General features: G+C 50.4%; 1 protein-coding gene across 2 annotated transcripts; it reads right to left on the bottom strand.

Annotated features, from left to right (window-relative positions):
- Positions 1-52,681: 52,681 nt before the first annotated feature.
- ELFN2 (extracellular leucine rich repeat and fibronectin type III domain containing 2) lies at positions 52,682-126,466 on the bottom strand. 2 transcript variants are annotated; one of them, XM_075937482.2, is made up of 3 exons: positions 126,006-126,466; positions 102,420-102,603; positions 52,682-62,267 (listed from the first exon to the last, which is right to left on the bottom strand). In XM_075937482.2, the coding sequence occupies exon 3, from the start codon at positions 61,746-61,748 to the stop codon at positions 59,343-59,345; it is 2,406 nt and encodes an 801-aa protein (XP_075793597.1). In that variant the 5' UTR covers positions 61,749-62,267; positions 102,420-102,603; positions 126,006-126,466; the 3' UTR covers positions 52,682-59,342. The 2 variants fall into 2 exon arrangements, with proteins under 2 accessions (XP_075793597.1, XP_075793604.1); XM_075937489.2 differs by lacking the exon at positions 126,006-126,466 and adding an exon at positions 125,605-125,734.
- Positions 126,467-144,179: the final 17,713 nt, after the last annotated feature.

The raw sequence follows: 144,179 nt of genomic DNA, 5'->3' as shown, positions 1-144,179 counted from the left end.
AGTTGAAAGGGAAGTGAGATCAAGTCATGGAGGTTGGGGCCATGGAGTAGTCTTAGCCAGGGGGTAGGAGTGGTGTCCCTGCCCAAAGTTTGTGGAAGGCTGGAGAGGGATGGCACGAGACAAATGGCTTGGTCACTGTCTTCGGTCCATCCCCTCCAGGGTCCCTAGGGTTGGCCGCTGTCGGCAGACAGGCTACTGGGCTAGATGGACCTTTGGTCTGACCCAGGACGGCCATTGTAAGCTCAGGGCTCAGGGTCGGGGGTCTCAGTGGACCCCCTTGATTTTCATGCACACCTGCTCCTGGGTGGTCAGGCTGGCAGCTCTCCTGCCCTAGACGGCCACTTTCCTGTGCCTAGTGCGGAGATCGTGGACGAGGTCCACGATGTCCGCACTAGGCCAGGAAGGTGCCTGCCTCTTGCGGTCCAGGGCAAGCTCCCGGGAGCCGCCAGCCTGGTCCCGGGAAGAGCAGGAGGGCTGGGGGACATCGGGTGGGTGGCTCTGTGCCGTGCCAGGTGCAGGGTCTGCTGGCTGGGTGCTGGCAGGCTTGCACCTGGCACGGGCACCGTAGCCAGCCCGTGCCCCTTTAAGGGGTCCGGGGCCGGGAGGGGGGCATAGAGTTTCCCTGGTGTTGGCCAGAGTGGCCACCAGGGAAACCTGGGGAGGGCTAGCCTCCCACTAGTTCGAATTAAGGGACTACACACCCCTTAATTCGAACTAGCTAGTTCGAACTAGGCTTAATCCTCGTAAAATGAGGTTTACCTAGTTCGAACTAAGTGCTCCGCTAGTTCGATTCAAATTCGAACTAGCGGAGCGCTAGTGTAGCGCCTATTAAAGTTAGTTCGAACTAACGTCCGTTAGTTCGAACTAACTTTGTAGTGTAGACATACCCTGAGGGCTTCAGCTTTTGGCTTTTCTTCTCCACCTTGCCTGGGGCTCTGGGACTCAGGTTTCGGTCCCCCTCCTGGGTTGTGTGGTGATTTTTGTTGTTGGAAGGACATTGTAGTGCAGTGAAGTATGAGATCCCCTGCTCTAGTGTAGCTGTAGCCTCAGAGAAAGGGGTCTAGACAGAGGCCTGGTCTATATTTAACATTTAATTCAACATAATTATTCACTCAAGGTATGTCTACACTAGCCCCCTAGTTCAAACTAGGGATGCTAATGTAGGCATTCAAAGTTGCAAATGAAGCCCAAGATTTAAATATCCCGGGCTTTATTTGCATCTTCCTGTCCGGGCGCCATTTTTAAATTCCCTTAGTCCGGACTAACTGCCCCCAGCTACACATGCCAGGGAGCCAGTAGTTCTAATTAAAGCCCTAATTCGAACTACCTGTTATTCCCCCTGCAAGGAGGTTTAACGGTAGTTCGAATTAGGGGCTTTAATTCGAACTACCGGCTCCCTGGTGCATGTAGCTGTGGACAGTTAGTCCAGACTAGTGAAATTTCAAAATGGCAACCAGACGGGAAGATGCAAATAAAGCCCGGGATATTTAAATCCCGAGCTTCATTTGCAACTTCGAATGCCTACATTAGCATCCCTAGTTCGAACTAGGGGGCTAGTGTAGACATACCCTCAGAGTGTTAAAAACTCACATCCTATGAGTGCCAGAGATATGCCAATCTCAGCTCTGGTGCCGACTTGGCTAGGTCAATGGAAGGCTTCTTCCCCTTGGAGAGGTGACTTTCCTATATCAATGGCAAAACCCCTTCCATTGCCATAGGGAATTTCTACACCGAGGCACTACAGCCACACAGCTACAGCACCAGAGCTGTGCCACTGTCATGCCCATAGTATAGATAAGCCCAGAAAAAGGAAACCACGGTGGTTCCTACAGGGCAGCTCATTGGAGAACTGTGTCTTAATCTTGGCACGTCTATGCTAACCTCTTCTGATTTCCTGGTGGTGTGTTCCAGCTGACTAACAACCCCTACTCTGGTTGGAAAAGGCCGCCTGGAATCACCACATGTCAGTGGGACTCACTGGGCAGCGCTCAGAGTGTGAAACAGGAGCCTTGCAGCTGAAGCTGCATGACCTACCCTTACGGAACAGTGTGACCTCCTTGGAGATCTGCACACTGAAGAGGTCCTCCCAGGGGACTGCTTAAAGGCCAAGGCATAACACAGAGCCTGTAAATCACACGCATCTGTGTCCATGCACTAAGAGATGTGTACACAGCTGTGTCCATGCATGGGGCAGGGGTGCACACATCTGTGTGTCCATGCATTGGGTGTGTGCATGCACCCACATGTTGGAAGATATATACATCTGTGTTTGCATGTGTTGGTATGTGCATGCACCCATGTGTTGTGCAAGTACACATCTGTGTGTACATGTACTGGGCGTATGTACACCCATGTGTTGGGTGGGCATACACATCTGTGTGTACATGTATTGGGAGTATGTGAGCATCCATGTGTTGGGAGGGTACATGCCTGTGTGTGCATGTTTTAGAGAGTTATGTATGTTCTAGGCTACTGGTGTGGTGAGCATGTGCCTATTTGAAAGGGGAAGTGCACATCTGTGAGAGCGCATAGTGGGGTCATGTGGGTGGGAGTATATGTTAATTGGGGCTGGTGCATGTGTATGTTTATATGTTGGCAGGTGTGTGTGTGTGTGTGTGTGTGTGTGTGTGCGGCCCCTCTCCTGTACCAGCTGAGCACCCGTGGAGCTGCAGGGCGGATGATGTCTGGATAGCAGTGCTGCGCTCACGGATGCTGTGAATGATACAGGCCAGCTTTGGCAGTTCTCAGCCGCTCAGGATGAGACGCTTAACTCACATGGACAGCTGGCGCTAGGGGCAGCTGTCAGGGGCTGGAAGCTGATTGGTTGTGACAGGGTTCTACGAGGGGTGGTTGGGAGCTTCTGCTTGTCTAGTTTCCACCACAGACTGGTTACCTAGTAGCAGGCTAATGGGGAGGATTCTGACTCAGGCAGAACTAGGATCCAAGGGGACAAGTGCATAGCGAATTAAGAGGAGACCATCAGGAAAGCCAAAGCATTAGAAAACCAAATGCTCCCACTCATTGCACTATGGATCCCGACTCCCCACCTCTCCCTCAGTCACTGCTCACCTTGCACACTGCAGCTCCTTCCCTTAGTTCTCTGTCCCTCACGTCTCCCCCCTCTCACTCCTTAGCCCTTCCTTGTCAGCCTTACCCTATATTCTCTTTCCCCCCAGAACCCTTCTAACCACCCAGCCCTCATGCTGCCAACATCTGAGCTGGTGAGGTCACTGGGATTCGTCCCTTCACTGCTCATCAACAGTCTCTGTGTCTCCAGTAGGTTTTCTCATCACTGCCCCTACAGTCTCGACTGTTGCCATCTCCAATTCATCTCCCCCTAGCCATAGTGGGAGCCCTATTATCAGACTGCCAGGTACTTCGGCCATTCTCAGCATCCTGGCCTGCATGCTGCTGTTATTAAAGGCAGGCAGAAATGCCCCGGGGAGGAAAAGTCCCAGCATCTATGGGCTGCTGAGGGTTGAGCCTCAATGGATATACAGAGGGTGTCAAGGAGAGGAAAGTCACAGGCCCAGGTCCTATAGCACTTGAGTTGACTGCTGGGCATCCCTGCGGGATGGCTGCAGCTGGCATAATTTCAAACCATCCCATAACAGCGTTTTACCCCAAGGGCCATTTTGGCTCCCAGTGGTCAAGGAAGTAGAAAGTTGGCAAAAGCTCGACCCCACTGAGGATTACACAATATCTGCAGGAGGGTGTTTGCAAAGGTTTGTATCCTGTCTACACCAGCAGCCAAACAGCTGTCAACCCCATCTGAGAGGATGCCATGGGGCTCATTGCTAACCACTATTGTCAGTAATGGAAGAGTGAAATGGGGGAGGGATGGAAGGAAGGGCAGGGAGGGTACGTCTACACTACAGCGCTAGTTCGAACTAACTTAGTTCGATTAGTTAATTCGAACTAAGCTAGTTCGAACTAACGCATCTAGAACTAAAAACTAGTTCGAACTAGCGTTTTGCTAGTTCGAACTAGTAAGTCCACATTGAGTGGACTCTGAACAGGGCTTAAGGATGGCCGGAAGCAGTGCCGGCAGGGCATAAAAGGAGGACTTAGAGCATGGAGATGCTGTCTCAGGCTAGCCGAGGGCTGCGCTTAAAGGGTCCCGACCCCCACCCCGGACACACAGTTCTAAGGGGTGCCCCGCTTGCAAAGAAGTTCTGGCTTGGAGTGCCCTGAGTGCCCACACTGGGCACATCACACCACTCGGCCATCAGCCCGGCTGCACTTGCCGCAGGCTGCCATCTGGGGAGAGGGGGCAATTGGGGGGCTGCAGGAGAGCTTCCACCCCCAGAAGCCTGCAGAGCCAGCCCAGTCCTCCCCATCGGGGGCTCGTACCCCATTCCTCCCTCACCTCCTTCCACTTACCCTTCCCTAGCCCCCCTTCTTATTGATGTACAAAATAAAGATAACGTTTCTTCCAACATTGACTCTGTCTTTATTGAACAAAACTGGGGGAGACTGGGAAAAGGAGGTGGGAGAGGGGAAGAGAAAGGCTAGGAGAGGGGAGGGCAACTAACATGATCAGGGGTTGGGAACAGGTCCCAGATGAAGAGAGGCTACAGAGACTGGGACTGTTCAGCTTAGAAAAGAGGAGACGGAGGGGGGACAGGATAGAGGTCTCTAAAAGCAGGGGTTGGGTGGAGAGGGTGCATTCAGAAAAGTTCTTCCTGAGTTCCCATAAAGAAGGACTAGAGGACACCAAAGGAAAGGAATGGGTAGCAGGCTTGAAACTAGTAAGAGAAAGTTGTTGTTGACAAAGCAAATAGTTAACCTGTGGAACTCCTTGCTGCAGGAGGCTGTGAAGGCTACAACTAGAACAGAGTTGAAAGGGAAGTGAGATCAAGTGATGGAGGTTGGGTCCATGGAGTCCTATTAGCCAGAGGGTAGGAGTGGTGTCCCTGCCCAAAGTTTGTGGAAGGCTGGAGAGGGATGGCACGAGACAAATGGCTTGGTCACTGTCTTCGGTCCATCCCCTCCAGGGTCCCTAGGGTTGGCCGCTGTTGGCAGACAGGCTACTGGGCTAGATGGACCTTTGGTCTGACCCAGGACGGCCATTGTAAGCTCAGGGCTCAGTGTCGGGGGTCTCAGTGGACCCCCTTGATTTTCATGCACACCTGGTCCTGGGTGGCCAGGCTGGCAGCTCTCCTGCCCTAGACGGCCACTTTCCTGTGCCTAGTGCGGAGATCGTGGACGAGGTCCACGATGTCCGCACTAGCCCAGGAAGGTGCCCGCCTCTTGCAGTCCAGGGCAAGCTCCCGGGAGCCGCCAGCCTGGTCCCGGGAAGAGGGGGTGGGCTGGGGGGCATCGGGTGGGTGGCTCTGTGCCGTGCCAGGTGCAGGGTCTGCTAGCTGGGTGCTGGCAGGCTTGCACCTGGCACGGGCACCGTAGCCAGCCCGTGCCCCTTTAAGGGGTCCGGGGCCAGGAGGGGGGCATAGAGTTTCCCTGGTGTTGGCCAGAGTGGCCACCAGGGAAACCTGGGGAGGGCTAGCCTCCCACTAGTTCGAACTAAAGGGCTACACAGCCCTTAGTTCGAACTAGCTAGTTCGAACTAGGCGTTAGTCCTCGTAAAATGAGGTTTTCCTAGTTCGAACTAAGCGCTCCGCTAGTTCGATTCAAATTCGAACTAGCGGAGCGCTAGTGTAGCACCTATTAAAGTTAGTTCGAACTAACGTCCGTTAGTTCGAACTAACTTTGTAGTGTAGACATACCCAGAGTGAAGATGTAAGGGAAGGGAATGGGAGAGGCAAGGAAGGGATGGAGGGGAAGAAGACAAGGACGAGGGGAGAGGAAGGGGAAGGAAGAGTAGTAGGTCAGATGTTTTTAGTGCAGATATTTTCCATTCTCACCCAACCCCTCTTTCTTCAACAATATCCTCCCTCCTCAGGCCTCCCTCCTCCACACACATTCCTTCTCTGCAGTCTCCTTCATGCTGACTCTCTTCCTCTTGCTCTCTCCTTCCCTCCTGTCAAATCCAAGAATGGACCTCATGGCTGCTGGCCCTTTCTCATCCCAGCTTGGCCTGCCAGACACCCGACTACTACTCCCCAACGTCCCACAGCCCGAGAAAGAAAGGAAAGGCAGCGGGAAGCATGACTTGGCTGGGAGAGCAGCTTTGCCAGGCATCACCTCGTAAATCTCACACCTCTTGGAGCATTTAGTGCTGGAGTCACTTAAAATCTCTGCATATTATCAGGTTAAATTGATTAATGGTGGAAGGAGAGGTGGTATCTGGAAAGAGCTGATGGGGAATACAGGGACCTTGCAGATAACAGAGTCCCTGCCTTGGCTGTATTCTGCTTCCTCTCTTTGCTACCTCTGCCTTGCTTCTAATTAAGGAGTACATGCTCTCCAGGTTAGTGCCTGTAATAGGAGGCCAGGCAAGAGTTACACTCATCTTCAGAACGGTTCAAGAAAGAGGGGGCAAAGGGAGAAACAGGGCATAGGGCTCACTGGGAAGGGGCTTCTATGCCACCTCCCTCAGTGCCCTGTCACTGGCTCAGGGAAGCTTGCACTGAGACAGGCTTCAATGTGCGTGTGGCAGTTCTCAGCATGGAGGGAACATGGGGTCTGTCCAGGGCAGAGCACAGCCTCTTTGGGTATGTCTACACTAGCCACCCTAGTTTGAACTAGGGTGGCTAATGTAGTCATTCAAACTTGCAAATGAAGCCCGGGATTAAAATAGCCCAGGCTTTATTTGCATGTTCCCGGGTGCTGCCATTTTTAAATGCCCAGTAGTTTGAACTCCCTGCCCGCGGCTACACGTGGCATGGGCTAGGTAGTTTGAACTACTTAGCCCGTGCCGCATGTAGCCGCGGGCAGGGACTTCGAACTAATGGGCATTTTAAAATGGCGATGCCCAGGAACATGCAAATAAAGCCTGGGATATTTTAATCCCAGGCTTCATTTGCAACTTCAAATGACTACATTAGCCACCCTAGTTTAAACTAGGGTGTCTAGTGTAGACATACCCTTTGTGAGGACACTGTAAAGTACAGCTTGGGGGAGGGGGTGGAATGGCATTCCCAGTGCACAAACATCTTCAAGGTCTTGACATTTCTTCCTGTTTTGACTAGGCTTAAATGTTGGACTCTCAAACAGTTTTGCAAACCAAAAATCAGGGGAAATTCAGTTCAGGTCAACCACAGCATGTGAAGCATTTCAAAACATGCCACTTGGACTGTTGCTACTATTTATACACATTCTTTTTTTCTTATACTCCACTTTCATTTTGATCTAAACATTGCTTCGTGCTAGAAAACAGCAATTTTACATCTGGAATATGTCAACACCAAACACAAAATGTCATTGAGTGAGGAATTCGCTCTCTCTCTCTCACACACACACACACACACATACACACACACTCTTCCTCACAAGATTCAGATGCAACAAATCAGCCTTTTTGTTGTGCCGCCCAGAAGGAACAGCCAGCATTTTGGCGTTACAGACTCTCAGACACTGGGCTACTATATATATGACTAGCCAATTTTGTTGCCAAAAAGCCCAAATATTTTGTCCAAAGGTTTCCCACCAGCTGTAATGTGAAGGACATCGGGGCCCCTTCCCCATAGCAGTGGCCAACACAGGCCAGAGCTGGGTGACCCGTGGAAACCATGTACATGAAGGGAGTTGGGGCCCATCCAGGAAGTAGTTGACCCCACTGCAGGCAGTGTGACCCGAATGAGTAACCCTCAGTTAGAGCATGTCACTGGCTCTCTGGATACTTCCTCTGAGGTACATTTCATTCAGGGATTTGTGCCTGATTAGATTTGTGCGCTGCTCAGCCAGGTCACCATGTGGGAGCAAGTGGTGCACGCAACCGTTTGGGCTCCACGCCCTCCCCCCCCATGCAGCATGGGGAGTGTGGAGCCCCAACGACCATTTGGGCTCTGCGGTCCCCCGAGTGAGAGGCAGGAGGGGGAGGAGAAGTGAAAGAGAGAGACAGAGACAGAGAGAGAGGCAGGAGACGGAGGAGAGCTGAGAGGGGGAGGAAGGAGGAGGAGGAGAGAGAGAGAGAGAGAGAAAGAGACCGGAGGCTCAGGAGAGAAGACCGATGTGGAGGAGAGACCTGAAAATCCCGTTTTATGATGGGCTAATTGGCTAGTCATATATATAGTAGCCCAGTGTCTGAGAGTCTGTAACGCCGAAATGCTTGTTGTTCCCTCTGGGCGGCGCTGTTGCTGAAATGCTGGCTGTTCCCTCTGGGCGGCGCTGTTGCTGAAATGCTGGCTGTTCCCTCTGGGTGGCGCTGTTGCTGAAATGGTGGCTGTTCCCTCTGGGTGGCGCTGTTGCTGAAATGCTGGCTGTTCCCTCTGGGCGGCGCTGTTGCTGAAATGCTGGCTGTTCCCTCTGGGCGGCCGGTGCTGCATGGGGAGTGCGGGGCCCAAACGGCTGCTTGCGCCGCTTGCTCCCCCACGGTGGCTCGGCTGAGCGGCGCAGATGTCAGCCGAGTGCCACAGTGGGAGGCAAAGGGGGGCGGGGCGGTGACATGCGGTGTGACAGTGGCTTCAAGCCCCACTCCCTGGCCATGAACGTCACTGCCCCGCCCCCCCTTTGCCTCCCGCCATAGCGCTCTGCCGACTTCTGCGCCGCTCAGCCTGGACATTGCGTGGAAGCAAGCGGTGCAAGCGACCGGTTGGAATCCACGCCCCCCATGCAGCACGGGGAGTGCGGAGCCCAAACAGCCATTAGGGCTACGCAGTCCCCCGAGTGAGAGGCAGGAGGGGGAGGAGAAGAGAAAGAGAGAGACAGAGGGAGAGGCAGGAGGCGGAAGAGAGCTGAGGGGGGGGGGAGGCAGTAGGAGGAGGAGGAGAGAGAGAGACGGAGACAGAGAGAGAGACTGGAGGCTCAGGAGAGAAGACCTACGTGGAGGAGAGACCTGAAAATCCCGTCTTATGACGGTCTAATTGGCTAGTTGCTCTCTGATAATGGAGGATGCCATTTTCCTTGTAGTTTCCATGTCCTTCTGATCTGGAACCAAACACTGCAGTTTTCAGGCTCTACCTGTTCCCCGGGTCTGGCTAAGTGGCCAAGAAGAAGCCACAATGTCACCTGGTATTTCAGTCCTACTCGCCTCCCTCCCCACTGCTCCCCCCCCCCATCCCTGCCCATTCACCTCTCTTCCTACAAGGCAGCACCACCTTCTAGCCCTGCACCCCACTTCCTGTTCTTCCAGTGCCCCTCAATTCCCTCCTCCCAAAGTCCTAACTTACCCTTACCCTCATTTTCAAGCTTCTTCTGTGTAGTATGTTTTTCAATATAAGCCTCTGCTCCCATATCCCTGTTAATGGCCCCTTCGCAAAATCCCCCACGGCCCTTCCACCATTGTTCTCACAGGTGCAGAGCTGGTTTGCAATCAAGATCACTAATCACATTTTCCTCCTTGTCTCCGCTGGGCACACAGGAGTCACAGACCGGAGCTTCATCTGGCAGCTGCCACCCGCAGTCTCCAGCAGACAGAGGCCCCGCTTCCCAAGCACGGGTTGGAGCACGAGACAGGATGAGCTGGGCTCCCAGCACCTGACTTTCTGGGCCAACTGAAATGCCCCACAACCAGAGGCTAATGGGATGGGGTGGGGAGGTGGCTTTAAATTAGGGGCTGACCTAGCCCCCACGGCTGCTCCAATTCACTCCCAGGGATATTCTGGCAGCAGGGCTCCAGGTTTGCCCCTTTGACTGATCACACCCACTTCTCTGGGGGACTCCACTGATGGGTTTAAGATTTCTTTGTGCCAGCAGAGTAGCCTTAACACACCGGAGAATCCAGGCCAGAGTGCTTAGTGCAGTGGCCGGGAAGTCTCAGCTGGTAGCTGTTTTGGCTTAAGAAAGGTTCACAAAGGCTGGTTGTGACCTTAAGAGCCCCACAGTGGCAAAGGGGTCACTGTTCTATAACAGCAACTTCTGTTAGTTCCAACAAACTCCCTCACCTGGCACCCCTATTTCATCGTATTTCTCCAAAAAGAATGTTAAGTTGGATCCCAGACAGAAGGCAGGATCCCAATGGTCATTAATATTCTGGAATGAATATCCTGGCATGCTGTAAGAAATCATGTGTACGTACATAGGGAAATAACCTTGTAAAGTCTGAAAGGGCTAATTAACAAACTTCTGCCAAATGTATTCACCTGTCCGCTTTGGTTCACATGTAAATAATGCATTAGAAGCCAGCACTGTAGATACCCTACCTGCATATGAAGTCAATATGAGGCTGTGATATCCATATGGAGTCTGCTCATTGAAGAATGAATTCCAGAAGTCATCCTGACACTGGTTAAACAGCAAATTTTGGAGAAGAGAAGGGGAAGGCAAAAGCCCCCTCTCCCCTCCTTTACCCTGGACTGAGGAAGTGAAAAAGGCAGCGTTTTTGCACTCAGGGAAGAGGGCTCCCAGCTACATTGGTTGGAGATGCTAGGAGATTGCTTTAGGTGAGATTAACTACTTTAGACAATGGATGAGCCTCTTAACTTGAGACTCTAGGAAGCATATTATGGTTTTGTGTTATGGAATAGAGCTATTCCATTTCCATTATTCTGACTCACTGCTCCCCTGGATCTTTGAGTCTTGACTCTGTTGCGAGAGGAAGAATAAGTTTAGTAACAAACATGTTTCAGTGCAGGGGATTAAACAAAACATTACTGCTGGATTGCAATCCACCCATATAGTGGGTGTGTTCTCCCTTGGGGGACTGTAGGCCTGGGAAGTCTCTGAGGCTGTGTCTATACTGCACCCCTTTTCTGGAAAAGGGATGCAGATTAGACAAGTCGGAATTGCAAATGCAGCGGTGGATTTAAATATCCCCCGCTGCATTTGCATTAACATGGCTGCCAGTTTTTTCCGGCTCGGGGCTTTGCCGGAGAAGCGCCAGTCTAGACAGGGATCTTTCGGAAAATAAAGCCTTTTCCGAAAGGTCCCTTATTCCTGATTTTAAAACCCCGAGCCGGAAAAAAGCGGCAGCCATGTTCTTGCAAATGCAGCGGGGGATATTCAAATCCCCCGCTGCATTTGCAATTCTGACTTGTCTAATCTTCATCCCTTTTCCGGAAAAGGGGTGCAGTGTAGACACAGCCTGAGTGTCTGGTGAAGAAGGGGTCTGGACACTGCAGGGACTCCTCCAAGGATACGGGGCCTGGAGCATGCCTGTCCTCTGACTGAGTGATGTGTGCGGGATTAGGAAGGCAGTGCTAGTCTTGCCAGAGGCTGGTGGTTTCAAGGAGCCGAGCTTCTTCAGGCGCAGACAGGACTGCTGCACGCTTGTGATGAGGTACCTCACAACTCTGGGAGTGTCACACCGTTGCATGCAGATGGGCCTTCATCCCCACTGCCCTCCAGCTTTCCACCTGTCAAGACCCACGGTGTATGCCAAAGGCCCAGCCTGAGGGACACACCACTGTCGCCCATGCAGGAAATGTGCCATACGGTGGGGTCCATTCATTTCATGCCAGTGACATGTTGTTCCAGGACTGTCTATTTGTGGTGTAAGTCCTTTCGTACATCAATATAGAGGGGGAAACCAAAAGTGTGTGGGACATGGGACACTTTGTGTCGAAAATGAGCCACCGCCTTCAAATTGGAGAGATGTGTGAACCCAACACCTTCAACAGTGTCTGAGAGACACTCTGGCTGAGCTATCCAAAGGGGCCCACAGGATTCGGGCACTCAGCTCTCACTCAGGCTACGTCTAGACTACAGGTTTCTTGCTCAAGAAGCGTTTTTTGGAAGAGATCTTCCAAAAAAACTTCTTGAGCAAGAGAGCATCTATATTGCAAAAGCGCATCGAAAAAGCGATGCGCTTTTTAAAAGAGAGCATCCAGATTGCCTGGATGCTCTCTCACATGGAAGTTGTGATTGCTATGGATAGAATGGCCACCAGGGCACCTGTGCTTTTTCCTCTTCCTTCTTCTCCCTCTTCCCCGTCCACACATGCCTTTTTGCGAAAGAGCTCGTTTGCAAAAAGACGTTCTTCCTTACCAATACTGCAAAACCCTCTCTATTCATTCAATTTACTTGCAGAAGAATGCAATTGCAGTGTGGACGTTCCTCAAGTTTTGTCAGAAAAAAGGCTGGTTTTCCGACAAAACTCTGTAGTGTAGACAAACCCTGAAAGTCAATACCACTACCAAGCCTGTCTCCTTTAAGCCCTATTAAACCTTGCCCAACTGGCCAGAACCACTCAGGGCCAGGCTCTGATTCATTGGTGACATGCTGCCTCCCCCTGGGTGGGGGTGGGGGGCAGGAGTGAGAGAAGGGCATGCGGCTGGATTCTCCTGGTCCCCGTGCACTTTGTGCCTCAGAAGAAGGGGAGAAATCTGGGGGCTCAGGAATACAGAGTGGGAGAGGATCAGTGAACATAGGAACCAACAGACGTCCTCCATAGGGTCTGTAGATTCTCACTGAGGTTTTGATGGAACTGGCGGTGGAGGGAGAGGTCAGAGCCATGTAGGACTCCTAGAGCCACATCTCTTAAGCTAGCTGGGATAGACACAATCCACGCATTGGATGTGCAGGCCAAACAGAGCAGATTATAGGACACAGCCGCTAGCTAGGAAGGATGAGGAAGTCAGACCATCCTTGGGAGGGATGGCTTGAAAGACATTTTTTCTGCCTCCGCATTGGCAGCCCCTTCCCTCTCTCCTGCAATGGACCCTAATGAGAGACTTATATGGTCAGTGCGGTGCTGTGGTATTCGTGAACCCTGGCCGGGCTGAGGAGTGGGGCCACCAGACTGGGTTTGCTGCCTGGGGAGAAAATGTTAGGAAGGAGGGAAGGGGAAGAGCAGAGATGGGGACAGCCAGGGGAGTGGTGACTTCGAACAGCTGCTGCCTCTTGTTCACTCTGCCAGAGGGATGGCTCCAGGTGCAGAACAGCTCAGTGCATCTGTATGCAAAGCCAAAACCAAGCCACTCCAGTTACGTCTACGCAGGACCTGGGATGTACAGACCTATGGGGTACGTGCTTGGGTGGCTAGCCCTTCCAACACGCGTGCTGCTGCAGCCATGTTCCCATTTTTAGCAGGCTAGCTCTATCAGAGCTAGTGTGGGAATGACAAGCCCCATGTCAGTGTGGCCAGACCCCTGTATGAGAATACTCCCTGCCAGCGAGACAGGACAGCAACAAAGCTCCCTTTCTAGCCCGTACATCGTCTCTGCAAGCCTCATGTCAAACAGCCATGACAGTTGCTCTCACTGGGCTGGGGTCAAACAGGCTCTGACAAGAGCCTCTAGTCCTACCACTGGCTGCTTTGAGAGAGTCCAGGAGTCCTGGCTTTCTGGAGGTTTCTAGGAATCCAAAATCCCAGCCCTGCACACACTTGAACCATCACCTCTGCTTTGTTTTCAGGATGCTCAACCTCATGTTTATGTAGGCATTTCAAATATTTTTACCCTGCCTTTAAAATATTCGAGGTGGCTTACAAAAATGTTAAAGCTTCAGAGGGGTAGCCAAGTTAGTTTGAACCAGGAAAAAATTAAAAAACAACAAATAGTCTAGTAGCACTTTACAGCCTAACAAAATACTTCTTCAGATGACCGGACTTTTAAAATTTTAGAACACAACAGAAATACATATCAAAAAGTAAACTACAAGACCCCAAGGGAGGCATCAAACCTGCTAAGACACCTCGAGAGCAGGGACACACACACATCACTAAAAGCACAGGTAAGAAGGGTGGCTTTAGCCTGGCCCCAAATCAATGCCAGCATTGGCACCAGGTGAATTTCCCTGGGGAGAGAATTCCATAGCCTGGGAGCAAAGGCTGAGAAGGCCCTGCTCAGCATAGATGTCAGCCTTATCTCCACAAGTGGAGGAACACAGAGCAGAGCCTCCCTAGCCAACCTCAATCCCTAGGCAGGTTCATACAAATACCTTGGAGATGGTCCTTCAAATACCCCGGTCCCAACCCATTTAGGGCCTTATAGGTCATAACCAGGACCGTGATTGGGCCTGGCAACATAGTGGAAGCCGGTGCAGCTCCCAGAGCACCGGCATAATGTGCTCCGTATGGCGAGTGTTAGTTAAAACTCGAGCAGCCACATTCTGGACCCGTGGAAGTTTCTGAAGACTCTTCAAAGGCAGCCCCATATAGAACGCACTGCAGTAGTCCAGTCAGGATGTGACAAGAGCGTGAATCACTGTAGCCAGGTCATACTTATTCAGGAAGGGTCGTAACTGGCAGATTGGCTGAAGCGGCCCAAAAGCTCTCCTGGCCACCGAGGAAATCTGATTCTCAAATGTTAGAAAAGGGTCGAGGAGGACTCCCAAGCCGTGTACCTGTTCTTTCAGGGGAAATACAACCCCCTCCAGAACAGGAAACACACCACATTCCCAGGCAGATGGCTTCCTGGTCCACAGAACCTTTGGCTCGCCCCGTTTGGCATCATCTGCTGGCAGCGACCGCCTGGCTACGTCTATATTGGCAAGATTTTGCGCAAATACTTTTAACGCAAGTGTTTTTGCGTTAAAGTATTTGTGCAAGAGAGAGTCTACACTGGCATGTGCCTTTGCACAAGAGATGTGCTTTTGCGCAAAAGCATCCACGCCAGTGTAGACGCTCTCTTGCGCAAGAAAGCTCCGATGGCCATTTTAGCCATCAGGCTTTCTTGCGCAAGAAATTAACGTTGCCTGTCTACACTGGCCTCTTGTGCAAGAAGAGTTGCGCAAGAGGGCTTATCCCTGAGCGGGAGCGTCAGAGTATTTGCACAAGAAGCACTGATTTTATAATTAGAAGGTCAGTGTTCTTACGCAAATACTCGTGGCCAGTGTAGACAGGTGGCAAGATTTTGCACAAAACCGACCGCTTTTGCACCAAAATCTTGCCAATGTAGACACAGCCCCTGGGTTTAAGCCTGCCCCTGGTGATGGCTGCAGGCAACACCTGCAGCTGAATGTTCTTAGTCCTAAAGGGCAGGCCTCTTACCCAGAAGGTGGTGCAGCAGCAACAGGAGGGCAAAGGCCTTTCTTCAAGGGGGAGCTGGGAGTGATGTTGATCCTTTCTCCCAGCCCTCACCCCTTCCTCCTCCTTCTGAGGTTTACTCCAGTGTGAGCCAGGGTTCAGTGTCGCAAGCCCAGACTTCCTCTGGGCTGAATGGTCACACCACCTTAACCAAACTCAGCAGAACACTGGCTGCAAGCTGGGGATTGCTAGAGGGAATGGGGCAGGAACACTGGCGGGACTTGGGGGGTTGCTGGAGAGAAGAGGTGGGAGCACTGGCTGGGGAAGCCGCTGGAAGTTATGGTGTGGGAAGGCTAGTGGGGGAGGGAACAGGGCAGGAGTGCTAGCTGGGGGGGTCATTGGAGGGAGCGCTGGCTATGCGGGGGTTGCTGGAGAGAACAAGGCAGGAGCACTGGCTTGGGGGTTGCTGGAGGGAAAGAGGCAGGAGTGTTGACTGGGGTGGGAGTCATTCTAGTTCACAGTATGCAAGCTCCATGAGGGGACCCCATTCCCATACCTTGTGATCCCCACAGCTGTCAGAGGCCCTGCCACAATCAGGCCTCATGCACTGCAGCATGTGGAATCTCTCTAGCTTTCCGAGTGGGTGTCTCCCCGTTCCCTTTGGCCATGTGCAATCGGTGCTGCGCACAGACGGTGTAGGCTGGCTCTCTCCTCTTTATGTCAGGGCTCAGGCTGCCTGCTCCATCCCCTGGCATAATTCTGATGAAGAGAGAATCAGAGGCACCTCCCCTCCACCCCTCCCACAAAGCCCAGCGCGTTCCCCAGTCAATGGTGAGAACATTTGGCTTCTGTCTCTTCCTCTCTTCATCTCTGCCCCCCCCCCCCCGCTATATTTTCTCTTCTCCTAACGAGGGCAACACCTGCTTCCCAACCACATGGCAATAGCCCAGCTACCTTCCCCGTGTGTGTGAAACATTGCAATCTGCGCAGGAATCAGGGGAGAGATGGGGAGCTGAGGGTGGTTGGATCCAGATGAGGGCCAACAGCGCCAAAACATGCCGGAAGGAATAACAACAAGCTGGCAAAATCTGCGGGGGTTTCTCCGACTAGGAATGGGAGGTGCCTCGGGGAGGCCGTGATGAGTCCTGTATGGGCTCCATGAAGGGGTCTCTCATGGCTCACAATGGAACCTAGGTTCAGTTGCTATGGGACTGGCTAGGAAGGACCCAGCGACCTGGATTTGAAGTCCCCAGCCTCCTGTGTCCCGTATAATCCTGTGCACACCTGGCGCTCCATCTATCCCTCCCAGGGCTCTGGCCAAAAGGCGACACCTCCTGACAACACAAAAGGCCAGGCCCAGGAGACCCCATCCAGGTTAGGGGAGACAGATTGAGGGTGAGCACCGTATCTGCACATCTTGGGCCATCACTCAGGGAGATTCTGCTTCTTCTCCACCTAGCCCATCCCTCTGTCCCCGCTGAGAGAGTGTCACTGTGCCCATCCTCCCAGGCAGCCCATGGTTTAATGAGGCCACACTGTGGGCCAGAACACCTCAAGAGAGGCCAGGAGACATGTTTCAGTCTATGGATCGTGCACCAGGAGATGGGGAGAAGGGGGTGAACTTGCTAGAAATGTCCCCAAAGAAATGGCGGTGGGGTGGGGTGGGGGGGTGATGAGCTAGGTTCTGCTGGCCAGCGGGGAAGCCTGAGGCGTGGTGCTCACAGGAGTAGCATCAAGGTGCATCAGTCCAGCAGTGAGCACCTGTCTAAAGAGAAACCTGGATCTTTCACTCATGCTGCACTCAAGGCAGCAGCTGCACAGATGAACCTGATGAGTGCGCACCTAGGGGAGCTGTGCTAATTGGGAGCGCAGGGAGGGAGAGGCAGAGACTGAGTGATTGTGCAGGGGGAGACAGAAGGAAACAGACAGAAGGATGGAGAGACGGGTGGAAGGACGTGCCAAAGGATGCAGGGACTGAGAGAGGCAGCAGAGGGAGACGAAGGAGACGGAGTAAGTGAGCTAAGCGGAGAGTTGGGGAGAAACGGAGATAGAGACGGCTGGAGGGAGACACGCAGCGAGCAGAGGCAGCGAGCGAGGCCTGGTGTCATTGGCGAGGACTCTGCTAGGTTGCAATATAAATGGAAATTCTCTCGGAGCCGGATCAATGCAGCACTGGCAAATGAAATAAGGAGGCCGCAGAAACAAACAAAAACAAGACAGCCAGGGCAGCCTAGCTAATCCCTTCCCAAGACCCCTCAGATAGCTTTGCCCCCATTCAATTAGTGCAGCCTGCCTGGCTGAGTCTGTGCTGTCTGGGGTTGGCACGCTGCCTGCAGATCATCTCAAGGGGGGGCAGGGTATTGTCTCCATTGCTCTCTTATGGTTAGATCAGCACATCCATCTACTGGACCCTCTCTCCCTTACTCCTTTCCTTCTCCCCCTCTTTCTCTGGTCATGGGCTGGCCAGCTCTGGTAACTATGACAATCCAACTAGGCCTCACCCTTCCCCACCTTAGCTGCTGCCTCCCCTATCTTCCACCAGTCTGTTATGCAGTGTTGGCATTTCTAAATAGCCCCCCGGGGGCCATCAAACACATTAATGGCCCCTGGAGCTGTGGCCACGAATGCACATATTTATCCCTCAGTAATATAATTAGTCCTTCCCCACAGGTCCCAGTGGTGATAGAGAGGCCAGGCCCAGTCATTGCTCATGGCACACAGAGTCTGTTGCTGATTAAAGATTAGGCGGTGCCTGGAGAGGGCCTGTAACCAGTCGGACTGGCTGTGTATATTTGGCGGGATAGATGAGGAGAAGCTCCTTTACAGTCCGGATGAGCTGATGTAGCCATGGAAGAGCTCTGTGTACTACCAGGGGTGTGTGTACCCTTGGTTCAGAACCACTGGTCTAGAGGACCCCCAAAAAATTTGGTTCCTCAAGCAATACAGCACATTCACCATCTGACCTTATGTCATGGCTCCTTCTCCACTCTGGCACGATAAATGAAGAAATGGGGGCCAGCAAAAGTACCCCAAACCCTCATCTACCAGGCTTTGGTATAAAACTTCCCCCCAAAATCTTAACAACCTAGATTTTGGGAATGAAATCTCTGCTGTCGCCACCCAAATATGCTAAAGAAATCAGAGAGAGACTATTTGGGAAATCTCCTAAGTACAAACCAGGACACAAAAATTAACCACTACCAGGTTAATAAAAAGAAAAGAGAAAGAACTTTTATTATCACCACAATATTCCTGTTGCAAGCATAATGACTAGATGGAACAGTAACAAAATAATATACTCATGGAGAAACTCTTCCATGGGCCTAGAACTTAGTTACAAACCTAATGGATTTATTTAACTTTATCCTACTTACAGACTGTGAAGAGTATTTTCTTAGAGGGAGAAATCCTGTCCCCTTCAATAGCTGGAGAGAAAAAAAAACTACTCAGAGACCAAGGAGGGAAACCACAAAATTCCTTTGTCCTAATTTGCAAGTCCTGCCTACATTCCTATTGCCTAACTCTACCTGAGTTAGGTAAGGTTAACCCCTTAGGGTATGTCTACACTACAAAGTTAGTTCGAACTAACGGATGACAGCCTGCGGTAAGTGCAGCCGGGCTGATGTCCGAGTGCTGTGATGTGCCCAGTGTGGGTAGTCCGGGCACTCCAAGCCAGGACTGATTTGCAAGTGGGGGCACACCTGAGAACTGTCTGTCCGGGGTGGGGGTCGGGACCCTTTAAGCACAGCCCTCAGCTAGCCTGAGACAGCATCTCCACGCTCTAAGTCCTCCTCTGATGCCCTGCCGGCACTGCTTCCGGCCATCCTTAAGCCGGTTCAGGGTCCACTTAATGTGGACATGCTAGTTGGAATTAGCAAAACGCTAATTCGATCTAGTTTTTTAGTCTGGATCCGTTAGTTCGAATTAGCTTAGTTCGAATTAACTAATTAACTAAGTGAGTTCGAATTAGCGCTGTAGTGTAGACATACCCTCAGTCCCCAGGCTGCTGGCTAACCCTCATGATCATGACACCTTGAAACTGGCTCTAATGTTCTCTGTGCTAAAGCTCTCTTGCACACTCCATCCACTCTGGCCCAGTCCCTGGCACTCCACTCTCTTCTAACTCCACAACCTATGGTGCCCTCTCTGGGCTCTTCACCACCACTGGTCCCATTCCCAGAATTACCTTTAAGCTCCTGTCTCCTCTCAGCTTCTCCTCATCTCATTTCGCCCCACTCTCCCAAGCCCTCATTTTCTCTAGCTCCTTCTTCTCCCATCTCCTGCCTGCAGCTAATGGTGCTGGAGCAGGAGTTTACTGCATGGAACAGGGTGTGACGGTCATATGCCTTTGTCTTTCATACTTTCTCACGTCATTAGCTGCTCATTCCTTTAGGTCCCATCCAAGGGGGAAAGGCACAGCTGTAGGAAAGCCCCCACTGTGGCATTAGGGAAATGGGTCTCATCCTTCATGTAGGAACAAATGATACGGCTAGATTCTCGCTGGAACGAATTAAGGGAGACTATGCTAGGCTGGGGAGGATGCTCAAGGAAATTGAGGCTCAGGTGATCTATAGTGGGATTCTGCCTGTTCCTAAAGAAGGGCAACTAAGATGTGACAGGATTATGATGATCAATAGATGGCTTAGGCAGTGGTGCTATAAGGAGGGCTTTGGGATGTATAGTCACTGGGAGGCATTTATGGACAGAGGACTGTTCTCTCGGGATGGACTTCACCTAAGTAGGGAGGGAAATAGACTTCTAGGATGGAGGCTGGCTCAACTGATTAAGAGAGCTTTAAACTAGGAATTTGGGGGAGACGGTTGGGAGATGTCCAGGTAATCTCTAGGCCGGATTTTAACACTGAGAGGGAGGAAAACGAAGTAAGAAAGGATATAGCTGGGGGTAGGAGAATGTACATGAGGAAGGGTAGGGTGGATACTAGTCTAATAGGTCATATTGGAGGTACAATGTCCCGGCCAAATTGGGTAAAGAATGTGAATGAGGCCAAACAGCAAAAATGAAGATGTTTGTACACCAATGCGAGGAGCCTAAATAACAAAAAGGAGGAACTAGAGCTATTGGTTCAGGAAGTGAAACCAGATATTATAGGAATAACAGAAACATGGTGGAATACTAGGCATGACTGGAGTACAGGTATTGAAGGGTATATGCTGTTTAGGAAAGACAGAAATAAGGGTAAAGGTGGTGGAGTCGCATTGTATATCAAAGTTGAGGTAGATTGTAAAGAAATAAAAAGTGATGGAATGGAGAAGACAGAGTCTGTTTGGGCAAAAATCACATTGGGAAAGAAAACTATCAGATCCTCCCCTGGGATAGTGCTTGGGGTGTGTTATAGACCACCAGGATCCAATTTGGATATGGATAGAGACCTCTTTAATGTTTTTAATGAAGTAAATACCCATGGAAACTGCATAATCATGGGAGATTTCAACTTTCCAGATATAGACTGGAGAACAAGTGCTAGTAATAATAATAGGGCTCAGATTTTCCTAGATGTGATGGCTGATGAATTCCTTCATCAAGTAGTTGCTGAACCAACAAGGGGGGATGCTATTTTAGATTTGGTTTTGGTGAGTAGCAAGGACCTCATAGATGAAATGGTTGTAGGGGACAACCTTGGCTCGAGTGATCATGAGCTAATTCAGTTCAAATTAAATGGAAGGATAAACAAAAATAAATCTGAGACTAGGGTTTTTGATTTCAAAAGGGCTAACTTTAATAAATTAAGGAAATTAGTTAGGGAAGTTGATTGGACTAAAGAAATTAGGGTATATCTACACTACAGCACTAATTCGAACTAACTTAGTTCGAATTAGTTAATTCGAACTAAGCTAATTCAAACTAACGGATCTAGACTAAAAAACTAGTCCGAATTAGCATTTTGCTAATTCTAACTAGCATGTCCACATTAAGTGGACCCTGAACCAGGGTTAAGGATGGCCGGAAGCAGTGCCGGCAGGGCATCAGATGAGGACTTAGAGCGTGGAGCTGCTGCCTCAGGGTAGCCGAGGGCTGTGCTTAAAGGGACCCGACCCCCACCCCGGACAAACAGTTCTCAGGGGTGCCCCGCTTGCAAAGCAGTCCTGGCTTGGATTGCCCGGACTACCCACACTGGGCACATCACAGCACTCGGCCATCAGACCAGCTGCACTTGCCGCAGGCTGCCATCTGGGGAGAGGGGACAATTGGAGGGCTGCAGGAGAGCTTCCACCCCCAGAAGCCCGCAGAGCCAGCCCAGTCTTCCCCATCGGGGGCTCGTACCCCATTCCTCCCTCACCTCCTTCCACTTACCCTTCCCTAGCCCCCCTTCCTGATGTACAAAATAAAGAAAACGTGTGGTCAAAAATAGAATCTCTCTTTATTGAACAAAACTCAGGGAGACTGGGAAAAGGAGGTGGGAGAGGGGAAGAGAAAGCGTGGGAGAGGGGAGGGCAACTAAAATGATCAGAGGTTTGGAACAGGTCCCATATGAAGAGAGGCTAAAGAGACTGGGATTTTTCAGTTTAGAAAAGAGGAGACTGAGGGGGGATAGGATAGAGGTCTATAAAAGCATGAGTGGGGTGGAGAGGGTGCATCAAGAAAAGTTCTTCATTAGTTCCCATAATAGAAGGACTAGAGGACACCAAAGGAAAGGAATGGGTAGCAGGCTTCAAACTAGTAACAGAAAGTTGTTCTTCACAAAGCAAAGAGTCAGTCTGTGGAACTCCTTGCTGCAGGAGGCTGTGAAGGCTAGAACTAGAACAGAGTTTAAAGAGAAGTGAGATAAAGTGATGGAGGTTGGGTCCATGGAGTGGTATTAGCCAGGGGGTAGGAGTGGTGTCCCTGCCCAAAGTTTGTGGAAGGCTGGAGATGGATGGCACAAGACAAATGGCTTGGTCACTGTCTTCGGTCCATTCCCTCCAGGGTCCCTAGGGTTGGCCGCTGTCGGCAGACAGGCTACTGGGCTAGATGGACCTTTGGTCTGACCCAGGACGGCCATTGTAAGCTCAGGGCTCAGGGTCGGGGGTCTCAGTGGACCCCCTTGATTTTCATGCACACCTGCTCCTGGGTGGCCAGGCTGGCAGCTCTCCTGCCCTAGACGGCCACTTTCCTGTGCCTAGTGTGGAGGTCGTGGACGAGGTCCATGATGTCCGCACTAGACCAGGCGGGTGCCCGCCTCTTGTGGTCACGGGCAAGCTCCTGGGAGCCGCCAGCCTGGTCCCGGGAAGAGGGAGAGGGCTGGGGGGCATCGGGTGGCTGGTTCGATCCGTGCCAGGTGCAGGGTCTGCTAGCTGGGTGCTGGCAGGCTTGCACCTGGCACGGGAATTATAGCCAGCCCGTGCCCCTTTAAGGGGCCCGGGGCCGGGAGGGGGGCAATAGAGTTTCCCTGGTGTTGGCCAGAGTGGCCACCAGGGAAAGCTGGGGAGGGCTAGCCTCCCACTAGTTCGAATTAAGGGGCTACACACCCCTTAATTCGAACTAGTAAGTTCGAACTAGGCTTAGTCCTCGTAGAATGAGGTTTCCCTAGTTCGAACTAAGCGCTCTGCTAGTTCGAATTAAGTTCGAACTAGCGGAGCGCTAGTGTAGCGCCTATCAAAGTTAATTCGAACTAACGTCCGTTAGTTCGAATTAACTTTGTAGTGTAGACATACCCTTATGGATCTTGAGGTGGAGGAGGTCTGGAATTATTTTAAGTTAGAATTGCAGAAGCTGTCAGAAGCCTGTATCCCAAGAAAAGGGAAAAAATTTATAGGCGGGTGTGTTAGACCAAGCTGGATGAGCAAGCATCTCAGAGAGGTGATTAAGAAAAAGCAGAAAGCATATAAGGAGTGGAAAATGGGAGGGATCAGTAAAGAAAGCTACCTTATTGAGGTTAGAGTATGTAGGGACAAAGTGAGAAAGGCCAAAAGTCAGGTAGAGTTGGACCTTGCAAAGGGAATTAAAAGAAATAGTAAAAGGTTTTATAGTCATATAAATAGGAAAAAAACAAAAAAAGAAGAAGTAGGAACACTAATTACTAAGGATGGAGTGAAGGTTAAGGATAATCTAGGAATGGCCCAATATCTAAACAAATACTTTGCTTCAGTCTTTAATGAGGCTAATGAAGAGCTTAGGGATAATGGTAACATAACAAATGGGACTAAGGATGTGGAGGTAGATATTACCATATCCGAGGTAAAAGCCAAACTTGAACAGCTTAATGGGAGTAAATCGGGGGGCCCAAATAATCTTCATCCAAGAATATTAAAGGAACTGGCACATGAACTTTCAAGTCCATTAGCAAAATTTTTTAATAAATTTCTAAACTCAGGGGTTGTACCATTTGACTGGAGAATTGCTAATATAGTTCCTATTTTTAAGAAAGGGAAAAAAAGCGACCCGGGTAACTATAGTCCTGTTAGTTTGACATCTGTAGTATGCAAGATCTTGGAAAAAACTTTGAAGGAGAAAGTAGTTAGAGACATTGAGGCTAATGGCAATTGGGACAAATTACAACATGGTTTTACAAAAGGTAGATCATGCCAAACCAACCTGATCTCTTTTTTTGAGAAAGTAACAGATTTTTTAGATAAAGGAAATGCAGTGGATCTAATCTACCTCGACTTTAGTAAGGCATTGATACAGTACCACATGAGGAATTATTGGTTAAATTGGAAAAGATAGGGATTAATATGAAAGTTGAGAGGTGGATAAGCAACTGGTTAAAGGGGAGACTACAGCCGGTTATACTGAAAGGTGAACTATCAGGTTGGAGGAAGGTTACTAGCAGAGTTCCTCAGGGATCAGTTTTGGGGCCAATTTTATTTAATCTTTTTATCGCTGACCTTGGCACCAAAAGTGGAAGTGTCCTGATAAAATTTGCGGATGACACAAAGTTGGGAGCTATTGCCAATTCAGAAAAGGATCGGGATATCATACAGGAAGATCTGGATGATCTTGTAAATTGGAGTGATAGCAATAGGATGAAATTTAATAGTGAGAAGTGTAAGGTTATGCATTTAGGGATTAATAACAAGAATTTTAGTTATAAGCTGGGGACACATCAGTTGGAAGTAACGGAGGAGGAGAAGGACCTCGGAGTCCTGGTTGATTATAGGATGACTATGAGCCGCCATTGTGACATGGCCGTGAAAAAGGCTAATACGGTCTTGGGATGTATTAGGCGAGGTATTTCCAGTAGAGATAAGGAGGTGTTAGTGCCATTATACAAGGCATTGGTGAGACCCCATTTGGAATACTGTGTGCAGTTCTGGTCTCCCATGTTTAAGAAGGGTGAATTCAAACTGGAACAGGTACAAAGAAGGGCCACTAGGATGATCCGAGGAATGGAAAATCTGTCTTATGAAAGGAGACTTAAAGAGCTTGGCTTGTTTACCTTAACCAAAAGAAGGCTGAGGGGGGACATGATTGCACTCTTTAAATATATTAGAGGGATCAATACCAGGGAGGGAGAGGAATTATTTAAGCTTAATACCAATGTGGACACAAGAACAAATGGATATAAGCTGGCTAGTAGGAAGTTTAGACTTGAGATTAGACGAAGGTTTCTAACCATTAGAGGAGTGAGGTTCTGGAACGGCCTTCCAAGGGAGGTAGTGGGGGCAAAAGATCTATCTGGTTTCAAGAGTAAACTAGATGGGTTTATGAAGGGGATGGTTTGATGAGATAACATGATCTTGGTAACTAATTGACCATTCATTATCAGTGGGAAATAGGTCAATGGAGGGATGATAGGAGTTTAGAGAACTATAGAGAACTTTCTGAGTGTCTGGCTGGTGAGTCTTGCCCACATGCTCAGGGTTTAGCTGATCGCCATATTTGGGGTCGAGAAGGAATTTTCCTCCAGGGTAGATTGGCAGAGACCCTGGAGGTTTTTCGCCTTCCTCTGTAGCATGCGATACAGATCACAGCTGGAGGATTCTCTGCATCTTGTGATCTTCAAAGTATTTGAAGGCTTCAATATCTGAGATATAGGTGAGTGGATTATTCTAGGAGGGGTGGGTGAGATTCTGTGGCCTGTACTGTGCAGGGGGTCAGACTAGATGATCATAATGGTCCCTTCTGACCTTAAAGTCTATGAGTCTATAAAGTCTTTACCACCTTTTCCCATGGCTACAGCAAATTTGCACCTGGGCCTTTGGCAGTGTAAGTCCTGGAGCTGGAGAGAGGCCTCTCTGCTTCCCCCTATAAGAGAAAGGAGGGAGTCTAGCTATTGAGTTTTTTTACATAAACGAGAAAGTTGCTATCGAGGCTGTTTCCCCACCCTGGCACTCCGAGTGCAGAAGGTGGGGACTCACAAGAGACCTTAAAAATACCTTGCCTCTATAGGCTCTGCTTACAAAAACTCCCCATTTTTGTAAGCAGAGCCTATAGAGGTAGGCATTGGGAGATAGGCTGCCACCATCATAAGACCATAAAAACATAAGAACGGCCATACTGGGTCAGACCAAAGGTCCATCTAGCCCAGTAGCCTGTCTGCCAACAGTGGCCAGCACCAGGTGCCCCAGAGAGGGTGGACCGAAGACAATGATCAAGCGATTTGTCTCCTGCCATCCCTCTCCAGCCTCTGACAAACAGAGGCCAAGGACACCATTTCTATCCCCTGGCTAATAGCCTTTTATGGACCTAACCTCCATGAAATTATCTAGCTTCTCTTTAAACTCTGTTATAGTCCTAGCCTTCACAGCCTCCTCATCAAGTGAATTAAACCCTGAAAACCAGGAAGAAACACCTGAATTTCTTTCCACGGGGTACCCCTAAGCTCTTTTAGCATAAGAGATATTGAAAAAGGAAAAAGAAATACAGGAAACAAACTACAATTTGGATAGCTGGCCCTTCAGTCTAGGAAGGCAGCCACACAGACCTCCAGTTACCTTCCAGGACATAAGAATTAAATCATCCCCTTAAAAGGGTGATTTTATTAACAAAACAAAAAGCTATACTTGATAAAGCATACTTGGTTGCTAGGTGTTACAGAACAACTGAGAAAAGAGCAGATTAAAACAGTGAAAAAATGGTATCTCTGGCACGGCTTAGCTAGTGAATTGGGGGAGGGAGGCACAGAGATTTCACACAGAGAAGTTTAACCAAACAGCAAAAATAAAAATAAAAATAACCTGATCATGACTAAATATACATTTTCCCTCTACTCACACTCTGTACTGGTCCGTACTTCAAGGCCCAATCCATTCCTATGCCAATATTTCTTGTAGGCATGTTAATTCTGTTTGATTATTTCCATCTTTTTTCCTCCAGCTGCTAACTTAGAACTCACACAAAGGAACAGAAGACAGGTCTCTGGTGAATTTAAATTTCAACAGTCTGTCCCATTGGCTTTCCTGGATGTCTGCCAACCCCCTAGCTACCTGAGTTTAACCCTGTTAGTCATCGGGTGCTGGCCAGCATTTCCCCTATCCATCACAGCTGCTTACCCATCATTCCACAGAGCATGGGAAGAGTCTCACATTTAGCAGGGGAGGGGCATATGTTTAGGGCAAAAGGAGCCCCTCTGTATAAGATTGCCCCTGGCTCTGACTGCTGCATTCCCCCCTGGCAGAAGGACACATCGGTGAGAGACAGGTAGCCTCACTTGTCACTGCTCCTGTGATAAGCACTGTGGAGTAAGACATGGAGGGCACCTTCCCTCTGCCATAGTAGCCCAATAGTCCCAAGTCCACAGCCACAAGGCCTTCATTTGCAGAAAGTCACAGGGGATAGATACCATGTCATGCATGGCGGCTTTCCTGGAGCATCTCTAGACAGAGCAGACTTCCCCTGGCCAGTGGATGAAGTGCCTTGCTGAGGGAATAAAGGCTGATCAAAGGGAGAGTGGATTGGCGGAAGGAGTGGATTCATGTCAGGTGGTTGTGTACAGTCCAGACTGCCCCAGCTAATCAAGCCTCAGCCTCCCAGTGCAGCAGGATCTAGAGGCAACTGCCTGTAAATTGAACTCCATTCTTCCTATGGCAACAGGGTCTCCCTCTTGGGCTGTCTCCCCAAGTATCAGCATCTATACTGCAGTCCCTAGGAATCAAACCCCCATCTCTTCCCTGCTATAAATCTGTGCTCGCAGGCGGGTGGTCACATCAGAGCTCAGTCAGGCACCAAATCCCAGCCTGCCTGCTTGGGCAGAAGCTTTGCCCCCATGACAAAAACTGCAGGTTGTTCAGTGTGTCAAAATCCATGGTCCCACCATGTCCTGCTTCCTCTCCCCAGGAACACCCGCCCCTCCAGCCCTGTTGGCTGCCTCTCCTCAAGCAGCTCAGAACCAATTTCGGTGACTTTGGAGCTGTTTGTTTCTCCCTTGATTTTTCACAAGTGATTATGAGAGTCAGGATTTGTCACCCACACAATGAAAGGAAAATGAACCTTTAATCACAGAAACGCTGATCGACCAGCTGAGACAGAGAGGGCGGAGGGGGGGGAGCGTAAGGCAGAGGAAAGAGCAGGGAGAGGAAGGGCAAGAGAGAGAGCAAAGAGAAAAAAATGAAATAGACACAGCAAAGAAATGATACAGGAATGGGAGGAGGGACTGCCATAAAAAAGAGATTGAAATGGAGACTGAAACAAGGAGAGCAAAGAAGAGGAATACAGTGAAAAGAGGTTTGGAGGGACACACAGAGAGACAAACTAGGTCACCATTTTGAGATGGAGAGGACCAAGTCAGTCCTCATGTCCAGTCCCTGCCCCCTCCTCCCACCTGGCCCAGCCTCTCTCTTGGCCCAACTAATGATTGTTCCCTACAGCCATTTTGTCCCTTCTGGTTTTAAATGCCCCACCCTGTCTCTCGTTGTTGTTCCTCAGACTAACAGGTCATTCTGGCAGGTGGTTCTTACTGCCCTTCAGCCTAGATGGTTTCCCTCCCTACATATACCCCTACTCCACGCACTGCCCTAAATAATCCCCCCTCCTTGTTGTTCTCCTCCCCGTGATGTATAGATGGCTATCGCACAAGCTCTTAGTCATCACTTAGTGGCGCTAAACATATTTAGCTCTTAATAATCCCTCACAAATCAGCCCCCCTCCATCCCCAGTGTTGTTGCTCTTCTCTGACTGCTCTCCAGTCTCTCTCTGGTCCGTTAATGAGTTGCCCAGCCATGCAGAGCCTTCTAGAGAGGGGCTTTCAGCTCCTTGCTCTGTGACCACGCCGCCTCTGCTCAGGCAGCCCCAAAACGGCAGCCGACTGATTGTGCTGCTCTCTCGCCTCATGCACTCCTGTCTAATTTGCCATCCACAGCGTTGCCAGTGCTGGAGATTGTAACACATTCGCAATCTTTGTTGTTCTCCTCCGAAGCCCAGCACCCAGCGCCAGGTGATTAGGTGAGACTCGCAGCTTTCAGTACAGAATGAAAGGACCTTTTCTAGCCGTTTGATGTGCAGAGAAAAAGCTTGAAAATGGGATCAGTGCACACTGTAAAGGCTTAGAGACCAGGAAGGGAAATATAAAGAACCCCAGATGTATTATTACTTTTTAATATATCATGGTTTTAAGCAAATCCTTTTTTGAAAAAAAAAATCTTGCAAGAGGGGACTGAGTCATGAATTTTAAGCATTTTGGGTTGGCAATACTGCTTCTGGTATCACCCTAGACCTCCCTAGATGGTGATTTGTCCCCTACATGCTACCCCAAGGCATATGTTCAAGCTGTTCTGCCCCGTACTGTCCCCCACCCCATTGCTGCTCCTAGTACAGGGATGGAGCAAATCAGTATCAGGTCTGAGACAGGGAGCCACACAGAGAAAGGGCTGGAGAGGAAAGGAGAAGAGTAGGAGGCAGGGCTGAAGGAGAGGAGTGGGATTGGGGAGGGACATAGAGGAGAGACCCTTCCCCATGATAGTGCAACAATGGTAGCATGTAGGGTAGGAGTGGTGGACAGTCCCAGCCCTACTACAGGCAGCGGAGCGAAGTGGGAAAGCAGTGAAGTACATAACGAACCGGCATGGCAAGAAGGGACCATGCCTCTGAGACAGGAAGGGGAAACATGAACCAGCTGCTCCCCCTCTCCTTCTCTCTAACCCGTCTCTCTGTCTTTCCCCCCACAGAGCCACTCTCAATACTTCAGAGGAAAGTTGCTTGGAAAGTTCATGGGGAAGAGAATTGATCTCAGAGCCAGGATTCATTTTCAGGAAAAATCTGGAGAGTCAGGGCTTGCTGTTCCTCTCACCGACCCTGTGGCCAGCCAGAGACCAGCATAGAATCTGGCCCACCTCATCGCTCAGTCATTGTGTAACTTCAGCAGCCAACAGATCTAATAGCTTCCTGATAAGACACAACACAGACACTAACACCACACTCGCAGCAAACACACACCAACAATGCAGCAAGGAGACACATGCAGACCCTAGGCCTAGACATAAAGAAAGCATATACATACACAACATAGAATCCATCTACAGAATACAAACACTATGCAAAAAATACACCAGCATGTCATGTGGCAAACATACACACTGAAACCCAGCACAAAGATCAGCACAACTAACCATCAATCCACACACACATGCAGCACACACCCCGAGACTCAGCACCCAGACAGAACGAAAGCACACGTGCCAAGGCAACACTCAGAGCAAACATACTCGGAAACCCAACACACACAATGCAAAGACCCCATGCTAACGTCCAGAAAAAACAAGCCACACCCCTGATATTCAGCATGCTGTCACATAATAAACAACACACACAGGTGCAGCACAAATGCCAGCACACCGAGTACAAACACGTATACCAGCAGGACACAAAAAGTAAACACAAGCTCACACATGCTACAACACAAACCACGACACAGTGCAGATAATTACAGCACATTCTAGTATAACACAATGCACACAACACTAGGCAGCAGTGCTGCATATACACACACTGACAACACACAACTACACTGGCAGGGCAAGAGTAGGCTCCTTTGTGAAGAGCAACTTGATAGTGATGGGAGAGGTATTTAATGATTGCTGCAGGGCTCGAGTGACTGTTTTATTCATCCAAGTAGCAAAGTCCAACAAGATGTCAGATAAAGTACTTGTCTTGGGCTCTCATTTAGATGCTAGTTACACTTATCATCTGTGGTTCTCTCCTTCCCATAGTCACTACTCCTGTCTCTTAGTCTAGCCCATCCTTTCATTTATTCCTCTCACTTACCCAGTCCCCAGTGAAACAAAACATGACCAAGCCAGAGACTTTGAGTCCCTCTCTTTTCTGAAGCCACCAGCCCTCTCTCCTCTCTGTGCCATCCATGTGCATGCGAGAGAGGAGGATTAGCTACAAACAGCTATCAGAGACCCTGAGCTGCCCATCCACCTCTCTTGCTAGGTAGAGGACAGTGGGTGAAGGAGGCAGGCAACATAGAGAAGGACGACAAGCAAATCGCCTCTCTCTACTCCCCCCAAATTCTGCCCCAATGAAGTCAACAGGAGTTTTGCTGTGCCTACTTCAATAGGAGCAGGACCCTAATTAGGAGCACAGCCTGGCAATGTTAGACCGTGGGTGCCCGGGGGCCTGAGGAGAGAGCCTGCCAAAGGATCAGTTTCATTAAGGTGAAGAACAGCGAAGAGCCTCTCCTGACCTGACATCTATCTGTCAGCAGTCTGCACGCCGCGACAGAGCTGACAGGGGCCCCAAGGAGAATCTCATTAGGAAGGTTTGGAGGCGCCTCTTGACATGAGAGATGGGGCTTGTTTTCCATCTGCAGGGCACCTCCTGCGCCTGTCAGTTTGTTCCCTCGCCCCAGTGGCTGAGTGGGATGGATGGGCAATACCAGTGGAAGTCACGGGCACAGAAACGTGACTGGGGAGTAAGAGGCTTTGTGCGGGCTGAGGGGACAAGGGTGGGAATCACAGAGAGACAGTCCAAGGGTGGCCCCTGGCCTGGCTGTGAGCAAACAGACTGGGCTATGACCTAGGGCAGAACAATGTGTGAGGCAGGCCAGCTCCCCAATGACTGGGCCACTGCAGAGGAGTTGAGCTGTTTTGCCTGTGACAGTCCTCCTACCCCCACTGCTGGCCAGCCGTAGGCAGCTCTTTGCTCTCTGTTTGTGCGGTGTGGGTATCTTCAACAACCACAACGTGTGTGTTGCCTCCCTCAGGTTTTTTACACAGATCTCCAACTGGCCTGATCCAGCCAAAGCCCAGCGTGAGCGGGAAGAGGCTAGGTTGAGTGCTTGTTTGCCCCCTTCCTCCTGGACCAGAAATGAGGAGGGTTCTTCCACTAAGAAGTGAATGCGTCCTGCTGCCCGTCTGTGTATGGCCCGCAGTGCGGTTTGGGTTTACATGGGACTCACTATGCGGCCTGCAGGTGGGAGCCAAAACAAAAAAGGAGTCAATATAATGGTCTTCTGTCGATGTGCATTTTAGTAGTTAAATTTATGGACTGTCATTGCTCATGAAAAGTGCTGTTACATGGGTAGGAAGCAGGTAAATATTGCATGTTATTAATATCAGCAGAACTGTGGGGCCTGTGTGTTGAGTAGTCTTGCCTCGATCTTTGTATTCATGCCGCCAGTGTGAAAGAAGCTATTGGCATATATATTTGCTTGTATATGCAACCACACTTAAGTTGTGGCTCTCAGCATGTGCTGTATCATTGTGTCTTCCAAAGCTGAGTAGCCCTGTCTTAGTGTATGTGCAACATGGCTCAGGTAGTGCCTAAGAAGGAGTCATCACTGAATTTGAGCTGCCAGCTGGATGTGCCTGGCTCGGGTATGGATGGGGTTGCTCAGCATGAATGCTGATCAAGGCTCCCTGCTTTTCCGCTCCCTGGAAAGAGGGTGGTAGGTGCATGTGCTCCCCGAACTCTCTGTGTCACCCCGTGGGGTGTGACAGGAGGCATGTGCTCACTCCAGCTCTCCACATTGGGGCAACTAGTATGACTGGCCCAAGGGTGGGAACTCAGCCCTCTGGCTGCACGTTTCTGACACGTACCAAAAAGAAAGGTGAAACCAGCTTGGGGAGGTGCTATGTGTGGGGATCTCCTCTCTGCCCAGCTGCATTCCATTGCTTTGTTCCTTGCCTTAGGCAAGGTGCGGAAGGGGCCTGCTCCATGCTTCTGGAAGAGGTGGGGCTTCAGGCAAAAGGGGCAGGGTTGAGAGCAGCCAACTCTCAGCACTGCCTGGACCGCAGTGCCTCCCCCAGAGCACTACCTGGAGTGCACTGTGCAGCACCCCTGCCTCACCAGGCAGCCCTAAGGATTGCCTGGAGTGCACTGTGAGGTGCTCCAGCCACAATTCAAAGGGGCCGGGGCCCCCCAGCTGCTGCTGCTACAGCAGCCAAGCTCCAGGTCCCTTTGAATCACACTTGCTCCCTTTGTTCTCCCGCCGGGTTTCATGGGCAGCGTTCCCATAGACGAAGATCGACATTGCACAGCACTGACATGTAACCTCATCGCTTTGGTGGTGGTGTTGGGCCAGTGTATCCCAGGGTTCCCTGTAAGCTGGGCACTCCAATGCCATACAGCTGACTAGATGAGCGCCCACAGCTAGGTTTTGTGTTTCTACTGGGGGTGCACATTCACACATGCCTGGGAGCACATTGAAAAAATGTATTACACACGTGGATGGAAAAAATCTGCATATGGATGGAAAAGACTAGAGGGAACATTGCTTGGGGGAGGGAGGAGAAGAAACGAATCAGTCCCCAAGGAGCCAGCAGCCTCTTTTCCTTCAGGTGGAATTTGGGCAAGTCGCAGTCCGGCTCAACATCCTCTGGTCACCCCTCAGAGCACTTTGAAAATTGTTTATAGCCCCACCCACCTTTCTCTCACGGAGCTCAGACCATCTGTAGCAGTCTCTGCCCTCCCCAGCTCTCCCTAGGAGCTAGGGGACTCCTCAAAGCCCTGCCTCCTACTGAACTAGGCCTCTCCAGCCCATAGCACCCCTTAGCTCCTGCCTGTCTGGTGCAGGGTTTGTACAGCTCCAACACACTCAGGAACACCTGGCTCTCATGGCCTGATCCCAAGCCTATCGCAGGCAACATGTATCTTTCAGTTAAAACCAACTTTGTTTTGTAAGCCCTTTAGGGCAGGAGCCCTCTCTTCTTCAGGGTCAGGAGGGCACAGTGTGAGCACCCCCAGAATACAAACAGATAATTGTAAGCCGAGAAGGGGAAAGCCATTCTAGGGCACTGAGATCCCCCCCCTCCGCCCATTAACATTAGCAGGCAGGTGTCTAAATCCCTTAGCCAACTCTCATTCATAATGTCTGCATTCCCTGAGGGCATCAGCCCTGGGTATTTCTCTTGTACATATCGGAAGTGCCGTTAGTTACATGAAAGGCCTGCAGGGAGGTTGTCACCTTGGGACTTTCAATGAGGTTGGCCCATCTAGGCGTTAGGGTAGAGCAGGTTTCCATGCAAATTGATGGTGGCACTTGGTGTCTCGTTGAGACTTGAGACACCAGAGCTTTTAAAAGTTTGACACTGACAATGTCTTTCTCGGTCTTGGAAACGGTGCTCAGGGAGCAGTGATCAGTGGTCAGGACCTGGTCCTGCCGCATCCTGGGGAGCTGGACTTTGGGACACCTTTCGGTCTCTTCCAGTCCCAGATTTCTATGAAGGCTCATGCTGCTGATGTGCCTAATGGATTGCAGAGATTGTTCTTCTGAGGCCTGAGGAGCGTGCACAGAGGAAATGACCATGTCTATAAAGGCTTGCAGAGATGATGTCATTCTGTGTCTTTAAGGACTCACACAGATGATGTCGCTATTTCCAAGTGTGGGGGGATGACATCATCCTGCCTCCTTACTGTCTCACGCTGATGATGTTACACACTGGGACTTTCTTCCATTTTGAAGGTGTCATTCACATCTTTAGGCTTGCCCTGCCCAGCACGCCCGGTCACTGCAGGCTACCCTGGAGGCATTTGTCACCATGGCTGTGAGAGTACAGCTAGAGCCGTCTTCGTTTTCCCTTCACTTTTTGTTTTTCTCTTCCGTGGCTTGGAGAGAATCTATCTCGAAGCCCTGACCAAGACTAATGAGCCTCGGTGTGCCAGCCTCGAATCCCTAACCTCCCACAAGCTGTCAGCGCCGGCAGAGGCTCCGGCGGACAGATCAGCGCCTGGAACGTAACCTCTGTCCATCAGCAGCTTTATCTCTGTTCTCTCCAACTCCTCGGGAACTTCCATCTCCAAATCAAACAAGCCAGGGGAGTGCAGGGCCGGGCGAGGTGATGCCAGCCGTCAGCACACAGAAAACATGTTTCTCTGCCAGCTGCGGCATGCTTCTGTTCTGCCACTGATCTCAGCGCTCTCCCCTAGGGCTCCTTTCCCCTGATGCTAGCAGCACACCCTGAGCCAGCGAGCGTATCTGGGTGAGCACCCAGGAGACGAGACAGTCCCATTTCCCAAGCTCTGCGTCTCGAGGGACCACCGCCCCAAGTGGATATGATAGCTCATGCAAGTGGCTGGCCCATAGAGAAGATAGGGAACCCGTTACCACTGCTAGTAAGGGGCCATTTCCTTCTGCTCAGGTACTTCAGGCTCCTGCTTCTGGAGCTCAAAGACCAGATCAGCAGTCCCCAGCTCCCCTGTGTGACAATTAGTAGCTGAGTCTGTTGCCTGCACCTGGTGGATTCATTACAAGTGCAGCTTGACTTCTCCAGAGCAACTCTGTGCTGACAGCAGGCAGCCTCTCCTGCTCTCAGGTCCCTCTGGCGAGGCAGTGGGAACTGGCTTAGTGATGAGGTATGGCCAAGCAAGTGGCGGCAAAGGGCGAGCCATCCCCACTTTCTAACCCTGGGCCATCATGGCTTTCTCCAAGCTGATTTTGCAAAGGGCAGGAGCCCTATCGTTGGCACTTTGCAGCTGACTCTAGAGCTGGTGCCTCTGCTAGACGGGGTAGAGGCAGAACCGTTCACCTCCTCTGGTCCCTGGGGAAGTGCACAAATCGCACACGCAGGCAGCCAGACTGGCCCTGCAAGCAAGAAAGCAGCTGTTCACTCCAGAGAACGTGGCTTCCGATCCCCTTGCCCTCTCAGGGGGGAGGGGAGTTGAGGAGGGTGGGGTCCTGTCAGCCTCCGTCTCCCCAGCCGCCCCAGCCTGGCTTTTACTGACGCAGCACTGGCAGCGACAGAGGGCAAGCGCCAGCGCAGGGCAGCCACGTGTAGGAAAACGAGGCTGCTGCTTTGCACCAGCCACTGCTGACATAATTGACTAGGCTCACAAAGGGCAAGCACTTTGCTGTTGGGCCATCACATCGCCCGCAAACTCCCATCATCCGCCGCCATCCCCACTACCTCCTCAGAGGCCAGGGCACCGGCAAGAATTATTGCAACAGGCTCTGCTGAGACGCCCCCCCCCTCCCCACACCCCACCATCTCCTTCAGTCTGTCTCTTGCACACATGGGTGCAGAGCAGGCCTCTCCTTCTCCGAGGACTGTGGGTGCTAGTGAAGCCAGCTTGGGGAGGTGCTAGGTGTGGGAATCTCCTCTCTGCTGGACTGCATTCTGTTTGTTTGCTAGTTTCATTGCTGCATTGGGGGCGGGGGTGTCTTTTCCCTTCCCTTTCTCCCCCCGTTTTCCCAGGGAGCTGGAAAGGGACCACTTCAGATGGGGCCATGGGGTTCGGTGTGCATCTACTGGGCCCTGCTCCGTGGAGGATGTGTTGCTGAGTGTAGGTGAAGTTATGGCTGGCAAGGGGTCTGACTCAATGAGCCTTTTATTCCAGCTTCCACCCCTGCTACTGAAATCATTCTTTGCAGCGTCTCCCCTTCCCCCACAACGAGAGCCTGCCATCGGCTCTCTCCCATGCTGGGCAGGTAGGTATTGCCATTAGGATGGCCAAGACATGAAGCAAGCCATGTCCCTCCGACCACAGGCGCAGGCAGTAAGAAATGCTGAGCAACCCTAGAACCTGGTTCTGAAGCACCACGTGGATGGAATGGGTTATACCAAGTTTGCCACTATTCGGCCGTTCCTGTGTGGTGAACTGGGGCTACTGAGAGAGTCTTGTCTGCTCAGTGCTGGCTCTGGGAGTCTTGGTGAGAATATGGGATCCCAGGATTGAGGGAGGGAGCTGGGACATCATGGAACCAGCAGGAGAGAGCCTACGCCTACACCACTGGGATGTTTGCTCTCCCGTCACCCTACAAGGTCTGCTGTCCAGGGGTCGACTGCCCCAGAGGTGCTCACCATTATGATCCTGTTGTCTCTGCTGGGACAGAAGTGAATCCTACAGCCAGAGGAACACCTCTCTGCGGAGCAAAGACCAATGCTGAAGATGGGGGAAGGAATGGGCTAGTGATGATGCAGATCCACCTACATCTGCTATTAAAAGGGCTGACGTTTTGGAAACCCATGAACTGCCAATCTCTATGGAACAGGATTGTGCAGGGCTAGATGGCAGCTCTATGCCTGGGGTTCCCTCGGATGCGGTGAGCCCTCTTGCTCTGCATCCTGCCTGCTGTGGTGATAACTGAGCCAGCCCAGAGCTGCCCTGTCCCTCAATCCTGAGAGGGCAGATTGAGCAGATGCCAGCCACGCTTTCTGGGCCCATTCCCCTCATGAGCAATGTGGATACTGTAGCCAGAGCCCAATGTTCTTTGGGCAGGCGGAATCAGAAGAGGAGGAAGAGAAGGACTCTTCTGACCCCTTTCTGGTCCCCAATGTCCAGCCCAGCCAGTTGGCTTGAAGGACGGGGGCAGTGTGAGGTGACTTTTGAGATAGCACTAAGAGGAAATGGGCTGGAGGCCTCTTCCGGGCCCGGCCAAAGAGTTTGCGGGGCCCAAGGCGGCATGTTGAGGTTGGCTGCACCATGTGGCCGGGCAGCTCCCAGCCAGGGCAGCAAGCGAGCAGCTGGGTGGGCGCCGGGCCGTGCGGGGCCCTGAAGGCACGGGGCCCAAGGCAGCAGCCTTCTCACTTTGCCCTAAGGCCGGCCCAGGCCTTTTCCCCCTGTTTGCTGTGCTATGTCTTCCTGGATTTCGAGGGATGTCTCGTTTCATTACCAGAAAATGTTTCTATGTCAAGAAGCAGCTGTGCAAGACCAGGACACATGCACACGCTGCTCAGGGCATGCAGGCACCCCCAGGCTCACCTCTCTCCAGGTGTCCATACCTCCCAACATTTATCTCTGCTCTTTGGCAAGCTCATTCTAGTGCGCTGCTCACATTGGCTCTTTAAATGCTAATGGGTGCCAGGATGGCCCTAAAAGGCACAGCCTTTTGAATTTCTGACCAAAAAAAGAGCTGTATCTTTTCTTGGCAAGAGACGTCCCAGTCCCGATAACCAGGGGGACTGCTTGATGGAGTGGAAAGGGGAAGTGTCCTTGAGCCACGACTCAGCGTGTCTATGCAGGGGTAGATAATCTTTACTTCTGGGGGAGCTGGGACATAGCTCCTCTCTGCAGAGCAGACTGACGGAATCACCCCTGAACAGAGAGGCACATATTGGTGTTGTGGATTTTTTTTTTTTTTTTACTTTCCTTGCCCTTAAGCAGACATTGTATTTTTGCAGATACTTGATCCTGCTTAGCTGTAATCCTGATAGCATTACTGTCTAAGGGTGGGGAAGGGGACTTCATCTGTAAAAAAATACAGACCCCCCACTCAGCCAGGGAACACACTGTCCCCCACATTGTCAGGTTAGTGGGTTCTCATCCCCTGGTGGGTAGTATTTCAGGCTGACAGCCACTCCCAAGTCCCAAACACATCTCAGGGGAATGTGCCCCCTGCCCCCAAAAATTTAAATATTCTATGTATATTTCAAAATTCCATATATCTTATTTGTCAAAATAATATAATATAATCATACCGATTTCAATTATTTTGGTCATTTATTTCAAAATCTCTGTCAGCAAGTATGTCTGTAACAATACAGAAAATAAAAAAAAAAAGATTCAGGGAATGTTTTGACAAATAGATTTCTTACAGGGCATATTCATACAGAACTTTGAGTAATAATTAATTTAAACTAGAATACAGACTCCAAGTAACAGAATTAACTGTTTACAATAGTTTAAACTGGCAAGTGACCCATGTCGAATTCTGCAGAGCAAAGTGAAAAGTCCCCCAAGATCTCTACCAGAGGAAAATTGCTTCCTGAACCAAATACTGTGATTAGTTGGTGGCTGAGCATATGGGCAAGATCCATCAGGCAGATTCCTGACAAAGAATTCTCTGTAGTAGCTCAAAGCCCTCCCCACCTAGTGTCCCATCTCTGGTCATTAGGGCTTTTTGCTACAGCGGTTGCCGATGGGCTGTACGCCATTGTAGGCAGCCCCATCCTATCACCCCCTCCATAAACTTATCAAGTTCAGTTCAGAAGCCCCTTAGGGTTTGGGTTTGGTTTTGCCCCCCTTGCTCCCCCTGGGAAGCTGTTCCACAACTTCACTCCTTTGTGGGTTCAAAACCTTCTACTAATGTTGAGCCTAAACTTGTCAATGGCCATTTTATATGTATTTGTTCTTATGTCTGCATTAGCGTTTAACTCAAATGACTTCTCTCCCTCCTGGGGATTTATCTCACCAACATATTTAGAGAGAACAGTCGTCTCTACTCTTGGTTTTTATTTGGTTAGGCTAAACAATCCAAGCTCTTTGAGTCTCCTTTCATAAGGCAGGGCTTCCATTCCTTTGATCAGCCTAGTAGCCCTTCCCTGCGCCTGTTCTAGTTTGAATTCATCATTCTTAAAGATGGGAGACCCAAACTGCTTATATAATGCTGATCAGGTGTCACCAGTGCTTTGTATAATGGCACTAGCAACTGTGTATCCCTACTAGTAATACCTTGCCTAATGCATCTGAGAACTGCATTAGCCTTTTTCACAGCTGCATCACACTGACAGCTCAAAGACATCCTGAATAGTGATAGAAATGTAGCCGTGTTAGTCTGGAGTAGCTGAAGCAAAATGCAGGACTATGTAGCACTTTAAAGACTAACAAGATGGTTTATTAGATGATGAGCTTTCATGGGCCAGACCCACTTCCTCAGATCAAATAGTGGAAGAAAATAGTCACAACCATATATACCAAAGGATACAATTTAAAAAAATGAACACATATGAAAAGGACAAATCACATTTCAGAACAGGAGGGGGATGCGGGGGGGGGGGGAGGGAGGAAGGAAGGAAGGTAAGTGTCTGTGAATTGATGAAATTAGAGGTGGGGAGAGTGAGACGTCTGTGAGCTAATGGTATTAGAGGTGATAATTGGGGAAGCTATCTTGGTAATGGGTAAGATAGTTTGCGTATTTGTTCATTCCTTCCCGGAAAGTGTCGAATTTTAACACGAATGACAGTTCAGAGGATTCCCTTTCAAGTGCAGATGTAAAAGGTCTTTGTAGCAGAATGCAGGTGGTTAAGTCATTGAGAGAGTGTCCTTTCTGGTTAAAATGGCAAGAAACTGGTTTTTCTTTGTGATCTTGTCTGATATCTGTTTTGTGGGCATTAATCCTTTGGCGAAGTGTCTGAGATGTTTGTCCAATGTACATAGCAGACGGACACTTTCGGCACAAAGACATCCTGTGATCAACCAATACAGCCAGGGTCTTTCTCCTCCTCTCTTGCTTCCAACTGATACATCCCTCGCTTATAGCAAAATATCCTGTTGTTAGTTCCTAAATGAATAACCTGAATTCTGCCCTAGTAACTTTCATCTCATTTCTATTACTCCAATTTACAAAATCATCCAGATTTTCTTGCATGATATTCTGGTCTTCCTCCATATTAGCAATAAATCTGTTAGACTCCATGCCACAGGACTCCTTATTGTTTTCTCAGCTTTGTGTCATCCTCAAATTTTATTAGAACACTTTTATTTTTTATGCAAAGTTGAGTAATAAAACTGTTAAATAAGGTTGGTCCTATGACCTGCCCCTGAGGAATTCCACTAATAACCTCCTGCCAGACTGACAGTTCACCTTTCAGTATAACTTGTTGTACTCCCTTTAACCAGCTTTCAATTCTCCTATTAATCCCCATCTTTTCCAATTTAAGTAACAATATCTCACATGAAACTGTATCAAATGCCTTAGTAAAACCCAGGTAGATTACATGTACTGCATTTCCTTTGTTTAAAAACATCAATTATCTTCTCAAAGGAGGAGACCAGGTTGGTCTGTCATGATCTACCTTTTGTAAAACCATGTTGTATTTTATCCCAATTACCGTTCACTTCTATATTTCTAACTACTTTCTCTTTCAAAATTTTTCTAAGACATTGTACACAATTGAAGCCAAACTAACAGGTCTATAGTTTCCTAGATCATTCCCCCTCTCCTCTTCCTCGCCCCACTTAAAAAATAGATACTATATTAGCAATTCTCCATTCATAGGGCATGGTCCCCAAGTTTACAGATTTGTTACAAATCTTCACTATTGGGCTTGCAATTTCATGTGCCAGTTCCTTTACTATTCTTGGACCAAGATCATCCAGGCCCCCTGGTTGAGTCCCTGTTTGAGCTTGGCCTCCACCTCAGATACAGTAGAAAGCTAAGGCAAAATATGTGTTTAGGTGTTGGGTCAGGCTTAAATAACCTTTAACCTCCACCCCATCCTCAGTACTAAGCACGCCCACTTCTTTGTTTTCTTATTTTTATGGCCATAGAAACTTTTTACTGCTGATTTTAATTCTCTTTGCAAGGTCCAACTTTGCTTGGCATTTGGCAGGTCTCACTTTATCCCTACATTTTCTGACCTCCATGAGGCAGCTTTCCCTGCCTTCATTCCTTGTAGAGTTTCTGCTTTCTCTTAATCACCAGTGTGAGGTGCTTGCTAGTCCAGCTTGGTCTGTAGCCTCTCCCTGCAAAGTTTAGCCCTGGGCATGGGATGCAGGCTTCAGACAGCCTCTGCAATTTTGACAAAGTATTTCTGAGCCTCCTCCACCTTAAACTCCTTGAGTTCTTCAGTCTAGTCCTCTTCCCTAACTAATTCCCTTCATCATTTTTAAGTTAGCCCATTTGGAAATCAAGGACACTTTGTTGCAGATCTATTTTTATCTTTCCTTTTAATTTAAAGTGAATTAGCTCCTGATCACTCAAAGCAAGGCTGCCCTCTACAACCAGCTCTTCTATGAGGTCTTCCCTGCTCACCAAACCAACCCTAAAATGGCATCACCTCTTGTTAGTTCAGTGACTGGTGAAGCAATCTGTCAGCTGTCACATCCAGGAAAATCAGGGCCCTACTATTGTAAGTAGCATGTGTCCTCCATACTATAGCATATGGCCAGGGGGTACTCCAGGTGGGAATGTGGCTCAAATTGCTTTGAGCCAGGCAGTTGAGTGTGGCTGTTGCAGGTTGTTTGCCATGTGTGACAGGCCTGGCGCACTAGAAAATTCACCCAGGAAGGGCAAAAATTTGGCAGGGGATGTGGACTTGGTCATGTGCTCCTGAACGCTATTCCTCCCCCCACAGACACACACAAACTCTCCCTCTTCCCCATGCAAATTCCCCACCTCATTAGGCACAACCGATTTAGCACTTGAAAATCTTTTGGGGAATTAACAATCTGGGTCATGAATATTTCCTACTATTTGGTTCTGAACATGGGCTGGGGGTGCTGCATTTACCATTCAGTGCTAGGGGAAGGAGAAATGTTCCCATCCCACCTCTGAAGGCAGGCACTGGACAGCAACTAGTTAGAAGAGAAAGTGACGGGAGGGAACCCACCTGCACAAATCCCTTCCCGAGCTTGGAGCCAGAACAACGTACCTGGCAGCTCAGCTGGTTGTACCAGTGTAATTTCATTAATGAAGTACAACTACAACTGGAGCAACAACTCGGGTGCAATTGTCCCCAGTAACTTTACAGGGGAAAGCAAACTGGTATCTAACACAATCCCACGGTGCAGTGAGTGTTGAACCCAGGATCTCTGAAAGTGCAAGACTCTGGTGCCAGAGCTAGAATGACCAGCTCTGTTAGCTCCCAGGCATCAGCCCGTGGGCATGGCCCAACCACTAGAGGCAGACAGAGCATCATACTTGTGCAAGCTCCATCTTATACCAGTTGCATTGGTATAGCTATGTCGATGCACAAAGATGCCAAACACAGGCAGGAAAGGTGGCGTGCTACAGATGCTGATGAGAAGGCTCAGAGAAATCACAGGGCTTTCCTATCCTCAGCAGTCGCGTCGGCGTCACTTACCTCACCGCAATCCAGTCGATGCGACTAAACCTCACACGTGCGTTCGGTACAAACCCCATTGCTGGTGAAGCCATGTGTCTGCACAACAGCGCTGCACCAATGGAAGTGCCTCACAGTGAGGGGTGGGAGCCCAGCTCACTTGTCATGGCTGCCGGGGGCGAATTTCACAGCTGATTGGGAAATACGTCCTGGAGGCTGGAGTAACTGTGGGAGGAGGGGCAAATCCCCAGGAGCCCTCCTGCTGTAGCCCAGAGTATACCTGATGATCCCAGACAGAACAAGAAAAACCTGTGAGATCATCCAGTCTCCATCCTAGTCTCCAGTGGAGGGAGGGGAAAACCAGAGTGTGTGTGTCCTGCTCTAGTTTTAAATATCCCAAGTGATGATGTTCCTACCCCTCCCTTTGGGAATCTAGTGCACAGCTTAATGTATTGCCCCCTTAGGAAGATGTTCTGCCACTCGGCCTTAATCAGCAGTTTCTTCATTTCATCCCAGTACTTCTAGTTCACACCCTGGGAGGTTTCACCAACCTAAATAACTCCTGTGGCTCATCAAAGCTTGTGCCCTTGACATACTTGTCACTGCCTCTTACCATTTCCCGCCCCTAGTTGTTGCGGGGCTGAGCTATCCCTATGAACCTTTCCTGGTGCATCAATCTTTCTAGTTTCCATAGCAGTTTGGGTGCTCTCTTCTGAGCGCTTTTCAGTCTGCTGAGATCTTCCTGGGCTCTGCACGGCCTACAAAATCCCAGCAGCGGCCAGCCCAGGGCCTTACAGAGTGGGACTGTTATACCTCTGTTCTGAGCCAACATGCTGTATGTCTAGACAGCAGCACTGTTTCGGGATATGGCCAGTATCCCAAAATAGCATTTTCCACATCTAACAGCATGCCTGTTATTTCAAAATGCAATCGAAATAACAGGTGCACTATTCTGATGCCCCGATAAACCTCGTCCCACGAGGATTAAGGGACTTGTTGGACTAGCGCTCTATTTCGCTGTGTAGACAGCACCAAATTTCAAAATAGACTCTCTCAAAATAAGCTACGCAATGTGTGTAGATGCAGTCACATGTGAGCTACCAGAATCTTAATTTTGCTGCCCCATCCCATTATCTGGTCTCTTAATGCAGGGTGGCTGATCTGAACAGGGCTGTGTCTTTGACACATTCCCAGGTCTTTAGTAGTAGGTATTGTTCAGCGAGAAGAAACGGTGTAAGGAAGACAGCTGGGCCGCCCACAGGCTACGTCTAGACTGCAAGCCTCTTTCGAAAAAGAGCATCTAGACTGCAAGCAGTACTTTCGAAAAAGCAAGCCGCTTTTTCGAAAGAAAGCACCCAGGCAGTCTGGATGCTCTCTTTCGAAAAAGCCCTGTTTGCATTCAAGAACGCCTTTTTTCGAAAGAGCACTTTCGAAAAAAGGCGTTCTTCCTCGTGAAATGAGGTTTTCCGCCGTCGAAAGAAAAGCCGCGTTCTTTCGATTTAATTTCGAAAGAACGCGGCTGTAGTCTAGACGCAGGTGAAGTTTTTAAAAAAAAAAGGTACTTTTTTCGAAAAAACCCTTGAGTCTGGACACAGCCTCACGGTCCAGCAGGCTAGGTAGCTTAGTCTTCACCCTGTCTTACAAGTTAGTCCAGCAGCAGGCTAGTGGGTTGGGGGATCAGTCCCCACCCATCCCAGACCATCTGATCAAGATGACAGTAGAAGTAAGTGCTCGGTGCTAGGCACTGCAGCCCGTTGCAGTCTGTGTGCGGCTGGGGGGGCAGGACCAACGTCACAGTGGTTAGCATGGCAGGCTCCGTGCCGCACACAGGCCTCAGAGGTCACCTGGACGTTCCAGCGGTTCCCAAGGTGGCTGCCGAGTCGAGCTTTATTTCCCCTTGTTCAAGCACTTTCTCTCCGCAACTCCATGCCCAGCTCAGCTCCCCGCGGTGGCAGAGACTGAGCTGCCTGCAGCCTCCTCGCCAAGGTCAGAGCCATCCATCAGCGCTCCGCGTCAGCACGGCCAGGTGGGAGGTGGAACATCCCCTCCCCGTTTACCTTCCTCCCCCCACCCCCTCTCCTCTGCCAGCCCAGCATTAACATTCTGCAGAGGTGCCCGGTCTGGCCTCGCTCACCGGAGCCACAGCGACCGTCTGGCAGGCACGTGTGGCGCCCGCTTCAGGGAGTGTCCTTACTGCAATGATGCAGAGGAGGAGCAGCGCCCGCCCACCAGGGGTGCTGGAACGGGACTGGGGGCAGTGCCCTCCCGCTTTTACCAGCTGCAAGGGTGAGCATGGCAGGGAGAGAAGAGGGAGTAGAGAGGAGGGGCCAGGCATGGCTGTTTGCATCTCCAACTTCCTTTCCAAACTTTCTGCCTAAGCGTGCACAGAAGGGATGAAGGCCCCCTCCCGCCACACACACACAAGCTGGGCCACAGCTCGCCACACTGTGTGCTTTGAGGAGGGAGGTGCTGATCAGCTTTCTCCGACTGACTAGCCTGATGGATTCCTCTATCTGGCCATACTACTTGCTTTCTTGAGAGGATTTCAATGAGCTCCCTGCAGCCAAAGAGCTAGTGAGCCCCATGGATCCCTGCCCCTTTGGTTAGTGAGCCCCATGGATCCCTGCTTCCCTTTGGCGAGGGAGCCCCATGGATCCCTGCTTCCCTTTGGCGAGGGAACCCCATGGATCCCTGCTTCCCTTTGGCGAGGGAGCCCCATAGATCCCTGCTTCCCTTTGGCGAGGGAGCCCCATAGATCCCTGCTTCCCTTTGGCGAGGGAGCCCCATGGATCCCTGCTTCCCTTTGGCGAGGGAGCCTCTTGTTAGAACTTCCTTCAGCTAGAGATACCCCTGCTGTGAGAACCATCCCTTGATCACTCTCGCCTATGCCTGGCCTGACCTGACCTGCATGCCCAGTACAGGTCACATTGCATCCATCCTGCTTGTATATGTCAGGGCCTCTCTGATGTCCAGAGGTCAGCAGCAGTTTGCCCCTCCCCACTTTGTCCACCCCCCATGGAGAGGGAAGCAGCACCCTTTCCCCAAACCCCACTCCAGTGCCATCAGCTTCACTTCTTCAGTGCTCCCCTTCCTCCTGCTCCATTCCCCCAGATGGTCCTGAAAGGAGGGGCTATTATCTTCACTGAGCCTGTGTGGCAACAGAGCCCCCAGAAGCCTGTAATTAGCCCTAATTATCTAAATCACAGCTTCGCTCTGGCAGCTCCTGCCGCAGAGTGCTCAGCAGACGGCATCACAAATACCAATTATCTCCCTGGCTGCCACTCCAGAGCACAAGAGAGATGGGAGACATGGGCAGCCGGGAGAGAATAACCAGGAAGCAAGGCTGAGGTAAACTGAGGCAGCAACTCACTTCCTCTCTAGGCTACATAGGCTGTGACCATTCTCCTGGGCTCCTTGCTGAGGGAATGGTGGAGCCTCTTTGTGATCCTTCCCCCCAGGAGAGGGCTGGAATGGAATCAGGAGTCATCCACAACAGCTACTACTCAAGTTCAGCTAGGTGTGCAGATATGGTGATGGGTGCTGAGTAGCAGCTTGACTAGAAGCTGGAGAGCAGACCCACCGCAATTCTGAATGAGGTAGTGTTTAGAACAAAGGTCTCTGACTGTCTGCTACTGACCCCATTGGGTGATCTTGGGGGAAGTCATGTCACTGCTCCGTGCCTCAGTTTCCCCGTCTGTAATGTTATTTCTCTACCTCACAGGGCACTGTGGGGCTGAAGCAGTTAATGGGCCTTGTTTGGATTGGGGTAAATAGGAGCAGCTGAGTGACTTTAATGGGGTGGTTTACTAACGCTGGATCTGAATTTGGCCCAGTGAGCTCCTTTGATGGAAGGTGCTCGAGATGTGCAAAACTCTCCAAGCCCCACTCTAGCCTCCTGCCCCACGGCCTGCTGAGAAACACAGCACTATTCAGTGAGGCAGCCTCCTCATGTCCCACAACCATCCTCGGAGTCCACCCCCATCCCCTACTGCCTTGGCAAATCAATGCCTTGGGTTCAGATGTCTTTAGGAAATACTGCAGTGACCCCCTCCTCAGCATTAAGCCCCCAGCCCCCTCACAGCTGCTGTGCATCTGGTGTGGCAGCCAGGGAGGCCACCAATGCAGGCTGTGGCTTGGACCCATGATTACAAGGCATCCCCTGGGTCTCTGCATGTCTCTCCTCCCCAGGCTGAGCCAAACAGGCAGAAGCCTCGTGCAGCACAATAGAAGGCCTGGGAAAATGCTCAATAACTATGTGTGTGGGTGACTATGGGCTGGAAAAGTACCTTCCCCCATTTACTGAGGGCAACAGACACCCTCCAACCAGCCCTGTGCTTCCCCACACCCGCACTGCTCGGTCGCCTGCAGAGATGTCCCCAGCTCTGGCTCAGCAGCGTTATCTGGACATCCCTCCCCTGCGCTCAGGGCAGCAGCTCCATTCCCTCTCCCTTTGAATGCAGAGCGAGACAAGCCGCACAAGGCGCTGGGCTGGAAAATTGGGTGCAGGAGCTGCCGTGAATTCTTAACGCTCCCCCTTTGGGCGAGTTCTACGGAGATACAGCTTGGAAGGCGGGGCTTGTTGGTTTTTGGTAGGGTTTTCTTTGGCTTCGTTATTGCAAAACTGAGGCTGCCTTTAAGTCATTTCCCAAGGCAGCTTGGTCATGCTCCTTCCCTACTGCTGCCTGCAGGCTAGATGCCACACTAATGCCTTCTCAGAGGATTCAAGGTGGCTCGTTTAGTGAGAGTCACCCTCTCCACTGCCTCAATGCACCATCCCCCATGCCCTCCTGTTACCTTCCCACCTTCAATGTGTGTGTTCTGGATGCAACCGGTACCAGGGCCCCATTGTGAGAGGAGCTGTCTGAACACCTAGCGAGAAAGGGTAGTGACAAAGGGCAGTGCAACAGCTGTGCCACCGTCTGTTTTACACATGAGGAATAGAGGCACAGAGGGTTCCTGTGATGTGTTCCTAGGCAAAGTGGCCCATGGCAGAGCCAGGAACTAAACACAGATCTCCTGCATCCTAAGCCAGTGCCCTGATCACAAAACCAGGCCATCCACCTGTGGCACTAGGATGCACCTAGGTACCCCATCACTGGAGTATCCCAGCCTTTCCTTGCCAGGGGATTTCTCCTCCCAGCACCCTGGGGGTTCGTCTACACTACACCGAAGACAGAAGCTGCTGCTGCCAATCTTCCAGGGTTCAGATGAGCAGGTCTAGTGAAGACAGCTAATTTGAACTGAAGGGGGCACTCCGGTCAATGCCAGTAGTCCTGCTTCCACGAGGAATAAGGGAAGTCGAAGGAAGAACACTCGCTCTTCAACTTCCTGCAGTGTGGACAGCGCCAAAAGCCAAGTTAAGGTACTTTCAGGAAAAAACGGAAGAACGGCTCTTGCGCAAGAGGGGTGTTTTGCTTAAGAAGGAGCAGTGTAGATGGCTCCTTTTTGCGCAAAAGCCTCTTGCGCAAAAACGGAGCCTCATTAATTATGGAAATGAGGTGTGGCGATATTCCACACTTGGTCTCATTTGCATATATTTTGCACAAAACGGGGGCAGTGTAGACATAGCCATGACGTGTACAGGTGGCTATTTGGCAGGATCCTTCTACAGTCCACTGCTAAAGATTTATTTTCTCAGAGGGGTCGCCATGTTAGTCTGTAACTTTCAAAATGAGTACAGGTTGAACCTCTCTCATCCTGGGCTCTCTGGTCTGGCTATATCCCTGGTCTGGCAGGACCACAGACGTTGCTGGAACAGAGAGCCCCAGCCCCAGAGGCTGAGTGGCTGGGGAGAGAGAAGTTGGTCTGGTTGGCAGCAGCCTGCAGGGTCAGTGACCCGGGGAGAGAGCCCCAGGAGCAGCTGCCGCCACATGGGGGAGGGGGCCAGGGAACCTCGGGAACAGCTGCTGCCATGCATGCGAGGACAGGGAACACCGGGAGCAGAGCCAGGCAGGTGAGCCAGAGGAGGTCAGGCCTCCAGATTCTCCCAGGGCAGCAGCCAGGAGGCGAGCCCCAGGAGAGCCCAGATGCCTGACCTTCCCTGGTCCCACAAATTCCCTTGTTCAGGACCATTCCAGTCCTGAGAGTGCCAGACCAGGGAGGTTCAACCTGTAGCCCTGTGGCACCTTAGGGTACATCTACACAGCAGTGTTATTTCAACATAACTGCCATTATTCTGAAATAGCGTGGTCCGCGTCTACACTACCAGCAGTTATTTTGACATAATGTCAAAATAACGTCAAGCTGGAGGACTTCTTACTCCGACTCCTGTAACCCTCATTGTGCAAGGAGGAAAGGAAGTTGGAGGAAGGGTGCTCTTTCTCGGACTTCATGATCTTTCGTGGGTAAAACCCACTTCCTCAGATGAGCTGGAGTGGATAGGACAGGAACAAAGATAATTACAACACAGGGGAGAAGAAAAAAAATGCATTTGCTTTCCAAGTACACATCTAATCCCTTCTAGGGGGCAGGGAAGCAGGGTTTTACCTCTTCCCACACCAGAACCCTGGATCTGAAATCTCCCCTCCCCTTTGAAACCCCTTATATTTTAATTAGGGGGTGCTTAGTATTAGTGAAAGATCCCCACCTGGCTGTGATATATACTTCCTGGCAGCCTTCTTTCTACCCCTGGAGCTAGCATAGCATGGACAACAGCGGGGCAAGCGTCTGCTTCACTGATACCACTCAGCCTTCAGCGGGGAGTTGGGTCTTCTTGGCCAGTTTCCACTTTGGCTTCCATACCTGCTGACCCGGACTGAGTTACTGACCTATGATGAGATGGCTGCTAGTTCTTGAGGAGCTGAAATACTCATCCATTTCCTGTAGGCCTCTAGAAACAACCCGCTGAGGGTGCTTGGCAGGACCAGCCTCAGGGGCGTGCAGTCAAGGTGGCCGGCCCCATGGCCAGCTTCCAAGGGCACCAAATCTGGGAGTGAAGTGGGTTATTTTTTACTCAGCCATATGCAGGGGGACACCAAAAACAGTTTCCAACCTGCCCAATGAATGATCCAGAGCTGGCCCGGGTAGCTGCTGCTCTCCTAGCATGGAGGTGGAACAGATAAGTGGCCGTGTGTGGTATTTCAGTGAAGTGGTGATATACAAAGAAGATTCTGCAACTTAACATCAAATAGGACCCATCTCTAGGGATTTAGACGCCAGACTTATGTGGTCACCCTGCCAGGCCTGAACGCATTGCATCCAGTGGACAGCGACAATACACACACGCCAGTGCATTGCTTACTGCATTCCAGCCAAGGGCACTGTATGATCTGCAACCCTGCAACCTACCACTGATTCCACCCCTTGCAAAACCAGCACAGGCCTGATCTCTGGGGTACAGCAAGTTTCTAACCTTTGTGGATGAGAAAGCAACCTTGAAAACACAAACTAAGCGCAAGCCGATGCAGCACTGTCTTCCTGAGTCTGCAGACAGCCTGAAACACTAGCAGTGACAACCCAACTCAGATACCCACCCCAAAACTGGACAGGAGCCACTGAGCACTGTTTATCCAAGTGCTTCTGCTAAATGTTATGTGCTCATCCTACAACCTCACACTCAATCCACCACTTTTCAGGGTGACACAAGCTAGGACTACCCCCTACTCAGTTACCAAAACCTCTAGCTCCACCCAACATCTTTTACCATGCTGTTCATACTGTCTCCCTTGTAACAGAGTCATTGCCTTTAGAACACAGCCTCACAGCCTGGGGTGGGCCTGCAGCACCTCTGCCTCAGTTTCTTCTCTTCAGCGCTCCTTCAACCCACAGCCTAAGGCATTCAGAAACAAGACTCTTTTTCCAGGATCCAACTTTTTAAGCCCTTACGCTGTTACCAGCTACTCTCCTCTAGCTCCACTTGCACTGGCAACAGAGTCTGTTCAGACAAACCAAACTCAAAACATTCTCAACAGCGCTTCCTCTGCCGTGTCTCCGCTGGGGCGCAGTGGTTATCACCCTCCTCAAGAGACCCAAAGTCAGGAAGCTGGATCCCCCAAAACCACAAGGGGTTTTGAAAGAGAGTAAGTTGTGAGGTTTCTTTCTTTTCCATCTGTGATGTCCCTGGTCCCTACCCATCCTTAGTGCACCAGGTAATGGGATTTCAGCCCTCGCTGCAGGAGCTCTCACCCCCTATCTGCTCAGCCTAGCAATTAATTCTGCCCCACCTCCCTAGTTTCAGCACCATTCATCACCCCTTCAGTCTCCCTCTGCCCCAAGTTCTGTCCTCACTAACTCCTGCGCTGCAGCCGCACCTCTGCTTCTCCTGAAATTTTTCACCCTCCTTTCCCAGGCCTGCAGCAGGGTCCCATCCCCACTACCAGGCAAAGGGGCAAATCCAGGGACCCTTGACCCCTTTCCTGGCTGGAGGCTGCAGGGAGAGAAGAAAGTGGGGAAAGTCTCTGGGAGGAGGAACAGATCCCAGCCCCCCTGAGCTGCAGAACTCATACTCTTCCTGCTTTGCCCTCCCTTCTTCCTTGAGAGCATTGGGGTGCTGAGGGGCAGGGAAGAGCCGCAAGGATCTGCCTGCATCAGTTCCCATCCATTGTTCAGTCCCAGCCGGCAGGCAGAGAGCTCACGTTCCCCAAGGGGCTGGAGCTTCCCTTACCATCCCAGCCTGGTCACAACCCCTGCCCAGGCCCTGTCATGGGTGGGAAGTAAAAAACACCAAGAGATGGCCACACTGCATTCTGCCTACCTGCCACCATGGCCTGGAGGCTCCCCATAGGCTGGGGTGGGGGTCAAGCCTGCCCCCCTCCCCATTTCCAATAGGCTTGGAGGCCAGTTCACAAGACAGAGCAACAGGCAAATAGCTTTCTCCTGCGAGTCCAGGATCTCCTACGGGAGCCTATTTGCTCCTGGCAGCACCACTAGCTTTGCCCACAGCTTGAGCCAGGACTGTGCCCAGGGCTGCCCGTTTTGCAGGCCTGCCTGGGGCACCTGATGCCCCTTCATGTTCCCCACCTGGGGAGGAGAGTGGGTGGCAACACAGGTGGGGCTCAGCCTCATCCCACCTTACAGGGCCGGCCTCCCCGGGACACGCATACCCAAACTGTGGAGGATCCACCGCTGAAATGTGGGGCCACTCGCATGAATGAAATCAAATCTCATCTCAAAATAAATGGCGTGGGGGTACTGTACTGACTGGCTTGTTAACGGCTGTATTTAATGCATGAAACCCCCTCAGTGGCATAGTTTAACAGCCATGACTCTCCCCAGCTCCAGAGTGAGGCAGAATCCAGGGCACTGGCAATAGCTTAGGCCTCCATTACATCCAGGCCCACCTACGTCCTCCCAGTCCCTCCCACGCCCAATCAGTCGTCCCAGGCCTAGCCTGTGTATTGCAACATGTACAGGTTGAACCTCTAAAATCCGGAACTCTCTGGTCTGGCAACATCCATGGTCCGGCAGGACCAGAGAGCCTCAGCGGGCCAGGTTCAGAAGCACAGCCCAGGCTGGGCAGGCTGTGGGGAGCATAACCCCAGTGAGGCTGCACGGTGGGGAGCACAGCCTTGGCCAGGGCTGATGACCAGGAGCGCAGCCCCACCTGGGGATGGAGGCAGTGGGGAAAAGCCTCCATTGGGGCTGGCGCAGTGGGGGAGCGCAGCCTCAGCCAGGGCTGGAGTCAGTGGGACCAGCAGCTGGGCACACAAGCCGGGCTGGCACTGTGTGGGGCACAGCCCCAACCAGGTCTGTAGGCAGCAGGGTGGACCCTGTCTGGGGCTGGTGCTGCGTGGGGATGGACACAGCAGGGCAGGCATCACAGAGCACAGCCCCAGCGGACAGCAGAGTCCTACACCCAGGTAGGGAGCCTTGACCTCCCCTTGTCCAGCAAATTCTGTGCTTCGGGGCCATTCAGGCCCTGAGGGTGCCGGACATGGGAGATTGGACCTGTTCAGAGGAATATAGTGAGCTGAATTCTCAGCAAAGCAGCCAGCGGAACCCAGAATGAGTCGCAGCTGGTGTAGTCATAGTACTCCTCTCCCTGCAGGGCTGTATTAGGACAGGAAAGGAACATATCTGGGGAGCAAGGGGTTGGAGAACAGCCCATAACACCGTTAGTGTAGTAGCGTGCTGCAAACGGCATAACTTACAGCACCCCCAAGGCGGTCTGTGTTAGGTTGGGTTGGGGTCGGTCCCCATCTGTCCTGAGATCTGGAGAAGCAGAAAGTGTATTTGGGCCATCTTCCTGCCACACCGCAAATTGTAAACTCTGCATCTGAGGGCTCGTGTGTTTGCTTTTGCTGGCATAGATAGGAAGGGATGGCAGTTCAAAAGCTGCCATTAGATGTGTGCAATCAGATCTACATGCATAAGAATCGTATGAGAAGCCCTGGAAAACACACAGACCTTGGAGAAATTGGTCCTGGAAACACAGCAGGAGGGAGCCTGCAAGGAAAGCAAGGGTGCAAAGTTGCAGGGGGTGGGGCAAATAAGTGGGGAGTGAACTAGAAAGTACCAAGCTTCTGGGAGATAGGATGGTGCCAACAAGACATAGGGAGGGAAATGGGGTTGACTTGGAGAACGAGGCAGTGACTGCACGGGGCAGGTAGGGGCAACAGCAGAGATGCAGCCCTTTGTTCTCCATGGAATCTGCTGGTGATGAGCACGGCTGAGAATTCAGCCATTCATCTTGCTCTGCTCCCGTTACCCCCATCTCAACTTTCTCAGCAGTGTCCTCTGCTCACATCCCCACCCCAGGACGTACCCCTACCCAACTCCATCCTGCCCCAGGAAGCCCTCCCTGGTGGGCTGCGGGGGCAGGCCAAGAGAGGCAAAAGACAAACAGACTCAGACGCAGCCTTTCTCGTTTTGTTTTGTTTGTTTTTTGTTTGCTTTTTTTTTTAATAAGAAATTTATTGCAAATATAGAAATTGATTTTCTCCATACAGGAATCTCCGAGTTGAGGAAAAACGATTTCGTGCCATTCAGTTTAAAACAAGGAGGGAAGGGGATAAAAATAAAAACCAATGTGTCCATACAGAACCAAGGTCACGGGGTCGTTACAGGAGAAGGGACAGGAGTGGCTGGCGAGGAACCAATCCGGGCAGCTGCCTCCGGATCTGCATTACATTCAAGGAGTGCATGGGACGGGCACTGGAGAGGGAACTACTGGCTCTCTGCCCCTCTAGTGCTCTGAATGTGGAGCCATTGGGGAGGGAGAGGGCTGGATTGACCCCCACCTCTCACAACCTGGGATCTCCAGAATAGGGCTCACTGAGAGCAAGGCCTCATGTGGGGTGGGGGCATGGTGGCAAAGGCCAGGCGTCCCTACCATGGTGTGGCCTGATGGGAGGAAGGAGGGAGCAGAGGACAAGGGGAAATTCATCCCTTCCAGAGAAAGGAGAGGGAGGCATCCCACCCGGAGAGGGTCAGGAGTAGCAGCACAGAGCTTCCTCTTTCCCCCCTGTGGGGCAGAGGGGAGCAGTAGAGAGACAGCCTCTGGCTATGTGAGGGCAGGTGATCTGGTGGGGGCAAGGGACAGGCCAGTGCCACAAGGCCACTTCAGTGTGTCAAGCCTCTACTCTTCCCTCCCAGGATAAAATGCCAGAAACCTGCTGGGAGGAGAAGGGAAGAGGGCAGCATTCTCCAGTCCAACCCCGCAGAGCCCAATGCCTAACAGAAGCAGAGTCCCAAGCCAGAAGGGCCCCCTCTGATCACCTAGCCTGCTCTCCTTCTACCGCAGGCCACAGAACTTCCCCCAATTAATTCCTGCTGCAGATCAGCCACTGACAGAGAATCCAGCAAGGCCCTTGCTAAGTTGGCTTAATGGTTAATTGCCCCTCAAAAATGTACAGCTTCTTTCCAGTCCCAACTGGTCTAGTGCAGTGTTTCTCAACCTTTTTTGATGAAGTACCCCTTTTTCCAAAAAATAAATAAATTAGAAGTACCCCCAGTACTTACAGTTTTCAGACACCAAAAAATATGTTTTCTACCATTGCAACAGTTTTGTTTAAACAATTTAATAGTAGCTACGTGGGTGATGGAATTTCTGGGTGTAAAAAGTACAAAAAGAATAAAGCGCTGTGAAACTTAAAACAAAATTCAGTTTTCTCCAAATTTCAGTGGTGATGACATCCCCTTCCAGACTTCTCTCGAGGACCCCTAAGGGCACTCGTACCACTGGTTGAGAAATACTGGTCTAGTGTCCACTTCCAGCCATTGGATCATGTTAAACCTTCCTCAGCTAGAGCGAGAAGCCTGTTACCAGATACGTGGGATGCCACGGGCCAGGGCGGGATGTCCTACAAATATGGGCAGCTTCCTGTGCACGCGCGAGTTGGCCACCCTAAGGAGCCTCATGTTGGATAGCAGGACTTGCTGTGCATTCCCCATGCTGAGCTATGCAGCCCTGCATCCCAAGCTGAGGCTGTGGGGGCTGCACTGGGCAGATTCCAGATGGGAGTCACTCCGGGAGGATCTCCGTCAACAAAGGAGTCCACGGAGCAGGCGCGTGCTAGCACTCGGTCCCTACTGCCTATGTTCCTAGTCATGGTTCGACTGGGCTGGCCTTCCAGTGGCAAGCGCTTAGAATTTGCCCCTCTGCGTGCCAGCTCTCTGTCATGCTGCTGCCTGTGCCCAGCACTACTAGGAAGTGGCTTGGTACCCACAGAGAGGGGACAGAGCCAGCCTTATTGGTCCTGCTCCGCTATCCTCCCATCCTCCCCTGCCACCTCTCAGACCCCCCAGCTGTTCCTCCAACCCTTCTTCCTGCTTTGTTCTCTCATCTCCATCAGTCCTGCTGCGTCCTCTCACCAGCTGGCACCTCTTCCCAAAATCATTGCCCTGCCTTCTCTGCTCTCCCTCCTTATACTGTCACCCCCTTCCCCTCCATCACGCCACTTCTCCCCGCTCTGGCAACTGCATGCTTCTTCCCTGCTCTTCTCGGCTGCCCCCACCAGCTTCCTCCTCTCCAGCAGCCCTGCTCTTTTCTCTCTCTGCCACCTCCTCTCCATTTCTCTGACTCCCCCACCTCCTGCTCTGCCACCCTCCCCTGCCATCCCCTCTCTTCTCTGTCTCCTCCATCCCTCGCTCCTCTCTGACCTCTTCCCTCCTAATGCTCTCTGCTGTCCACCCCCACTCCCCGCTGCCCCTTCTCCTTGCGAGCTGCCTCAGAGAGGCTCTGGCGGGCATGGGCACTGATTAGCATTGCAAACACACGGCCACCGCCTCAGCCAGGATTTCTTGACGTTAATTTTCATTTGTTGTTCATGAATATTTCACACCTGCCTCAGGAGAAATTGTACGACACAGGGCGCGGGGCAGCGAGAAATGAGCACTCTAGCACACGTGGGGGTGGAAGCTAGCACCTATTGCAAGGGGAACAGCAATCACCTAGGGGTCAGAGTCCATTCCAGGGGCACAGGAATCCAGCTCTGCTCCTTCCAGTTGAATGACGGTGATTCTTGTCCTCCCTGCAATGAATCCTGGGTTTGCTCCAGCACAGAAACAAAGCCAGAAACTAGCCATAAGCTTCAGGTTCTGAATCACCCCCAGGAAACCCTTTCTTCTGCATGGCTTCATGGACTCCAGAGGTCCAGGAGACAGGGCAGGAGTCTCTGAGCAGCCCTCTCACCACACTCCCTGCCAACTATCTGAGGGGAATGGAAATGGACAAATTCCTCTCCAAAGCCCACTCAAGTCAGCAGGAGTCTCTCCATTGACTTCAGAGAGCAGGCCCAAAGACATCAGAGGTGTCCTCGAAGCTGGGGCGCCCCGTCACCACACATCAAGGCTCTAGGTCTCCACAGACAGGCCTCACTCGTGGGTTCAGGCTGGAGCAGATGGCAGGGGTCTTCCCAGAAGGCCTTGCGCATGCAAGTGGCTCTACTGACAACAGTGGGGGCTGGAGGGAGAAGGGTTAAACTGGCCACAAGAGTGAGCAAGGGCTGCAGGGCCAGGCCCATCACACCCACTGGGACGTAGCCAGTGCCCTAACCAGTAGCTAGGAAATTTGCAGGGGGGAGAGGAGGCGCGGACTGGAGAGGAGCAGTCTGAAGGGCATTATTCAGCTGGGGCACCGGGCTTGGGTTCTCTTTGGCATCTGCTCCCTCCAGAAATTGTATGTCTCAGATCAAATCACAACAGGGTGAGAGTGGGGAGGGAGAGACCAGGGAGAGGGTTAAATCTCGACAAACTGGCACATACACAACAGGTGTTTGCTCAGAAAAATACAGTCAAATCATCATGCAAAGATAAGGTTAGATCTGCTCGTTTCAGCCACGGCGCGTGTGTACTTCACTGGCTGTCGTTCCCATTCGCCAGCCAGCGGCGGGGAGGGCTGCTCCCCCTCCCATCCCCTCAGAACAGTCCTCTTGTGCAAACTTCCACCCCCCGCCCCGAGGCTAGGGGTCACTGCAGGGAGGAAGGCGCTTGGGTTGCTCACCCCTTCTAACCTCCCTACACCCCCAGCTCAGGCAACAGGAGTTTCTCCTTCCACGAGACCACCGGCAGGCCCCCACCCCTTCTCCCTAGTCCTCTGCCTCCTTTCTTCTCCTTAGGGGTAGAACGGGAGCTGAGATCCTGGTAGAGTATAACCCCTCAATCCACCCCTTACTCCCCAAATGTGGAACAGCTTATGGGATTTACTGGGCCCTGGGCAGTACCATTGAGAGGGGAGGAGAGGAAAAGATGATGGGGCATACAGAGGACGCGGTCCCCCTTCACTCTCCAGCAGGCTCTCACCCTTTCCTGCCATGAGGGGACTCGGCGTGATCTAACTCCTTCTTGTCATCTGCTGGCTCCCTTGTTTTATGAGCCCCTGGAGTCAATCTGAAGCCTCGATCCCCATGCACCCTTCTCCTCACTGCTCCATCTTGGGGAGAGAGGGAGGGGCTGCGCTACAGCTGGGATCAACATATGGCAAAGCAGCCCGTGATGCAGGAAGCACACTGACAAGCAGGGGGGTCTGAGGCAACAGGAGACTTGGGTTGCACTAGGGTATTTAAAACCGTCCTAGGGAACGTGCCCCAAGATCCCTTCCTTAGGACATTCCATTGCCACTACACCCCCTTCCCTAGGATCTCGGTAGGGAATACACCTCTGGGATTTACCCACCAGCCACCGGATGGTGCTGTTGCCCACAGATAGCGGAGAATCTGTTTGACAGACAAGGTGGGTGAGGTAATAGTTTTACAGGACCAGCTTCTCTTGGTGAGAGAGAAGTGCTAAATAAAAGCTATTACCTCACCCACTTTGTCTCTCTCAGAGCCCGGGACCCACACAGCTATAACAACACTGCCTACAAGAATCTGTTCATGCTAACCAGCCCCTTCTAAGAGGATCCACGCTGGGTACTTGTGCCCAATGGCTGCTGTGGAGAGACACCCATGTGCTGAACTCTTGTCTCCACCGCCCCTCTCCCTGCATCCCTGTCAGTGCCACTGACCATCCTCCTGGGCTCCGAGAAGCTCCTCAGAGGGAAATGGCCCCTCCCAGGCTTGGCCCAGCCACGGTGCTCCCCCCCTCCCAGCAATGACAGGTTCAGACAGCATTAGAGGAAAGGGAGGGGAGGCCTCAGCCCTCCTCCCATCTGAGAAAAGGGAAAGATTGTCAAAGATCAGGGAGGGGGGTGGCCAGTCGCACAGGAAGCAGCGTCCCCGCAGGCCAGAGGAAAGAGCCACAGATCTGGTGGGTGCCAAACATTGTGCTTTGTTGGTGTGTTCCGAGACAGGGGTGGGGAAGCAAGGGCCCAAGTTGGTGGGGAGCTAGGGCCCAAGTCCAGGGGAGCAATGCTGGGAGGGGAGTGGGCTGGGCACACGGGGTTTGCAGGCCCATTGAGGATTCCCTCAGATGGGTGGGCACCGTGGTGAGTGGCACCCACAGGATCAGCTGAATAGGGGAGGAGAAGGCCGGTTGGAGCTTTGCAGAGGACAGTGAGAGAGCTCAGTCCAGGAGCTAACAACCCTCCCACTCTAACGCCACGACCATGGCAGGGCCCACAAAGGGAGAGCCCAGGAAATCACCCCCTCCTAGAATCAGAACCAATCTCCTGGGCTGTGCCCTATTTCCCCTGGCCATTCCCCACTCTCTCCCTCCATCCCATATTTTACCCCCTCTCCTCCAAGCCCGGAGCTCTCTCCTCTCCATGGGAGGCACATGTGCCCCATTCATGGGAAACACAGGCCCCACCCACGGTCCTATCCAGACCCAGCCCTTTCATACTTGCAGTGTAATAGAAAATGGTCACATCCACCCGTTCTACAAATGCCCCTCCCCCCCAGGAGAGGGGTCCCTGCTCTGGTCTAGCTGGGTGGGAGGAGGCATAGGAGCACCGTGATTGTTATTCCTCCCCTAGGCCTTCCTCAAGAGTCTGATCTCCCTCCTGCCCCCCCCCCCCCAAAATGCAAGGGACAGGGGGGTGCAGAATCTGCAGCACAACTGAAAGAAGTGGGAGATGCATGCCCCTGCCCGGCTCGGGGACAGGGTGGGACAGAAGGGGTGAGAGGGGAACCCTTCAGATCTCAGCGCAGTCGGGAACTCCCACCTTCTTCCTCACCCCCGCCTCACCCTGCCATTAGCAAGCCCCACTCTGCCATGCCAGAGAACATGCTCCCCAGCATTTCCTGGAAGACAACTGGACTGTTTGGCTGAAGGTGTGGGTGGGAGATTCCCAGGGCCTGAGAAAGCGGGTGACCCCTCTTCCAAAATACACGGTTGGGAAGAGCCCCGTGCTGTGCGCCCTACCCCCCTTTCCTCAGTGAACGAGGGAGGCGGATGTGGTCATGAGCCAGGAAACACACCCCCAGGTTCAGGAAACCCCACTGGAGTCCATGGGGGAGGAAAAGGAGAGAAAGCCTCCAGTTACATGCTAGAGTCTATACAAGCCCCACATGTCTTGGGGAGGTGGGAGGAAGCCTTGAAGACCCCCGATCCCACAAAATGCCAAGGAGGGGCTCTCTGCTTCGTGACATCCCCCATTTTCACTTGATGAGAATGCATGGTTGGGGCTGCCCCCTCAAGGGAACAAACAGAAGCCCCACCCCCAACCTTAACTTCCCCTCCCCCCAATCTGGAACAAAATAACAACAGGAACATAAAAGCAATGGTTAGTGGTTTAGTCTAGGCCTGGTTAGCATCCTTCTCTGCCCCCCTCGCATGCCTATCCCCCTTCTTCATCCTTCCCTCCCGCTAGCCCCCAGCGTCATTACCACAGTGTCAAAGCAGGTAGCTCCTCCCAATCAGCTGCAGGAGGAAGAGTGGTCCCCGTAACACAGGAAAGACAATTCATTGCAGGAGTTTGTTTTTTGTTTGCTTTCTTTCTTTTTTTTTTTTTGTAAACTTTTTAAGAAACGGTTCTCAGTTCGTTTTTGTTGAGGGAAGAGGGGGCTGTTCGGTTTTTGATCACAGTCAAGTGGTTCTTTTGTTGGTGGTTGTTGGATTTTTTTCTTTCCTTTTAAAGAGAGTCACAATTTCTGCTGAGCAGAGACTCCTTTCCAGTAATCCAGGATGTCGTGCAGATCCTCGTCCTTGGCAAACTGGACTTTCTTCCGCAGGGCATGGCCAGCCGCCATGTAAACCTCCTCCCGGTGGTGCTTCTTGTAAGGCCGGAAGCGCTCCCAGATCTTGTGAGTGCTCTCAGAGGAGTACTCAGGGCTGGAGGAGTAGCCCGAGAAGTAGTGTCTGGGGGAGAGCTGGGAGTACGTGGAGTCCCGCTTGGAGCGGGAGAGCGGCTTAAGGAATGACACCCGCTGGCTCAGGGTGTCAGCGCTCTCCTCATAGTACAGGGCCGGGAAAGAATGTCGGTGCTCGCTGCAATGATAGGAAGGTTTTACCTCCAGGTGGTGGATGGCGCCCGGGGACACCAAGGGAAGACGATCCAGGGGGCTGTTGAGTGGGCTGCCTTTTTCGATGTACTTGGAATCCGACTTGCTCATTGGCGGGTGGTCGGGCACATCCAGGCTGAAGACCTTGGCACTCTTGATGGAGCCACTGGATGAGACGCTGCAGGTCTTCCTGGTCACAGCCGCATCTGCGCTCAGCTGGCGCTGTAAGGGGTGGTGGGAGCTCTCCTTGTAGGACGGCGACAGGAAGCCGGGCCGCTCCAGCCCTCCTGAGGAGCCGGCGGGGATGGACTGGCACTCGTAGCCCATGTCTGAATCCACGCCGCTCCCTCCTCCTAGGAAGGAGGCTGTGTCCAGCTTGAGGGCGTCAATGCAGTTGTTGATGATCTGGTTGACCTTGTCCACTTCCTTGGCGATGGTGGAGATCTCAGCTGCCGAGCCTTGACCATTGTCAAGCTCACGCAGATCGTCATCCCGCTGGGATCGCTCCAGTCCATCCCCACCGCCCGTCCTCACCTCAATGTAGTTGCCCTTGGTGGTAACTTTGGGAGTCTCCATCCCAGCCTCAATTGACTTGGAAGAGGGCAGCTTCTCCCCAATCATGGAAGGGATGGAGGACATCCGCGAGACGGGGATGACGGGTGGCTCGCCCAGCTTCTGCGAAGAATGGACAATGGAGCTGGTGTCGATATCCGAGCCATAGCGCATCTCTAGGATGGTCTTCTTAACATTGAGGGACTTCTGCTTCTCTTCCTGCATCCTTCGCTTCCGCAGGCAGTAGTACACCACTCCCAGGACGATGACCATCCCAAAGAGACAGCCCAAGATGGTCATGATGTAGTGAGTGGTGGTGGAGGTATTGGGCACTGGGTCCTCCCTCCCCTTGCTCCTGGTGGCAAAAGACAGGCAGGTGTGGTTGTAGCGCTTGGAGTTGCGGATGGAGGCCACACAGAAGGTGTAGTCCGTGTGGGCCTTCAGCTTGTTCAGGGTGACATATTCCTTCTTATTCTTCAGGGTCGTAACATCGGAGACGTAGCTGTTGTTGTACTGGACCAGCACGTACATCTTGCTAAAGGGCGAGGGGATCGTCACCACAAGGGTGGCTGAATTGATGGTCACATGGTGCAGCTTGATGCTGGGGTTGAATGAGGAGTCGGTGGTGGAAGAAGCCGGAGGTTCGACGGAGAGGAAGTCCCCAGGGTTGAATCCTGAGTTCTCATCCAGGTCTCTCTGGGAGTCGGGTGTGTAGGGGGTGGGATTGATCCTTGAGAGGGACGGGATGGTGCCGCCCCGGCACATGGACTGGAAGATGGTGATGGCGTTGCGGTTATGGTGCGGTCGAGGCATCAGAAGCGGGTAGCCAGCAAATTCCCGGGGCGTCTCACACTGCAGCCGGTCGTAGTTCTTGGTGACATTGTTGAAGACCACCAGCCAGGTGAGGAAACTGTAGAGGCTGCAGTCGCAGTTGAAGGGGTTGCCAGCTAGCTCGCACACCATCAGGTTGCTCAGGCTGGTGAAGGTGTTCCCCTCCAGCCTGCTGAGCCGGTTGGAGGACAGGTCGATGCTGATCAGGCTGGGGCACTCGGAGAAGGCAGTGGGTGTGACCACCTCAATCAGGTTGTGCTGCACGAAGAGGAACTGCAGCCTGGCCATGCCCCGCAGCATGCCCTCCGTCAGGTTGGTGAGCTTGTTGTAACCCAACTGCAGGACCTGCAGGTTGGCCTGCCCCAGGAAGGCCCCGTCCTCAATGTAGGAGATCTCGTTCTTGGTCAGGTTCAGGTCGGTGAGGTTGCTGAAGCGGTTGAGGGAGGAGTACAGCACCACCTTGAGCTTGTTCTCATTCAGGCGCAGGTCGTGCACCGTGCTGTTGATGTGCTGGGGGATGGTCTCGTAGGGCGGCTGGTTCTGGCTGCAGATGGCCAGCCACACGTAACCCTTGTCCCCCTCGATCAGCCAGCAGTCGCCATGCACCGTGCCGGGGGAGAACACGCAGATCAGGGCGGCCGCCCACAAACCCAGGCGCAGCATGTTCGGGTGCGGCACCCCACCTCCCCCCCACGGGCAAGAACAGGAAACAAGCCTCTGGAGAGCAAAGGGAGAGGAGCAAAGGGAGAAGATAAGAGGCAACACTCCTTGGGTGCTTAGTGATAGGAGGGCACAGGCGCCTCAGTTCTATCCGGTGCCCTCACCAACATTTTTCTTGTCCCTCCCTTTGCAGAGCAGCAGAGAGCAAAATCCACTCGTGCTTGCAGCTCCCAATCCCGGACCAGAAGGGCAGGGACAGAAATCTGTGCTTCTCTTTAAAGCAAAACAAAAATTAACCAACAAAACTTCAAGACTCAGGAACAACACCCCCACACACCCTCCCCACCTTCCCCCGTGACCACCATGAGGTGACTCCTCTTCTGTCGCTGGGCTCCCTGGATTGCTCCTCCTCCCCCTTTCTTGGGTCCCCTCTGAGACACTTCAGAACTTCAGATCAAACATCTTGAAAACAAAAACATAGATAGCGAGCATGCGAGCGAGAGATCCATCTGTCGCTGGAATCTGGAAAGGAAACACACAAGAGACAAGAGGAGACATCAGTCGGGGGGGTCTTTGAAATACGGAAGATGACGGCTAGGTTTGTTGGTTTCTGGGGGACAGGGAAAAGCAGAACAGGGAGCGTTGCAGGTGGACGGGGGGAGGCGGTATTGCCTGCTACGCTGATAAGCCTTGGCAAAGGGAACCCTTGCAACATAATCTTGTATCAGTGATAGCCAGAAGGGTACTTGGGTTTCGTTATGTAATAGAATCACAGTCTGGTGTGTGTGTGGGGGGGGGGGAACAGCGGGAGGGACGTAGCTTTATTATGATCGGCTTAAAACTCCAAAGCATAAAGAAAACACAACCCAAGTCAACCCAACCCCAAGAAACTTCGGCTGCCAGCGCAGAGAACGGAAATCGCACAATACACACGCGCGGGGGCGCGCACCCGCTGATGATAAATAAATAAGAATCCCATCTAAATGGGGTTTTTTCCTTGATGCAAAACAATAAATAATTCATGGGTTGTATAACTGCTCTCGTTCCGAAAATAATTCCCTCATCTCAACGCAGGCGAGGGTTGGGGACAACGTGGCCTTCGCAAGCAGGGCTCAGAGAGGGACGTTTAGAAGCGGGAATTGTGAGTGCTGGATGCCCATGCAAGAGCAGAGGGGCGTGTTGGCTCAGAGCGGGAGAGGGCTGTCAAGAGCCCTCTGGCAAAGGGTGGCTCCTGCACGTGGCATGGGACAGGTGCACAGAGCTGCACCCCAGTGTGGAGGGGACAGCATGGTGCTGTATTATTATTATTATTTTTTCATTTCTGCTATTGTGGCGCTATTGTCAGAGAAGGAGAGCAAACTAATTCCTGCCCAGGCTGGTTAAAGAATCTCGCCACTTGCCCGAGGGTGAGGAGAAACACTCAATAGTTGCCTTACCCCACTGTGGGGAGAGCACCCCCTGCTGGTAGCAGGGAAACATTTCTGTCCCCCTTTCGTCCCCCAACATCAAACCCTGAGACTCATCCTGAGCCAGAGAATCCAGCCTGGTGTCCCCTCTGCTCAGGGGCTGCCAGCACACCCCACTCTTGGGAGATAATCCCTGCTGCTGCCAGGGAGTCATTTTCAGTCCCCTTTCTCTGGCCCTGCATACCCATCTCCTACTCTCCAGGCAGGAGCTCCCTCTGCTGACATCCCCACTGACACTGCCCCCTCACCCTCTGCTGTCACTAATGTCTCTTAGCCCCAGCCTTGGAGGAGTGCCCTCTGCTGCGACTAAGGAGACATTCCCATTCTCCAGAGGGGGCACGGATAGAGGGAGCTGCCAGAAACAAGAGAAAAATGCATCATAGCTACTTAAGATTCAGAATCCTGTCTTCACTCCTCTTTTTTTTCTAGGGATGCTCACTAAGGATATTGCTAAAAACCTTTGCTGCTAAAGCCCAGCCCTTTTCCAATGCAGAGACCCACAGGGCAGAAACAGCGGGAGGCAGGGGCGGGGCAGGGGGGAGTCAGGGAAGAAAAACCAACTCTTGTGGCAGGAGGCTGACGTCTGCAGAGAGATCTGAGCTGATTTGGGGCTGCGGAATTACCAGGGCAGCTGGATTAAGGGATCAGAGATGGTGTCAGAGAGAGACACTTGCATATTCAATAACCCAGCAAGGAAAGCCAAGGGGGAGGGAGGAAGGCGCAGAGGAAGGGCAGAGGTAGTGCTGAATCCAATGGACAAGATGGAGGAAAGGATCCCTTCCCCATCACTGATTGAATGAGGCCTCCATGCTTGTTCTACCTGTGACCATCCTGCTATGGCCCCTGGCTGCAGCGCAGGTTTGTTCTGGCCTGGGCCAATGCTGAAGCAGGAGGTGCTGGTTTCCAAGGGCTGGCTTTTCCTCTCTTGACAGTGTAATGCCACGCTAAATAATACCCTGACTTGGCATCCTCCTGTGGGTTGTGGGAAGGAGGCTCTGCTGGCCCCAGCCATGTCACTGCTGACTCGCTCCTGCTGCTCCTTAGCGCTCTCCACTAACGCTGGCTTTTCTCTCACCCTTTTGCAGGGTGTCTCCCGACCTAGGCCTGCCTGAGTTGCTCTTGCTGTCTCACACCCCTACACTGTTTTTACTGGCCACCCCCTGCCCTTAGCACGGCTGTGGGTTCCCTGCTTGCTTGTGCCAGCCAGTTCCATGAACACAAGGGAATGGGATAAACAGAGACAGACATAGGCTGCGTCTAGAATGGCAAGATTTTGCACAAAAGCAGGCGCTTTTGCACAAAATCTTGCTGCCAGTCTACACTGGCCGCGAGTATTAGCACAAGAATACTGACTTTGTAATGTATAAAATCAGTGCTTCTTGCACAAATATTCCAACGCTCCCGCTCAGGGATAAGCCTTCTTGCGGAAGTATTCTTGCACAGGAGGGCCAGTGTAGACAGCCACGTTAATTTCTTGCGCAAGAAAGCCCGATGGCTAAAATGGCCATCAGAGCTTTCTTACACAAGAGAGCATCTACACCGGCACTGATGCTTTTGCGCAAAAGCAAATCTTTTGCGCAAAGGCACATGCCAGTGTAGACACTCTCTTGCGCAAATACTTTTAATGCAAAAACTTTTCCTTTAAAGTATTTGCGCAAAATCATGCCAGTCTAGACGCAGCCTATATAGTGTTTCCAGAGAGAGCCCAGGAGCAGAGCAATACTCCCAACACACCCTCAAGTGGGCGCAGAAGAACCTGCACCGGGTTTCTCTCTCTCACACACACACACAAGTTCCTACGCGTCCGCTACTGTTTGGCTTGGCAACCTCCCCTTGGCTAGTTGTCCTCCATGCAACTCCCAGCCCTCTTCCCCAGGAGCGCAGTGCCCAGGCTCTGGCCCTGGCGCGCTGCTACTGGCTTTGGCCCATGTCATTATGTTTGCTAGAACTGACCGCGAAGCAGGAGCTGCCGCAAGCTCCCACGCTAGAGCCGTGGTTGGGCCAACCCCCGGGGGCACAGCCACCCGAGCACTGGTGCAGGGTGGCACCTGCACAGCTGTGGGCAGGCAACACCGAGGACAGGCCCCAACGTTCCTCTTGCAGAGCTAGGCCCCGCTTGGCCAAGGTAACTTGTGCAGAGTAGCCCTTCCCGTGCAAGGGTTCTCCTGGGTCAGATCTGGCGGCTAGTGTGGGGGAGGGGGAGGGATGAGGAGGTTTGCCAGTAAGTAGAGCCCTGCAAATCCACAGATATCCACCTTATAGCCGCAGGCATCTGCATCTGCAGATAAGGGTACCCCTGGCTCATTTTTGAGGATACGGATGTGGTTATGGATACAAATGTATCTGCACAGGGCTCTACTAGTAAGGGCTGGGCACCATGGCACACTTGTCCCCTGTCTGTAGCTGCCTCCTGCCCCACATGCTTGGCCTTTGCTCATGCTGTGAGGTCCCACTCCCATGCAAAGGGACAGCAGCTTCACACTCCCAAGAGTGAAGGGCATGGGAGGGGTGAAAGTTTCCTCACCACCAGCTCTCCCATCTTTGTGCTTCGGCTCCTGGCTCATCTGTAGACAGAGTTCCCAACCAATAAACTGGCTGGTTGTCACATTCCTGCAGTGTGCTTCACCAGCCCCCTCTCTGCCCCCCTGCACTGTCCTCCAAGTAAGCACCCCGTGATGCCTCCCCAGTATCTGCCTCTGCGGTCACTGCCAAGGCATCCACCACGAGGCATCCCCCACTCAGGGGCGGGGGAACAGACCGTGCAGTCCTGCAGCCAAGCCCTGCTATAGATCAGCCAGCAGATGAGTCCAGCAATCCCAGGAAACAGCACAGTGTTCTCAGTATTGGCTGGAAAGATGCTGACACCACACTTGGCCACCGTCCTCCCTCTTGTTTCTCCGAAGCCTGAGCATGGCAGAGCGATGTGCAGAGTGGGTGGAGTGGGGTGTTGGAAGAAGCTGCAGAATAGGTTGGGGGGGGGGGGGGGAAGAGGTGTGCTTGGAGAATGCAGCAGGGCAGTCCTCTGGGGCAAGTGTGGAAGGAACCTTGTGAGGAGATGACACCCCTCCCAGAACAGGGGTTTGCAGCCCTCAGGTAATTTCCTTTTGACAAAGTGAGAGATTTTTGTAACACTTTGACGGAGCTGCTGTGTGCCTCAGCTTCCCCAATACTTTGCACTGCTGCCCAGTGGGAGGCAGGGGAGGATCAACTTTGCCCTCAGGGCAGCCTAGAGACACAGATGTGTGTGTGGGTGTGATCCCCCAGCTGTCAGAGCGGTCTGAACGGGTCATTAGAAAGGACTGGCCTAGGCGCCCCATATCATTGGAAAACTGGAGAAGACACAGGAAAGCCCAAACACTGGGCTGCAGACAGTCACCTAGAGGGAGGCAGATTCCCCCACCCACCCTCTGCCCAGCAGAAAAGATGAGCAAAGAGCCCAGGCTGAGAACAAAGGCCTGAGAGGCATGAGCTATATACAGGCTGTGGGGGAAGCTTGGGGCTCTCGCCTGGGAACTGACTAGAGAAGTCCGAGAGAAACCCCGAGCCTGAAAATGGGAGTTCACGACAGCGTGGCTCGTGCATTGCTTGGGGCTGACCAGAAAGGACTTTGCTTTAACCGTCTGTGCTCTGAGCTCCCCTCTAAGGGCTCTCTGCGCTGTGTTCCAGGTGCCTAATAAACCCAGCAGTTTTGAAGAGGCTGCGCAAGCGGCACTGCCCATGCCAGCTGAGGTGCGTTAGTCCCCGAGGCGCCTCCAAGTCTCTACCAGGAGTGTGTCTCAGGCAACTCGCACGGTGTGAAGCTGAGCTGCTGAAAGCCCAAGATTCAGTCTCAGGAGGCTCTGAGTTGGTGCGGCCTGCTCTGAAGGAAGAGTGAGACTCCTGGGACATCAGAAGGGGTTCCTCCAACAGACTGTTCAAAAGTTGGGGGCACAGCACTGATCCTGTGAATCCATGAGTGGGGGTGACTGACCCCCACTGACTAGGGGATCAGTGAGCCAAGGTGGTATGGAGGAATTGGGGATGGAGTGACAGTGAGCTAGCGGGCTGGATATCAGTCGGTCATGGGGGCTGACAGCACATGGGGGTTAAATGAGTCAGGCGGACTGGGGAATTGAGTGGGTCAGAGAGCCAGGAGTATCAGAGAATCAGTGGGGGGTCAGTGAGCCAGGGGGGCTTGGAAGTGCCAGAGGGCCAGTGAGCCTGGGGTACTGGGGGATTTGGAGGTCAGTGAGTCAGGGCAGTGCTGGGGAACCAGGGAATGGGATGGGTTCAGTGTGTCCAGAAGGTTCAAGAGGCCAAAGTGCAGGCTGTGAGAGTCTGTGAAAACACAAGCCCCTAAGGGAAATCCTGAGGTTAGGGCCTGTGTTGCTAACATGCCGTTCGGCATCCCCGCCCCATAGGGCCCAGCACATTAGGAAGCCGGCGCTTATTCTACCATCACATAAACGGCGCTAAGAGCCTCCCCATTAGAAATTTATGCTTTAAAAACCCACAGAACACGCCTCACTCCCTGCAGGACTGGAAATCCGGAGACAGGCCAAGTCACCCGCCCTCCCTGCCTCCCTTTGCCCAGTCCAGATGATTATTCACTTCCACATACCTGCTTGCCCCCGGCTGGCTGTCTCCCGTGCACATGGGACCGGCTCTGATTTCTGCTAGGCTCGCCTCTTTTCCCCTCTTTCTTGCAGTTCCCTATCACAGTTCAGACCCTCCTCTGTATGAAGCTGGCACCTACACCTCTCAATATGGCTCTGCCACACAAAGATTTCCTCAGCTTTCTGAGTTCCAGCTCCCCTGAGGCAATGCCATGCGCACAGCCAAATCCCTGCCACAGCCAGGGCTCTGCTGGCTAGGTAGCATCACACAACCCCGCCGCTCTGTGTGGGCACAGACACAGGGGGTTCGGATCATCGCACTCTCCCCCTCCCCAGTGGCACAGCAGGCTACCGGAGTGCTCCCACTGCCTTAGCCTGCACCTCGCACAGTCCAAGAGAGGCTCGAGTCCTGGCTCGCACTGATGGGGCACTACTACGAGAGCGCTCACGGTGCCTGCCCCGACTGACTTGATGAGGCACTGCCCTGAGGAAGCTCACGGGCCTGCACGCTGGCTGTCACTGACAGGGCACCACAGTGAGGGAATTCACGGTGCCTACACTCAGGGACAGTTGCCAGGTGCACACTTTCCTGCCACGCTCTGTGCTGCCCACATACCCCTTCTCAGTTGGAGCCCCAAGACACTGCACACAGCCTCTCCATCCAGCACCCCCCGGACCCACCATGTCCAGCACCCCTCCCCCACTCAGAAATGCACAGTACCTCCAACAACACCCGGCCCAGCGTCCCACCCAACATCAGCCCTACCAGAACTGCCCAGCACACACAGATCTCCCCCACCCGCATTGCCCTGCGCCCTTCCCCGCAGCCCCACCACCTACAGCACCTCACTCAGGCCCCCACGGCCTAGCACCCCAAAGCAGACAAACCTCCCACACTGCCCAGCGCCTCCCACCCTCTCACATCCCAGCATCCCCCATACACTCCCCCACGCCCTGCCCCAGGCCCTGATGAGCCAGTGCAGTGCAGGGATCTTCCCTCCAGGGGGCAGGACAGTGAACACCTGGGAGCAGCCCCCAGAGCCCCTCCCTCCCCCAGCCCTGCTTACCAGGCTCAGGTGCTCACAGTGGAGGAAGCTTTCCTATGGGCAGCTTCCAACATCCCCAGCCTGCCACCTGCTTCCACAGAGCAGCAAGGAGAGGCAGGCCCCACCGTGGGGAGCCCAAACCCGGACAGTCACCAGCCCGGAGTAGCAGGAGTTGTAGGCACCTCTCCATCCCCATCTGCCTGCTGGTGACGGGGGCAGAGCAGCCTCCGACATAAAGGAGCAAGCAGTGGGTAGGGAACTGGGGGGAAATTCAAGGGCTGGAGGGAGGGAGCCAGCAGGCAGGGGCAGGAGGTATGGAGGGAAGCCCTGGCCAGCTGAGTGAGAAGAGAAAACAGTGGCGGGGAAAAGCAGAGGAGTAGAGAGAAACCAGCTGCTCCAGATGCAGCACAAATGAGCAGGCCAGGCTGGGCCCCCTTTTTGAGTGTGGGTTCAGCACTATGGCACCAGTGGCACCACTGGAAATCTGGTACTGCCTGCACTGACAGGGCACTGCTATGAGGGAGCTCATGGTGCCTGCACCCCACCTGGCACTGCTGGGGCAATGCCACGAGGAAGCTCACGCTGCCTGCACAATGGCTGGCAATAATGGGGCATTGCTGTGAGGGGTGCAGGCTGAAGTGGACACTGCTCCAATGAAGCCTTCAACACAACTCCCCTCCCCCCCCATGCTAATATGGGAGGGTCTGAGCTTAGCTGACAACTCAGAGCTACCCTCTTCTACACATACCTCGCGCAAGGCCAAAGAACATGTATCCACTGTGGTGAGGTGCTCCGGACAATCTGTGCTGAGCCTAACATCTTCAAGGAAAAGTGAACCAGACAGCAAACAACGCCATGATGGAAATAAGCCCTCTGCAATGATTAGATCCCTCATCTGTTTGACAGGAAGGAAGGGAATGCTCTGGAGTGCAAGAGCCCCATGCAGATTGGGGAGTTTTCAAAGAGGAGATATTGGAAAGTCACGAGGGCTGGAAATATGGTATTCCATCTAGGGGCCACTTCCATGGCTGGCTGGAGAGAGCACAATTTGTTTCTGAAGTGGTTTAGTCACCTTGAATATTAATATTGTCATTAGAGATTCAGGGGGATTTGCATTAACTCAGGTCCACCCGCAGCAGCTTCCAGCAGGGAAGGGAAGGTAGGCGCCAGAGGGGGAGGGACATAGCGACATGAGATTACAGGTTCTGCAAACAGAGTTGTACGTACTAGAGCTCTCTGAATCACTCTGCCTGATGAGGGAAGGGGGGCCGCAATGTCTCTGCCCCATGCTACTCCCCAGGACTGGACTGTAGGAGGGAATGTGGAAAAGAAAGCGGAAGTGCTGGCTTCAACAGGAGTTGTTGCAACGAATAAGGGAGAGCTTGGGCTGTGGCAGGGTCACTAGAGGGAACCAGGCAGGCGAGTTGCCGGGAAGGGTGGCTGGAGGGAACAGGGCAGGCGAGTTGCCGGGAAGGGTGGCTGGAGGGAACAGGGCAGGCGAGTTGCCGGGAAGGGTGGCTGGAGGGAACCGGGCAGGCGAGTTGCCGGGAGGGGTCTCTGGAGATTATGGGGTGGGAGCGCTGGCTGGGGTGGGAGTTGCTGGCATAAACTGAGTGGGAGTTCTGGCTGTAGGTAGAGGAGCAGGGAGTTGCTGCAGGGAATGGGCAGGAAGCCGGGGCTGTGCCGGAAAGTGCCATTCTGGAGCCAGCATCCCCTGAAAACCATTTCTCCCACAGCACCGCTCTATCTTAGGGATACAAATCTATGAAGCTTTCCCAAGTTCTTCTACTGTCTTCCCCTCGGTATCATACTCCCGGCTCTAGCAAACCCCTGCCTCAGACACCCCCACTCCTCTCTCGTGTTCCTTCTTTGTTGTTCCCTGTGCGTGGCCAACAGCCAGGAGACCTATTCCCATTTCATCCCTGCTAAGGCCCAGAGCAAACTGCATCCCCCATCCACCTGGACCTCTGGCCCGGCTCCCAAGGGGCGAGGCAATGCTCCCAAACTTGGCACAACTCTGCACGTGCCCTGATCATCATGGTTGCTAGAGACGTGCCTTTTGCTCTGCCCCCAAAATCAGAGTGAATTTATGATCTCTGGCCCCAAAACACCGACCTCAGATTCCCTGGGAGCAGTGCCAGGCTAAAATGCCTTGCGGCTCTGCCACAGAACGGCTCCACTCACTGGGCCAGTGGGCTACACTTACTGCACCTGTGCATTGAACTCACCCTCTTCCAAGGAAAGGGATGCAGCCCTCCTCTCCGCATCCTCCCCACCTGGGCAGGAGCAGCCGTTGGGCATTGCTTGGAGGGACTTTCCCCCACATGCCCAAGAACTAACACCTGACATGCATTCTGACAAGGCCTTGCCTCTCTCCCTCCCCACCTCCACTTGCTTTAGAGCCTGGGCTTTTTCTTTCATTGCCAAAACACAATGACTGTTATAATTAACAGATTATCTCAGCGCGACAGCTGCAGTCCTTTGAAAATTAGGTTGAATAACAGGATCTCAGTGTATGGTAATTTCTTTTCGTCTCTAGAATATTTTTCTCTCTTTCCTTCTCATCATTTTTTCCTTCCCTCTCTCGCTCCCCCTGCTAATTTAAGTTATTTCAGAGGTTAGGAGGGCTGTCTGGGCTCACTTTCCCTCAGTCGGCTTCTTTCAGTCTTTTTTTTTTCTGTTACTCTCTTCCTTCCAGAGGAGTCTGGGGCTGCAAATAAGAATGTAAACACAGCAGAAACAGAAGCAAAAGTGGCACCCAGATACTAGGGTAATGGGCACATAAGGAAGCCCTGTGCAAGAGGGATGAGCACATAGGCAAACCCAGGGAAGGAAGCCAATGGAACTGTATTTGCAGCAAGTACAAGGACAGGATGGCTTGAGCCACTCAATTCTACTGTCCACTAAGGCTAGGTACATCGCACTGCTGCACCCGCCAGTCTGCATCTGCCCCAATCATCCAGCCACTGAACCAGCACCTGCACCGAGACACCCTACAGCTCCTTGAGTGGAGTGAAACCTTTCAACAGACTTCCTCTTACTAGGTAAGGATTCTACTTACCACCCGCTTCAACTGTTATCACCTACATCTGCTTCACTATGAACTATATCAACTCACTCTATGAGTGTCCTGAGCCCATTCAAATCCTCCACCCAGCTACCCCATTCACTAACACCACATGCAGGACTGACTCAACCCTTATTACTGAACTGAAGGATGGCTCTTCCCCCTTCAGAAATGAACTACTGCACGGAGTTATGCCTCCCTGCCTTGCTCAGTACAGCTCCAACACATACACTCATGCAACCCCTGCTCAATGCATCCCAAACTCACCCCCCACTCCACCTGAACTCAGTACACCCCCACCTCACGCATCCACTCCTCCCTACGCCTCCTCATACACCCCCACCTCACGCATCCACTCCTCCCTACGCCTCCTCATACACCCCCACCTCACCCATCCACTCCTCCCTACATCTCCTCATACACCCCCACCTCACGCATCCACTCCAGTTCACCTCTCTTCAACAGAGTCCAAGTTACTCATTCACTCCACCCCAATCAGCACAGCTCTAATGTACTCATTTACTCCCTCCATACTCAATTGAAGAGCAACTCTCCCATTTGCACCATCACTGTATGAAAATATGAGTAATTAAGTACTCTACCAGTCATTCATTTATGCATCCTAATTCTCCAGTAATGCTCCTGATCTTCACTCTGTAGCCTTCCTCTCATTGAGCAAAGACCCTTTCCCTTCATTCTCTCTTTCTTTCTCTTCAGCCCCCACCATGTTCACTCCATTTACTGAGCATCTCATTTACTCAGTGTTACATATCTAAATAGTCACTTTATTGATAAATCTGCCCCTTCTTCAGTCCATTGGTCAATGTCCTAAGTCAGTGATACTCAGATTGTGACTCTGGAGCCACAAATGGCTCTTTACTGTGTCTCCTGCGGCTCTTTGCAGCTTATGACATTAAAATACTGTGTGATTGAATTATTAACCAGCCTAAGTTATTAACCAAACAGGACGCTTTTACTATCTTATTAACCAGTTGTGGGGTACTTAGTCTGTCATTTTGGTGTGAGAATAATATAAACAGTACATGAAACAATGAATTCACATGACTGCGGCTCTTCTGAGTAATGTCAATCACTAATTTGGCTCCTAAGCCATTGAGGTCTGAGCATCACTGCTCCATACAGTCTTGTTTACTTATCCGATAATAGTGTTTTCCTAACCACTGATTCATACCCCCCACTGGCAATTAGAGTTCTCTTTATGCTTAGAAATACACGCTTATTCACTTCCCTACCTACAGTAAAATATGTCTACTTGTTACATTAAACCAGGGGTTCTCAACTGAGGGTCAGGATCCCTCGGGGGGTTGAAAGGTTATTTCATGGGGGGTTGCAAACTGTCAGCCTCCACCCCAAACCTTGCTTTGACTCCAATATTTATAATGGTGTTAAATATATATTAAAAGGGTGGGGGGGTCACACCCAGAGGCTTGCTATGTGAAAGGGGTCACCAGTGCAACAGCTGAGAACCACTACACTACACTCTCTTGAAAAGCCATTCAAAGAACAGAGACGATTTGTGTTCCATCCTAAGTGTACTACTTTGCATTTGTCCTTACTGAATTACATCCAATTTACCATTTCTCCAGTTTGTCCAGATCATTTTAAATTTCAATCCTATCTTCCAAAGCACGTGCAACCCCTCCCAGCTTGGTATTGTCTGCAAACTTTATAAGTGTACTCTCAATGCCATCAACTAAATCACTGAAGATGTTGAACAGAACCTCAACCAAGATAGATCCCTGCAGGACCCCACCTGATATACCCTTCCAGTTTAAAGTAATTAATGGAGATTGCCTATCTCCTAGAACCAGAAGGGACCTTGCAAGGTCATTGAGTCCAGTCCCCTGCCTTCACAGCAAGACCAAGTACCATCCCTGACAAATTTTTGCCCCAAATGGCCTCCACAAGGATTGAACTCACAAGCCTAGGTTTAGCAGGCCAATGCTCAAACCACTGAGCTATCCCTCAGTCCACTTGACTGACAATCACTGATAACTATTCTCTGGGAACAGTTTTTCAACCAGTTATGCTCCCACCTTGTAGAAACCCCCTCTAGGTTGTATATCCCTAGTTGGTTTATGAAAAGGTCATGCAAAATAGTATCAAATGCCTTACTAAAGCCAAGATATACCACATCCATTACCCCCTTTCCCTACCCACATGGCTTGTTACCCAATCAAATCTATCAGGTTGGTTTAACATGATCTGTCCTTGACAAACCCACATTGTTACTTATCACTTTATTAACTTCCAGATGCCTGCAAACTGATTGCTTAATTATTTCTTCCATTGCCTTTCCAGGTACTGAAAATAAGATGACTGGTCTGTAATTCCCCAAATTGTCCTTATTCCCCTTTTGATAGATAGGCACTATATTTTCCAGCCCTCCAGAAGCTCTCTGGTCTTTCATGACTTATTGAAAATAATCACTGATGGCTCAGATATCTCCTCTGTTGGCTCCTTGAGTATTCTAGGATGTATTTCATCAGGCCTTGGTGACTTCAAAACATCTAACTTGTCTAAGTAATTTTAACTTGCACTTTCTCAATGTAACCCTCTGATCTTACTTCATTTTCACAGGCATTCACTATGTTAGATGTCCAATCACTACTAGCCTTCTGGTGAAAATTGAAACAAAAAACGTCATCAGCACTTCTGTCATTTCCACACATTGATATTATGTTTCCCCTCTTTGAGTAACAGGCCTACCTTGTCCTTGGCCTTCCTCTTGCTTCTAAGGTATTTGTAGATTTTTTTTTTCATTACCCATTAATCTCTAGCTAGTTTAATCTCATTTTGTGCCTTGGCCTTTCTAATTTTGCCCCTTCATACTTCGATGATTTGTTTATATGAATAAAGGCTCATTAGTCCCATCTTACAGATGGGGAGTCGAGGCACAAAGAGATCACCCAAAGCCCCAGAGGATGTCTGTGGTGGAGCAGTGAATTCTAGTGAGATCCCCTCAGCCACAGTCCATCTTTCCTTTCTACAAAGCCCTCATAAAAGCCCTCTATCAATTCCCTACCATGCCCCTTGCTTGTCACCCAGTCCTCATTTCTTACTCCACTTGTTATTCACCATTGTATGGCCTGTTCCCCATTCATTATAACTCCCCTTATTCCTCATTGACCACCTCCTAAGCTCTTTATTGTTGTTGTGATTTAATTTAGCAGGGCTGCCGAGGATGATAATCAGGCACTGAGTAAGCGCTTTGAGGTAATTATTCATTATTCTCTACTTCTGCTCATACTTTCTGGCCTGGAATCAGCAGAGCATTAAAGCACATGCCTAACTTTAAGCACATGCATACTGGCCATCCTCGCTATAAGCCCAAGATACATTCCAAAACACTTGGACTTTTAGCAAAACAAAGATGGGGAATTTTTTTCCAGTGGCTGATTTCCATTTGCACAATTTTTTTTTGGCACATCTTAAGAGCAGGGAATGGGAGGACTTATAACACATCAGTTCCTACAAGCGTCAACGACTTTAGTGTAGAACGGATGTATACCGAAGAGACTTACAGGGGGAACACCCTGTAGTCCCATTTCAGGGTTCAAATATTATTAATATTCTAAATGTCTATATTGATCTTTCCCACATCTTCCAAACACAACAGATTCTTCCTGCCAAGCTGCTTTCTCTTGCCTCTTAGGGTATGTCTAGATTGCACCCTCTGTCGGCAGAGGGATGCAGATTAGGCTGGGCGAAATAGCTAATGAAGTGGGAATTTAAATATCCTGCGCTTCATAAGCATAAAAATGGCCGCCGCTTTTTTCCGGCATGGAGTTTTGTCGGAGAAAAGTGGCAGTCTATAGGCTGATCTATCGCTAAAGAAAGCCTTTTCCGATAGATCCCTTATGCCTCGTAAAGGATCTATTGGAAAAGGCTTTCTTTAGTGATAGATCAGCCTCTAGATTGCTGCTTTTCTCTGACAAAGCTCCATGCCAGAAAAAAAAGCGGTGGACATTTTTATTCTAATGCAGTGCGGGATATTTAAATCTCCGCTTCATTAGCAATTTCGACCAGCCTAATCTGCATCCCTCTGCCAGCAGAGGGGTGTAGTCTAGACATACCGTTAGTGACCCACCTACCAACATTCTCCTTCTCTCTCTTCTCCTTGCATCTAAAAACATTGTCTCCCTTTTGCTGCTGATTGAACACTCCAGCCTGTTATTTTCACCCTTCTTTCCCTTTCCCCTCTGGTCTTGCAAAAGTATCAGATGTTCTTTTAAAAGGGAGAGCTAGGTCAGGATGCTGCTGTCTGTGGTGCTGAAACACAGCACTGGCCACAAGGGCCACAGTCACCAAGGTCTCCAAGGGAGTGAAAGATCAAGACCAGGGTTAACATTATGAATTGCAATGAAACACATCTCCCTGGTCCATCTTCATTCCCTGCCATTCCCACGATCAACTCCACTTAGTTTTCCAGGTCAAAATGAGGTTCTACTTCCCTCTGCCCAGATACCAGCACAGGCCTGAGGCCTGAAATGTATAATTCACAGTGAATATGGGTTGGAGTAGTCCTGCTGGCTTGGATAGAGGCAGGACGGCAAGAGTGACTTCTGCAGGGATCACTAAAGTGTTTTCTAAACTTCTGGTTTTAACTGCAAGCAAAGCAAGAGGCAGAAACCCCTAAGTAATGGGACAAGTCCTGAAGGAACTCCAGTCTCCGCAAGGAGCTGGAATACTTTCTTTTATCTCCAGCTCTATGGAGGCAGAGAAGTGGAAAGAGTGGTTATAGCATGAGTAGGGACCTACCAAATTTACAGCCATGCAAATTGTATCACAAACCGTGAAATCTGGCCTTTTCTGTGCTTTTACCCTATGCAACTACACAGATTACATGGGTGAGACCAGCATTTCTCATATTGGGGGTCCTGACCCAAAAGGGAGTTACGGGAAGATGACAACATTATTTTAGGAGGGTCCTGGTATTGCCACCCTTATTTCTGTGCTGCCTTCAGAGCTGGGCAACTGATGGGTGCCTAGCTCTGAAAGCAGCACCCTGCCTGCAGCCACCCAGAAGTAGGCATGGAAATACCATACCCATGTCACTCTTACTTCTGTAATGCTGCTTGCAGTGTTGGGCACCCAGAGAGTGGCAGCTGCTAAGGTCCTAGTTCTGCAGGCAGCGGTGCAGAAATAAGGGTGGCATCACCATACCACCATCCTTATTTCTGTGCTGCAGCTGACTGTAGCTTTGCCTCCAGAGCTGGGACTACTTGCCAGCAGCTGCAGCTCACCAGCTGCACAGCTCTGAAGGCAGCGCCACCACTAACAGCAGCGCAGAAGGGTAGCTGTACTGTAACCCTACCTACAATAAACTTGTGACACCCACTCAACTCCCTTTTGGGTCAGGACCCCCACAATTGCAACACTGTGAAATTTCAGATTTAAATAGATGGAATTGTGAAATTTACCATTTTAAAGATCCTATGACTATGAAATTGACCAAAATGGACCATGACTTTGGTAGGGCCCTAAGCAAGAGGGATGGAGTCGATTGTTTGGAAGCAAATCCATAGGATAGTCCAGATATCTACCCATATATTTATCTCTGTTTCTGTGCCCTGCTGCATCAAACAGCAGCTTGAGTGGTTAGTAAACAAGTCAGGCTGTTCAGCTGGTGATTACTTAATTTGCTCCTTGCCTCACTAGTGTACCTGTAGTAAGGAAAAATGTATGATGGAAATTGGCAGTGCTGGGTATAGAATTACTAGGCTGGAGGCCCACTGACGGGGGGGGGGGAGAAGAAAGAAAGAAAGAAAGAAAGAAAGAAAGAAAGAAAGAAAGAAAGAAAGAAAGAAAGAAAGAAAGAAAGAAAGAAAGAAAGAAAGAAAGAAAGAAAGAAAGAAAGAAAGAAAGAAAGAAAGAAAGAAAGAAAGAAAGCCCAAATTAATTTAGGAGTGATATACTTAAAACAATCTTTTTGACAAAAAGGGGGGAATTAAATACACAGTGATAGGAAACCGGGAAATAATCATATTTTTATGAGCTTGTTAGCATTTGTGAAGTAAAGTAACCCAAAATTTATGTTATTCATTTGCCTGTATCACACACACACATCCCACTGCCAGTTTACTGTCTCTGTGAAACCTTGAAAAGTTGTGTTTTCCTCCTTCACTTGTGTTAATTAATGCTTGTGAAATAGAAGTGTTTTTATACAGCTGCTATTGTCTGCTGCTATCATCAAATCATCAAATGATCCCTATGCCTTTTTCCACAAATCAATCCTGCTGCCTTCCCATTAACTTGGATGTGAGGTGATCCAGGATCCACCAAACGGCACTGTTAACTAAGCGCGCCCAGAAGCAGTAGACTTGGCCCAATCATTTTTCCAGTCTGCACCAGTTGTCACACAAAGATGGAAGGGGCTCTCACTGAGGATGGCCTCTGACAGATAAAGAGTTAATAGCTCTAAACCACTCATGCTATCATCACATTGCCATGCTGAGGCACACTGTATTTACACATTAGTAGTCACTAGGGAGCCCTGAAATCGGATTCCCGGGGGGAAATCCAGGCAAAGACTCACTGAGACTCCTAATGAAACTACTGACAGTCACATCTGGCAAAAGAAACCAGAGTTTAGAATACAGCATAGTCTCTCACATTGGTGTTAAAGGAGGGATCTTCTCCTGGGTGCTAGGAACCCCTGTAAAGTCCCAGATCTGGAACAAGATTAATAAATTCAATTCAGGTTCATCCCCTCTGCCCAAGGGCTACCTCTAGAGACCATTTCAAGGATGACAGCAGCCCACTTCAGGTTTTTCCCCTCCCAAGTAAGCGCCAGCATTCCCACTGCAAGCAGGCACACTATTCCCAGGGAGCTAGCAGACTTGGAAAGACCCTTTGCTGCCTGACTCCAGCACAGTGTGTATCTGACAGATCCTCTTTGAGCTCAGCAGGTATCTCAGCATGTGATTTTCTGTGCTCAGCTGGAGGGGAGTCTTAGTCCCGGCCTAATTATTCCCTGACTCTCCTTGCATGTCTCTAAGGCCCCATTTTTACCGGCACTAGAGTGACTTTTGTTAAGCAAGAATACAGGTTTTAAGCCTGGTTTTGACACAGGCTGGTCCCCAGTGGTGCTGGTCAGCCAAACCTTCTTAGAAACTGCATTAGCAAGAACCAAGATTCCACTAATGTTCAACACAGCTCCTTCTGCGCAGGGCCCGACCCCTCTCAAGAGCCACAGACTCACCTTGTGCAGCTAAGGTAGGGAACAGCGGTCAAACCTTTAATCACTTCAACAGTAAAGATGCCTCCCCTCCCCAAAACCTAATTCTCTACTTTCAATCAGCTGAGTCTCTGCTAAGCACTTTATTGGTATCCAGGGGGGTCTCTGCTGAATTGAACTGGGGGGGGGGGGATGGATATGAACCAGATTTCCATTCTGACATTATTACATTGCAGCATGGGGGTGTTAAGCACTGGGGAGGATACTTTCATTTACTCCCTAGCTTTCTGTTACCTTGGCAACACGAACAATGAAGCCAAACCAGGAATCCAGCTGCAATGTGATGGTAATGGGTAAGGGGGGGCTGGGTTCCCACCTGCTTATTTGTTTTGGAAGAGAGCACGGCAAAGTGGTGAAGAGCACGGAGATGACAAAGGGAACATGGATGAAGTCACACACAGACACCCCCCAGCACACACAAATACACACCAACATCACAAATGCAAACACCACTGCAAACGGACACACGGCCTCCACACTGAGAGATGCAACCCTATGCCTGACCGGTGTGCATAACGCCACAAATGTCTGCAGACAGGTACACACACGCAGATACACTCACAAGCAGATACACACGAATGCACAGGCACATCGTTGGCTTTTTGTTCTTGCCTTTAACTTGCATCCCCAGCCATTCTGAATTGTAATTCATTTCATGAACCTAGCACAGAGTGTCCCAGGCTCCACTCTCAGGGCACTGAAGCACAACACATACCAGAGGGCCATCCCCTTCAGCCTAGCCAGAAGAAGGATTTCCCATCCCTAACCTGTGCCAAGAGGTGGCCTAATTTGCCCACAGCCTATTCACTCTCCCAGGAGATACCAAGCAGCTCCCTTCATGTACTTGCTTAGTCCCTCCCCCTCTGCTAGGCAGCTGGTGCCGCCAGGCTCCCATTTACACCTTTCAGCACCTGATCTAACTTGAACTAGTGTTGGGCTGTCCCCTGTGACGTTCCACATCTGGGAGTCAAAGTGGCCTTCCAATTACAGCCCTCAGCTGCTTCCCCTGCAGCCACCCCAGCCCAGCCCTGGGAGCACGATGAGGTCTCTCATAGTCACAGCAATTGCCCTCACTTCTCCAGGCTGGCTCATCACAGACACAGCTTTCTAACCAAGGGGAATGGAATGGGCAGTTCCTGGGAGCCCAGCAACATGCCGCCAAAAGGGGGCCCTGTAGACCAGCATTAAGTGCTGCTTTGTTTCTTAGTAATAGAGATGTAGCCGTGTTAGTCTGGTCTTGCTGAAACAAAAGACAGGACTGTGCAGCACTTTAAAGACTAACAAGATGGTTTATTAGGTGATGAGCTTTCATGGGCCAGATCCACTTCCTCAGATCAATATGTGGTATATATGGTGGTGCCAATTTTCTTCCACATATTGATCTGAGGAAGTGGGTCTGGCCCACGAAAGCTCATCACCTAATAAACCATCTTGTTAGTCTCTAAAGTGCTGCATAGTCCTCTCTTTTGTTTCAGCTTTGTTTCTTGGCCCCCTAGTTCCACAGTTCCCCCAGCCAAAGCCATGCAGAGTGAAAGAGCTTGGTCTCCCATGGGACAGGCAAGAGCAGTAACCCACAGAACAGACTTACCAGCCGGTCCTGGGGAAAGGAGCTGTGCAGCAAAATGAATCCCCCTGTCCTGTATTCCCACACAGACTGCTCCCACTTTTTCCATGGCCCCCTCTGAGCCCTGGGAGCAGAGGACAGCTGTAGTACAATGCTATGTGAGTATGCCCTCTCCCTGCCCCCAATGCATCCCTACACCGGGGGTTGGAGGCCAGGCTAGCCCAGAGCCCGAATGCCAACTCTACTCCAGTCAGAGGAGAGACTGGTTCCACCCACCTCCAAGCTGTCAGAGTGATATTAAGGTGCCTTTGTGTGGCTGGGAATCAGGCCCTGCCTCAGAGGGTGACTCTCCCAGGGGCAGGATCGGGGCTCCTGTGTGGGGCAGCGTGTGTGTTAGAGAAGGAGGCAAGGTCTGAGAGAACCTGGAGACTGAATTCCCCTCAGGCAGCGGAGCAAGGACCCAGGGGAGGGATGTCAGGCCTTAGGAGAGTACTGCATGTAGAGGGAAGGGAAGTAGAGCAGGGATACCCCAGCCGTCGGAGGGCAAGCGGTCTTTGCAAGACAGAGCCAGAGTTTGTTGTGGCTGGCACAGCTTTGTGTATCTGTGTGTGTGTCAAGGGCTGCTGCCTCCTGTCCACCCCACACCCACAGGACCTGAGACTCTCAATTAGGCTCCTGGCTGCCTCCCATCCTGTGACTCCAAACTCTCCATCTGCTCAATTAAAAAAAATCACAGGAAAGGAGAAAAACAAACACTTAATTTCTAATCTCATCAGTCCTCTTGCTAATTAACACCCTCTGCGCTCAGGCACAGGCTTCCTGAGACACCGTGAGGCCGGTAATGACCCCCGACCTGCATGCACATATGTAGGGAGAGGAGGGCGGGGGAAGGGGGTCTTCAACCCCTCCAAACAGCATGTTTGCCATTGGTTTCAATTTACCTTCCTGCGCTCTCTTTTGTTTTCTTCCCTAATGGAGAGAAAGGGATCCCGGGGCAACGCCCCTTCTTGGCAGGATCCCAGAGGGGGAGGGGCAGAATGGGTTTGAGGGAGGGGAGAAGACTGGAGCAGATTTCTGGCACTGATCCCACCCTGAAACACACGCTAATTTGTGCCTCCCGCGTTCTCGTCAGTGGTAATGAAGGGCTCTGTTCAGGACACGCGGGACACTAATTAGGGGGCTTCAAAGGCAGCATTCTGTGGTGCGCTCTCTAAGGGGGGGCTGGGAGGAAGGAGACAAGAGGGGGTGTTCTCTGTTCAACGGATCGCTGCGGCTGCTGGGAAGGCTCTCCCTCCCTCCCTGTTCCCCATCTCCCATGGCAACTCTGACATGGTAGCAAGCAAGTTGCAGTCATCCAGTGTGTGCAGCCCCCAGCCAGCCCGGCAGGCTCTGGTACCAAACGTATGATGCCAGGGGCTGAGTAACAGAAGATAGGTCCCTACTGCTCTCAGGGAGATGGGAAGACAGAGGAGAGAGGGGGAAGGAGACAGAAAATGCTGGCACGGCCAGAGAGTGAAGAGGAGGAGAGAGAACATGATGGAGTGAGGATAGAGTGCGGGACAGGGAGATGGAAAATGAGGCGGACCGCAAACGAGGGAAAGATGAAAACAGAGATGAAGAGACAGAGAGAAGAACAGAGACACCATCCTACTCGTGCCATCTGGAGCTGGTCACACCAAGTGACGAGTCACATTGGTCCCGAAACCAGTCCCTGTATTTTGAGGAGCAAATAACCGCCCGACCCTGCTTTCTTCATTCTCCAGAACATTTGGAGAGCACTCTTAACCTCTGGGTCATCCACAAACGGCGCGCTCGTCACTGGCAGGGCTGTGTGGCTGGTTGGCTGCCTGCGTTGCATAGCGTTATTTACTGCTCACTGATTGGACGGCTGAAACGGTTCCAACAGGACAACAGCAAGTAACGGAACAAGCTCTTTCCATGCAATCATTTGTGCAACTTTAGGGACTCACGGGCATTTTCACAGATGCCTGGCACTCATCCAAATACCGGTGACTAATGAGTTCTACAACCACAGGAATCAGTGCAAGGCCAGCTCATGGGCACATCAGCCTGTCTAGCTTGGCAACCATCTGGCCCTAGTCACCAGCACATCTGAGCACTATACAGCTCTCCTGGGAAGAGAAGCACTAGCAGATAGGGAAGTGAGGTATGGGGTAGATGGAAGTGACTCACCCAAGGATACAAAGAGAGTTTGTGGTTGAACTGCAAATTGAATGCAGGACTTCTGATTAGGGATGTTAAATTTAGTTTAATCAACTAATCAACTAGTTGACGGATTTTCCATCAATTAGTCAACTAGTCAATGACTGTAGGAGCTACAGCGGGGTTAGCTCCCAGCCTGGGCTCTGCCTTTTACATGTATTAAAAATCTGCTGGTCAGTTCTTAATATATTTAAAAGGCTAAAGTGCAGAATTGGGGACCCAGCATGAGCCAGGAATTAGCTATCCTGGCTCATAATGGCTGTGTCTAGACTACATGCCTCTGTCGTCAGAGGCATGTAGATTAGACACATAGGCAAAGTCAAATGAAGCCGCGATTTAAATGATCGCGGCTTCATTTAAATTTACATGGCTGCCGCCCTGAGCCAACAAACAGCTGATCAGCTGTTTGTCCGCTCAGCGCGCTAGTCTGGACGCTCCCCTGCCGACATCAAAGCCCTTTGTCGGCAGCCCCATTATTCCTCGTGGGATGAGGTTTACCGGGGCTGCCGACAAAGGGCTTTGATGTCGGCAGGGGAGCATCCAGACTAGCGCGCTGAGCGGACAAACAGCTGATCAGCTGTTTGTCGGCTCAGCGTGGCAGCCATGTAAATTTAAATGAAGCCGCGATCATTTAAATCGCGGCTTCATTTGACTTTGCCAAACAAACAAATCTACACGGCTCCGTCGACGGAGCCATGTAGTTTAGACGTACCCAATGAGTCCCCCCCACCCCCCGCTGAGCTTCTGATTTTTAAATGTATTAAGAACCAGCAGAGGTGCAGCATTTAAAAAGCAGAGGTGCAGCGTCTGGGACTGGGCACGAGCTGGGAATCAGCTGATTCCCAGCTCACGTCCGGTCCCTGCTACTCCCTGCCTCCTCTGTCGCCTGCGGAGACGGTGCTAGAAGGAACCAGTTTTTAAGCCGTCTCCCCCCCAGCACCGGCTCCTGTTTCGCTCCCCTTGCTGCCTCTGATAGGGCAGAGGAAGTGACTAGTTGAGGACCAAATCAACTATTCAATAAGCTTTTGCTTATCGGACAGTTGACTAGTTGACTAGTCACTTACATCCCTACTCCTAATGACTGGTCTAGGACCCTAAACACTAGATTCTCTTTCCAAGCCTAGGAAACCTTCATGAAAAGCTCTGGTGGTAAGTATCAGGGAGCTGTTACAGAGATAAAGAAGAGACGAGACAGAATTAAGACCAGAAGGAGATTCATGAAGAGGGAAAAAGAACGACAGATGAGAAGGAAAAAGCACAACTTTTACTTGTCTTCAATGGGCTTTGGATCAGGCGCAGAAAAAGAACAAGATAAATAAGGCAGGGTGGGGGGAGAGAAAGGGAGATGAGCCAGAGAGAAACAGAAACAGATGAGAACTTACTCAAAGAGACAGAGACGGAGGTGCAGTTTGACTAGTGATGAACAGCACCCGTGACATTCTGTTACCCAGGGGACCCCAATGAGAGACTGAAATCCCAACCGGCCTGGGCTAGCCAAGGCACAGCCCATAAGCAGCCCTCACTGTTCTGATGAGACATCCCAGGACTCTGAATACGGCTAAGCCAGCCCAGTGCTCTCCTGCAGTCACTTCTTAAGGATGTGATACCCTCACAGTGTCAGAGGATATCACTGCATGGGAGCCAACCAGCTGAGGATCTGGCCGTGCCACCGGGCCAGCCCTGCTGCACCAGCGGCTTCCCTCCTGGACTAGGGATGTAATAGTGTAGTCGATTAACTGATTATCAGAAGAGCAAAAGCATATCAGTTAATGCTGTAGACGCTACGCATTTCCCTCCCCCTGCTTGCCAGTCATTTTTTTAGCAGGCTGGCCAGCAGCCCAGCTCAGTCCCGGCTTGTGCTGGGTCTGGGACCTATGCCCATTGCAGCTCAGCATTAAAAGGGTATTGGGAGCCAGGTGGGCAGGCAGCCCAGCTCAGTCCTGGCTCAGGCCGGGTCCAGGACCTACCCCTGTTGCAGCTCTGCATTTAAAATGTATTAGGAGCCAGGCAAGCAGGCAGCCCAGCTCAGTTATAGCTTGCACCAGGTCTGGGAGCTCAGACTAACCCCTAGAAAGGGGATGCTGCCACCCTCTGCTGCTGCCTCTGTAACGGAGGCAACAGCGGGGGCAACAGGCAGCTGGTCCACAGGGGGAGCTGGTTTTTAAACTGGCTCTCCTTGCGGGCCAGTTCCCGCCTGATACCCCGCGCTGCTGCCACTGATACAGAGGCAGCAGTGCAGAGTGGAAGTGGGCTCCTTGGGAGAGGGGCTGGAGTACGCTGGGCGCTGGCCCCATCTCTCGGGCCTATAGAAGAGTCAAGCAACCAAGAAGAATTCATGAGGTTAATTGACTATTCAATTAACCAGTATTTAACATCCCTATCCTGGACATCGCTCACTGCCACTGCCACGCCCAACTTCCACTGCAGTGTTTGCACATTCAAATCTCGGGCTTCATTAAAACACATTGTATTTTCTTAGAACTAACTCTCCTGGTCTGAGCTGCTGACAAAGCCTCAGTGTGCTAGGAAAATGGCTGCCAGCCCCATCAGCCCTCACTCAGCACTGCAACATTCGCAGCCCCATTCTCTTCTCTATCCCTCATTATCCCTGGCTGTCTCTCCCTCTCCATGTCTCTTGCTTTCTCTACTTCCTAAGACAGCACCGCAACGCATCTGCCCACCGACAGGGCAGGGCTGTGTTAGGGACAGGGCAGTCCTGCCTTCTAGGAGAGGCTTGTCACCCCAATGCTTCCGTCAGAGAGCATTGCCTATTGTCCCACTAACCAGTATCCCTCAGGCTCGGGTGGCAACACTCCCAGAGTCATGGGGAAGCAGGCGGATCTGGTGCAATGAGTCTGGGTTTAGGAGTCAGTATTCCTGGTGTGACTTGGGCAAGTCACTTTGCCTCTCTATGCCGCCTTTTTAAGGGGGTGGAGAAATGCTCTCCTTATGTTGTGAGGGCCAGCGCATGTCTGCTCAGTGCATTGAACAGGCAAAGTGCCACCTATGTACTGAGTGGCATCGTTACAGGCGATCGGCTCTCATAGGACATTCCAAAAGAGAGGACTATGCAGCACTTTAAAGACTAACAAGATGGTTTATTAGGTGATGAGCTTTCGTGGGCCAGACGAAAGCTCATCACCTAATAAACCATCTTGTTAGTCTTTAAAGCGCTGCATAGTCCTGTCTTTTGTTTCAGCAAGATCAGACTAACACGGCTACATCTCTATTACTATAGGAGATTCCAGGTACTCTCTAAGGAAACACCTGCTGGGCTAGGAGGGGAATCCCAGGGAACAAGGCACCTCCACCCAATCCTGCAGGGATGCAAAGCATCCTAACCTATTCCTCACATGCCGCACTGACCCGGGGCTAGCAGCAATGGGACAGAGCTCCTGCCATCTCCCCACCAGGAAACACAGAGCTCCTGGTAGGCACCCCATTGACCATTCTCCACTCCCTGGGCTCTGCCTGGTTAGGAATCTTTCTCTTTCCCTGCCTCTGCTGGGTGAGGGGAGCTCTCTGCAGCAGCAAATCCTCCCTGATCTCCCAGCCGGCTCTCCCAGCCTGGAGAGGAGATAAAGATCTTTGAAGTGGGATTGAAGCTACTCCTCCACTTGAGAACCCCTCACTTAAGAAAAAGCCTCCAGTTAACCTGCATCTCTGCACATGCACAGCATGTCAACAGACAGCCAGGAGTCAGGAGAGAAATGACAATGGCAGGGAGAGCGAAACCAGCCCCACATTCTCCCTGCAGGGAATGGCCCCACTTCTGCAGCCAAGTCTGAAAACCCTTTGACAGAACCTTGAGCTTCTTGATCACTCCCCTTCCCCATGTTATGCACACTGGTTTTCCTGACTGCTAGTGCTGCCATGGGTCCCTCACCATGTGGCCCTGGAAAGGAATGCAAGGCATCCTCCCTGGGCCCAAATCCCCATGGTACTCCTAGAAACACAGCTGGGAAAAGGACAGGTGCTACCCTTTTGCACCTGCCTGCCCTTTTGACAGGTGCATTTTCTAGGGCAAGGTGAGAATGCAGGTCCCTATAGGAGGAGACTGCACTTGTGCAGCGAGTATACCTGTGCTGTATGCATGTGCATATTTTGGAGTCCACGAGCCCCCAGGCGTGCTTTCATGTGCATCAGAGATTGCAGGGGCACCCACCACTCTTCTTACTCTCCGAGTTGGTGCACCAGAGTGCATATTCACACGAGTGTGTGGGAGAGCAGATTAGGATATGTGTGAGCATGTGTCTGTCCCTGTCGGTGGAAGCCAACAGGGAGGGTGCATGTGCACCTGGATGTGATTACTTATTTCAGTAGGCAGCTGCACGGTCTTGAGTGAGCCCATGTCCTTATAAGCATATCAGTGCCAAGACACTTTAGTATGTGACTACGCATGAGGAGGTGTGTCTGTGTCAGTTCAGAGCCATCGGGATTTATCCGCATGACAAGCATCATCTATGAGCATTTGTGCGCACACACAGAAAATGCATTACCCTGCAGGTGGGCATAGACATGTGTGGAAATCAGTTTCACCATGCTTGTGTAGGGTATGTGCAGAACAGCATAAATCAGTGTCCAGCAGGAAACTGGGCACACGAGCACAAGAGTGTGCGTGCACACATGTGTGTGTGTCCATGAAACTGAGTGCAAACGCTGTGAATGCCACTGTGCCCATCCGCTGGGCAACTTTCTGTCTAAACCCACTGACAGCTGCTCCCCTGAGTTTCCTGGACATCAATAACGTTTTCCCTTTCCTAATCTCCCTGATGTAAATCCATTCGCGGCGAGTGCCTAGAGACTTTTAATTCCATCGGCATTAAACTCACTAAAACCTCTATTACCAAAAGCTTTTAGGATTTTCCCCGGAATCTACAAGTCAGGTTTGTAACATGACAAACTCCTCTTCTCTGGGGCGTTTTAGAAATTAATTTGTACATCTTAAATGCCAGGATCACAAAGGGACAATCTAGATATCCCCCTTCTGACTAAGCTCCAGCCACTGTTATGCTAAATGTCCAGGCAGAAGCCATGGCCGGGTGCTGTGCTGTATGACAGCAGCCATGGCTCAGTACTAGAGGTTCCCAATGTACAAGAGCAGGCATGCTGCCCTACTAGCTTGTTGCTGGATGTTCCCAGATGCTGTCAAAGAGTGGAAGGGGTACAGATCTCCCAAGGCCAGGGGCTCCTTGCTGCTTTTACACAGCACAGAGAGCACGTGACTGCATTGCAGCCCTTGAGGTTCCCAACTACTGTCATAAGGCAAAGGTGAGGCAGTCCTGTCACAATGCTGCAGATTCCCAAGTACTGGAATAGAGCAGAGATCATCCAGTTCTGCCCCAGTGCGTGAGGTCCCTGGACACCGTGATAAAGAGGAGGGGGAGCAGGAGCAGTGAGTTGCTAATGGAGGTATTAAGGCACTGCAGTCTAGCAAAGGTAGCATGCTGTACCCTTCAGCCCCTGAACATGCTGGGGACTGGAATATAACAGAGCTGAAGCCCCCATGTCTCAATCCCAGAGGTTCCTGGGTGCTGTAATCGAGAGGTGATGCAGTCCCCTCTAGATTACAGTCCGAGTGCTATAACAGACATTTCTAAGCATCCCAAAGTACCTCTGGTGGTATTGGCGCCTTTAACCTCTTGAAAAGGCAAGATATTGAGGCTTAGGTCTTGGTGCTGTGATCTGATCCCTTTTCATTTCCCACGGAGGCAACTCTGAGTGAGTCATCAAAGAATCAGGGAGCTCCTACAGAGCAAGGTACTTCAGTGTACTGAATCCAAATGAGAGGTAAAGAGAGAAAAGTACAGGAGGGTCCCAAGAGTCTGCTTCTCTTTGGTTAATGAGCCCTGAGCATGAGGGGTCCCAACTCCCTGTACCCTCAGCTGTGTGGGAACAAGCAGGGGGGTGAGTAGCACAAGGACCCTTAGATAAAACAGAGACCAATCTCTGAGTGACAAGTCTCAGCACCTTGACCCCTGTGCTTAACACATCAGGTTTTCCCCTGCTAGCAGCCTGAGCACCCTTAATCAGGTGTTTAACGACAATAAACAGCCCAGGACAGAGAGAGGGGTGGGAGTGAGGGTGCCAGTTCCCTAAATTAAGTCTGAGAAACACTATGACCCCTCAGTCTCTCTCGGCTTTTTGCTTCTGGGCTTGAGAAGCAGTAATGCTGCAATACCTTGAGCCGGGCTGCTCTCCCAATATTTCTGACTAGGACAGGAAGTGAAGGTCCTGGAAATCTCACAGGATTTCCAGCCCAGGTTTGCAGATTCAAGCAGTGAATTCCATTAAAAATCCAATGGTTTGGATAATCATTTGAACTCTAACTCCCATGACCAGATCCTCCATTGGCAGAAATCCATCAACTACCAGTAACTTCAATGGAATTATGCTAATTTATACCAGCTGAGGAGCCTGTCCCAAACTTCTTTTGTCCACACTGCCTTACATACCTATGGCTTTTATGCCCTCCAGGCAACTTAGGCCAAAGCCTAAGTTTCTGTACTGATAATAATCCAACAGCTGTTATTAGGGATGTAAAATGGGTTAAACTAAACATTTAACCAGTTAACTGTGATCTTGCTGGAGGAGGCTGCCTGGCCCATGTCCCGCCAGCCCCCCAGAGCTAGCGCTGCTGGTGTGGCCAGGGCCAGAGTTACTGCTCCATGCAGGTGGGCCAGCGTCCCGCCTGCCCTCACCTGGGGCACAGCAGGGCCAGAGCTGGGGCCTCGGCCTAGTAAACAGATTATCTCCCCATATAACTGTTAACATCCATAGCTGTTACTTTGGAAAAGCGGGGAACATAGGGATGACCAGATCAGAGCCAAGACTAGATTTCTAGGATTCTAGTGGCAAGAGGAAGGTGTAAGAACCTTGCAGCAGGGACCTGTGCAATAAGCTGTCTCCCACTTCGCGTGTCATCCTGATTTCTCACTATTAAAGACTGGTTTAAAACCAGAAGCATGAGGGTTTAGATCCCTTCCAACATTTTTGTTAGCATTAACTAGGAAAGCTCTGGATATTCTTAGTATCCATATAAATATCCACTCGCTTTCTGAATTATACTCAATTCTTGGTCTCAAAAACTTCCTGCAGCCATGGGTTCCTGTGACACTGGTGTCAAATGTGAAAGGGTTTGCTCTTCTTTTTTTTGCTTTTGGTGATTTTTGGTTTTTTTACTAATAACTCCTGTCTCAGACCTGAGAAACTCATTTCATCCAAAACATCACTTTTCCCAGTATTTATTTATAAAGGGCAGCATGTGAGGTCTCTACTGAAAGCGTGTAACTTATTGATACTCATAATCATTGTGAGATGTGTGCTCAGGTGATATTTAAAGAATAATCAAACTATATTGAAAAGTGTGTCCACATGGCCTTGGGGTGAATGTGAGTCACCAGGAAATAATGTGTCTCCATGATGGCCCATTCAAGCAGAGAAAAATTGTCACTCCTCCATGGCTAGTCAATTACGTCACATACTGCTCAATTGTTCACCTTTGCATCAACTCAAAAAAGGCCACAGAAAATCAACAAACTATAAACAATGAAACCACTTGGTACCGGCAGGGAAAAGGATGATAGGACGGTGAGGAGATCAGCCCATCTGTGAACAAAGTCCAAAGACTGATTTAAAATATAAGAAGGAGGAGAGAGACAGTCTGCACCCATTTACTGAGGAAGTACTTCCATAAGCATGCAGGGGTGCTTCTTGAAAGACTAGATCCTAGATCTTGGAGGCCAGCAAACTCTGCAAACAACTGAACTTTGGCCTGAGAATCTACTTGATTAGATGGGGAAGGCAACGATGAATGTGTGTAGGCCCTGGTCCATATTTCATGATTTTGTTTTCTACAGAGCCATTTGTTTTTATCGCACACTTCTTTGTATTGTATTCCTATTCATCATATATATAGTAGCCCAACGTCTGAGTCTGTAACACTGAAATGCTGGCTGTTCACTCCGGGCGGCGCTGTTGCTGAAATGCTGGCTGTTCCCTCTGGGCGGCGCTGTTGCTGAAATGCTGGCTGTTCCCTCTGGGCGGCCCGTGCTGCATGGGGAGTGCGGGGCCCAAACGGCCACTTGCGCCGCTTTCTCCCCTGCGGCGGCCCGGCTGAGCGGCACAGAAGTCAGCCGAGCGCCACGGGGGGCGGGATAGTGATGTAAATGGCCAGGGGGCGGGGTCTGGCCGTGTACGTCACCGCCCCATCCCCCCTTCGCCTCCTGCAATGGCGCTCGGCTGACTTCTGCGCCGCTCAGCCGGGCCACCGTGGAGGAGCAAGTGGCACAAACGACCTTTCGGGCTCCGCGTTGCCCCCAGTGAGAGAGGAGGAGGAGGAGAAGAGAAAGAGAGGCAGGAGGGGGAGGAGAGCTAAGAAGAGGGGGGAAGCAGTAGGAGGAGGAGAGAGAGACGGAGCGAGAGACCGGAGGCTCAGGAGAGAAGACTGACATGGAGGAGAGACCTGAAAATCTCGTCTTATGACGGACTAATTGGCTAGTTCTTAAATAAATGTCTTCTTGTTTTTACTACAATTGAACATCACTGCTGTGGATATAGAAGTAATGAGCTAAGGTAAAATGGCTAAACTGTGGTATGCCTTCCCTTGGAACAGAGGACCTGGGATTTCCATGGATATCTAGTGATAAGAGGCTGGACACCACAGAGGGATATTTTGAAGGCTCAGAGGCTGGGATGCATTTTATAGCCAACCTGCAGGGCAAAGGCAGGACCCATACAGTCCAGGGAAGAGCACATGAGTGTATAACAGGCTGGCTGTGTTAGGGAGCTAACACCCTGCTGGCACAGACAAGATGCCCGGCTGGTCCTGCTAGGGTTGCCAGGTGTCAGGTTTTCGCCCAGACAGTCCGGTAAAAAAAACAGAAAATATTTTCTGTTTCTCTTGGATGGAAGGTCGTCGGGGACATTTTCCCCCTGCCGTGTCTGGCGGAGGAGCGGAGAGTGCAGGAATTTAAAAGCACAGCAATTTTTTTTCTTTTTTTTTTTGCTCAACCAATTTTTTTCCCTGCCATATTCCGGATTTTTTGAGAAAGTATCTGGCAACCCTAGGTTCTGCACCCCCTAAGAAGCAGCGACAGTCTAATGTTGCACAGTGTGATAATGAATTCCCTTTATTGGTTCTGAAGTTGCCACCTTTCAATTTCATTACATGGCCCCTTGATCTAGTGGGATGGGACAGGAAGAGAACAGAAGCTCCTGAGCTACCATCTCTAGACCAGTCACTGTTCATCATATCCCCCTTTGAAAGGTAAATAATCTCAATCTTTCTTCACATGAAAGAGATTCCAGACCCTAGATCCTCCTCTGAACCTCCTCTAATTCTGCACAGTCCGTTGTGAGATGGGGTGACCATCACTGCACACAGTATTTCAGAGGAGGCTGCACCACTGACTTACACAAAACATAATGTTTTCTGTATTATTCTCTATCCCATGCCTTATGCAGCCTAGCTTTCTATTTAATTTTATGAATGCATCTCCATATTGAGCAGAGGTTTTTCATCTAACTGTCCACAATGAAGCCACGGGCCCTTTTGTGGGTTTGCTCCAGTTATTTTAGAACCCTATGAGGTGTGTGAGGCGTTTAGACCTTCCACTCCATTATGCATTACTTTGCATTTCTCAACACAGAATTTCATTTGCCATTGCTATTCACCTAGCTTGGTTAGGTCTCTCTGAAGTTCATCACAGCCCTCTCTGGCCCAGGCTAATCTAAATAACTTTGTGCCACCTGCTAATGTTTTCTACTTTACTGTCTTTCCAGAACATTAATATATTAAAACTGTGCAGGACATCATATGGAACCATTAGCTCCCCAATCTTAACCTTCTGCCATGATGAAAACTGATCACTGAATCCTATTACTTTATTTAGTCTCCCAACCAGTTAAAGATCCATGCCAATATTTGGCCTTTCATCCACTGCTTTCGTAGTCTCATGTATCAAATACCTTTGGAAAGTCTAAATAAATTATCAACCTGTTCTCCTTGATCTGCCACTTTATTGGCACATTTAAAGAATTCTATGAGATGAGAGAGACCCAGTTTTGCTTTGCAGAAACTGTCTGGTTAGATCCTATCAGATCATTATCTTCCAGTCATCATCAACATAGCTTTTTATTGTCATTTCAACCAATTTGCCAGATACAGCTGTAAAGCTCAGTGGTCTATAATTCCCCAGATCACCACTAAAGCTTTCTTTAAATATAGGCACAATATTTGCTATCCTCCAATCTTCTGCTACCGTGGCTGTTATTAATGAAAGATTGCATGTTTTTGTTAGAAGATCAGCAGCTTCATACTAAGCTCCTTGTGAACTCTTGGATGTGCCATCTGGGCTTTGTGACTTTTTAAATTATTGGTTTGTTCCAGCCCATCTTCCCCTGACATCTCGGTATCAGAAAGTTCCTTATCTTTGGGTACGTCTACACTGCAGGCTTCTTTCAAAAGAAGCTTTTCTGGAAGAGATCTTCCGAAAAAACGTCTTCTGAAAGAAAGCGTCCACATTGCCAAAGCACATCAAAAAAGTGATCTGCTTTTTCGAAAGATAGCGTCCACACTGAAGTATTAGAGGGGTAGCCATGTTAGTCTGTATCTGCAAAAGTGACAAGGCATCCTGTAGCACCTTAAAGACTAACAGATGTATTGGAGCATAAGCTTTCGTGGGCAAAGACCCACTTTGTCAGATGCATGTCTTTGCCCACAAAAGCTTATGCTCCAATACATCTGTTAGTCTATAAGGTGCTACAGGACTCCTTGTCACGTCCACACTGAATGGACACAATCTTGCATGTAAGCTGTGATTACTATGGATGGAGTGGCCACCAGGGCACCTGTGCTTTTTCCTAGAGGCCTCTTCTTTCGAAAAAACTCCTTCCGTGTCCACACATGCCTTTTTCTGAAAGCTCTTTCAGAAAAGGAGTTCTTCCTCATAGAAATAGGTTTACCAATGTCAGTAAAAACCCTGCGTTCTTTCAATTTTCTTTTGAAAGAACGCAATAGCAGTGTGGACGTAAATGAAGTTTTTTCAGAAAAACAGCTGTTTTTCTGGAAAAAAAAACCCTGCTGTCTAGATGCACCTTTTGTTCCCAAGCAAAAACATGTGTGGTCGAAGTCTCCTTGGTATTCCCATCTCTGGAATCATTTAGCTTTTCAATGACATCCTCGGGACTGGGACACTGAGTCACTTTAAATGAACAAAGCATTTGGAGGTGATCAGTACATGGATTTCCCTGAATAACTTCCGTCCCAAACCTGCCTTGGTGTCTTTTTACCTGCTGGGGTCTATGGCCCCTGGTAAGCTCCAGCCTGACCCTGGCTCCCTCACTGGAGGGTTTCTGGGCTGGGGAGGGAAGGTTTGACTAGATAGCCCAGGGCTCAGTGAAGAGAAACTGACCTGAATGCTGAGGGCTGTCTGAACCTGGGAGGAGATGAAACCCAGAGAGGATGAAAAGGAGTAAATCAGAGAGGGAGATGAACAATGCAGAGCTGTTAGCTACATTGATTGCCTTTCAGCTCTGAATCAGCCAAGAGACATAAAATAGGTTGGGAAACTCTGGGAACTCAAATAAGAAGCCCCATTATCTAAGTATCCCTCTCTCAATACTGGCACTGCTCACTGGCTTTCCATGACTCATAATAACTTCAAAGAGCCCAGGGATTCAGCTCAAGCTAACACACACATGCCAAAGCACACATGTCTAAGATACTCCCCAAGGTGCAAGCTACCAGAACACCTGGGTTTGCATGTCTGATTACCACCTCTCCTGCAGGAATCCAACCACATACCCATGCAAGCATATGGCCACATGCACCATGTATATGACACACAACAAACACAGCACACACATGACAACACATATATTCACAAACAACATACCCATTAACACCACTGCAGCTCCACACAGCCTGCTCAAACTTTCACAGACTTTCCCAGCCATAATATACATGAACATGATATCCACCCCCATTCAGAGCACACTGCTCTATCAAGGATCCCCAAGTAAACACCCAGAACACCTGATCCCCACAGTTCTTTTTCCTAGGGATGATTTTTGAGATGTGTTTGCGTGTATAACCAGTAGAATTGCTGTCAATCATCCACTGTAAACCATAATGATGTGTGTTCATGTGGCTGTACACAAGGGTCCTCTGCTCACAACACCCCCATGTTCCTGGCTATAGCCCTACATGTGCCTTTCTATCCTCCTTGGCCTCACAATAGCCAGTCCCAGTCAGGGTCTTCTCCCAACTACCTCTCTGGGTCTTCTGTGGCTCGGTCCTCTGGCCAAGTCACGTAACAGTTCACTCTCCTTTCAGGATAGCTGGAGAGGTCCAACTTGAAAGGTACAATGTCGGCGCTTATAGTTCTGATTCTCTCAGGTTCAAATGAAACCCTCTGCTGCCTGGCCCTGGCACAGATTCCCTTGAACCACTTCCTCCCCTGCATGGTTCCCCAACCGCCTCCCATCACCTGAGACTCCAGCAATTTACCTCAAAATCTGCCTGTTCTTTGTAGGCCCTGTCTCAAGTCACCCCCATAAGCACCTATGGGGTTCTTATAGGTGTCTCCAGGCCTTAATTCAGGGCTTCCCCTCACCCTAACAGGAGCCTATCCTGATCTCTATGGCTATGTCTACACTATGGAGTTTTTTTCCGGGACACCAGCGGTATCCCGGAAAAACTCTGCTGTGTCCAGGGACCACATCTGCTCTTCCAAAAAAATATTTGGAAGAGCAGATGTGCTCTTTCAGAAGCCCTGTATTCCTCATTTTATGAGGAATAAGGGCTCATCCAAAAGAGGAGGTTTTTCTGACATTTCGCCCCCTGTAGACAGGCCAAATGTCGGAAAAGCCTCTTCTGAAAAGATTCGGAAAAAGGTACGCAAATTGCGGTTTGCAATTTACAGACCTTTTTCCGAAAAAACCCAGCATTGTAGTCATAGCCACAGGGTGCCTTAGCTTGACTTCCTGAGGGCAACTCTCTTTTTTCCTTTCCTGCACTGTTCCCAGCTCCCCTTGCTTCATCTCCACAGCTAGAGTCAAATCTATCTAATTAAGCCCCATTACCCCCTGTTGGGGTTACTAATTAGTCCATAACTTACCAGGGAGGCTGATGGCTGAACCCAGCTTGCCTCACAGGGCCGGACAGCCTAGGACAGTCACCCTATCTATTATCTGGGAGCTGTCTGGAAGCACAGAAGCAGCTGTTCACACATACTGAGACAAATCTGTGGACACCTAGCCAGAGCCACTTACTTCACAGTTGTCACTATGCTACATATCATGGCAACGCAGGATTCCACGGCACCATGACAGACAGGACTTGGGCCTGCTCCAAAATCCCCGGCCCTTGCCACAAGAGCTAACAGAGAATCTCCACTAGCCATTACGGCCTGACACATGGTTGGACAATTCTGATTCCATCCAGCAAAGGGCAGCTGGAACACATGTCCAGGCACTTCATTGCAAGACCAAACACGGGGAGGGCGGGTCTTTCTTCTCTGCGTGTCACTGACTAGTTTACTCGGCTTGTTGTCTATTTCCAGCCATTTCCTTTGAGTCAACTGGCAGGCAGGCAGAGGACATAAGGGCAGGGTCTGCCAGCAATGCCTCTGACCTCCATATTCTGAGCACAGGACAAAGAGCTGAACAGAAGAAGCAGGATTAGAACCATCTGCCTGGGATCACAGTAGATCTCCATAAACTCTCCGAGCTGGCGAGATGCCTGGGAAAGGAGCGGCCAAATGTGCAGAGTCAGAGTCGCATCTCGCTCACTACTGGTTGCATTCTTGGGACGATATGGCACATTCTTGATCTCATGGTGTGTCAATACAAAAGCTGTTGGGTAAAACCACTGGACCTCCCTTTCCTAAGTATCTGCCTCGCAACTGTAATCTTTGTGTAATGTGGGGAGAAACTGGTAACTGACTGCCAGGGCCGGCCCGAGCCCTTTTGGCGCCTGGGCCCGGGCGCACGGTGCAGCCCCCAGGTGCACGATGCATGTGCGGGCCAACCATGGCCGCTGGCGTGCAGCCTGGGGCCCGCCCCCAGGGCACATGGCACATGCGCTGCCCAGCCCGGCCAGCGCTGCTGGCACACATGCCAGGCCGTGCAGGGCTTCACGGCCATGGGGGGAAGGGTGCTGCTGGCCAGCGCCGCAGAGCCGGCGCTGCGGGAGCCGGGCGCGCGGTGCCTGATGGCAGCTGTAAGGGATGCCACGCGCCCCTTACAGCTGCCATCAGGCGCCCCCCATCAGTTGGTGCCCTGGGCAGCTGCCCGGCTCGCCCATGCCTCCGTCCAGCCCTGCTGACCGCCACACTGGAGCTCTCACCATGGTGGTTCCTTGCCTCCCCTGCCTGAGGTAACATGGCTCTCTCTTTCTCCCTTTTCTCTTGTTCTTTCTCTCTCTCTCAGTCCTTCCCTCTCTTTGCTTTCACTGCTGCCTGTTCACTAGGTATCTGCCTCTTCCTTTCACTCCCCTGTCCTTTCTGCCATGTAGTTCTCCAGCTCTTTCTGTTTCACTCCCCCTGCCCCTTCCCCCACTGTGTATCTTTCTGTCTCACTCCTTTTTCCAGTAGCTAGGCCTTTCTCTCCCCCTTTCCCTATGTTCCTTTCCCTTGTGCTCCTGTCCCTCTCTCTAGTCCCATCATGTTGTTCTCCCTGGGTGGGCACTTTCTCTGCTCTGGATGTGTGGCTCTGTCCCCTGGTGTATCGCAGTCCCCTGCGATATGCCCTTAGCAATGGGTGTGGGAGAGGGTTGGCGCAGCTCCACTTGTGCCCTCTACCAGGTTTCCCGGTGCACATGCTGCACAGCCCCTCAGCTAGCTCCAGTTAAGACCCCTGCCCACTGCCAGTGAATTTTCACTCTATTTCCAAAGTGCAAGGCCATAAACACCCTTTCTCTCTGCAAACAAACAGAAGCTTAAGAGACTTGCTGCTTGAGTCCTGGCACATAACAGTTCTTCCATCAGGCCTTCTCCTCTACACCACTGCTGCAGCGCCCTACTCAGGAAGGTACCACCCGATTCAGTTTCCTGTGGAGAGCAGCTGTGTCTCCTGTTCATCACCCCACCATACACAACATTCATATTTTTCCCTTTGCAGCCTCATGTAAGCCAATTATGACTATCCCCATTTCCCAGATAGGGAAACTGAGGCACACAGAGGGTTTTTTTTTCCCCCTCAGATAACGGGCTTTCCGGAGCAGAGAGCAGAACTCAGGAGCATTGTGCTGTCTCCTGATTTCACAGAGAGAATTCATCCCAGGCCTCTACTACCACACCCAAGTGGTGGGCACACAGTGGAACACCATCCCCAACCTTCTGGCCTTGAGGCATAAAGGGAAATTGATGCTGTCCCCCTAAAGTCAACACCTGCATTGCTTTCCCTGCTAAGTAGTAGTTGCCAAGAGGATTCCCCTCAGCTGAACTGAAGGAGACATCCTTTCGCACCACCTGTCAGCAGGATTTAGGGTCTCCCATTGGGGTAGCACACACTCTCTCACTAACCAGTCCTTCGGAGAAAGCCCAAGGCGAGGTATGTCCATGATCCGGCAAGAGATGGTCTCTCCTGAAAATCTGACATGGTTTAAGCCAACATGCCCCTACAATCCCCGCTTAAAGTCTTTGGACATGTGCTCTCTGAACATGAGCTCGGTGGCTCAGCTGGGGGCACTGCATTCTGCTGTAGGGCATATCTCGATCTCCCCACTTTTAGGGCACAGCTAAAGCATATGCTGCCAGGCTCGTGTTTGGGCAGCCCGCTGACGCTATTCCCAAGCTCCCAGAGCCAGTGTGGTTTGGCCCTTCTACCTCCCAACTTCCCACTTGCCTTCTATATACCCAAAGCAACCTGCTGGCTTAACACAGATGCTTGACATTTAACTTTTCACGGCACATGTTCTGCTCAACGTCCAACCCAGCTAAGCAGAGCTCACACAAAGACAGGGGAAACTGTCTCCCGCCCCGTTCAACACTGACCCCAATACCCCAGCTTGGTGCTAGAGGACACAGAGCTACCAAAGGTGATGTCCACAGCCCAGCAGGAGGCAGATGATCTGAGGGCCCAGGTAATACTGCTCTGGGCAGTACCACAGTAGCAGTCCGCATGACTCTGAATGAGGCACTCTTCTTGCTGACTCACTACCAAAGCGGTGCCCCAGGAGGCTGTGCCATTTGACCGGCACTGAATGCCTTCTGATTTTCCACCTCGCAGGGAGCGTGCTTCCTGCGACCAAAAGAAATTATATCCATAGCAGAGAGCTCTCTGCTCACTCCTACGTCCCACCCCGATGGCCCGTTCATGCCCCAGACAGAGAAGAACAACAGATCGACACTACAGTCATCACCCTCCAGAAGAGTGTGAACCAGAAGGATATGGGGAGAAGATCGCCTGGGAATATTGTCAGTCAGTGGGAAAAATCACAGACATCCCACGCATTCATGAAAGCCCCTCCCACTCCATATAAGCCAAGGGAGTTTGAAGCAGGGAAGATAAAAGCTGATGGGGATGGCACCAAACGAAGAGAAAAGCCAGAGGTGTGCATGACACATGGAAGGAGAACACAGCCACCTTCTTACTCATCAAATACACACTGCAAGCTGAGCACTGTGTAGGTAGAGAGGGGCTGGGCTGGGGAACCATACACATTCTCACATACACAGAGCAGAAATACAGTGAACCATAAATAAAGACGCATCCACCAGCAGCTGGAAGACTAAATGAGTTCAAGACATGGACAGCCCCTTATGCAGCACAGTACCCCTGACACCAAGATGGGGAGGTTACCCCTGACAGCACAATGTCCCTTGGTGCCACTTGGGAACAGCCGCTCCTGAGGCAAACCACTCCCTGGTGCCACATGGGGACAGTCCCGCCTACAGTATGCCACCGGGGATGACCGCCCCCCAGCAGCACACTTTCCCTAGAGCCGGGATTCTCAAACTTCGCTGCACCGCAACCCCCTTCTGATAACAAAAATTACTGCACAACCCCACGAGGAGGACTGAGGCCTGAGCCCCCCTTCTCTCCGGGTGGGAGCCATGGCCTACAATCTTAGCCCCACCAGCCAGGGCTGAAACCCTTGGGCTTTGAAATTGGGCCCTCAGCAACTGTAAGCCAGTCTTGGAAACCCCTTAAAATGTTTCACAGTTAGAGACCCGCTGCCCTAGTACTTTCCACAACATGGCTCAGACATTAGCACAAAGCCCCTTCGCCTCCTGGTGAGGAGAGAACATGCAGTGCCCCAGCCAGGGCTGGATTCCAGCATAGGCACCACATACCCATGGCGAGGGCCTCAGCTCCTGGAGTCATGAGAATGCATCGGCTTGCGCTAAAAATAAAAAATTCTAGTCCTCATGGATAGCAGGCAAGAACCGCGAAAACACCACCCAAGTGTAAACTGGTGCAGAGTCTGCTGAGAGCCTAAAACAATAGCTTGATAAGTGTGAACTGCCCCCTGCATCTCAGTGGGGAATTATCTACAAGCCCCTTGGCCCACCACCAAGCCACTGCAGCAGTGAACTCAGCCTCTGAAGGACATGTTTGTGGCAGGCCCAGCCCCCACTCAAACAAATACTCCAATTTGGGGGAAATACTGGGTGGCCTCCTGCTGTCAGACCTTCCCTTCTGGGAGAAGGGGACCTAAAGAGAAGGGGCCCCTACTCCCACTGCCTCACCTCTCTGGAAGAAGTCCCCGCCGCCACCGCTCCAAGTACAGGTGGAAACCAAGAGGCAGCCCCAATGTCACTATGAGCCAAGGGTCACTGACTGCAGTAATCCAGCCATGACCATAGCGCCTTGATACAGCACCTCTCGCACTAGCACATCCCCATGGTCTGTGGGGACACTACCTACAGCCACAGGGCATCTCGTAGCACAGCAGGGACAGTTCCTTCAACCACAGGGACAATCCCTACAGCCACAGGACTCCCCTAACACCACAGGGAAGGTCCCTACAGCCACAGGTTGTCCCTAGTATCATGGGGACAGTCCCTTGAGCCACAGGGCACCTGGCTTAGCACCACAGGTTCAGCGCTTCCTACCACCAGAATAGGAACAGCATTTCCAGCACCACAACACTCCTCACTCCTATTCTGAAGACTGTGGGTCAATCCATACAGTTCCCCCTCATTCTGCAACAGACTACTGGGAGTCGGAAGCCACAAACGACAGCAACTTAGCAGCACCCGCTTCCCACCTCTGTGCCACGCTAGGGACGACAGCTCCGTCAGCATGGTCAACCCACTGCCAAGCTGGAAATAGTGCCACTGGTCTCTCTAGGCCCAAGGAGTTGGAGGCATGGTACGGGATATGCAAAGGGTGGATCTCCCAGCAATACAGCAGCTCCTGGCATCTGCCCTGGGAGACGGAGCCCACCCAGCTACTGAGGGCAGGACTCATAGCTGCACATGGGGCACAGGCCAGGCAGGGTCTGATGATGAAGATCAGCCCCTGCACCAGCAGTGTCCCTCCTCATGCTGTGCTGGGGCACTGGAGCATGCCCAGATTATGAAGCACAGCACAACATCCCTTATCCCTAGATAGTAACCGACAGCACTGTCAGCAGGGCATCGCCTGCAAGAGTTACGCTGGGCTGCTCAGAAGGGGTGCGCAGAGATGGGATGTGTCCAAGCTAAGTTCAAAAGAGAGGGAGGGCCTGGGAGCCAGGACTCCTGGGTGTTAGCGCCAGCCCTGAGAGGGAACAGAAGTCTAGTCGGTTAGAGAGGTGGGGCTGGGTGCCAGGACTCCTGGGTTCAATTCCCAGCTCCAGGAGGCCTCCCAAGACCAAACTGCTGCTCTGAGAGAGGGAGCTTACAGATGTGATGGAGGATGGTGCCTCTGACAGCAAGAAAGCCCTAATGCCATGCTGATGTCCAGAGTGCAAGAGACGGTCTGAGTTCAGATGGACAGTGAACTCCAGAAAACTCTGTCTCCCACCATCCAGGGCCATGCTGGGACCGCGCTCCTCCTGCAGTACAGCACCCCGTAGTATACTGCTGTGAGAGGTGACGCCTGTAGCCAAGTGCGCCCCTAACATCACGCGAGGGTGCACAGTGAGAGGAGGCACCACACACTGCCCCCTACCTCTCTGCTGAGCAATGTAAAAATCTCTGTCCCTTCTCTTAAGAAATAGGGGGTGGGGGGAGTTGGGGGGCAACAGATGAAGTGAGAGAGGCATGTGGGGGGAGGAGAGGGGAGAGACAGAAAGCTCTGGATTACGGGCAGCAACCTGCACGGCTTCCTCCTACAGATTTGCAAAAGGCCCCTCCCCTGCCATGCCTGCAGCACTGTGATGGGGAGGTGGGACAACCCCTTACCACAGGTATCTGTTTAAGCATTGATTCAATCAACAGTGTTGCAGAAGCTCAGGCCTCCCACCCCTACCTCTGGGGACCGAGTGACAAAGACACACACACAATTAGGTTTCCTTACCTTGGGATGCTTTGCTTTGAATGCTGGGGTGCATGGAAAAGGCAGGTAAATCCGCTCCCCTTCCGTCCACACAGAGCGATATAAAGGACTCTTTCGGTCACACAGGGGAGCAGGCGTTGGCTCGTTGCTCCGGCTCTTTGATGGACCAAACCTGCCACAATTTCATTGCGAAAGTGTTCGCCTTCTGCAAGGAACAGGGAGGGGAGAAAGACAGCCTAAGACTTGGAGGGGATATTCATTTCTTTCTTAGGTTTCCAATGGCAACCAAATATACCACAGATGACTATCCAGAGTGTGTGTGTGTGTGTGTGTGTGTGCGCGCGCGCGCACGCCTCAGACAGGAGAGAGAAGTAAGAAGCACAGCTGCGGAGCCCACAGGCAGTGCAGGGTGTAACCTAGCAGGGGCATGTCAGCGATCATGGGAAGAGACAAGCGGACACAAACAGAGGGGCAGACAGACGGTCTGAGGGAAAGAGCCTTGAAGCATGGGGGGGAGCGTGGCCTCTATCCTAAGGCGTGCGCAGTCCCACCAGTGGGAGACGTGAGCCAGCACCTGGCAGGGTGGGAACAGAAAGGGTCCACTGTCTGACTGATCCCTGCAGGAGCAAAATATAACTATACCCCCATACACACAGGCACACTCACAATGTCACACACACCAACTTACTGTGCATATCCACACCACCCTGCACGCGTCATACACACAGTCTCACACAGCAACTTTCCGATGCACACTCATTAGCCCCATACATATACTACCCCCTGCTGTCTCAACAATTTCTCAATACACAAATACACCAGCCAGACAAATAAAAAACCCAGTCTCACACCCTCCATTTACACACAGACCACCCATGCACACAAACACAGACAGCCTTGCACACACCCTGAACACCAATCCACTCATATTCCACCCCAGACATAAGCAGCCCCCCCACAGTTTCACACACCAACGCATTCATATACACACATACAAATCCAAATCACGACCCACAGAATGAGGCTCATCAGTCCTCTCACGCATACACAACATGCCTGCCCACCCCACCACAAAACATACATACACATATATGTACACACAGCCAACCATGTTCTTTCAGATACTTATCACACAAATACTTGTGCAACCTACACACAACATATATACACTGTCTGACAAAGACAAATGCATGCCAAACACAAACACATCACACATTCACCGTTACACAATACACACCAACCATTTGAACACACACCCCACCACACAAACACATTAAACAAACACATACCAAACAACCTCCACACACAAACATGGATACGTGTATAAACACTGTCATTCAGAAACGTCTATCACATAATATACTACACATACAAACCTTACATAACACACAAACTTAGAACAAACAAAAATAAACACCCAAAACTACTGCACAAACATATACCACCACACAAGTACAAATATACATCTCACAAGCACCAATATACATTAACACACTTCTGCACATATATTTTTCATCAAATAGCACTACACAAACAAGCCACCACACATACACCAGAAACAAACAGACTACACCCACAACACCAACACATCCCCCTACATACAAACAAGTAACATTCTCCAAATAGGTGTAACAAGGAACTTAGTCCGAAAATCAGTGTATTGCTCTGTATACCTGCATGTGTGCACTCACTCTCTCTCACTCACACACACAATTGCACCTAGTTAGTTTTGTCTCTGCTCCTCTAGCTTTTATCCTTGTATTCTGGAACTGCCCATTTCTCCAGCCTCCCAGCACTGTCATCTCTCTGTCCACCAATGTACATTACAGCTCAGTGACTGAACAGCTCAAAAAGCATCCTACATACATTCCTACTCCTCCCTCCTGCCTTCTTTCTTCCTCTTTTCCATTGGCATCGGATGGGTATAATTTGTATGCATAGAAGAGTGCGAGGTCCCACCAGCCCGGAGTACTGTGAAACTGGCTAATAGCGGCATCAAGGGATGTGACTGCAAAGTCTAAAGGCAGTGAAGTAATGCGTGAACCCTAATGGAAGGTGGGGGGCTGGAGGGGAGAACGACAGTTTCTTCTAGGTCGCAATAGGGACAGAGAGACAAAGGAATGGGTGGCAGAGAGATGCAAGCAGGCTGGGTGCGAGGGACACCAAGAACATGTTCTGTAAGGCTTGCTAACCCGCGTGGGAAGTCACTGCGCGAGGTTCAGAGTTCATGACTGTGGCAAAGCAGGGGCTCTGTGAAAGGTCACATGTGAGTGCGTCTGTGGATCACTAGAGAGAATGCCCGTCGGTGCGTGTGTGGATGCGCCTGGATGATGTATGGGGGTGTCAGGCTGGGTGTGAATGTGAACATGGATGGACTGGCTCGGGGGAGGAAGGTAAAGCAACACATACAGCGTAGGGGTTTGGGTGTTGGGTAGGTGGCTGGCTGCATGAGTTTGTGTCTGTTTGGATCATGTGGGTGTGAATGGGTGGGGGAGGCGAGTGTTCCGGTACCTGTACAGTATTGTGTCTGTATGAGCAGAAACGCAACATGCAGCATGTGTAGCTGTGAGCACACAGCCCCGGAGCACAGCACAGCCCTCGTGTCAGCAGGGGATGAGGTCAGTGTTACTGGCCCAGTTTGGAATCTCGCCCTGTGTGCACATGCGGTTTTGTGGCAGGAGGCACAGGCACAGCAAGCAAACCATGAAGCCTTTGAACAGGCAAAGTTCTCACTAAAGGCAAGGAGCCAACTCTTCAATTCTCAGCAGTCAGTGAGGGAGAGGCTAGAGGTGCAGTGTCGTGTCCCCCCCACACACATCCCACCCTGCAGCAGTTCTAGGGGGGCTTGTGCTGACTCAAGCACAGGAATGGTCCCAGGAGCTCATACTACAGCACACACTGCACCTTTGGAAAAGTGAAGTGCAGCCTACATCTGATCCAGTCTGCTGGTGCAAGGAGGAGCAGCTCCTGCCCTCCCCAACTCCAGCTCGGTAGAGTAGAGGAGGAACCCCTGGACTGGGAGACTAGAGAACAGGACTTTGCAGGGCTGGACACAAGCCAGCCCTAGCTTGAACAACTCCCTAACAAGGCAGACTTCGCAGTGACATCAGTGAGTGATTTCCCTGAGTGAGGGCTTAGGAAAAATGGAAGGCCCTCAAGATACAGCTCTGTGTGTGTGTGTTTATTTGTCTGCTCTGATAAGCACAAACAGAAAATGACACACACATACAAGCATCAACACAGTTACTGAGACACGCAAACACTATTTCACAAAACTGCCAAGCCAACACAAACACCCCCTGCACCATACTCCCACACCACCTCATACTCCTAAACACACACAAGACTCCTTATCTCACACACTGCCCCCTTCCCCCTCCAACACAGACACAAATTCTGATCCGGCTCATGCTGCCCCACAAAAGGGGACAGAGGGCTAGGGGAGCCCCACATTCACCCCGAGTTGTACCAAAACAAATTCCCTCTCTGCTTGTAATGCCAGCTCTCTCCAGGAACCCTCTCCTTGCCCTTTGGCCTGTGGGGGAGCCGCAGTGCTGAGGATTTGGCTTGTGGTAGGTACCCTTCCCTCCTCGCTTGCACCTGCATGCCTTCCCCTCTTCACGTTCTCCGTTAACATCTCTTTTGCATTACAGGTGATAAATAATGCAAGCTTCAAGGGGAGAGGAGAGACAGCACATCGGAGCAGAGGCTGACACGCTTGTGATACCAGACAAAGCCGACACATGCAACCCACACTAGTGGCTGCTGCTGGCCCCCATTATAGCCCCGTACAGTGCTGACAGCTATTCCAGTGAAAGCTCTGTAGGCAGGGCACTTTCACAGGGCTCTGTAGTCCGTGTTTCTTGCAGTAGCCGGGGGAAGTCCTCTCTCATACAGGCAGCAAGGTAGATCTTCAGCTGAGCTAAGCAAGGATAGGAGTTGCCGGTGGAGCTGTGAGCTGTCACCCTAACCTGTCCTCCTTGCCATCTGCTGTTGGGCTTTATGACACGGCAAAATCACGTTAGCTTGTCAAACAAAGAATGAGAGAGCGAAGGCGCATGTGTGTCTAAGTGCTGTGTTTGCAGGGCTGCAAGTGAGTATGCTGCTTTATGTGTATGCACGTGTGTGTGGTGCATGACACACACTCATGCACATGCATCAACAATGTTATGCATGAGTGCACATGTATTTCTGTAGGACCACTGTGAATAACGTGTGTGTGGCGTATGCATCTGTGAATGTTTTCTGTTTGCGTGGAGCCTCTGCACGACCATAACATGTGAATATGTTCTATATGCATAGCATCTGTGTGAGTGTGGTAATGTGTGTGTAATTTGTGTGTATGTGCAGAGGTGTGTTGTGTGTGCATGTAAATATGTTCTGTATTCATAGCATCTGTATGAGCATGGGGAAGTCGATGTATGTTTTGAGGGGTTGCTGTGTGCATGTGGTTAAGTTCCGTTTGCATAACACCTGTAGGAATTAGGTGATTTGTGTGTAACTTTTGTGTTCCTGTGGTTTGTGCAAATGCATTTTGTGTGTACAGCCCTTTGGGCTTGGGATCTGTGGATAATGTGTTTGTGTTGTATGTGTTTTTATGCATGTCTTCAGTGTGTACAGCATCTGCATGGCTGCCATTGCTAGGGTATCTGTGTACTATGTAGGTCATGTGCGTCTCTACTGCATGTCAGTGTTCCCTGCAAGCTGTGCACTGTGGAGCTGCTCAGGAGAGACTCAAATGCTGCCCAGCTGATTAGCAGAGGGCCCACAACTAGGTTTTGTTTCTACTAGTCGTGCACATTCACACATGCCTTTGTGCATATAAAATGTATTCCACACATGAATGGAAAAAAATCCACATACGGATGGAAAAGATTGGAAGGAACATTGCTGCATGTGTGCATATGCGGTTGTTCACAGGATGTTCCCCTCTAAGGTGAAGCAGACAGTTTGGTTCACCTCAGAGTTCTCCTCCTCACCTTCCATCAGTGAGTTTGTTCAGTGACCGCAGCTTGCTCAGCCCTAAAAAGGATTCCCCAGCGCTATGTAGAACAAGGTGTTTCCATCCCCATAATCCCAGTATGTATCAGGAAACCTACTCTGCCCCTGGCCTGGGAGTACAGCACAGACACTGCCAACACAGGCATCAGTAACACAGAAGCTAGTTCGCCACTCTTTACACTCAGACTGAGGAGGCTGGGATGGAGGGAGACAGGCTGGAAGGTCAGGGGCATATGCTAGAGAAGAATACTAGACATCTGGAGGATGCAAGAAAGAACCCTCCATGAGCTACCCAGCACTACCCACCCCTGGGAACACACAACACCTGTTAAGGAGGCAGGAGCCACAAACCAGACCAGATGTAAGAAGAACTGAGCAAAACCTCCAGCCCAACATGAGCTGAACCACAAACCTTCAGCCACATGCCTGCCTCAACTTCCAACACCCCAAAACTCAACCATGATGCTGAAACTTTACTCAAACCCCTGTACACACCATGACCATGAGTCTTTGCTCCACCCCCTTGAACCCAACCATGAGCCCGAGCATTTGTCCAAAGTCCTGAAGCCAAACATGGCCATCAGTCTTCAACTAACTCTTAAGCCCAACCACAACCCTGGACCTTCACGCAACCTCTGTGCACTACAGCCTGAGCCTTTGCCTAATCCTGATGATTGAAGGAGGGTAGGAATAGGAGTACTAAGCCTTCACCCAAATAACAAGCCTTAAACTTTTCCCCATAATCTCTTGGCCAAACTTCAGAATCAACCAGCCTTCCTTCAAACACTGTGACCTGAGCCCCCTGCCTTTGTCCCTGCCCTGAACCAAAATCCTACGTCCCAAATGTTTCTCCAACATCTCAGTCTTTGTCTTTGCTCTAAATCCTGGGTCTTCACCCAAACTCTCTACTGAAACAGAACACTAGCACCTAAATCAACTCTCCAAATGGGAACTTTGCCTCAAATCCCCGATCCCCAAACATCCACCCACCCACCTCGAGCCAAGTCCTAAACTCTCACCCAAGCCCATAGTGCAAGCCCTTTGCCCCACATCCTTCAAATTGAACGTCAAGCCCTCAATCTTCCCTCCACTCCTCTGGACTCCCATCTCAAACTTCTGACTAAACCTCCCAGAGAAAATTCTGAGTCTTCACACAGACCAAAGCTTCTGCAGTCCTAAAATGAACTTATGCCCTAGAACCTTGTCCCTGGTCCCCTGAAACAACCCCCACTGATAACGTGATAGGAACCTCAAGTCCCTTCCCTTCCTCATCAGTTGCAGCAAGCTTTGATGCCCATCAGTGGGTCAGGTGCAAGACTTCAGCCTTAGAACCCTCCCCCTCACCAGTGTCACCTACCCACCAGTGTTCTTATGTTCACCCTGAACAAGAAAGCCTGATGGGAAAATCCAGGTTGGATTCTTCTGCTGCACCCATTGGCCATTCCATGAGGCTCAGGAAACTCTTCCCAGTTTTGTCCCCACTTGGCTGAAGAGACTAAGAGAAGCCCCTTTCCCAGTTTGACACGGGTGCAAATTTAGTGAACGTGTCACTAGGGACGCTCCCATCAGGAAAACGTGCCTGTTAACATTTAAACACACCACTTAGCCAGACTTTCTGAGCTGGGCCCCTTGCACCACCTGCTGCTCCACTCTTGGACTCTACCGATGCACCTCACTCCTGATCTGTGGCACCTCTTCCCTCCCCCCCATGCCAATCTTGAGCTCCACACACAATTCTTCCAAGGTGCCTTAGCTAGCCTTAACCTGCAGCCTGCCCTTCCCCGCTCTGCTAGTCCAGCCCTGTCCCCCCTCCTCACAGCTCCGCCAATTCTGTTCAATCTTCTTGCCTAGCAGCATAACCTGCTGCTCTGTTTCTAGATCCCCTTAAGCACAAAGAGAGCCTGAGTCCCTGTTTGCCATTCTGGCAGGATTCTGATTACTAAGAAGTGCCCCTCCGGAAGATACATTAATAGCCCGTAAGGTTAACTTAATCCAGCCAATCTTGTGTGGTCTCTGCCCGAATTCTTGATTAAATTAGCGTGCCTGAATCCTAATTAGCATGTGAGGCAGAGGTGGCATTATTAATGAACATAATGCACAATGTTAAAAATAAACAGGCTGCCTTTCCGCAAATCCCCGTTGGAACTAAGGTGGTGTGAGAGTCCCTCGGTGACAGCCCATGCTGAGGGGAAGGGGGGGCACACAGGTAAATCAATGCACGAGGGAGCCTCATTCCTCTTACCAATATTCAGCCCCACACCGTCACTACCGGGGGCAAGTCCCGGCTCACTGGCCTCAGCCGCAAAACCCCAGCTGATCCTGACAGGATTCTGCCTCCACTAGGACAGGCGCATGGGGGCACCCCGAGCACTCAGGGAAGGAGAGTGCACAGCCCACACTCATCCCTCAGGCCTGCTGGCTCAGCCTTAGTGGGAGAGGAGGGCTAGCAAACAAAGACCTCAGAAAGCCAGAGCAGCACCAGTGGAGACTGCTCAGAGGCATGTGGGACTGACAGGGAAAGGAGGGCAAGGAAGGCAGACAGGGGATCTCTGGGGAGGACTAGACAGGTGCAATTCACATCTGCATTTCTTGACCAGCTAATGAGTGACTGGGGTGCTGGGTTAGTGTACTTGGTGCAGAGGGACAGGGCCATGGGGACAAGCTTAGCAGTGTAGCAGGTGGCTTCTTGAGGCTGGGGCTCTACACACAGCTTACGATCACCATTTAAATGAGTTCAGTAGGGCTGAGCCTCGCCTGCTGCACACCTCAAACCCACAAGCCAGAACTGACCCGCTCTGTTACTGCCAGCCAGGACTGACCGGCTCTGGCCAAGAGATCTGCTGCAGTGGAACAGCTGAGGGGAAGCGGCAGGCCAGGAGGACAGGCGTGCACAGCCAGGGCTGGGGCTAAGGGAGCTTCGGGCTGGACTAACAGTGGGTGCTGAGAGCCAGGAAAGGTGGGGGTGGGCACTGAAGACTGGCAGAGCAGGGGGTGAAGTGGGTCAGAACTGGAGTGCCTCAGCAGAGCTGTGGGTGGTAGCTCACCCAGCGCCTGCCTGCACTACACTGCCTCTAGACAGTGATTTCAGTCTTATTTTCACGGGCAGGATAAAAAAAAATCACTCACCAAATGTGCGAAGAAAAAATCCCGACACGCCAGTGGAGGCGGGGATGTCTGCACTGAGGACGGTGCTGGGAGCGTGTCGCCAGCATAGCGCAGCCTTGCCTAGGGATGCGAAATCCCGTTTTAATTGGTTAACCGGTTAAACACATTGTTTCACCAGTTAACCGATTAAAGAGGGGGTAGGTGATCTTCAGCCCGGCCGGAGCAGCCACTGTCTATGGCAGGCCCCTCACAGGGCTGAAGCAGTCCCCTGCCTACGGCAAGCGAGGATCTGCTCCAGCCCTTACAGGTTAACCAGTTTAACATTTATAGCCCTAGTCTTGCCCCCCCCCCCCAGCGCCCATGGAGCACTGCTGCTCCCAGAGATTTTGGAGGTGCCGAGGTACATAAGAGGCAGCCTGGCACATTCAAAGGCGTGTGCCTTTAGATCCCGAGGATGTCACACAACTAACATCCTCATGCTCCACTCCCTCCCCTCTTTCCCTGACCGCTCGCACCCATAACTGTGGAGACAGAGAGCTGGGGCCCGATCCAACCCTCCCGGAAAGGTTCCCATTGACTTCACTGGGCTTTGGATCAGACCCCCTACCATGCGCCTTGCAGAGGTGGAAGCCGGCAGTGTCACTCTAAATTACAGCCCTTCTCCCACAGGCAGTGACATTTAGCACCACGTCTGCTCCCTGCAGTATTTCCAAGCCCCTGACAGCCCCTGAGGTGACCACGTCAGGCATGGACGGAGCTCTCCCACGAGGCAGTGCACAGCACTCCCCCCTCAGGCCAGCCAGCCAGCCCCACCAAAGCCCTTCTTACAGACTTTCTTCTCTAATCCTGTTGAGCCATTTTTAAGTTGCTTTGAGGCGGAGACAGAAAAGCCGCAGCTGCTCTACGATGCTTTCCTGAGCTGGTGCAACTCTAGATAAAGGCTTTGATTTCAAAAATGACAGTGGGGTCTGTCAATAGTCCACATTATGGATTAAAGAAAACAAACAGAGACACACGGCCCAGCTGGCATTGGGTGAGGGTGGAGGTGGAGCAGGCAGAGAGAGGAGAGAGAGCACAGAAGAGAAGGAAAGGGAGAGTGGAGAGCCAGGGAAGAGTAGAAGGAAGAGACTGAAAGGGTAGAAATGAGAGAGATAGAGAATATATTGCGGGGATTACTTCCTGCCCAACCTTTCCCACCTGCATGTGTCTCCAGTAGACACAATAGTACCAAAAGCAGGGCCATGGGGAGACATGGCCTTTCTTGGAATCCCTCCAGCCAGCTTTCCAGAACAAGCCCCTGCAGAGATCTGGGGGCACACATTCAGAGGGGCAGGGGAAGTGTGGCTTGTTTTACTTTTAAATCCCCTTGTGGACTGAGTTTAGAAAACGCCAGGGATCAGACTTTTCACCCCAAATTCACTCTCCTTCCTTTGTACCCCTCACCTACACAGCAAGTATCTGCTGTAGGTGTCTGTCTCCCAACACAGTCCCCCAGGCTTGAGAATACCTGGAAAGTTGCCTTTTATCCTGACAGTTACAAAGGGGAAACTCAATATAAACCCAAACTGCTCAGCCAACAGGTCTCTGAGACTGGAGTTGACAATGCACGGAGCAGACTCCAGGTTGCCTGCTAGGAGAGGAGATGGGACACAACTCGGAAGATTCTCCCAGTTGGTTGTGGGTAGACTACAGCTGCGTGTCATGCTGGGCACCACACTCCAGACAGGACCTCCAAAAACTGGACAGGGGACCAGGGGAGCAGCCAGAGAAGCACGAGCAGAGGAGGACAAGGGAAAAGATTATGGCAATGAAAAAATCGGAGGCTCCATAAAGTGGTGATTCTGGAGTATTGTGGCATACAATAATTGGGTGCTACAGACAGAGCAGCTCTGTTCTGAACCCAGATCTCCCCATGTTGTTCACCAGTGTTCCCTCTAATTTTTTCCATCCATGTGCAGAATAAATTTCATTATGTGCACTAAGACGTGCCGATGGGCACCACCAGTAGAAACACATGCTGCCAGGTGTGGGCAGCTATGGGCACTCTGCTAATCAGCTGAGCGGCACCTGAATCTCTCCTATGTGGCCACCCAAGTGCTCAGATTGCAGGGAACACTGCTGCTTACCATTACGACGTCCTCCTTCCCCTCCTCCCCCACCCTGAGCTACTCCACCAACACCCAGAACCTTCTCCCCTCTTACATCATTAAATCCCCTCTCCTCTATCTTTCTCCCTACATTACCACCATCTTCAGCACATGCTACCCTGCAGCTGGTACCTTCCCCAGTTTTCCACACATCCCTGGCTTGACTGTAATGCTCTCCGTAATCCAACCTTAATGCTCCCTTTCTCAGCAAAGCACCGGAGAGAACAGCTCCCTCGCCAGCTGCCTCACACAGCAGCATCCTCAGACCTTAATCTGGACATCTTGGAAACCACTTTCCCTCCTAAGAACTGACTTTCTTCAGTAGGCTGCTGCTGGCTCCGTCCTCCCACCACTTAACCTTCATCATCATGGACCACGCTATCCCTACTCCCCAGGCCCCCTTTAGAGCCCTGGTTTCCTCCCATCCCAGTTCTGCCCCTCCTTATCAATCTGCTCTGTCCCGTGGGCATTCCTCTCTCCCTGCAGGCCCTTCCCCCCTGGGAGTCTCACAAGTTGACTTGCGTGGCCCCTCACCTCTTTCCTACCTTCTCCCTCACAGGCACCCTGGTTGAGGTTTTCAAAGCCAAGGAAGGGATTTAGTCGCACGTCTCTTGTTCACATCAAAGGGCCTTTTGTGGCTAGCTCCCCTCATGCTCTATGGAAAGCGGGGTACTTATCTTTGCCCTGAACCTCTGCTGCCACTTCCACATGGGCTGAGTAACAGCACTGTGTTTCTTCAGACCCCTGTAATGAGCCCTTCCTGCCCCCCATCTCCTCTTGCCTTGATCAAGTGAACAAGTGGCTTCTGGCCAGACTCCTTCAGCTCGCAGACGATAGGACCAGAAGGGGCCATAACGATATCTAGCCTGACCTCCTGAATATCACAGGCCACAGACCTCGCCCACCCACTCCTGCAATAGACTCCTCACCTCTGGCTGAGCTACTGGAGCCCTCATAGCATGGCTTAAAACGTTACCGAGACTCCTCCATTTACACTAGTTCAGTGGCTCTCAGACTTTGCAGCACTGCAATCCTCTTCGGACAACAAAAATGACTTATATGGCCGGGTTTGGGGGCAGGAGCCTGAGCTTCACTGCCCCGTGTGGGGGACGGAGGGAGATAGGGAACCCGAGCCCAAGCTCCGTCACCTGGGCTGAAGCCCTCAAGCTTTGGCCTCAGCCCCAGGCTCCAGAGAGTCTAATGCTGGCCCTTGCAGCCTCTTTAAAATTGGGTCACGGCCCACTTTGGGGTCTCAGCTAGGAATGTAAAATCCCATTTACTTAGTTAACAGGTCAAACATTATGTTTAACCAGTTAGCCAATTAAACAGGGCAGGTGAGGGGGGGCTGCTCCAGCCCAGCTGGGTTGGAGGGCCCCCTCATCCACCACAGAAGGACTGGAGTGGCCCTCCCACTGTGGACAGGAGCTACTCCCCACTACATCCCTAGTCTCAGCCCAGTTTGAGAACTCTGCTCTAGTTCAAAGCAGCACATAAACAGCGCCCTTTGCTTAGTCATTTCAAAGTTGCACTCATTTCAGGAGTGGGTGGGCAGAGGGAAGTGAAGTCTGAGGCTTCTACCAACCTGATCTGAGGGTAAAATCCTCAATCCCAAACATGGCCATCAATTAGAGCCTGGGCAAAACCTACCATCAAGACCCAGAAGCCAGATACCTGGCAAAATATTTTCTGTAGTAACTCAAAGCCTTCCCCATCTATTGTCCCATCTCTGGCCACTGCAGGTATCCGCTAATAGCATACACAGATGGGCCACTTGCTCGGTGCCTCATTGACAGACATGCTTGTCTCAGGCAAAAGAAGCCTCCTCAAACACAGCTCCCTCTAGCACCATCCTTGATTCCTGTCTCCAACCACTATGAACTTCTCATTCCCTGTGTCTCGCAGATTTGCCTAGCATCACGTCTGCAGACCTGTCTGCATGTCCACTGCTGCCTTAAAATCCCCATCCAGGTCCTCATCTCCTCTGCCCTTGGCTTTGATCTCTCTTCTCTCTGGCCTCTCAAAGTCCTGCTCTCAAGGCTCCTTTATGGGCAGAAGCACACTGCCAGACTTCTCACCATGCACAGAAGCAGCCACATTGCCCTGAAACTCCATCAGGCCCCTTACTATCCCAGGATGCATTTCACAAACTCCTTCCTTATTTGTAAAGCCCTTTGTGGTCCTATTCCATCTCACCTCACTGGCCCTGACTCTCTCTGCTGACCACAGGGCCTTTTCCCTACTTCTCATACTCATCTAATACCAGCCTCCTCTTTGTCCTTTCACACAACTCCAGCATTGTGGGCGTGATGGTCTTCTCTCTATCTCTGGTCCCACCATCTCTTACTGCCATATCACTTCAAATATCATCAGGAAACACTTCTCTCACACACCTACATCCCTCTGCCATTATTTAGTATTTAATTCTGCTCTCTGGCACACTGGGGTCTGGCATGAATGACAGACACTGTGTAATGCCTGGGCTTTTTTCTTGTCCAAAGAGAGGAATAGAAATAGCAGATTTAAGATGGAACAAGAAAGGAACAGCTGAAACAAGTTGGTTTTTGCACCAATTGACTCGAATTTTCAGAAGGGGCAAGCAAAGCAAAAATGTCTGAGATCTTCCACATGAGCACGTCGGGGAAGGGTTAGAGACAGGTGTGACAAACAGGCTCCACATACCTCAAGGGGAGAACAGAGGGTGTGAACGCCAAAGAATAAGCAGTCAAATTAACTGATTGCATACAATTAATGTCACAAAATTAAGGTCCAATTAGGACAGAGAGGCTACAGAAGATAAGCAATTAACTTGGGAGTTGTCTAGCAGAGGTATCTTTCCCTCCTACCTTGGGTCTGGCCTGTGACTCAAGACTAACTGCTATCAAAGATGACCTTCTATCAAGGAGTTCAGGATGCAATCTACACCAGTGAGGTGTTGTATCATCTCCTACCCTGTAACTCCCTGCTGGGGATGTTCACAGTCAGCAACAAGCATGCATGTCACACTCTCAGCATCTCTGTATTGTTGCAGCCCTCACTCAGTGGCTCTGACTCCAGCAGCCTGCTATTTACATTCCCTGGTCTCTACTCACCTTGGTTACGAATTGCAGGGTGACTCCCAGTCCTGAATTTTCCCCAAATCATGTGCACTACAATATCCAGCCCTGTCTGGACCCTACAATGTCCAGAGAAATAACAAGATTATTTTGTTCCTCTGAAGACACAAAAGCACATCACAAGCATGTTCACTTAACCAGGGTAAATGCACCCTCCCTTTAGTTTAAATGCAGTGCTGAGTTGCTTTATAAGAAAAAAAAGTGTTAACTCAATAGCAGGAGGATGAAGTGAGTTCATGTACAGGGAATGACAACAGAAAGCATTACAAGTAAAACAAAACAAAACATTTTCCTGAAAGTCCAAAACTTAATCTAGCTAGACACAGGCTTTGTTCAAGGTGGTTTATCTCGCCAGCCATTCTTCTACCCAGCTATGGCTCACTTTCCCTCAGTCAGGACCTTCCACAGAAGAACAAGAGGCTGGTTTCCCTTGTCTTCCTAGGTGAAAAAGCTTCACCTAAGCAGTTTCCATCTAGTCAGTTTCCAGACCCTTCAAACCTCCTTGGTTGAAGGACCCATCTTTCTCAGCTTGCAGCAAGAGCTCTCTTCCTTTCTGTCTACCTAGTGATGGACAGCCAAGGGGTTCTCTGCCCCTCCCTTTATAGTCCAGTAAACTTTTGAAAGCATGTCTCTCAAAGCTCATTAACTTTCCTTCAGGGTGACCTCATGCTGTGTCCTCACTTTCCCTTCCTGGGGGCCTTCCCATCCCCACTCCGAAATTCTCCATGTGTGGGGCTTCCAACATCTTATTTAATTTCTTTGAAGAGACAGGTAAGATAGCTGTGACATTCAATCCTTCCTGTCTAGGAGAAACCTGTTTCTCCTTATGTTTGGGTCATTGACTTGAAAGCATAGTATCATTAAGCATCCATATTTCCTCAGACAGCATTAACACACATTTCATAATGATATTAATCATCAGCGTGTCATTAGCTTTCAAAAACACCTCACTTTATTTATACCTTTTTATAATCATAGAATCATGCAACAACTAGAACTGGAAGGGACCTCGAGAGGTCATTGAGTCCAGTCCTCTGCACTCACAGCAGGACCAAGCACCATTTAGAAAATACACTAACATTGTATACATCAGCACCATTTAAGGTGCAGCCCTGCCCCCACTCCATCTTTACAGACCCGTAAACCTTCACAATGTATTCTTTGAACAGTAAAGCTCAAGACCGTGCTTCACTCTCCAGTAGGGATGTTAAACTGAGGTTTTTTTAGTAATCAAATAGTCGACAGAATTTGTATCGACTATTCGATTACTTGATAAGGGAAGGCAGCCTCGTTCAGCCCCCGCTCACGCTGGGACCAAACCCCACTGCGGCTCTGCAATTAAAAAGGCAGTAGGAGCAGGGCAGCCTGCCCCCCGGCTCCACCTGCATTTTAAATTGCAGACCACAGTGGGGTTTGGTCCCCAAGCTGGCGTGAGCAGAGAGTGAGCCGGGCTGCCTGCCTGCCTCGCTCCTAAATTTAGAAGGAGCCAGGTAGGCAGGCAATCCAGCTCAGCCTCTGCTCGCGCTGGGTTGGGAACCAAACCCCACCGTGGTCTGCAATTTAAAACGCAGTAAGAGCCGGGGGGCAGGCTGCCCTGCTCCTACTGCCTTTTAAATTGCAGAGCTGCAGTGGGGTTTGGTCCCTGCACGAGCCGGGACGGAGAAGGGCTGCCAAAAAAGCTGTGGCCAGGGGCTGCTTCGCGGGCGAGGTGTACAGCTAGTTGGATTAGAAGCCTAATCCAAACTAGCTAGTCCGTGCTGCGTGTAGCCACGCGGCACGGAGTCCGAACTAGCCGGCATTTAAAAATGGCGCCGGCCGGCTTCATGCAAATGAAGCCCGGGAAATTCAAATCCCGGGCTTCATTTGCAACTGCAGATGACTACATTACCCCCGCTAGTTCGAACTAGCGGGGTAGTGTAGACATACCCTTACATCCCTTCTCTCTAGCTTGGACAGACGCCATACTGTCTCCTCCCTTACTTGTTGGCTTGGTAGCTTTGTTTACCTAATCGGTAAAAAATAGACCTTCATTGTCTTTGCCTTAAGACCCAGCTAGTCCAAGAACCAATTACACATTGGCTACATCTACACTGGCATGATTTTGCGCAAATACTTTTTACGCAAGAGTTTTTGCGTTAGAGTATTTGAATAAGAGAGCGTCTACACTGGCATGTGCCTTTGCACAAAAGATGTGCTTTTGCGCAAGAGCATCTGTGCCAGTGTAGACGCTCTCTTGCACAAGAAAGCTCCAATGGCCATTTTAAACATCAGGCTTTCTTACGCAAGAAATTGATGTTGCCTGTCTACATTGGCCTCTTGCGCAAGACAAGTTGCACAAGAGGGCTTATCCCTGAGCAGGAGCGTCAGAGTATTTGCGCAAGAAGCACTGATTTTATACATTAGAACGTCAGTGTTCTTCCGCAAGTACTTGCGGCCAGTGTAGACAGGTGGCAAGATTTTGCGCAAAAGCATGCACAAAATCTTGCCAACGTAGACGTAGCCATTATGTTGTCTAATGTGCTTACACACTGTTTGTCAAACATATTTTAAGAATACAAACAAGGGCATATTGATACATTTTTGCATACCCCCTGTGAATACACGATGCACGAATATTAATGGTCAGTGAGTTATTTGTTTTCCAGTGGTATCCTGTCTGACACTCTGCAGACACAGATTATAACCATAGTGAGTTGTGGTACACTTAATAGGCCATGCCAGATGAATACCAATGAGTCCCTTGCCCTCTTGCACTGGGATACTCTGAAGGTCACACTTTCCCCTTACAAAGCTGCAGAAGGATTAGCCATTGGCTGACCTGAGCCCTCTTTCATGAAGAGGGCATCTGCCCTCATACTTTCTTTCTCCTTTATATAGAACAAACCTGTTTTGTCACCCCCATCTGTTTGCAGCCACCAGGACAGGATAGCAGCGAGTATCCATAATCACACCTCCCAATGTATTACCGACAGTGGCACTCATGACCAGTGTGTTATTACATTTCAAGCGACATACTACAAGTCACTTTTAAGTAAGTGTCATGACTCCAGTGTGTGAGGTGTAATGAATATGTCAGGCCTGACATGAATTGCTGACTCATAGTACTGAATTACAAATGGGCATCTGTGTCACATCTTCCCTGGCCCGAAACCTTCTGAGGGAGAGGGTCTGTGGATGAAGTTAATTCCCTCCACTCCTTATCAAGAGTGTAGGTCTGGTCCCTGTCTGTCTAAGTGCGTCTACACTGCACCCTGAGCTCGAAATAAGCTATGCAATTTGAGTTATGCAAATTGTGTAGCTTATTTCAAGTTAATTTTGAAATAGCTTTTTTTGAAATTTCAAATTTCGAAATAGTTTATTTTGAAATTTCAAATTTCAAAATAGAGCCCTATCCTGAAGTATCCCTTAATCCTCACGGAACGAGATTTACAAGGATGTTGGAGTAGCGCACCCATTATTTCGAAAGCTATTTTTAAATAACGGGCACGCTGTCAAGACGCAGAAAATACTATTTCAGGATACTGGGAATATCCCGAAATAGTGCCTCTGTCTAGACGTACCCTCTGTGACTAAGAACTAATCACCCTCAAATCCCCATTCCCACTCACTGAACATGTTGTCCCCTTGCTAGATTGTCTGTAACAGAGCTAATCCCTCTGAAGTCCCTTCAACCTCTCTGGACTTCTATCCCATTGCTACACTATTAGAATCTCACAGCTAATCCTTTTGTTACGTGACCCCCCCAGTGACTCTATGACTGGGGGGCTGATCCCCTTGACCCTGCTGTCTTGGTGTTGGACTGTGTCAGGGAGAGGGGCTGATCCCCCTGAAATTATCCTTCAAACCTAAATTATTCTATCAAGGTTGTTTTTTGACAGAGTTCCCACCTGACCTCAGCCCATCCCTCCCCTCCCTCTGAGCCCACTTCCTATGCCACTTTTCTAGAAAACATGGATTGGGGATCTTACCCCCCTTGCAGGCTGGGTCTACAATGGGGAAGGGTCCCCTCTCCTCTGGGCTCCCTTTGATTTTTCAACCATGTCTGCAGCTTTCCTCAGCAGTGAAACACAAAGCAATAAAATGCAAAACGCAGTCAGCTGAAGCACAATATTATGCAGAAATTAGAGACAGAAAAGGCCTCTTAAGACACATCCTCCTGACTCTAGGCCAAGAAAGGATTGTTCCCCACTGTATTTTTCACCTATCTGTCTCGAACTGCCCCCAAGCAATCAGGTCTCCAAAGCTCCCCTTGGAAGACCCTTCCCTTCCTTGGCTAATCGAGAGAAAACGACAGGAAGCGTTTCCTGACATCCAGCTAAAATGTTTCCTCCCATTTACTCCATCCTGCCCCACCTTCAATAATTCCGCTCCCTCCTTGGTGTTCCCATCTCTCCACTGTGTGCAAACTGTTATTGTGCCATTGTTTAGCCAAGCTCTATATATTTAGCCCTTTTAATCTTTACTCATAAATCTCTCCCTCCAGTCCCTTCATCATTTTTGTAGCTCTTCTCTGAATTCCCTCCAATTTATCAACATCCTTCTGCCAGAGAGGCACCCAGGACTGAGCGCTGTTTTCTAGGCGGGTCTCACTACAGCAGCGCGGAGAGGAACTATTAGCTGTACGCTCCGGGGCATGTCGTCTCTGGATGTTGTCATATACAGACACGAGAGCTACCTCATTACATACAGCTGGCACCAGGGAATAGAATTCAAGAGCTTTATCTCTTGAAGCACAAACCCTCTACCCAGGGAGTTAAAGTAGCAGAACAGGAGCTCCAACAGCAAAGGGAGTGGAAATACCCACGGACGTGGCTGACCTAGTCCAGTAGGGGACAGTGGTTCACATTTGACTCCCTTAGGACATCCAACAGAAAGGATCTAAGCTACCCCCAACAACTCTAACACAGTCTCACTGTGCAAGCCATAAAAAGGACTCATATGCACAAGTGAGCCCTGATATACCCCCAAGTAGCCTAGTGTACACAATCAGGGTCACAGTTTTTATGTCTAGAGCACCTTCCATCCAATTATCTCAATGCACGTCACAGGCATTAACTTATGCCAATAGTATGAAGTACAGTAGGTGAGGGCTAGACCTATATTACAGGAAACTGAGGCACAAAGCTATGATGTGACTTGCCAAGGCTCACAAAGGTCAGCTGAGGGAAAAACCAAGAACCAGGTATTCTTACTCCCAGCCCCTACACTTCATCCACAAGACAAGACATCCACCAAAAGCAGATGCCCACACACATGCCCTAGAACGAGCCAACAGAAGTATATGCAGTGGTTACTGCTCCTCCTCACGTTGATACCCACTAATTCAGACATCACATATCAGCAACTTGCAAGTGCTCTACTACAAACATGAACCATGCACTCCCCTTGACCTCAAAATTGCTCTTCCTAGCCCTGGGGGGCTTGTGCTTTCTCTATAGGTTCAATAAAGCTGCTTCTTGACTTCAGTTCTTAGAAAGCCTGAGATTCCTCAGATTTCAGCATGGTGGGAGAAGACTCACCTGAGGCAAAGCCCAATACGGGAGATGCATCCCCATCATTAGCTAGCGCCTGGGAGAGAGGGGTATTTGGACTCAATTTACCAACATATGGGTTTATGCAAGGTATGGATAAATAGATAGATCTAGGTTTTCATACCATGTTCATTGCCATATTTAGAGTGCTATTTAGCAACAATACCTTCCTAACCCCTGACCACCTCTTGAGTATTAATTATCTTGGGGTATGTCTACACTACCCTCCTAGTTCGAACTAGGAGGGTAATGTAGGCATACCGCACTTGCAAATGAAGCCCGGGATTTGAATTTCCCAGGCTTCATTTGCATAAGCAGGGAGCCGCCATTTTTAAAACCCCGCTGGTTCGAACCCCGTGCAGCGCGGCTACACGGGGCTCGAACTAGGTAGTTCGGAATAGGAATCCTAGTCCGAACTACCTAGTTCGAGCCCTGTGTAGCCGCGCTGCACGGGGTTCGAACCAGTGGGGTTTTAAAAATGGCGGCTCCCCGCTTATGCAAATGAAGCCCGGGAAATTCAAATCCCGGGCTTCATTTGCAAGTGCAGTATGCCTACATTACCCCGCTAGTTCGAACTAGCGGGGTAGTGTAGACATACCCTGTGTGAGTACTGATGACTCCAATGTAAACCCTAAGGTCATTAACCTCAGCCTGATGGTTGATCAATTTCCCCCCACCCCAAAAAAATACCTTGGGCCCAAGGCACCCAGAGTAGCTATCCCTCCTCCATACATCAGCCAGTCAAATATCTCATTGTCTTTTGGATCTCCTATTGATCGGTATGTGTAGAGAACATAAAATCAACTTCCTAAATATTAGGAAATTATTTTATGGATTCCATCTACTGTATATTTGAATAGTTCTTCTCCTCACTGTAGTTTGTGCACATCTCTTAAACCCCCATGACTCATGAGGTAGGTAAGTATGCTAATCCCCATCTTATAAACAAGGAGCCAGAGCACATATAAACTTCAGAAGAACCTCAGAGTTAGAAACACCGGAGTTATGAACTGACCAGCCAGTCACACACAACACTCCTCATTTGGAACTGGAAATATGCATTCAAGCAGCAGAGGCAAAAACAAATGCAAATGCAGTACAATACAGGTTGAACCTCTCTAGTCCAGCACCCTCGAGACCTGACCAATTCCAAACGAATTTTCCAGACCACGGGAGGTCAGTATTGTCTAGCAGCATTACCAACACTTCCACTGCTCATTGGACTGTTAGAGGATATTTAGTGGTAAATTAGAGCTAAATAACAGCACAAAACCCTGAGCGCCAGGACTGCTGGCTGTAAGCAAATTTTATGGGGCTGCAGGAAACTTGGCCACACCCATGAAAAGTGGACATCCAGCTAACTAAAATCATTCTGGACGACGGATGTTTCTGGGCCAGAGAATTCTGGACTAAAGAGGTTTAATTATAGTGTGTTAAACATAAACTACTGAAAAAAATAAAGGGAAAGGTTTAAAAAAAGATTTGACAAGGTAAGGAAACTGTTTCTGTGCTTATTTTCTTTAAATTAAGATGGTTAAAAGCGGCATTTTTCTTCTGCACAGTAAAATTTCAAATCTGTATTAGATCACTATTCATATGTAACATTTTGAAAAAACAACCGTAACTTTTTGATCTGAGTTATGAACAATCTAGTGTTACAAATAACCTCTGTTCCTGAGATGTTCTTAAGTCACAGGTTCCACTGTTAGTGACATGCCTAACATCACCCAAGGCGTATATGGTATAGGTAAGAATTAAGCCCAGGACTTTTGAAGGCTAGTGCAATGCCATAACCACAAGAGCATTCTTAACCTGAAGTTCCCAATTGGCTAGCCTACCACTGATGTCATTCCTGTGATGTCACCAATGCTAAAGTAGCACAAGTGGCTCTTTTTTGTCAGCAGATACTGCATTAATCCCCTGAAGAAAGGAGAGTCACTGACCTTCAACATGGTCCCACACCTTTGTACACTTGCCTTTCAGTCCAACACAAGGCATTGATTAAATAAACACCTGCTTTCTAGAAATATACTGCCCAAAATATTTGCTCCTAGACACCTCAATATAAAATATGGTGCTATGCTAGCACTTGACTCAATTTTATGGCCTGACTCAACACCATCACCTTTTGAGGATATGTCACTTAGTCACAAAGCCTCACATGACACTGAGATTCCCGGATTGCCTATCAAAATGCAGGCCAAACCCAAGAAAACCAGGACCAGGGAATTTTAAAAACAGTGGTGACTCTGGCTGGAGCCAGCCTAGGAGATTTTACCCTAGCTGCAGAAACTGAAGGATATGTAGTCCAGGATAAAACACTGCCTGGTCTTCTGCCAGCACTGAAGACATCCTCGCCAGCACTTCTGTTCGTTTGAAAAAGGAAACAAACCCATCCACGCTGAATGCAACAGGGATTGCTCCTGGAGCAAATGGCACCAACACCTTCTCATATGCAATTGCTGTGCCATCCAGACCCCACACCTCCATTTGGTCTACAATGGGTCAGGTTCTTGCTAAAGCGAAGCACTGCTGTGGTATGTCTTTTGTCAGAGGATGGTGCAATGTGCTCTCCTGAGCTAAACTGGCTCCGACCCAGCCACTAGGATCTACTGGAGCTTTCGAGGATCTAAACCAGCCTCCATGCAGCCACAGACAATTTGTTATGGCCATTAAGATCTTCAAAGCCCAAATTAGTTTTGATGAGTCTGCTAAGATCTTGCCCGCTTGAATTGGCTTTGTCATGGCCTCTAAGCTCTCCGACAGCACGCTCAGGGCTGCATCCATTAATGGGACAAACGCCAGGAGAGAGAAATTTAAGTCACCTTTTGCCCCTCTCATTTCTACCCTCATTTGATCAGTTTAGCCACGTGAAATTAACAGCCTTCTTGTATGAATCCCAACCTGTATCCAGGCCGCATGACATAAACTGGATTTTGAATAACCCACCCAGCACCAGCCCTGCTCTGCCTAGCCACCAACAAGTAGAGTCCATGACTGCAGCGCCTGGATGCTTCTCACCCACCCACTCATCAGAGTGGGGTGAGAGCCACAGACAGGGCCCTTGCTAGGATGCCCTAGCTAGGATGCCCTAGCTGCTGGGCAGCTAGTGCCCAGGTCTGCATGCTTGTGGGGCTGCTGCCCTGGGTGGGGGCAATCTGTTGGATTCGGGGCTCGCCCCTCCCTCTCCTCCCCCACCGCGGTCTCTGCTCGCCGGTGCCTTCCCGCTGTGCAAAGAGGGAGGGGGCGGCGGTATTTAAATAGATTAATAATGCATGTGCCATGCAAATGAAGCGTTCCTGGGCGGTTGCATTAGCGCTGCCGGCAGGCTGCACCTCCCCCGGACCCACGCGGGCGGGGGCTGCTCAGCACAAGAGAGGGCGAGAAGCGCCGCGGCGGCAGCATCACGCCCAAAAGTGCTCGGGGCCCCGCGCTCCCACCCCACCCCCTCCCGGGGCGTGACAAAGCGCAGCTGCAGGCGAGCCCCCCGAGGTCCTGAGCCACGGGTGGGACCAGTCCCCCTCCGCCCGCTCCTCTGGCTCTGGGCCACCCACCCCCGCCCCCGCGCCCTGCCTCGCGGGAGAAGGGGTGCCCGCGGAACCACTGAGCGCGTCCAAGTCCCACCCCCACGTGCACGCAGGTCCCGGCCTGCAGCAGGGACCCGTGTGCACTCACACACACGTGCCCCGCCAGAAGGACGCGTGCATTCGCGTGCCCAGCCCTGCGCGCGCATGCCTCCATGCATGCTGACACACATGTGCCCCGCCAGCCACACGCGCGCACAGAAGCCGACGCACAGCACCTCCCGAGCATGTCGGCTGCTGCAGCGCCAGCCAATCTCTGCTGCTCTCCGGCCGGCTCCATGGTCTGTCCTGGGATGACAATGGGAGGCATCTGGTCCCCCTCGTTCCGACTCTCCTCCCCTCACCCCAGGCCCCAAAAGCAGGGGGTGCTGACGCATACAAATGTGGGCACACTTTTCCCGGGTGGAACAAACCGGCGCGCGGGCACCCTGTACCCAGCACATCCAGGCGCCCCGCTGGCCCCCTGTGGCGCTGGCCGGCTGCAGGCACATCCCACGTTCACAGGGAGCTTCTTTCTGCAGCCAGTCGAGCCTGCCAGCACAGCACGGGGGAGGCAGAGCGAGCCGGAGCCTGACTTTCCCCACCCGCCCAAAACCTACCCCCACCCCTCACGCACTCCTGCCGCTGCAAAAGCCCCCGCTAAAGTTTGCAAAGCCCCAGAGGCAGGAGAAGCGGGGGCGGGCAATCTCCCTCTTGCATAGTTGCCATAAAACATTCAAACCTACCCCCTCCTGCTCCTGCAGGGGTAGCAACGGCGAAATCCAGCCGACCCCCGCTGCACGCCGCCGGCTCGGCAGCTATTAACGCCCCTAGCCACAGAGCACTGGCATGCAAGGCAACGCGCTCCCCCCACCCCGCCTGTCCCCTCTTCACATGTGCTTCATCTGGCCGGCCAGCCCCTCGGAGCCTCTGCTCTTCCTTCACCTGATCCCCCCACCCCACCCCACCAGCAGCTACATACACACAGCTACAGCCCTGGAGAGACAGGAAAGATTGGGGGGAAGAGGAGGGGAGACGAGATGCAGAGGCGGGTTTGATCCTTCGCTCCCCGCGCTGGCTGGGAGACGAGGGGCGACCCGGAGAGCCAGCCCCTTGGTGCAGGCACCGCCACGGCCGAGACACGTACCTGCTGATCCAGCGGGGAGACGGACCCCTCTTGGCTCCGAGCGCTAGTGCAAGGGCTGGCGCTCCCGCCGCGCGCGCGCGTCTGTGTGTGTGTGTGTGTGTGTGCGCGAGGGCCCCCTCCCCCGGCCTCACCCCTTTGCACGGTGGGTTCCCCTCTCCCCCAGCTGCCTCATGGCCCCCAGGCCCAGCGGCCGGGCTCACGACCCCCCGGCCGGGCGCAGACGGCGGCTGAAGCCGGGGCGGGCGGAGACAGGCGGGGGATACGCCGCCGCTGCAGCTGCATCACCGGGAGCAGCAGGCAGAAGGGGCTGGAGTGGCATTTAAACCGCTCGTGATTAATTCGGCCCAGGCTTGGCGGCTCGGGCTCTGGGACCAGAGGCGCCGCTGCTGCTCCCCGCTGGGGAGGCTGGGACAAGCGCAGGTCTGTCTCCCATGGAGCTCGCGCCCAGGCTGTGCCGCCTCCCCAGCCACAGCTCCGGTGCACACAGGTAAGGGGCTGGGCCTCAGAGATGTTAAATCACACAAATGCCACAGCTGCTGGGGAGCTATGCCCCTTCCTTCATACAATCGCACACATGCCACAGCTGTTGGAAATCAAGCCCCTTCCTTCATACAATCACACACATGCCACAGCTGTTGGAAATCAAGCCCCTTCTTTCGTACAATCACACACATGCCACAGCTGTTGGAAATCAAGCCCCTTCTTTCATACAATCACACACATGCCACAGCTGTTGGAAATCAAGCCCCTTCTTTCGTACAATCACACACATGCCACAGCTGCTGGGAAACTATCCACATACACACAGCATCACACACATGCATCAGCTGCTACGAAGCTACCCCACTGTCCTCAAATTACATACATGCAACAGCTACTAGGAAACAGCCCACATGCACACAGCATCACATACATGCCACAGCTGTTGGGGAACTACCCACATACATACAGCATCACACACATGCAACAGCTGCTAGGAAACTACTGACATGCACACAGCATCACACACATGCAACAGGTGCTGGGGAACTACACCCCTCTCCTCATACAACTCCACACATGCAATGGTTGCTGAGACACTGTCATTCCCCATCTACACAAGCACAATAGCTACAGAGAAAATATCCACATCTCGCACAGAAACAGACATGCACAAGTGGTGTAGAGAAATAATTCCTGCCTGCAATCCCCCTCCCACAGCCAGATGTATGCAACAGTTGAAAGGAAGATAGCTCAGGTCTTCACCGTCACAAACACCACAGCTGTAGAAAACTGTCCATCTCTCTGAGACATAGACACACCACAGCTGCAAAGAAATTCCTCATGTCCTTCCCCCAAACACATATAGAGGTGCAACAATCAAAGGGAAATGGTCCAAATGCCTCAAACACAGCTGCATAGAAACTGCTCACATCTCCTTCTCCCAATACTCACACACATGCACACAAACAGCAGCTGGAGTGAAACCAGCAGCTATGCACAAATATAAACACACACAACAGATTCTGGGAAACTACTCATCTCTCTCTCTCTCTCACTCTCTCTCTCTCTCTCACACACACACACACACACACACACATATTCAGGAAGTAGACTAGAATGGAACTCTTACAAACACAAAACTTGCACTTGATGTAACTGCCCACATCTCTCCCCCTAGAGATAATTATGGAGGGCTGGGGGGCAAAAGGGACAAAGATCCCCGCCACACACACACAGTTTTTACTTTTGCTCAAAATTCCACAGGGTGTAGAGCCAGGGGGGCTATGGGCCAACCACTTTTAAGCAGTGTCTAATAGAAAATCAGAACCACTGTTGCCAGAGCACCACTCAGGCTGCCTGACTGCAACACTACTGAAATGGGACCCAGCCATCCATCTCTCTGCATACACAAACACAGGCAATTAGTATAGAGAAATGAGTCCTTTCCTTTACTCTCAAAGCTGCAGGCAAACTAGCCTCAGCCCTCACCTGCATATATGCAACAACTGCAGAAAAACTATTGTGTCTCCCCTACACAAAACACACAAGCGCACCAGCACAAGAGGAACCAACTATCTATGTTCCACTCACACATATTGTATTGTCAATAGCTTCATGGGATGATGATATCTCACACACACAAAACCACACATAGACACACTCAAGTTTCAGGAAAACACATTTATCTTGCCTATGCAGGAAAAGTACCCACCTAGTGCGCACACATACACACATTTGAGAATCCAAGGGATAAATGGACAAGACATATTAAACCTCAGATGGTCCATCCCCTCATCCAGTGCAGAATTCCTCCTTGCCACAAATTCCCCCACAGCTTTGTTCAAACATTGGAAATGTGCCTAGGGGATTATCCCATGGCTGAAAAGACTACACCCGAGCATTTTCCACACATTTGGCCTAACTCAGCAGTAGAGACAGTCCCTCTCTCACCACTCAACAAGCAAGAACTTCGCTCTCCTATCCACTTCCAGAAAGATCTCAGCACTCAGATTAATAAACTATGAAGAAGATCACAGAGCAGACAAGGGGGTGTCTGACACTCTGGAGAAGGAGGGTTCAGGTAGCTCTATAGAACACCCCTGGGGTGTTTGGTGGGGAGAACACAGATAGCCTTTCCTAATGGAGCAAGAGGGAAGGAAGTCATTCACCCATCTCCCCCCACCCAATTTTTCCCACCCTTCTTGCTCCAGGTGTGACCCCATGAGTGGGAAGAGGGAGGGGAGGAAAGTGACTGTTCACCCTGGGGACTCTGCCTGGTGGCTGGGGAAGGAGTCATATTGGGAGGGATTCCAGTCACCATGCCAGCAGAGCTCTCTTCCTCCCTCCCTCTGTCTATTCCTCTGTCCCTTGTCAGGGCTCCATTCACAGTCCCTGCTCTGCCTGAGAAAGAGGGAGGGATCCAAGAGAAGGCCAGGCTCAGCCTCTTGCTGCAGTCAGAATCTCTCCACTGATCTATAATGCGGTGAGCAGTGACAGATTGATTTTACAGCTCTGCTTGGAGCCGGCCACTGGCCCTGGGCGGGGGATGAATCAGCTTTCTCTGGGCCCTGGCTTTTAGTTCAGTATTTTCTCTGGAACCTCCCTCTCAGGGAGCTGAAGAGGAAGAGTGAGGGAGAAACACAAAGTTGGTGTAAGGGATTTTTATTTTTATTTTTGGTCTGACATTCCCGCCCTCACTCCAGAGACTTCTGGAGTGGGGAAAGCAGAGAAAGGGGGAAGGGAAAGGCCTGTTGTCCATTGCACTGGTATCTGGTTCTGTTGCCAGCTGCCCTGTCTGGAGAAGCCAGTTTCATTTTACACGGTTAACCAGTTGCTCTGTGTGCACCGTTTAGGAGATGGAAAGCACTGTCTAGGGCTGAGTAGTACTCATGACGATAGGATGATGATAATGTAGCCTTATGCTGCAGTGTACAGAGCCTGGATCTATTTTAATGCCAGTACTACAACAGAGAGATTGGGTTCATTTGACGTAGTGCCAGTACCAAGTGCTGCACTATCAGCCTTGTACATGTATATGTTGCCTGTTCCAGCAACATGTTGTCAGTGCTGGCAGACTGAAAGTCATGCCCTGGGCATTTCTACAGGATTGCTAACGCTGACTAGCAGGAGTTCACAGGGGAGCCGAGTTGGAGAGTTCTCTTCTTAAAAATCAGTTCCCAGGGGTGGGCATGATATTGCTGGCATTGCCCAAACTACCTTTAGCAACAATCTGAGCCAGTCTGACTCATAATTCAGTCCACACCAAGCCCCTGTCCAATCAAGAGGAAATGGGCAGAATGGTGTCAGGTTAAGAACATAAGAATGGCCATACTGGGTCAGACCAAAGGTCCATCCAGCCCAGTAGCCTGTCTGCCGACAGTGGCCAATGCCAGGCGTCCCAGAGGGAGTAAATGAACAGGTACTAATCAAGCGATCTCTCTCCTGCCATCCATTTCCACCCTCTGACAAACAGAAGCTAGGGACACATTTCCTTATCCATACTGGCTAATAGCCATTAATGGACTTAACCTCCATAAATTTATCTAGTTCTCTTTTACACCCTGTTATAGTCCTAGCCTTCACAACCTCTTCAAGCAAGGAGTTCCACAGATTGACTATGCGCTGTGTGAAGAAGAACTTCCTTTTATTTGTTTTAAACCTGCTGCCCATTAGTTTCATTTGGTGGCCCCTAGTTCTTATATTATGAGAACAAGCAGATAACATATATCTTTTTTGAGATGAGGAGACCTCATCTGTATGCAGTATTCAAGATGTGGCCTTACCATAGATTTATGTAAGGGCAATAAGATATTCTCCGTCTTATTCTCTATCCCCTTTTTAATGATTCCTAACATCCTGTTTGCTTTTTTGATTGCCACTGCACGCTGTGTGGATGTCTTCAGAGAACTATCCTCGATGACTCCAAGATCTCTTTCCTGATTAGTTGTAGCTAAATTAGCCCCCATCATATTCTATGTATAGTTGGGGTTATTTTTTCCAATGTCCATTACTTTACATTTATCCACATTAAATTTCATTTGCCATTCTGTTGCCCAATCACTTAGTTTTGTGAGATCTTTTTGAAGTTCTTCACAATCTGCTTTGGTCTTAACAACCTTGAGCAGTTTAGTATCCTCTGCAAACTTTGCCACCTCACTGTTTACCCCTTTCTCCAGATCATTTATGAATAAGTTGAATAGGATTGGTCCTAGGACTGACCCTTGGGGAACACCATTATTTACCCCTCTCCATTCTGAAAATTTACCATTTATTCCTACCCTTTGTTTCCTGTCTTTTAACCAATTCTCAGTCCATGAAAGGTGTGACAGATCGGGCCGGTCTGGGCACTGCTGAGGGCGTCTGCTCAGGGTGAATTGCTCAAATTCGGGGCTCCTTACAGCCCCCAGACTGGAGATCTTCCCAAATAGGCCACAAACCAGTCCCACAGAGCACTTCAGCTGCCTGCCTGAAGCCTCACAAGCAAAACCCCTCCAACACCCCAGCAATATCCGTGCCCCAGATGGCCCCGGGCCTCATACACAGGTGAGGGGGTTTAGAGCCCAATCTTACCTTCCCCGACTAAGTTCTGTCTGGTTCCAAGAAACCAACCACAGATCCCAGGTCAATTTACACTCTGGATCTTACCCACAAGATCACACTGAGCCAATCCTTTAGAATCTAACATCCAAAGGTTTATTACTACAAGAAAGAAAAGCATGAGAGTAAGGTTGTTAAAGTATCCTACATTACATGCATCGAATCTCCCAGTTCTTGATGCAGGCTCGTGAATCCCTGCGAGGCCGCATCTGAGGTCAGGAACAGATCTGGAGACCAAGATGGAGTGGGCCACATGGCCTATTTATACCTCCTTCCTGGCTTCTTTCAAGCTGGAGACAGTCACGTGGTCTCTAACCAGGCACCTAGATTCCTTCATAGGTGTGTCTCGGATACTTAAGAGACCTATTGTCCCTGGAGCCTTGCTAATTAGCATGTCCATAGGCCGAGCCCATTGCTCAACCACAACAGAGAAACTTCCAGTCTCCATACAGAGTACATATTCATAACTCCACACACAGACATTATACAGATATATGAAGATCATATACAGAATAAGTAGCAAGTAAGCTTTTGTTTGACACCTCACATGGCCCCCTTTGTACCACGTTTTGGGCGAACACCCCCCCATCGGTGCAGCAGTGACCCGGCTGCTCCCCACAAAATCCAATAACGGGACAAAAGGATCTTCCCTCTTATCCTATGACATCTTAATTTATGTAAGAGCCTTTGGTGAGGGACCTTGTCAAAGGCTTTCTGGAAATCTAAGTACACTATATCTACTGGATCCCCCTTGTTCACATGTTTGTTGACCCCCTCAAAAAACTCTAATAGATTAGTAAGACATGATTTCCCTTTACAGAAACTATGTTGACTCTTGCCCAACAATTTATGTTCTTCTACGTGTCTGTCAATTCTTTACTACTCAGGACTAAATTGAGAATTGCCTCTCCCCTTGTGGGTTCCTGTACCAGCTGCTTCATGAAACAGTCATTTAAGGTATCAAGACATTTTGTCTCTGCATCTCGTCCTGAGGTGACATGTACCCAGTCAATATGGGGATAGTTGAAATCCCCCACTATTATTGAGTTCTTTATTTTGATAGTCTCTCTAATCTCCCTTAGCATTTCACAGTCACTATTACTGACTTGGTCAGGTAGTCGATAATAGAGCCCTACTGTTATATTGTAATTAGAGCAGGGAATTACTATCCATAGAGATTCTATGGAACATGTTGATTCATTTAAGATTTTTACTTCATTTGATTCTAAATTTTCTTTCGCATATAGTGTCACTCCCCCACTTTTCAGAAGTGTTCCCAGGAGCATTGTGTACCTCCAACACAGGGAGGGAACAATGTGGACCCTGCATGGAACCATGGTTTTGAACAGGACGAGAGGCTCTGGGTGACATATGCATAATGGGAGGCAGGTGCTTTTTTGCATCTAAGGGAAGATAGAATTGTTCCACTCTCTGTCCCCAGCTTCTGGGTAATGAATTGGAGCTTCTCTCTGCTATGTTTGAATCTGAGTCTAGAGACCCACTGCTTAAAAGATGTGTCTGAGCTGCAGAGAGGGAAATATCACCCTGAGGGGACATCTCCCTCCCATCTGCCCTGCAGGACAGCGAGAAGAATCCTACATCCAGTTCATTCCAGTCCGATCTTCTTCCCACTCATGGCTCCCCTAGTCAGACCTCGTCCATTCCTCCCTCTGCTGGGGTGAAAGAGGAGTTTGGCCCCAATGTTCAGTCTATCCATGGCTTTTCTTTCTTACTCTGCTTCTTGAGTGGGACTGGAGCAGTCAGCGAGACATAGGCTGCCTCTGATCCTTCCTGGCACACCTCAGAGCCTTCTTGGAGGGGACAGATTAGAATGAGGGTGTCCTGTGGAAGAGAAGAAAAGGAGTCATGGGGGCAGCTATGCAAAAGCAGCTGTGATATCATTATGGTGGCTTCACCTATCCCAGGCACGTACCTTTTCCACATCAATCCCATCCCACTTCAACCTCCTGTTGACCTGCACACTATGGGTATGTCTAAACTACATGGCTCCGTCGACGGAGCCATGTAGATTTGTTTGTTTGACAAAGGGAAATGAAGCCGCGATTTAAATAATCGCGGCTTCATTTAAATTTAAATGGCTGCCCCGCTCTGCCGATCAGCTGTTTGTCGGCAGATCGGGGCAGTCTGGACGCTCCCCTGTCGACATGAAAGCCCTTTATCGACCTTCCCGGTAAATCTCATCCTACGAGGCATAACTGGGAGGTCGATAAAGGGCTTTCAGGTCAGCGCGGGAGCGTCCAGACTAGCGCGCTGAGCTGACAAACAGCTGATCAGCTGTTTGTCAGCTCAGCGCGGCAGCCATTTAAATTTAAATGAAGCAGCGGTTATTTAAATCGTGGCTTCATTTCCCTCTGACGATCAGCCTAATCTACATGGCTCCATCGATGGAGCCATGTAGTTTAGAGGTACCCTATGTTTCAATCACCCCCTGAGGGGACAGGTGGACAGGGATGAGAAAGTGGCCTTCAAGACCAATGGCCAGACTTGAACACTTCTGAATCAAAAGTCCTTTTGATCTTCAAAGATCAATGGGAGCCGAGAGGAGGTGGGTGGGGAAAGAATGGGGGGAGGCAGAAAGAGAGAGAGTGAAGATTTCCAGATTTCTACCCCAGCGAGAGGAAGAGAGACAGCACATCTCATCCACTTTGGGTAATCTTTTAATCTCTTCTGTTTTAATCTCTCACGTCAGGAATGAGACAAAATACATATTAAAAAAGAAAAACCCGCAGTTGCAATGGGGGAAGGAGGGGACAGACAGACAGACAGCATGTCCCTTCCAAGCCTCTGCTTTTCACCTTCTCACGGGAGTAAACTGACTTGAGGCAGGATGGTGTGGTGGATCCAATACCAAACTGGCAGCCAAGACACCGGAGATCATGGCAGTGCCAGTGTCTCACTGAGTAGTGTTGGGTTAAATCACCTTACCACTCTGTGCCTCAGTTTCCACAACTGGACAGAGGATTGTGAGAGCAGGAAATGAGAAGCACTGTGTGTTAGCAGTAGATGTTTTTAGTAGCTTTCCACCCTCTCATGACCTGAGGGAGTAGGGGACTCAAGAGCACTGGGCAACCCATGCAGATGACTGTCAAGAGAAGAATGCGGCATAGTGGTAGAGACTGGGATACTAGGAACTCCTGTGCTATATAACCCTGCCTCTGCAACTGGCTTAGTTGCAGCCTTGGGCTGAGTATTCACATTTTAGCTTCCCCATGCTATTAATAATACTCACCTCAGAGAGTGGTTGTGAGAGTTAATTAGTTAATGTTTATAAAGCTTTTTCAAAGTGCTAAGTGTTATTATTGTTCATGGAAACGTTTCCTATAGATCTTTCCTCACTTTCCCCTGTTCCATTTACATGGGCACCTCAGGAACTGACCCAGAGCTCCTGACATGGAACTATAAAGAGAATAACAAATGAGCTCACAGTGAATCACAGGGAAATAATCCCAGCCAGGAAGGTAGATAGAGGGGAGGGGAGCATGGGCACCCTCAATTCCCAGTGCAAAGCTGGGAGATGGAGACTAGGACATGGAAAAATCATGGTCCCTTTCCACCTTCTTCCCTAGCTAATGGAAAAGGATCCAGTCCTGTTCCCATTGACATCAATTGCAAACCTTCCATCCATTTCAAAGGCAGCAGGATTGGACTCTCATTTATTGCTTCAGTGTCCTTTCTAGGCTATTGATTGACCTGTGTTGAGTGAGAGAAAGCTAAGATATTAAATAAGGCACATTTGTTTAACAAAAATATAGATCCCAGAAGAAAAATTGTACAGATTTCTATAGTACAGTTATAGGTGCAGTCAGAAAATGGGGAGAGAAAACCTTCCTACATGCATGGAAAGTGCTTAGCACAGAGTAATGATAGTAATGCAGTTATTAGGATTAGATTTATGCAAAAATATCCAAAGCTAAAGAGGCCAGTGTCATAAATTATAAAAACAAATAACTATGAATATTTTACTCATCTGTCTCCTTTATTAACAATTCTAGCTTATAGAATATCACTGGTTAACCCTTAGGATGATAAATATTGTAAAGAACCTAAAATTGAGACATTATAAGACAGTAACTTGATCACAGGCCCCACTTAATTAGAGCAGGGCCATAGGGATGCTGAACTGACCATCATGAACTCAGGTACCACAAAGAGTTCCTCCCTTTTTCTATCAACATTAACCTTCAACTGCTACATGGAGGTGACAGCTGCTGGATGGGGGCAGTACCACTTAAGTCAATGGTGGTACAGTTTGTGGGGTTTGTTGGGTTGGGACTAGAGTGCTCAGTGCTTGGAGGATGGATCCCCCAGTATCTGGTTGAACCCCCAAATTCAGGTGAATGAAGTGCAAAGGGGCTTTCCAGTGGTCCCACCTTTCTGCAGCTATTCAGTCAACACTTTCTGTGGATCCATTTGGCCATATCTAGGCCCTTCCCATAAGAGTTTGACCAATACGAATTTGCTTGCAAACATGTTGGCAAAACAGGAATCTCGGAGTAGCTACAGTTGTAAATACCATGGAGACTGAAATGTCAGTACACACACACAAGGACCTTCACAGAAATGCTTCTTGCATCTTCAGCCAATCAAAGAGCAGAAACAAAAGCATCTGACTTATCTGACCAAACACAACTCAGCAAAGAGGTTTAAACTGTGGAATATTTGCAATCAACCTAACCAATGAAAAAAATTGAAATAACATACAAATTGTGATCTGCATGCTGTAATGAGGCTCAATTGGTGGAATGAAATATTCTTAACATTTATTTGCTCACCTCTGGTCTCAGGACTCAAGAATATAACGAGACCAATCAAGCTGGAAATATGGTCAGGAACCGATTAAAGGATGATAATTTTTCTGTTACTTCTTAGTCCAAACCTTATCTCCTATGGTTGTTACAATGCTTTCTTACATCCTACCTATCTCATGCCTATTTATCTATCAGTTTGATACCTATTACTATCTATCTAACCATCCATCCGTCAGGCACCTGTCAGCAGTCCCTATGCAGTGCTGTCACCCAGTATCTCATCCAACTCCCACTGAAGTCAAAGGGAGCCTGGCCATTGCCATTAATGGGAATTGGATTGGGCCTCCTGGCCCTTTTCCCATAATTCCTCTCTCCAGTCCCCTCCACTTGTTCTGCCATCTCCAAGCAGTTGAGTCCTTCACCCCTGACTCCCTAAGGGTCACACTTTTGCACACGTCCTTTGACTCACAAAGCACCCTCAAATAAAGAGAATCTAATCTTCCAACCGACCCCATCTCCGCCCCATCGATAAGGCAGGAAGATGGCTTTAATGAGGAACAATTTGCTATTCAGTAGGTCCTTAATTAATATTAAAATCTAAGGCAGGTGTTGAGTTTTAATTTTAAATCTTCTATTTTTTTACATTTATTTATTTCACCTTGTTAATGTATTTGTGATTTAGATGCAGTTTCCTCTCTCCATCATGCTTAATGAGTCACAGGCTTTATTCCCTCTCACTCTTGTCCTCACGGGAGCATGCTTTGATTTTCTAGTGGGTGCATGAAAACACAGATTAAAGCAATTAGACAGAAATAATCTTAGGAAGAGGAGAGAGAGATCCAGAGCGCCTAATTATATCATTTTAATCAAGACACAATTATGCAGAGACTTTTATAGATTATAAATTAGCCAAACTCTAAAGGCAAAAAAAAATAATTTTAAATACTGTGCATTGCGCCTGTTATTTCCTCCTTTCAATCTTTCCTGAACTCAATTTCTAGGGCTCATCTGTTCTGGTTTCTGGGGGCAGCCTGCGGAAGAGAGAGGAAAACCAAAACTGCATTTCAGTGCACTCTGAATTTGTTAGCATTTTACTGATTATCTGCGGAAGTTTTGTCTGGTAACAGACCATAGTTAATTGCAGAAGAATTCCAGTAGTTTATAAATCTCAGACAGAGCTGGGGTTTGGTAAGAAAAGACAGGGTTCTGGATGCTAGCTACTATAGCATTTTTTATTTCCCCCACTATAACTCAAAAGGATATGCCCAGATTCCTGGTAAGGATTTTGGGTAGCGTAGTCCACGAGACAGTTTCCTATCCAAAGTGTTACAATTAGAATTGCCACGAGAGGGTATCCAAAATACTACGGGCAAGATTCTGCTCTTTATTGCATTGTTATAAACCTCAGGTAACTCCACCCAGTTGTACACCAGTGAAACTGTGATCAGAATTTGGCATTTTGAGCACATTACTGCACAGGATGCCGTCCCACAGAAGAGGAGGGTGACATGGACATGGCAGCATGCAGCCTCTAAGACTAGGAGAACCTGAAATGGATATCAGGGCCTACCAGGAATGGATTCCAGCTGCATCTCATGGGCTGCGAAGAAGAAAATTGTTTGGTCTCTATAGCGGCAGCCCTTTGAATACTTGGCTTTTGCTGAGGTTGCCAAGAGATGAGTCAATCAACATCATTCTTAATAGGGAACACCTGTCTACTAAAAAGACACTCTGCCTACTCACAAATCAAGTTTGTATTTGTATTAGAGTAGCACCTTCAGTAGAAGAAGAGAGGTTACTTTAGCTCTGCATTTAGCACTGGTGTGACTGTGGCTGGAATGCTGTGTCCAGTTCTAGAGACCACATGTTGAGGCTATTGAAACATGGAGGAAGGTTCAGAGAAGAGTCATGGCAGTGACTAAAGGATTTTATAATGTGCCTTGTAGTGACAGACTCAGAGAGCTCAGTCTGTTTAGCTTAATAAAGAGAAGGCTAAGGGGTGACTTGATGGCAGTCTGTCAGTGAATGCACAGGGAACAAATTTTTAATAACCAGGTCTTTAGTCTAGCAGAGAGAGGTGGAACATGATCCAGTGGCTGGAAACAGGAGCAAGACAAATGCAGACTGGAAATAATGCAACCATTTTTAACAGAGAGAGAAATTAACTATTGGAACAGCTTACCAAAGGCTCATTTAGATTGTCCCTCAATGACAATTCTTCAATAGAGATTGCTTGTTTTTCTGAAAGCTCTGCTCTAGGAATTATTCTGAGGAAATTCTCTGGCCTGTGCCATTCAGGAGACCAACTAGATGATCACAATGGTCTCTTCTCACCTTGGAATCTATGACACCCTCTGGAGATTGGGGCCTCATTGTGGTAGGCTCTGTGCAAACACACAGGAAAAGATAGTCTCTGCCCTGAGGATTTGATAGAGAAGACAGTCAAAGATATATTATCATCATCCTCATTTTATAGATCGAGGTCTGGGGCTCTGAGGCTACGTCTACACACTGTTTTTTGCGAAAGAGGAAATGCAAATGACGTGCTCATTTGCAAATCTCGCACTCTCATTTGCATATTCTCTTCCAGTCCTTTTTGCGGAAGAGGTTTTTGCAAAAACAACTGTACTGTAGATGGGGCTATTTGTTGGGGGGAAAAAACCCTTTTGCACAAGATCCCTTATTCCTCAAAAAATGAGGTTTACAGGATCTTGCACAAAAGGGGTTTTTCCCGAAAAATGGCCCCACCTACACTACGGTTTTCTTTGCAAAAACCTCTTCCGCAAAAAGGATTGGAAGAGAATATGCAAATGAGAGTCTGAGATTTGCAAATGAGCGCTTCATTTGCATTTCCTCTTCCGCACAAAAACAACAGTGTAGTCATCGCCTGAGAGATTAAGTGACTTGCCCAGGGAAGTCCATGATACAGCTGGAAATTCAACCCATCTTGTCTGAGCCCTGGTCTAGTGCCTTAACTACAAGACCATCTTTAGAGTCCTGAGTGAATACAAAATTTGTGCCCACTTCTGCATCTGTATCTGCAAAACTGAGCCACAGATATCCACACTGACATCTGCAGATGCAGACACCCATGGATACAAAGCAGATATCTGCAAATTTGCAGGGGTTTAGATATAAAATTTGTATCTGCATCCACATATATCTAACCATTCTGCTGTCATTTTACACCTGCTATAAAATGTCCATCTCGTGTTGTGATGTGAAGCTATCACAAGCTAAGAAGGGTTGGACTTGGCCAGACTTCTAAGGCAAGGGTGGGGAACCTAAGGCCCGGGGGCTAGATGAGGCTCCTGGCTTGCCTGGATCTGGCCTCCGAGGTTCAGGACTTCCCCCATCATTGGGGAGCCCACGCTGGCACTCCAGTTCTCTCCCATCCCCCCACAGAGCTGGAGCACACAAAATCTACTAGCCTAGGCCCCCCCATGCTCTGGGGTGCAAGGGGAATGTGGGGAGTGTCTTTCTCATTCTCAGGTGGGGGGCTATGTCAGTGAAGATTTGTTTTTGTTAGTCACTTGTGTGCAGCTCCAGACTGATTTTTCTGTGGTTCAGCGGATTGCGACCCAAAAACAGTTCCCCACTCCTGTTCTAAGGGAACACCTAGAGAGTGCCCATGGCGGCACTGGTGATTCTGTCTTACTCTGATCACTTCAGTCATTTGGGATTTGAGAGAGGAGGAATCACAGCAATGTAGGGCTGGCTGGAACCCCAAGAAATCAACACATCAGTAGATAAGACATGGGAGATTCAGGTTCAGTTCCCTGTTCTGCCACAGGCTGCCTGTGTCAACTTACGTAAGTTACTTATCCCCTGTGTGCCTCAGTTTGTCATCTATAAAAGAGGGCTAATAGCATTGCCTTATTTCCCAAGGATGTTGGCAGGAGATGTATGTTAAAGGCTGTGAAGCACTTTATCCGCTGCTACAAAACATTACATTAGAGCTAGATATTATTATTTGTCTAGACTTGGTTTTACAGGTGAGTTGGTGGATCATGTTAGATAACTCAATCTAATTAGTACCTTTACCACTCTAGTCAAGACTTATGTGCTTTAGCACATGCAAGTTGGTCAAGCAAGGCTGCAGTTCAGGTTCCCATTGTGTAAGATGAATCCAGCAAAAAGTTCACTTCTGTCAGGAGTGCTGTGAGGCAGTATTTCAATACTTGTCCAGTGCCTTCAGATACTAAAAATGAAGGTGCTAAAGAATTATTAAATTCTCTCTCTCTACTTACAGGCAGCTATCATATTCTTCACTGCCTGGTCTATCTGGCTGCACAGTGTTGCAATGTGCTATTAAGTTTGTGCTGCTTCCCTCACCCCTCCAATGAGCTCTCACTATCCATTAGCTAGCTCACGGAGATGTTGTGAGATCTGAATCATTAGTGCCAGACTCTGCCACCCTTTCTCACTGAGTAGCATCCTACTCCATGAATCACACTGCAGAAACTAATGGACCCACATGTGAGTGGAAGGGCAGTGTGAGTAAGGGGAGCAGAATCCAGCTCATATTTGTATGCACCCATCTCTGTGATGCCCAAGTGTTAATACTAACGATAGGGTTCTTTGCATCCTGGCGCCTTGGAGAGAAAGGCTTAGCAGTCCAATCCCCCTTGCCTCCCCCCCCAGCAATTCTGTTTCCCAGACGGGCGTGGGTAACCCGAAGGTGAAAGGCTCTCCCTAAGATTCCATATTTACTGCATCCATCTTCAGAACGTGTGTGTCTGTCAATGCGTGTGTGTCTAGGAATGTGATGCCTTGATTTGTCATGCCAGGGAAGTGAGACTGAATATGTATATGAATTGAGATTGTGTGCGGGAGCGCCTGGGTGACAGTCTGTCTTCTAGACATTTTTCTCATACCCCGGCTGTTGTCTGGTATTACTTCATCCTCGCAGAAAGTCAGGTGGGTTTGCAGTCCCCCTCCTGGGACTGGGAAGATCCCTGTTCACCACCTCTTCACCCTGAAGAAGATACACAAACCCCAGATCCAAGCCACACAAAGGGGCTAAAGCCCTGGGAAGGGAGAGCCAGCTTTAGGAACCTGCCTGCTCTCACAACCAAGAGCTCAGCAGGAGGGAGAGGGAAGGCGGAAGTAGTGATGTTGGAGTGCCCCCTGCTGGCAGGCTGGCACTCTGTCTTGGCTGCCAGCTCCTTCACAATCCTCCAAACTCTACAAACTCCCTCATACACTCGCACACGGTTGGTAACTCTCCTGCAGATAGTCTGGACTCAACACACGCGTGCACATATTGCCGCTGTTACCATCACTGCTGGATCAGTTATGCGAATGAATCCATCAGCCGGCCAGTCTCATCTTTGTGATCGTAGCAGAGCTAGTGAGCAGAAATCCTTGGAGAAGCAGGAACGTAAATAGTGATAAATCTGTGCTTGCCTCTGTGTGTGTGTGTGTGTGTGCATGCACATCTCTCTTTTTCCTCTACTGTTGCTGCAGAGGCACAGTGGGGACGATTTGGATCTGTCCTCGGTGCTCTTGGATGAAGGGTCACTCCCTTCCTCTTCTCTGCCCTGTCTAATCCAGGACAAATGAAGACAGAGAGACTGTGCAGGTATGATATGAGGCCTCTCCCAGGAGCCTGGGCATAATTCAGATTTCAGACTGAGTGGTGCCAGATGGGAGATGAAAGCCTTGACATGGGGTTTTATGCAGGGTATGTCTACACTACAGAGTTTTTCCAACAAAACTTGAGGAACGTCCACACTGCAATCATGTTCTCCCGCAAGAAAATCAAAAGAACAGAGGGCTTTGTGCGCTATTGGTAATCCTCTTTCTACGAGGAAGAAGCCTTCTTCCGAAAGAGCTGTTTCGTAAACAGGCGTGTGTGGATGGTGAAGAGGAAGTTCTTTCGCAAGAAGAGGAAAGAGGAAAAAGCACTGGTGCCCTGGTGGCCATTTCTTCCATAGCAATCACATTTTACACGCGAGAGAGCATCCATTCAGTCTGGACGCTCTCTTTCGAAAAAGCAGATGGCTTTTTCGATGCACTTTTGCAGTGTGGACGCTCTCTTTCAGAAGAAGTTTTTTTGGAAGATCTCTTCTGAAAAAATCTTCTTCCAAAAGAAGCCTGCAGTCTAGACGTAGCCTCAGTCTTTATTGATGCCTCCAGGACTATGGAGATGACATCCCTTAGCTGACCCCTCAGGGCTCCTGAGTAGGCCCTAGAAGACAATGCCAGCATGTGCATGCTCTGACTCCTCACACAGCATTTTCCTTGAAGCCCATGAAAATGTTTCCCTCACCTGTATTCCCTGACTCTTTAGCCCCACTGGTGCACCGCACACAGCAAGGAAATGGTAATAGGCCCAATGGCCAACACAGAGGATGAGGCACTAGGGCTCCTGGGTTCTAATCCTTAATTTACCATTAAATACATGGTCACATTGGGCCAGAGTCTCAGAAGATGTAGCTACCCTGAAGTCAGTGTGGATTTATACCAGTTGAAGGGCTGATCCTTAGTCTCATTGTGCCTCAGTTTCCCAATCTGGGGATAAAATCTTGAGCTGTCAGGGACATTATGAAGGTTAAGTAGTAGTATTTGGTCTCTCTGTAATCCTTGGAATTAAGGTGCTAGAGAAATGCTAATTAACAATATTAATTATCACTATGAATGAAAGTGCTAGAAAGCAGGGAAGGGGAACCTGCAGTTTAGTTTACTAGAATGGGACTACTCGTCTGTTTAGAGTTGCACTTGTATTTAACTGCCTTGCAGGGAGAGAGGGAGGGGGAGGGAACCTAGAATCAGAAGTGAAATTGGCCACTCTGTCTTCACCCTCCCAGCTAAAAGAAATGCAAAAAATAAGCAAACAGCAAGGGTAGAAAGTAAATGGATTTTTTTTATTATTTTTAATTAGAGGTGAGCCCGTATCCAAGCCTCTGGTATGGACACACCTGACACTGAGAAACTGTGAAGCAATCTCCAAGCTTAGCTTAAGTTTAGGAGTCCCACAGATTCGGAAATTGGTTTGGAATACTTATCAGAAAGCCAGCTTTACAGTGCTCCCTTTAAAAGCAGCTCCCCCCAGGGAAAACCCATCACTTCCACAAGTGGATTCTGAGCTGCTCTTGAGGAAGCAGCCTGTCTTGTCGAGATCCCGGTGTTGAATAGTCTGGCTGTGCTGTCCTGCCAGACCCATTCACCCACCCCTCCTCCTTGGTCCTGCTGGAGCATTCTGCTGCTGACTACCCTGAGGCCCCAGAAGGCTGAGGAAGGACCTGTCACCAGCATTGCAACACTGACAGCCCCATCTTTACAGGAACCAGAATACCGGGCATTGAAACCATTCCAGGAAGAAGGAGAAGCCAGAGAAGAGCACCCCCTTTTGGATTCGTTGGGAAAAGAAGCACGTGGTGTGGATCCCATGCTGAGCTCAGCTCTCTGACTGAGTTACAATCCACTGAACGCCAGGGAGAGGATGACAGACAGAGTGTGGGAGATGCAAGGGCTTGTGTAAATGCCCCTGATACTCCTTTGAATGTGGAGAAACACAGACAAAGTGATCTGGTTAGCCCATATTAGAATTTTCTCCAGGAGGCCACATAAAGCTTCACACCCAATTCTTCCCTTGCAGGATACCAATAGCTACCACTGAAGTCTATAAGAGTTACTGGCATCCGGCCAGGATCCACTCTAGGATGTATGTGGGTTTGGAAAGTCTTGAAAGGTACACCAGACCTGGGTTCCTGAGCAGCCTGGAATGGACTCTGGAAGGAGCAAATGGGTAAGAATCTGAACTGGATCCCTGTGTCCCTCTGGAATGAACTCTGGGTGCAGAACCCTGGGGAGAGGAGACTCAGAAGTAGATTTCTGTGGCTTCTTGGTTGGCATGGTTCAGATCCATGGGTGCTGTTTCTGCTCCTGTCAGTATCTGTGCAATATCCTCCCCCATTCCTATGCTATGTGTTATGTACAGGCGCACACTATAATGCTGTTCAGTGAGGATTAGAGCTGTTATTAGAACTCTAGAAGAATGCTGTTGATCTAATCTAATCTATCTATGGTTTTTCTATAGTGCCTACCACTAGAGTCCTGCAAATCCGCAGACATCTGCTTTATCTCTGCAGGTATCTGCATCAGTGGATGTGGATATCTCCAGCTCATTTTTGTAGCTATGGATGCAGATGTGTATACAAATTTTGAATCTAGAACCCTGCAAAGATGTGGTTATCTGTTTTATATCTGTGGGTATCCACGGCTCTTTTTTGCAGATATAGATGTGGATACAATTTTTGTACGTAGGCAGGGCTCTACCTACCACCACCATCTCTCTAGGTGCTTGTGTCTATTCCCTTCT

This window comes from Pelodiscus sinensis, chromosome 1 (genome assembly GCF_052426305.1).
Source record: "Pelodiscus sinensis isolate ZL-2025 chromosome 1, ASM5242630v1, whole genome shotgun sequence".
NCBI lineage: Eukaryota > Metazoa > Chordata > Testudines > Trionychidae > Pelodiscus > Pelodiscus sinensis.
The sequence above is the reverse complement of the archived record's forward strand: the minus strand, read 5'-3'. Positions and strand labels throughout refer to the sequence as shown.

What these genes read in the sequence shown, in the direction of transcription:
- ELFN2 (XM_075937482.2), bottom strand. Translation starts at nt 61,748, where the DNA reads ATGCTGCGCCTGGGTTTGTGGGCGGCCGCCCTGATCTGCGTGTTCTCC.